The sequence below is a fragment of the Artemia franciscana genome, chromosome 15 (assembly GCF_032884065.1).
Source record: "Artemia franciscana chromosome 15, ASM3288406v1, whole genome shotgun sequence".
Classification (NCBI taxonomy): domain Eukaryota; kingdom Metazoa; phylum Arthropoda; class Branchiopoda; order Anostraca; family Artemiidae; genus Artemia; species Artemia franciscana.
The window spans coordinates 12,283,485-12,427,663 of record NC_088877.1 but is presented as its reverse complement, the minus strand read 5'-3'; the positions used below and the strand labels follow the sequence as shown (position 1 = coordinate 12,427,663).

The 144,179-nt window shown below is 35.1% G+C and overlaps 2 protein-coding genes across 5 annotated transcripts in view; one reads left to right on the top strand and one right to left on the bottom strand.

Annotated features, from left to right (window-relative positions):
• The window catches only part of LOC136036058 (uncharacterized), a 159,797-nt gene extending 144,095 nt beyond the window's left edge, over positions 1 to 15,702 (top strand). For 3 of the 4 annotated variants that reach the window (XM_065718016.1, XM_065718014.1, XM_065718012.1), the window contains 5 exons: positions 955 to 1,180; positions 6,554 to 6,683; positions 10,748 to 10,910; positions 13,159 to 13,502; positions 15,413 to 15,702. In XM_065718016.1, the coding sequence (XP_065574088.1) occupies positions 955 to 1,180; positions 6,554 to 6,683; positions 10,748 to 10,910; positions 13,159 to 13,502; positions 15,413 to 15,577 (1,028 nt within the window). In that variant the 3' untranslated portion in view covers positions 15,578 to 15,702. The remainder of the gene's footprint in view (positions 1 to 954; positions 1,181 to 6,553; positions 6,684 to 10,747; positions 10,911 to 13,158; positions 13,503 to 15,412) is intronic. The other variant, XM_065718013.1, reaches the window with a different exon arrangement.
• A 30,002-nt stretch (positions 15,703 to 45,704) lies between these two features.
• LOC136036057 (sphingomyelin phosphodiesterase-like) lies at positions 45,705 to 121,101 on the bottom strand. The gene is made up of 12 exons (XM_065718011.1): positions 120,863 to 121,101; positions 100,035 to 100,074; positions 98,850 to 98,979; positions 95,105 to 95,206; positions 92,655 to 92,822; positions 71,748 to 71,975; positions 66,118 to 66,290; positions 60,404 to 60,595; positions 55,850 to 56,020; positions 51,625 to 51,817; positions 50,292 to 50,479; positions 45,705 to 47,335 (listed from the first exon to the last, which is right to left on the bottom strand). The coding sequence occupies exons 1-12, from the start codon at positions 120,912 to 120,914 to the stop codon at positions 47,188 to 47,190; spliced, it is 1,785 nt and encodes a 594-aa protein (XP_065574083.1). The 5' UTR covers positions 120,915 to 121,101; the 3' UTR covers positions 45,705 to 47,187.
• Positions 121,102 to 144,179: the final 23,078 nt, after the last annotated feature.

Sequence of the window (144,179 nt, the reverse complement as noted above, 5' to 3'; positions counted from 1 at the left end):
GTAATATATAGTAATCTGTAAATCTACCAGTGAGGGTGAAAAACGTTTAAAGTCTTGCAGGGTTATCTTTTGGTAATTTGCTGTGTTGATTTGTTTGATTTTTGACCTTAGTTAGAGATCGTTGTTGTTGGAGTTTATGCTGTAGTTAAGGTTAAGGATGGCCTCCGTGTCACTTGGAATTTCAGTTTTTCAGGCAGAATAAAAGTTTTGCATAGCATGGACTGTTGGGTCTATTTTGTTGTTTTCGTCGAAAATTTATTAATCTTGTTCATGATTGTTCGGTTGATTGTTATGATTGTCATTATTGCTACAGCATTGAAATGGCAGTTTGTCTGAATTGCCCTTTAGATGCTAAACAAGATTAGTTAAGATCATAATAATGCCTTTGTAAAACAGCCGCAAAGTAAAACTTTACTCTGCCAAAAACTAGATGTTTTTAAAGTGATATGGAAGGTTGTCCACGTAGTTTCTAGTGCAGTAAGATTTACGTTTGGAATATTCATTAAATGTACCTTCTGGTGACCTTTGTTTACGTAAGAGAAAACCAAGCATCCCAAAGATCTAAATTTCCTTTCCACAAATTCTAATTCTTAGTTTATAGTAATATAGTAATATTATAGTAATATTAGTTTTAAGTGTATAGTAATATTAATATTACCATTTTTAATGTAAAAAGATGGTAAGCCATACTGAAAATAAAGTTTGCTTTCAACAAAATATCTAGAATGCGTGGCAATCCTAAACATTAGTTGACCCCTTTCGTTCAGTTTCAGGTTGATATCTAATACTACAGAATTTTATTCCTGAAACATTAGATAAACTCAGAAGCTATATAATTGCAAAAAGCCGAAAAATCCAACATTCTCAAATTCAAGGTTATATGGCAACTTATTGTGACAGCCAGTTTAAAAGAATAGTAGAAACAAAATTTACCTTTTTAGTACCTAATTTCAGATGACCTTGCTGCTGAAGAGGTTCCACAGATCGTTCTCCTCACCTTTGATGACTCTGTAAACGACCTTAATAAAGAACTTTACAAAGATCTCTTCGAAAAAGGTCGCAAGAATCCAAATGGCTGCCCAATCCAAGCCACCTTTTATGTATCACATGAGTGGACTGACTACAGCCAAGTTCAGAATTTATATTCCAACGGTCATGAAATCGCATCGCATACTGTATCGTAAGTTCCTCGCTTAGCGAAACGCTCTCACTAATGCATGCTATTCACAACGGGCTCATTCAGACTTGAAAACGTTGTTTCTAATTCTGAAGATGTCTCTGTCCTTCGAAAGGCCGATACAGTTTATCTAATAATCCATTAGATAAAATTGCTATCAAAGTGCATTTTTCATAGTGACCCCTCCCCCCTAAATTTTCATGTACCATTAATGATATGTGAGACAAATCAGGTCAAACTTACCGCATTGTAAGTTTCTCGCTTGCTGAAGCAGTAGCTAATACTTACTAATTTCAATGGGTTTGTTCATGACTTGGTAAAATCTAATTTAATGGATACTTATATGGAGATGAGAGATAATCACATGGTCCAAATCCTATTTTGATAGGATTTTACACAGTTTAAGAATAGATGGGACTGGTAAAAACCTCTATTGAAAGCCACAACAAAAATGATATATTTTTAAGTATTTTGAGAGGACGAGACCCCCCCCCTGACTACGTTACTAACAAGCGAGTACAAAATGGTTTTGATTCATTCTTTTCCCTAGAAATGGTGAAAGTAACTAGGGAAACAGTTGCACATGGAGATATACTGACATGAATATTTAAGTTTTCTAACCCAGTTCTGGTCATTTTAATTGTCAACTTCTGTGGCACAAATATGCCGTTAAAATAGCGAAAAATGTGGTTTATTCATGAATCTGGGCCTTTCTGTTGATAAGCATTTTAATGTTGCGCTTGAACTACAGGAGTATGGCAAGAAAATTTGTTAGAAAGGCTTCTATCAAGACTAATTTGTCCCCAACTATTGCTTAATAGTATCGTATATTCACCCTGACTTATCTGACAGATAAATCTTTTGTTATTAATTCTTATTCGTCCCTTACAAATTTTGTGCCCGAAAAAAAAGCCGTTTCTTGACATTTTCTTTCAAGCTTGGTAATTTTTTGTCAGGAACTGAGATCAGACACTTATTGCTATATTTATTTTGCCAGTTACACTAATTCAACTAATTTTACTCTAATAATTACACTGAAAAACGGCCAAGAAAAACGCCATATTCTAGATACCCCTGATGCTTGTCTTGTCAACCTTAGCGCCAGTTTCCACTCCTATAAATTACGCATACTCTGCTTAAAAGCTCAAAACTGTTCAAATTTTGGATAGGACCCATTATTGGCGCTGTTGACGTTTGTAATTTGATTTCCATAGCCAAACGTGACTGTAATGTGGCTAGGCTATTAATTAAAATTAAATGTTTTAAGATCTGTAGTACACACCTTTAATGTATCTACTTAATTAGGTTAATGGGCTTTTCTTCCTAAATACTTCAAATAAAAATGCTTTGCTTTGTTCTGCTTAAAGTTTGCACGAAAATGCTTTTTCTCGCTTTATTTGAGAAGGTCATTTTAGTTTAATGCTTCACGACATGGTCGTCCAAAGTGACATTTAGTATGAAAAACAAGTTTTAAGCAAGGATATAATAATATGTTATATCCATGATAATTGTAAAGACTTGTGTTCTGAACCAAGACAAATAGAAAAGAGGACATCTGGTAGTTTCTCATTAGTCAATGCAGCGTAGTGGATCACAACTGAACTAACGTGAAAACTGAAAAACATGGATAATATTTTTGAGTTTAGACAGCAGATACTTTAGCTAATATAAAAGCTATCATTTAGAATAATTGAAGCGTGTCATTCAAAGCTTTCTATTTCTATTTTGAAATGTTTCCATGAAATACAGGATCGTGAAAAGCTAATGATCGTATCATAAACATTTGTTTTTAGAAAGTTCATAATGTTCATATGAATATCAGCCGTCCAAAATACTTATCCTGCAAACAAATCAGTTGTTTTCTTATGTTAACCATACATTTCCTGCTGTATCGATTGGTAAAATCACCAGACCTTACTCTTTTACTTATTATTTTTGAAGTACGGTATTTACTATCCTTTTCAGTGCGTCCCCTAACTTTTGGCTGCAATAGTTCAAAAAATCTTTAGTAAGAGAGATTGCATTATGAGCACATATAGAGTAAGGGAAGAGGGCATATTCCAGCAAATTTTGTTGTCACATTTCGTCGTTAACCCAGGAGCCTCGCTGTATTTTCGAAGGAGGATTTAGAATGGAATAGCAGAATAAATAGTAGAAACCAGTGGAATTTGGACTTAGTTTCGTTTTCTGTCTTCATGGTTTGGTTAGGTTAACTGAATCTTGGCATTTTGAGCAACAGATATGTATTTGGCTCCAAAATATTTGGAAAAATTCGCATAATAGCCGTTTTGAGGTTGGCTGAAATTGGCCTTGCTTAAACAATCTATTTTTTCAGGGAAAAGAGGGGGGAAATCTCGAATATAAACTTTTACAATATTTTCTGAACTGAAAGGTCATTTCCTATTGATGTAAGTCCGGGAAGACCGAAAATGACATCAGAAGTGAAAAAATTCCATTACTTGGTTTCCAATTTTCACCCTAGGCGAGGTCAGAAGGAAAAAAGATACCATTTGTGGCGTAATCTATATATATAAAAATAAGTTGTTTGTCTGTTGACTGACGTCATGTTTGTGTGTCGACTGACGTCATTATAAGGATTGAGCTGTATGCCGTCATGAAATTGTTTGTCAACCGACGTCATGTTTGTCGACTGACGAAATTACAGACCGGGACACTGGGACACTCAAAGATAAATTACAGACTGGGACACTGGGACACAAATAACGACCGGGACACAGGGAATATAAATGACGACCGGGACACAGGGACACAACTACAACGGGGACGCCGGGGGGCACAAAGGGGATATATAAATGACGACCAGCACACAGGGAGTGTTCGATTAGCAATCACCATCAACAAAGCTCAAGGGCAATCATTATAATAATGAGGTATAGATCTGAATACGGATTGTTTTTCCCATGGACAATTGTATGTTGCATGTACAAGAGTCGGTAAACCTGACAATCTATTTATATGCACAGACAATGGGACAGCCAAGAATGTTGTATATTCGCAAGTTTTACGTAGTTAAAAACATATATATATATATATATATATATATATATATATATATATATATATATATATATATATATATATATATATATATATCTGTATTCACAGGTGGGACACAGGAACACAACTACAATGGTGCGTAACTAATATGGCGCGAAAAAAGCTAAAAAAAAAGAAAACCTATAAAGAAAAAAACTTAAAAAAAAGGAAAAAAATAAAAAAGGTAAACTAAAAAAAACTAAAAAAAAAAGACACCGGGACACAAATGAAGACCGGGACACAGGGAATATAAATGACGACCGGGACAAAAACGGGGACGCCGGGGGGCACAGGGGGATAAATAAATGACGACGGGGACACAGGGAATGCTCGATTAGCAATCAATCCCCGGGGGGGATTGGGGGCGCGAAGCGCCACCCCAAAGGCTATTATAATAATATATATAATTGAAAAAATATATAATTGAAAGGCTGCTTGCTATTAATACAAGTCTGGGGAGATTAAAAGTTAAATCAGGAATGGGAAATTCCATCACTTAATACCCCCTTTTCACCTAAGCAAGGTCAAAGATCAAAAATCAGAATCTTAATTTGTGCAGTATTGGTGTACAGAAAGGTCGTTTCCTATCAATTCAAGTCTGAGGAGACCAAAAATGAAAACTAAATTTAAAAAGTTCATCACCTAATATCCCGTTTCCACGCTAAGCGAGATCAGAGGGGGATGAAAAACAGGAATCTTAATTTGTGCAGAATTTGCACACAAATGAACACCAAAATATGCAGAAAACTTCGCTTAATATCAGATAGATTTCGGGCTGGAAACAGGTATTCAAGATCCCCTTTAAATTTTTACCAAAATTGTAAATAAATATCATTTAAGTAAGTTGACAGCTTTGGGAGTTCACCGTAGTGCTGGGAAAATCAACTAATGGAACCTTTGTCTTTAAGACGGTCAGCCGACGCTGAGCCTTACAAAATATTTAGAAGGTATCGAATGGCCTTGTACTTCAAAATTATTTTGTGAGTCTTAGTGTCAAAGACAAATAACTTGTTAGCGAATTCTCCCAAGAAACTAGCCATCATCGAGAGCTAACCATAATCTAAGGTTTGAGTCTATAAAGTTTTGTTGATAACAGAATACATTTTACGTTTTTCTCCGCAAGCTTGTCAATGTAAGTGTGAAGCTCCATAGAGAACTCCCAAGGCTGCCATGTGGCTTCAATGATAATTTCTTTGAGGTGGTTTGAAGCATTTTCCTAGCAGGAATGCTAGACTATTTTTAGGGACTGTAATTTCCTGAACCTTCAAAAGAAAACTCTGCTCTCTTTATTCGGTAAAATAAAATCGACCCTTTTCTGATGATGTAAGTTTCATTAGAACTGAATATCTAATTCTCCGGTCCAATGTGGGGGATGTTAAATCCAGGATTTCCTGGAAATTGGGAATCGGTTTTTAGATTACTATCGTATATTTGGATCTATTATCCAAGCTAAATAAGTCATTTCAAGACCACCCAATCAATTGTATGCAATTCGGCCTCGAACTACATACAAATAATAATACATACAAATATATACAAATAATAAAACAAATAATGGACTAGGTTAGATGATCCTTTAAGTTACCGCATTGCCAAACAGTTTATGGACACAGAGTAAAAAGTATAGGTAACGTGTAAGAGTATTCCATTATCATTGTATTATAAGAGTTTTTGTAAAAAAAAATTATCGCCGATATCAGTTAACGTTTCTTGGAAATTTTCTTAACTTGGCAATTTTGCTTTTTATTCAGAAATTGAGAGATAAATACAAAACTGCCAATTGCAAATATTTAGCATTAAGAAACGTTTATTTTTAATTTTATGTATCATTTTACAAGGAAATTAGTACATTTTATTATGAAAAGGTCAAATAAACTTTTGAAAATGGAACAAAAGACAGTAATAGACGCTAGTAACCATTACAGTCTCAAGGGCCTACGTGGCCAAACGACATGAAAAAGCGATATCTTGGTTTTGTTTGGTAAAAGAGGTAAAATTAATCATAGTCATGTTTTTGGTTCAGAAATTGATAGATAAATTAAAAATTGCCAATTGCACTAATTGCAAATATTTAATATCAAGAAACTTTTTTTTAGTGCTTTTTTTTATTCTTTTTTAATTTCTAACTGATTTCCGAAAGAAGTGTTAGCTATGCCTCTTTGGGTAAGACAGCATCAGCGAATAGAAATATGAAAGGAACACATTTATTGAAGGTAAAACTCGTAAATGGAATTACCCTATTGAAATAACTGTCTTCATTATGTGAATTAATTAAGACATAAACAATTTCTAGTTTTAAACCATATTATTTGTTATTAGACACAGTTTTGGAGAACAGTTTTCGACCAAAAAATGGGCCAAAGAGACAGCAGGACAGAGAGATATTTTGGCTGCCTATGCCGGAGTGAAGCCGGAAGATATCAGAGGAATGCGTGCTCCATTTTTATCGGTAAGAATATATTTTTCGTGAATTTCAAACTGAAATCAATACTGGAAGAAGCAAAAAGAAGAAAAAGAAAAAGCGCAAAAGGGTGAAATAGGTGGTTCTCCAATACCTTAAGGCCTTCGGCCAGTGAATACAGGCTAAAGTAAATTTATGCTAAAATGGAATCTAGGGCTTACTTACGACAAAAAATAATCCACGAAGTTTTATTAAGTCTCACTGGAAGATTTGATATCCACTCCTAAGGCTAAAATATTTCTTCTAAAAAATACTGACTTTTCATTGCACTAAGACAACCCAGAAAGCAAATTATATTTCAGAATTAAAAAATAGTTACATTATTAGCAATATTACGTATTATACATACAGAACAAACATCTCCCTTAAACTACTTCCTAACTATGTTATTAACATTAAGATTAAAATTGCAACGCTGCTTAAACTTAACAGTTCCTTCCTGACCCCTGGTTAATTTCCTACCAGTACTAATACCAGCGATCAGAACCAACGGCTTACATGTGCTGCAAGGGAGCACTAGTTATTTATAGCTATTGTCTCAATGATATCCCATCCGAATTATTCAATAGCCATGCGCATAAGTTTACCTCTTAATCAAACAGTTCGTGGTAAGAACTGTAGTAAGGAGCGACCCGGCTCAATAGTAACCGAAGCTCTAAAAAACGGAACTTTGATACCAATAGTTACATCAAAAGAATCGCATTTTAATGCTGATTTTAAATATATAAGTTTCAGCGTATTAGAGAACCCTACTGTAGAAGTTTGAAGCTCCTATCTACAAAAATGTGGAATTTTGTACTTTTTTTTCCAGAAGACAGATCACGGTTGCGTGTTTATTTGTTTTTTTTCCCAGAGGTGATCATTTCGACCCAGTGGTCGATACGATCTGATTCTAATGGAAATTAAAAGCCCTAGTGCCCTTTTTAAGTGACCAAATAAATCAGAGGGCACATAGGCCCCCTCTCACGTTCATTTTTTTCCCAGAATCACTGGATCAAAATTTCGAGATAGCCATTTTGTTCAGCATAGTCGAAAAACCTAATAGCTATGTCTTTGGAGACGACTTAATCCCCCACAGTCCCAAGGGAGGGGCTGCAAGCTGCAAACTTTGTTGGGGTGGGGGTGGGTTGGGGGAGGGGTTTACGTGGTAGTATCTTTCCACGGAGGAATTTATCATGAGGGAAGAGAATTTCTATGAAGGAGGCGCAAAATATAATGTATGTACGTATATTACTAACAAAAACGTTTGAAAAAAAAAACATCTAGTTACATTTCCAAGTAACCAAAAATTTAACTGCTAGTAAGGAGCGACATTAAAACTTAAAACGAACAGAAATTATTCCGTATATGAAAGCGGTTGTCCCCTCCGCAACGCCTCACTCTGTACGCTAAAGTTTTTCATTGTTTTAGAAAGTACAGTTGTGAGAAAGGGTCAAACTTTAGCCTAAAGAGCAGGGTGTTGCGAAGGGGACAACCGCTTTGATATACGGAATAATTTCTGTTCGTTTTAAGTTTTAATGTTGTTCCTTACTTGCAGTTAAAAAAAACTTGTTTTTTATTTAATCTGGTATAAACCCACGATATTAAGGGAGTTTTCATTTACCTGTGTTCTGAATCAGTATGGGTGTAGTTGCCCATGTACGGATGGGCATTGACATGACGATGGATAAATGTAGGAATCCAATTTATTTTTAATCTATTTTCCTATAAAAGAATTTTTTTTTACTATTTTAAGCCACTTCTCTGAAATTGTGGTATGTTTCAAATAATAAAATGTTATTTTTCTATATATCTACTGAAGAAATCCAAGACATTTTTGCTTTTTCAAGCAGTTTATGGTAACGAACCGTAAGTAAGGAGCGACCCAGCTCCATAATAACCGAAACTCTAAAAAACGGAAATTTGACACCAATAGATACCTCAAAAGAATTGGGTTTTTGTGCTGAGTTTAGATATATAAGTTTCATCGAGTTTAGTCCTACCCATCAAAAGTTATGAGCCCAAGGAAGTTTGCCTTATTTTCGAAAAAAGGGGGAAACACCCCCTAAAAAGCATAGAATCTTAATAGTAATCTTAAGTTTTTTATTGTTGTATAAAGTAGAGTTGTGAGAAAGAGTCAAACTTTACTATAAAGAGCGGGTTGTTGAGGAGGGGACAGCCCCTTTTGCTCCTTACTTTCAGTTAAAAAAATACTTTTTTATTTAATCTACTGTAAAAGTTCTCTTATGCTTGGCTCTATACATTAGTAAACTTTCCCAGACTAAATCACTTTAGTAATTGCCTGTCCTTGCTTATGTTTTCGAGAATACCTTTTACCAATTTATTGCTAAAATGCATTAAAATTAGTTCCTTTTTGCCCGTGTATGCTTCACTCCGTGCGGGAACCACAGTGTTGGGCTTTACTGCCGCCCAAGCGAAGCGAGAGCCATTTTCAAGGGCCAAAGACTTAATGTTCTGACCATAAACATTTGTTCAGTCGTTGTTTTTTTTTTTTTTCGTATTTGTATGAATAACTGTCGTAGCATTAAATGATGAACGCTAAATTAGGCTGCCTTAACAGTTGCAAAGAAAACAGAAAAAAGAATTACTTGTTAACTGCACTAACAAAAAAGGGCATGAAGGACTTGGCAAATCTGTCTCTCCGACACTTGGTAGGTTGTAGTTTCTTATGATGCCTGGCGAGTCTGCTGATTGGTGAAAAAAAAGAATATTGGTGCAGCTTAGTGTAATCGGGGCACGTAGGGCCTGGTGTTCTTCGTTTACTAATATACCTATTCCAAGTCTAGGGTGGCTTGGCGCTGCAGTGAGTTTATGAGCCGTTAGAAGTAGCAGTAGTTGCACTGTTTTTTACAACTTTTGGTGCATTTTGTGTCTTTTGATTTAGTTAAACATTCTCCTCAACATGACCTGAAGGTTCAATATCCCTGCAGGTTCATGAGATACTGCATCTATCCCATTTTGGCAACCTGAATGCATTGAAGCTCTTTTGATTTAGTTCAATAGCTGTAGTAGTAGTAGTACTACTTGTAATGGTAGTAGTAGCAGTGGTCACAGCCATAAAAGTAGCAGTCGCAGTCAAAGCTGCAATCACAGCAGCAATAGTATTCGCATCCGTAAGTAGTCATTTTATGGACGAATATATGCAGCCCCTATACAGCAAAAAGGGGCTTAGGTTGCCGTCAAACCACTTTTGATTCTAAAAAAGGCACTAGAGCTTCCTACTTCAATAGAATGACCCCTTCCAAAGTTTCTGCAATACAATGCGGCCCTTCCACACAATGTGGCCTGAGAGGAAATATAACACATTAAAGCCTTATCACTGTTTACTTAGGCAGTGCGATTGTCCTGCATGTAATATTGTAAACATACCGCTAAATTGTCAAATGACCAATCACTTGAACATGAAACGCCCAGTATTGCTGCGGAGGAGACAGTAGAAATGGTATATCTGGGGTCATTATATCCTGCTTCAATGAATTGAATAATAAAATTTTCTATTTTTTCATAAACTTGTAGGCTATTTGATTTCAGTGGTGTAATTGAGTCATAATCCTGGGGGGGGGGAGATAAAGTTGGAGCCAATTTTCCAAAATCAGCAAAATGACAGTGAAAACTGAAAAATAAGCCATATAGTAACTTAAAATGTAAAAATAAACTAAAGAAAACTGACGCATTTCTATGAATGCTTGAATTATGCGGACTTTCCTTAGATTTGACGCGATTTTTCAAGAAACTAAATTTCAGACGGAGGGGGCAAACTGGGGTCTGGAGGAGGGGTAAACTGAGGTCAGGGAGGGGCAATGGTCCATCACCCCCTTTCCTAGTTGCTGCTTTGCAACTGTAATCAACTATGTAGCTGGGGACTGAAGACAAACCATCTACGGTCTTAAAAGGCTCATCAAAGTCTGTTAGGATTTGGCTGATAACGGTAAGTAATAGAAGCACAGCTAGTTTCGCTTATCTAGCCTTCTTTGGGCTCATATACGCCAGCTTCTCATATAGCCTTAATTGAGGTAGTATATGTCTAACCCTGTAATTTCAATCTTTTTCAGATTGGAGGCAACAAAATGTTCAAAATGCTTTACGATCTTAATTTCACTTATGACTCATCCATGCCCGTATACGAAAACAAACCACCATCATACCCATACACGTTGGATTACAAGTTGTTCCATGATTGTATGATTCCACCATGCCCAACAAAATCATACCCAGGTGAATATATTTCAGAGTTTATTTTACTTTAAATATTGATAGGATGAAAAAGGTCAGTAATATATGAGCGACAATAAGAGGCAAAATTTTACCTCTGCCTTTTACCTCTAGTTACATACCAGATTGTGTTGAACATCTAGTAATTGAGTCTTTGCCTCCATTCAAGCCTTTATTGAGGAAGACACCGGTCTGAAAAATACAGACAAACCTCTTGTGCCCAACATATGGCTTGACATTATTTGGGTCTAAGTCCTCTTACTGATAGTCAATTTTAACAATTTAACTCTTTCTCAAAGTGAAAATTTTTTTCTACAGATAAATAGCTCTTCTTTGTACAATTTTTTATTGAATTTTAGACGTTTTGTATGTATGTTTTATGCATGTAGAGAAATGAGTGGTAAATTCAATGCCCAATGACCTGTTTTGCTCATGCTCAATAGAATGGTGGGAATCCTTGAAGATGCAATGGTGATTGATACACCAAATATAGATATAAATATAGCGGGACAGCGATCTTTCCGCAAAGAACTGACTAGGTCTTTACAAAGCAATTTTTAATAATTATTTCCAAAGCTAGAGAATTTTTTGGTGTTGCAAGCGTTATTTGTGAACAATTTTATCCGGTAAGATAAGATATTTATCTCGAAAAACTCCTATTACAAGCCTAGGAAGAATTCGAATTTCAGAGTCATAAAAAAAACAAGCCAAAAAAAAAGCAACAAAAAAATACAAGAAAACTAAAAAAACTGGCAAACAATGTCAAAACAACAATAGTAGAAGGAAAAATCATTCTTTAGCCAAAGTCATTAATGTCAGATTAAGTTAAAAAGGTAAAAAATTGGTAAAGGTGAAAAATAATTCGATAATACGCAGAATAAAAAAAAAATTAAAGGGAGACATAAAAAAGGGGGCAAAGCTAGCGAACAAAATACAAAACCCAGGTTATGAGCGGTGAAAATGGTAATCGCTTCAAGTAAAGTAGCAATCCGGCGAAATCGTTTTCAAGAAGTCTGTAAAGTATAAAATCCGTAAAAAAATTTCGCCAAAGTTTTCAAATCTGTAAAGCTAGTGGACATTAAGGGGTGGAACAGTAAACGATGAAAATATCATCCGTATATGCAAGGATGAGCACTGCACTTTGTCTAAATTGTTATTTAGTTAAATCAGGATGACTTTCAGCGGATGTTTTATGCTGTCCCTCTTTCCACATTCTTGTCATGTCCTGCCAAGTTGATGAATGTGGAGCTAATGCAGTAGTATGTCAGCAAAAGTCTCTTTATAATGCTGTAAAGGTAATACTCCTTTGTTCATGGAGTTTTTTCTATTGAAAACTTCTTAATATCGCTCGAATTGAATTAGGGAACGCCACCGTTTTAATGATGAATATCTGTCCTTGGTATAAGGTTTGTGAATCAGAATAGAAATAAACTCCTCACTGACTTAATTGTTTTCACACTTCTTCCTCTTCATGAAAAAAGCAACTGGAAAACTCTCTAGGAGCTTTCTTCGGGCTTGTGGCACTTTAGACAAAAAGGCTATAATTTCTTTTTTCTCAAAGAAACTCTAAGGTGGGACCTTGTTTTGTCATGTCTGCTCGTTATACTCCAAGGGACCGATGAGTTAGGAGCCCGGTGAGTATTGGACATAACCGTCTCGAATCCACTGAGAAGATCTACTCCCTCACCATTTATTTTAGCCTCCTTTCTCCTCCTCGTGCTCTTGATAGCTACCCAACTGAAACTGTAATTTCGAAATCTGTTTCTTCCCCAAAACCATTTTCCCCAAGCCTAACTTTTTTATAGTCAAGCCTAACCATCATAGTCAAGCCTAACTATGATAGGCTAATGAAATTTATCGAATGTGTTGATTAATCTCTCAACAATTTGTCGTGACGCCAAAAATGGCAAATCTCCAGCGTATTGCGACCTTATGAGTCTCCTAGTTAGTTTTTTATCAAGTGGCCGCACTTACAGAATGCTACTGGTGATATTTGAATATAAAAGTATGTAATTATTCAGCTGCACACTACAATTTTACAGATTAACTGTGCACTTTCTTTACCTCAAACTTTTTTCGTACCAAGTTCCCAAGCTAATTTATGCGCTCCTTTTACATTATGAAAATACCAGTTTCCCTTTTTCTTTTCTTATAAAAATGTAATCTAACTCAGTACATAAAATCAATCTTAAAGTTGGTATTCTTTTTTTGTGTTTTTTCGATTGTTTTTACTTAAGTTGATATTATTTAGGTGTCTGGGAGGTTCCAATGGTAATGTGGCAGGATCTGAATGGTGGACGATGTTCAATGGGAGATGGCTGCAGCAATCCTCCAGACGCAGAGGGTGTATATAAGATGTTAGTCAAGAACTTTGAACGTCACTACACTTCAAACCGTGCACCATTTCCTCTCTACTACCATGCTGCTTGGTTTACTACTCCACACCATAAAGAAGGATTTGAGGCGTTTTTAGATACATTAGTTTCTATGGATGATGTTTGGGTTATTACGAATTGGCAGTTGATTCAGTGGATGCGGGATCCTACCCCATTAAGTCAAATTCATAGTTTTGAGCCATTCCAGTGCTCTTACCCAGTAAGTATTTTAATTTCTCATTAATACGCCCTCTTTACATGAGAAATGCATTTTTGTTTCGTTTCAAATGATTTTGGATCACGAGCCTTCTGAAACGTTTATTTAAATCGTTTTCGTGGGATGTTAATCATTCACGAAGAATTGTTCAACACGGAATGGGGGGGGGGGGTTTAAAATAGCCCTATATTTAAAAGAGCCCTTGAAAAAACAATCCAAGGTAATAGACACCCACGGTTGCAGCGGTAGATGCAACCTAGTAAAGAAAGAACTCTATATGAACAGATACTAGAACTCTAAAGATGGCTCTGCCAGTAAAAATAAAAATCTTGATTAAAATATAAATAACAATAGAATCTGCTATGTACTCAGATTTATTATGTAAAATCCATTAATTTCATGTTTTGCTCATTCAAATTAAGAATAATTCAGTCATAATATTAGCATTAGATTTTTTTTTTACTCTTAAACACCTCTAAAGGTGGTTAAATACCTCTAAAAGGGGGTATACTCTTGGTGAAAGTTATAATATAAATCCATCATATGCGAGAACCCTAAATCTATTACCCATCCAAATATGTTTGTTTGAATGGGGGTGTGTTTTTTTATCGAATCAGTGGTCGTTAGATTATCGCAAGAAGGGTCATTTAAGCAAGAGATTTGAAGGTTTAGCCCACTTTTAAGTTAAAAAAAAAAGTGCCCAAGCCCCTGTATTGAGATTATTTCTGCCCTTATGTAAAATCTTAATTTTTCCGCGAAACTGATCAAACTACTACTACATAAAAATTTATGAATAGGTAAATCTGATTAGAACTGTCGGATGGATAATTACTTAGTCTCTCAGTCTCAGAGACTATATTGGCACGCCGTTGTATATTCGTCCGTAAATATATATCCTGTCAATAGAAAATTGACCGCTATTTAGGTCGTTTGTCCAACAAAACTAAAGATTTTAGAGTATTACATATTTGCTTATCTGATAATAGGATAGAGATCAAGGGGTTTTATTGTGAGAACCTCATAAACTTATATTTCAGACCTAAGTTTTAAGCTTTCGATAGAGGGTGTTCGAAGTGACTGTAACAAGAAGAGGGATTTAATCTTTGACTTCCTCTCACTTGAGGAATTCGTTTATACTATCAGTGTATTAAGGGTACTAAGGGGGTTACAGATAATCTATCAATGCTGCAACAGTATTATAAACAGGATGTATTTGTTTTTCATTATCAAAACATTGTTATCAAAAGTTGAACTAGGTGGAAATAAACGTGGTTTGATTCGCTCTTGTTTAGGAGAATTATGTTTAATTAAGAACAAAAATTAAATACTTTTTTGTTATGATTTTACGAGTCGGCCAAACATTTTCGGGAAAGGGGGTCCCCCTAGGTACGGTCTATCACCTAAATAGGCCTTTAATCTTGAATATTTACTATTATAAAATTATATTTCACTCTTGTAAGCTTCATCGTCATCAACTTGAGGTCACTGAAGCTTTTCTCCTCATTTGAGGATTTGATTTTACTGTCAGTGTATTAAGGTTACTAAAAGGAAATGTGTAATCTGACTATAAATGAGAATAGTTTTGTCACATTTGAATGGAATTATAAGTTCTTATCGGTATTTTTGGCTCATAGGAGCAAAATCGTTCAAGCCCGATGGTTTTTTGTCCAGTTTCTGTCTAGAGATGAATGGCTACATCACATACATGATAGATAGCACATGATTCTTATTACAAAAGTGGTTAACATTGAAAAGTCGATCAAAATTGGACTTATCCACTTCTTTTCATCAGTTTTCAAATAACCAGCCTTTTATACGTATTTTTGAATAATATTTCCCTCCTTTCCCTCTCCTGCTACATTCTAATACCCCCAGAGAATTGCCTTTACGTAATAATTTTACTTTTTTTACAGGAGCGTCCAAAACCCTGCAATAACCCAAAAGTATGTAACTTATGGCACAAATCCGGTGTGAGGTATATGAAGACTTGTCAACCCTGTCCTGATTTCTACCCTTGGACGGGTAAAACTGCTGTTAAAAATTCAGTTTTAGAACGTTATCTTGCCGACGAATCTTGATATACAACGCGTAAATTATGTAAATAGTAGGAATGATTTAAAGTTGGCATTGTGCCATTGGGATGACACATTTGTAATTAATTTAATCGCTCGGTTATTTTGGACAATAAAAGACTTTTACTTAAGTACTTATTCCTGTAACTGTGTTAGGCCCTGAGTTTACTTAAAGTTTGTTCATTTAGCATATGCGACTGTCAAATAAGCTTAGAATAGTTTTAAACTGGAGATTCTAAACAAATTTAGAATTTTAGAGAAATCATACGATTTTGTTGGTAAAAATCGTAATAATACTGATTGGTAAAAGTAACTGAGTTTGAATAATAATTAGCGCCAAAAATGACGAAAAAGTGAAGCTTTCCCTCTAAAGTCTGTTTGATGTCATAAAAAGATTTGCCTCATTTTGAATGAGGTACTGAAAAGCTCTTTATTGGTTAAAGAAAGTATCAAATCCACTAATCATTAGCAGTGCAATAATGCTGTTTATGGAAAACGATATCGCTTCAATGTATTACTTTTTTTTCTGTCAGGCCACTTATAGAGGAGGAGTTATTGTAGTGATTGCAGCGATACCTGTAACGTAGTAAATGGGTCAAGCTACCATTCACGGTAATCAAAATTTAAAAAATGCATTCAAAAGAAAACTGGCAAGTGAGAAAAGATTGCTATTTCTAACTAATTCAGGGATAGTAACTATTATCTAGTCTTAGTAGTAAAACGTTATTTTGAGAACAAATTCAAGGAAATTGTGAAAAATAGTCTGAGACCCCTCCAAAAATGAGGATAGAAAGAAACAAAAAAAGCATTCAGGAAACTTATAGTCCCTGGTTTGAACAATTTCGTGTTAGGGTGGCACTGATATGTCCTCTTTTTTCTGTTTTTTATTCTTCTGTTAGCAGGGCACTGGAACATCATAGAGAGCTTTTACCACTACTACTACTAACAATTCACCACAGCACCAAGCCGCCTGAGACCAACACAGCTATGCACGCTCGTCCTCCATCCCAATCTATTCAAAGCTTCCCTCTTTATACCCTCCCAGGAAGTTCCCATTTCCTTAAAATCCTTCTTTACGACAAGAAGGATTTTCTTAACCGTTTAAGAAGAAGGTTAGAAAGGTTAAGAAGAAGGACCTTCTTAACCGTTTAGCCCCAGACGGTTGGGCGAAAAGTACAATTTTCGGCAATCTGTCATCCTTCATCCGCAGAACTTGCCCTAGCCATCTCAACCTTTCTTTCATTATAGCCCTAGAAAGTGGGATTGAACTACATTTTTCGTACAGCCTGCAGTTTGAAATACGGTCAGTCAGCCGGGTACCCAGAACAATCCGTAGTCAATTTCTCTGGAAAATATTTAGTAAATCTTCAGCCTCTTTTCAAAGCGTCCATGCTTCAGAGCCATGTTTGACCACTGTCATCACTGTACCTTCCAATATTCTAATCTTGGTTTCCAGACTTTTTGAACACCCTGAACCTTGTCTATTCTACTTTAGCCTACTGTTTTGAAATACGGTCTGTCAGTTGATTACCCATAATAATCCGTAGGCACTTTCTTTGGAAAACATAAAAATATACATCTGCTTTTCGGAGCACCCAGGCTTCAGAACCATATTTCACCACTGTCATCACTGTAGCTTCCAATATCCTGATCTTGGTTTGCAGGACCTATCTAACTTTTTCTTAAAACACTTCTTTCAACTGTAAAAAAAAAAAAAAAAAAAAACACCATGAGCCTTGGCTGTTCTACTTTTAACATCTTTACTACCCCCACCGTCTTTACTATTAGTACTGCCAATGTTAGCGAAGCTGTCCACCTGGTCAATCTTTTTCTTATCTAGCATCATCTTTTCATCTTTAGCCTACTTATTTCTAGTCTTATCGACTTAGTCTTCTTAACATTAATTTCCAAACTAATTCTAGGACCCTGAACTCGCGCCACCTCTAAGAGTAGATTCGTTTTGCTTACACTTTCATCTAGGATGCTTAAATCATCAGCATAATCTAAGTCAAGGAATCTTTATTCTCCGCAATTGATTTCGTGTTTTCCCATTGCCTTTCCTGTGCTCCTTAAGACAAAGTCCATCAAAATGATCCATATAAAGGGGGATAGAAAATAAAACCTGCTTAACTCCTGATTTAATACAAACCATAAGCTAACCTTATTTCCTACCTTAACTGCAGCAGGGTTATTCTCATATTTACCACAAATCACTTTAGTGTGTTGGTCTGGTATACCATACAAGGATAAGACCTTCGGGAAAGCTCTTCTATCAACAGAATCAAAAGCTTGCTTATAATCTATAAAACTGAGGATTAAAGGTGTTTGATAAATCAGGCACTTCTCAATTATTAACCTAAGAATGAAAATTCGTTCGACACAACTTCTTCCCTTTCTAAAACGGCACCGTTCTTCTCTTATCACTTTATACTTATTACGTCCACTGTTCTTCTCTATCACAGTTTTTTGGTCATTAGTACTTTTTTCGGGCAATTTGTGGTACTTTTTGTTTCGATTGCAGTTTGAAGAAAAACGCTATCAGCGGTGCAATAAGCAGACTATTCAAATAGACCAATTTAAGCAGACTGAGTAGACTATTGTTTCCGTGTGTTTGACTTCGTGCAGCACACGGGCCGTCGGCAAACTTCAGTGCTATTAATAAATAAAAAAAAATCTTCCTGAAGCTGGCTGTTAGGCTGTGCAAAGTTGTGCCCTCAGACTGAAACTTTAAGTTCAAGATGTATATTTTATTTAGGACAAATGAAATAAGTGTTTACACTCTGTTCACCATTCCTTCAATATCTTTAATTGTCTTGGATGTTTTATCTTTTAAGTTAGAGGCTGTTTGGAGTGTGTCTTAAGAAAAATACTCATTTGAGGCCACGCTTCCAAAGGTCATTTGATATTTGGATTGAACAAAAGCAGGGGTTTGCTCGCTATCCACAGAAGTGTATGCTGCGCATTTCTGTATATGGCTCAGTTCAGCCATCTGTTAAGGGTTTCCACAGAATATTTTTAACATTTTTAAGGAAAAGTGTTAAACTATCTTGAAGAAATTTTCACGGTAAGCTTGCACCCAGCACTAAGCTTGCACCAGTGATCCAAGTTGAGAATGGGACGAAGTTTATCCTGGAACCGGTAAGGTCTAAGGACACTCACTGGACATAAGGAAATATGGCAAGAAAACAATTCTTACTTCATAACATGGAGAATAATTATACTTACCTCATTTTGTATGGGAGTAACTTTTATCTTCACTTCTTTCATGGTTTTATACTTTTTCTACCGAATTTTTGAAAAAAAATATGTATTGAATAGGCTTTTTCTGAGCTTTCTAATTCTTGCTGAAATAAATGTCATCTACAAAATTTGTTTATAGATCGTATCAACCCTGGCTGTTTCTATTAGGTGTCAAGTTTCTGGCCATTTTTGTTAAATGAAGTGCCATCTATGCCACTGTGTTTCTGTAATGGCATCTATTAATTACTTTTGTAGATAACATTTGCTTCAGCACGAATTTGAAAACGGAGAAAATGTTCATCGAATCCATGCTTATTTTTCAGAAATTTGGTAACAAAAAATTGTATAGAACTTAATTGTAGAATTACATACATTAAAGTCACTCCTTACAATTACATAATCTCTTGGAAAATCATTCTTAATTTTTGAATACCTTCACATAGTAATAGCCAAGTATATTCTGAGTTATGCGAAAAACTTTGAGGAGATACATATACTGTTCCTAAGATAATACTTTTTTGACAATCTACTTTACCTTTGACCCAAATAGTATTTTGAAAAGCAATTTTTACTCTATATTATAACTTGTAACTATATAACTCTTCATTATAACTTGTAACTCGAAATTATTTAAAAACGATTTTTTTCTACCCACATACTACCAAGCATCGATAATTACGTAACTGTTTTAAGTTTTCCTATCTTATCTAAGTGCTTTCAACCTGAAGTAAAAGATAATCATTTGGTTCAAATAGAGTCTCAATAAGGCTAAAATTATCATAACTAAATCACTCAATATTAGTAAACCGTTATTTTCAGTTTCGGTGCTTGATTTCTCCGCATCCCTAATCTAATGTCTCGTATACGGCCCTCATCCTGTTTATTAGTAAGGAACAACATCACTGTAGGGGACAACGTTAAATTTGAAACGAATAGAAATTATTCCGTATTGGGGGGGGGGGTCTACCCTTAATCCCTCACTCTTTACGCTAATTTTTTTTCAGTTCTTTATGAACCTTTCCGGGAAGGAAAGAGCCGACGAATTGACATGTTTTTTTTTAATGGCATTGACAAAACTTTAGTGTGAAAATCGAGGTATCGAGGAGGAGGCAACCCTCTCCCCTCATATATGGAGTAATTTTTTGCTCATTTCAAATATTAATACTGCTCTTTTCTTCCAGATGAAAAAAAAAGAAATGCTTTTTATATATAATGTCAGACTTATTTGTAAATATAGCCTGAAAATCTCTCCCCCTCCTCTGACGAAAATTTCCTCTATTAATGAAAGCTCCTATCGAGAAATATCCTTTCTGAATAACTCCCCACCCTCCAAAGAAAATTTACTCTCTGAAAATCCCACTCAGAAATCTTATCCCGGACAATTTCCCCCGTATCAACCTACCCAAGCATATAGTTGAGGAGCCAAAAGCAAGAGCAAGACATGAAAAACTTTCGCATGTGAAATGCCGGAATTTATTTATAGAATAAATTTTATGAGCTAGACAAATAAAGGTTTTTAAAAATTCATTAAGGTACATTCTTTTTAAGCGCAAAACTATTAAACTACCATGGTAGATGGTAGGGGATTTCTTAGGTACGACAGATGCTTACGTCAGAAAGTTTAATCCGAAATCAGCAGCTTACAAAAAAAATTTTTGCCTTTGCTCTGGAGAACAGTGGAGCTTCAAGAATTGATAATGTTGTAATCGCTATCAATTGATCAATAGCTTATAAATATCAAATTTGTATTGATCAGCCGCAGAGGATAATGGTATTTCATCTTGATAATTTAAGGTATTTATATTGGCAATACTTGGAACAAGCACCTGACCAATATCTAGCATTCCATTCCAAACAAGCGTGTGATCAACAGTAACAGCACCTAAAATTAGCGGCTTATAAACATTTAGTTTTCTTTAATAAGCAGCTCAGTATGATCTTGAGTTATGTAGAGTATTTGACGCATTATATTGGAAAAACTCGAAATCTGAAAATTAATAACACTTGGTGTATCAATCCCAGAAGCACAATAGAGACACTATAGTGGTCAGTAATCACCAGAAATGATAGCATATATACTGGTGCAGTCTGAAATCAGCAACTTACAGACTCACTCCTTGCTCAGCACAGAGTATATGTTTTATACCAGGAATTGAAGGCTTATATAGGCGAAACTTTACATCAGTAGTTGACAAAAACCTAGTTTACCTTTCCACTCCATTCCAGCTCAATGTTAAAGCGTGTGATCAACAATATCAGTAGCTGAAATGAACATCTTACAAACGTCTAGTTTTCTTAGTAAGTAGTGCTGTTCTTTACTATGTTATTCACAAAATGGAATGTAACATAGTGCAATAGGGCGTTATTCCAAAAACCTTTTTTGGAATAATGCCAACCGAAAATCTTTATGCTAACACCCTTTGGAATCAGCAGCTTACAAAGACCAAATTTTACATGATAATAGTTTTGCGTACTATTTTTATAATTCCAACACTTGAAAGTACTTCATAGTGTTTATTTGGCACTATTTGAATTCAACAACTTTTGGAATAATTCGTACTTTCTTCTTTTTACGAAATGACAGGATAATTCACATTCCCCATTTGCGGGCAGATCTTCTTGGCACAAGAATATAATTTAAAAAGTACCAAGAGCTTCTATAATGGCGCAAAATTAACAGGTATCTATTTTTGATAATTTATTTCAAACTTTAAATCTAAGCTCCTCCTCAAATATTAAGTAATTTTTCAAGCATTCTGGAATATAAATTTTTTTAACTTATTCACATATTTGGACATGGCTTACTTATTTTCGTATTAAATCATGGCAAATTGACCTCAGTGTTTTAGATTCACAATAATACATCGTCTTGAAAGCCACTTCTTTTTTAGTGCCACTTCTTTTTTAGTGGCACAAGATAGTGCCACTTCTATCTTGTGCTATTTCTCTGGCCGTCTGAGTATTAAGAGATACATGTCCTCCTTGTGCGCAGGGAAAAAGTGCGTTGTTTCTCTAAGTAATGATAAAACGATGATAAGAAAAGGCTAGATATAAGGCTATTTCATTGTCTCTAGTCAAACAGTTAACATCTGCATCCTTTGATGCCAGAAACTAACAAATATCTGTGTTGCCATTTAGTTACCACTGTTAGTTGTGTTGCCACATTTAGTGTGTTGCCACTGTTAGTGCATTATATAGGTGTACATTCTAAAATTATTAAGGTTATTTAATTTGGCCCCATTTGAAATCAGTAGCTGGCACACGTCTAATTTTTCTTGCCAAGTAGCAATGCGTAAAGGTGTTTCTTTTTAAATTTGAAGAAATTTATAATAATTCTATTTGAAACCAGCAGCTTAAAACACTCAGTTTTTCTTCCAGAGCAGCACACAGTAATGTTGTTTCTTCGTAATAATTAATTTGAAAAAACTTTTTCCACAAAACAAGCTTTATAAAGAAAAGTTTTAAGCCAAAAATGAGCGAAAACAAAGTCAAATAAACTTCCAAGCGTAAAACTACCACAAATTACTGTCAATAAACAAATGAAACTCAAAAAGTTCAGAAATTACAATAAGTAGCCGAGTCAAAACTCAAAACGAGCAAAGATTAACATTAGTACGGCTGATAACCCCCATGCTTTCTCGAGACCAGAATATAATTTGCCCTTCGTTGAAAGAAAAAAAAGAATGACCGTGGATTTTCAGTTTAATTGGTATTTACTAATCTTTACTGCTTAAAGTTTTGATAATTTTTTATTTATGACAGTATAAAAAAGTGAAAACGCTTAAAACATGTTTTGTTTTCAGTAAACCGTAAATTATATCCAGGTCATAGGAAGGCATGATGGTTATCAGCCGTACTAGATGTTAATTTTTGCTCGTCGAAGGACTTGTCTTAGAAACTTCGAAAATGAATCATTCAGTTGGAAGTTGAAACGGCCAATGCCCTTTTTATTGGTCAAAACGGATTGAATGGCAACTGACCCCTCTCCAACGCCAACCATTCCCCCAAACACATCCAATCAAAATTTTGAGATAACCATTTCGTTCAACGCAGTTGAAAGATCTGGAAACTATGTATTTGAGAATGACACCCCCCTCCCTCTCACAAGCCTCAAGGCAAGGGTTGTAATTTATGCCCAGGGGGCATATAAGGTTTATATACAAAGAGTGATTGCTTAAACTTCGAAGGGTGGCTCATTGGATTGGTAATCAGACATTTTATTGCCTCTTTAAGATTCAGATTGATTGGAGGGTGGATACCCCCCCCCACACCTCGCCTTTGGCCGAAATGCACTTGATAGAAATTTTGAAATGGCCATTTGTTGTTGTAGACACTTTAAAAAAGACTCATTCGATTAGAAATTGGAGGGCCTATTGCCCTCTGTAATTTTCGAAAGAGGTTGGAGGGCAACTAACCCCCCTCCCACGCCCACCATTTCCCAAAACACATACATACAATCAAAATTTTGAGATAGCAATTTTGTTTAGTGTAGTTAAAAGTTCTAGAAATTATGTCTTTGAGGATAAGAATCTATCCAGAGCCCTCAGGGCAAGGGTTGTAGGTTATGCCCCGGAGGCATATATGGTTTTATTCAAAGGGTGGTCGTATAGACTTTGGAGGGGGCTCATTTTTTATCATATTTTATAATACCCTTTTAAAGATTCAAAGTAATCAGAGGGTGGATATCCCCCCTCCCCACACCTTCACCCAAAGGTCGTATTAAAAGACATTTGGGGTGGACAAAATCCTCCTGAGTCTGGGGGTAAGGGTTGCAAGTAATACCCCGGGGTACATAAGATTTTTATTGAAGGGGTGGTCGTATGAGCTTCAGAAGAGGCTCATTTCATTTGAAATGTGTAGTTCTAGTTCCCTTTTAAGATTCAAACATGATGGAGAGCAGCTCGCCCCCTCCCTGACACCCTCTTTTCACAAAACACTTTCAATTGAAATTGTTAGATAACCATTTTGTTACCAATAGTCCAAAAATCATATAAAAATGTCTTTAGGGTGAGCACAATCCTCCAGAGCTCATTGGCAGAGTTTGTAAGTTATGCCCCGAGACATATAAGGTTTTCATGGAACGGGCGGTCGTATAAGCCTTGGATCATGATGGAGCTTATTTAATAGGAAGTCCGAAGTTTTAGTGCTCTATTTTAGAGTCAAAAATGAATGGAAGGCAATCAGCTCCCCCAGGCCTATCATTCCCCAAAACATATCTGATCAAAACTTGAAGAGATCTATTTTGTTCAGCCTTGTTGAAAGGTCCAGTAATTATGTGTTTGGGCATGCCAACTTCCCCAAAGTCCTCAGGGCAAGGGATGTAAGCTAGGCGATTCGTTCATTGTTTACCGACAGTATAAGTTATTGAGAAATGTGTACATGGTTGAACTGAACTTTCCAAGAAGACGAAATAAAATCTCGAAGAAAATGTCTTGAAGAATAAAAACATCTCGAAGAAAAAAATGCCTTGAAGAAAAAAAGTATCTCGAAGAAAAAAACAATAACACGTGCGTTTAACTTTACATAGCTATAATGTAACACTCTCGTTTGCATATATACATCATCTTCACTTACGTCCAGGGGCACCCCGCTTAAATAATGGCCCGTAACCTCTACCAAAACAAGCGTCGTTGACACGCGACATTACGCCATCCTCAATAAATTTGCATAGGTAAACAATCACACCCCCCCCCTACGTAACAACAAGGTATACATAATACACCAATAACAATAATACCTACTGATTGCTAGTGCCTGGAACTTGTTACTAGGGCGCAGCAATCGCATTTGTTGGGTACACACTACTTAGGTCAGGTTCTTTAGTTCATTTGATTTCTTTGGATTTAGTACATTGTTGCTGTGGTAGCTGCAAACCCAATAAATAATTAATTAAAAAAAAAAAATTTCTACTAAAAGTAAGGAACAACATTTAAATTTAAAACGAACAAGTCAAGTCATTCTCAAAGACATAGTTATTAGATTTGTTGACTATGTTGAAAAAATGACCGTCTCAAAATTTTGATCGGGTGACTTTTGGAAAAAAATAAAGGTGAGGGAGGGAAATTAGCTGCCCTCCAATATTTCTGGTAACTTAAAAATGATTTCTCACAAAATGAGCCGTCTCCTGATCTTTTAAGATCACTGGTTTGATACGATCATCCCTGGAAAAGAAAAAATACAAAAAGAAATAAACACAGATCTTTCTTCTGGGAAAAAAAATTGCAAAATTCCACATTTTAATACACAGGGGCTTGAAACCATTAAAGGAGGGTTCCTCTGGTGTGCTAAATGGGCTGGTGTCATTTTCATCTAGATCACTTTTTTTGGGGGGGAGGGGTGTTTCCCCTTCTTTTCAAAAGTTGGGTAAATTTTGATGGGTAACATTAAATTCGAAAAATTTTACATATTTTGAATAAGTATCAATATTCAATTCTTTTAATGTATCTATAGTTATCAAGACTCTGTTTCTTAAAGTTTCGGTTACTATTGAGCCCCGTCGCTCCTTACTTACAGTTCGTTACCACAAACTTTTTGAAACCTAAAAGACCCAGCATTGCAACAGCGCTTTCAAAGACATCTTTCAGAGAAAATTATAAGATCCGTTTTAAAAATCCAAATCACTGCTTTACAAAATTACAACACTACTACTACTGGGTAAACTTATCACAGTACATACTATTGACTTACCAATAAAGTGAACATACCAATCAATGCCTTTTTTATGCTCTTTATGAATACAATAGACGCTTCTATCACACATTCAAATTTAAGCACTTTTAGAGCTCATGAAGATGATAAATTTTCAATTAAAGTATGAGTTAACGGTCATTTTCAAGAAAATAATACTACATTTTCTCAGCGCCGTTTTCTTGGTAGTTTTCGACAAAATAATGCTACATTTTGTCAATGCCAAAATTATCTATATTTAAGTTAGGTTAGGTCAGGTTACTAAAAACTCATATTAGCACCAAGCCGCCTTGAGGCCAACACAGCAAACAACTTGGGAAAGAAGAGTAGACTGAGTTAAGAAATTAAAATCTTCTCACCTTCAGCATCTACTTCTTTTATTATGGCCAAGATTTCAGTACCTATAGGGTTTCGACCAAGACACTTTCTGACAGTATCTAATTCTGAGGCCGTACGCTCTGCGAACACTTCTAAAAAGTAATCAACAGCTAATAGTCATAGCGCCAGATTCTGTATGTAGCTTTTTTCGATTAGTACCCATGCCGCAAGGTACAAAAATGTTAAGGGTGGATCCCATGGTAGTCGACCACGCTGAAAACGAATATCGTAGGGCGCATGTTCGCCGTTGGGACGTTTCTGAGATATAGGCCAAAAACACCAAGTTTGGCCTATAATAGGGTTCGACGATTCTTATTTTTTTTTTACAGATAAGATTGGTCAAATCCTGCGTACTCTTACATCAATAGAAAGAAGAGACTTGGGGCTACACAAATATGAGTTTTGTTTGTAAAAAAAAAAAATAAAAAATAGTACTCTTTTAACTGCAGTTTAAAAAAAATCAGATTTTTGTCACGAAATTTCAAACAGAAAAGCTAAGAACTCGAAATTTTTCAAGATAAAGTATTTTTTTTATATTAAAAAAGAAAGCCCGTTTAATTCCAAACACATTGAGCTAAAAAAAGTTTAAATTATTGTATCTGGGGGGTCTGCAGCTTTTTTTTAGCGAGTGTACCCGATAATAGGAATTTTGTTTAGTAACCTGCTGCATAGCGGGAAGTTGATTGATAAGCTAAGCAGAAGAAATTGATAAGCAGAAGATGAAAAAGAAAAGTGAGTCAGGTAGGCCAAGATTAAAAAAAAACAGTTACTTCAGGTTGATTCAACATGTGATCCTGACGCAAATACTGATTTGCTGATGGCTCATAATGAAGAATATGACACAAATTTGGACAATAAAAAAAATGAAAAAATGGAACTATTAAAAGCACCTTTGGTGTTGTAAAGTTGACTGGCAAAAGGAGTGTAAAATTTCGAAAGGAGTGAAAGTATATGGGGTATCGTACAATACCTTTAAACGACTCCTAATAACAGCGGTAAATGAAATAAGGACTCACACCACACCAGACAGCGTCTATGTTCCTCCTGGCATAATAAAAGATGATGATTCTTTGATCCAATTCATGCATGACAACCTCGACTTTCTATAGTCCTCCCTCGATGGCACATCGGCTCATATTACTAGTATGGCAATGGTGCAGACCTCGGAGCTCTCAAGGGACACCCAATCAAAAGTCTCCGTGTCATCTAAGCGCCAGAGAAACAGGTCAGTTGAATATCTACCGTAAGAAAAGCTTGAAATAAAGTGTCAAGGATCGAATATTTTAAGGAAAACGATGATCAAGAAAGAACTCCTTCCTGTTAACTTACTTCTCAAGACTACAAAAGAAATTAGATACCTGGACAAGGCAATAACGCTGGCTAGAGAATGCCCAACACAGCTTGTGGTCACAGAAGAAAGTCCCCCGTCGTTACCAAGCTACCGAACGATTTGCAGTAAAGTCTCGAAGGAAAATGTTCCTAAAAGCAACGTGTTTTACTTGCCTTTCCTTCATGAAGCACCAAACAACCATGCAACAGTCGAAAAGTCTCTGCGAACGTTCATGGTGATAAATAAAGCTGTCGGATGTGACGATACGATGGTCACGCAAGATCTCTTCATTTATGAACTATCACAGGGAGTAAAAAGTAAATACCCGGATGACTTCAAAAACATAATCCTACGGATGGGAGGCTTCCACCTCCTGCTCAACTATCTTAAGGCAGTTGGTAAGATAATGGACAGCTCCGGATTCAAAGATATTATAGTGTAGGCAAAGCTGCTGCTTCCTGGTACTTGCGAAAAGGAACTTAAAGGGAAAGGCTACTACCAAACTATCAATGCCTACTGCATACTGTACGAGGTCTTGCTAGTTCTCTACTGGGAGTCCTTAGAAAAGTATTACTCCGAAGCACAAGAAGACTTATTCCGTGTGGACCAGCTGGGTAGTGCCATTGAATTATTCAGGACTTCATTGGCAAACGGTGCTAACGCGCGAGCTACACTTCAGGAGGCAAACGATACCTTAATCACTTTGGCTCCCATAATGAATGCCTTCGACATCCTACGAAATGCGTCACCCACGTTTGCAGTCTGGCGGTAGTTCTTGGAAATACTTGAAATAGCGATGCAATTCATTCATGCTGAACGAGACTGTGACTGGGAGTCTCATTTGACAGCAACTGCTCAGATGTTGCCATACTTGGCGGCGGCTGGCCATCCTAAGTATACAAGATGTCTCATACAGTACCTATCAGACATGCGAAGTTTACCACAAACCTTTCCTGATGTACACAGGAAGCTCATGAAAGGATACTTCGCGGTGAAGAGAACGTACACCAGGTTCACGGCCACTTGTTCCGATCAGATACTTGAATGTACAGAGAACAAGGATGTAAAGACGACGGCCGGAATAATAGGAGAACAAATGGATGAGAGACAGACTGAAGCTTGGATTCTTACCTTGCCGATTTCCGCTGCCATCAGCAATGGTTTCCTGTAAGTAGTCAATGTATCCACAGAGACATTGAAACACCACGAAGACAATCAGTCGACGACAACGCGATTACAACTTTCGCGAGATAGAGTTCGAGACATTTTCACTGCATGTGGCAAGTTGTTCAGCAGAGTGGACTTCGACCTAGTGAATACTGTGACGTCAGAAGTTGTGTGACGATGAGAAGATTGTTTTTGATATTACTTACGTAGCCACAAAAGGAAAAGAGGTGGTTGAGGGCTTTCTGTGCAACAGGAAAGACGATGTGAAAAAGGTTGAACTCTGAACTTTCCCTTCAGAGAGAAAAACTCAGAAAGTAAAGGATGTCCCTAGAACCGATCTCCTGAGTTCTGAAGTAACAACTTTGAAGAGAATCATTACTGCCCAGTTGAGCTACGACAAAGAAAAGGAGAAAGTCATTGCAAAGATCCTCACAAAAGAGATTCTTCCTTTCCCTCCATGTATTTTTGAACATCTTCCGCAAAAATCAATCAAGACATCTCCTGGCTGGAAAATGAGGACGGGAAACAAAGCTGTGCTATTGAACTGGCTAAGAAAAAAAGGAGGACTTGCAGCTTGGCCGCCGACTTTGAAATCCAAAGAAACGACATCAGCTAAAGTACACATCATTGACCTAATGTCCAAGATAAGGTCATGTCGGCCTGCCAGGTTTTAAACAGTCAAATACTTCGTGAAAAGATTGCTTCTATCATTGCTGAATGATCTTCCAGTGGATATTCCTCCACATTGTCACAGATCGGTAGAACGGGCTGTTTGGGAAGCTCACGGACACCGAAGAGTCGATCTCCTTGAAATCAGCATGCAGACTCCGACGAGGGAAAGGGAAAAACCTCCAGATTTCCGCTCTTAGCACAATTGAAGAATGGGATGCCGTACTTGCAAGCTCAGTGTCTAAAAGCCGGCTCCTCGAAATTTTGCATGAAACCTGCGAGCAGACGGGTGATCAGCTTCTGAACGCACTCAACCTTTTTATCTCAGGTGGGTTCAAGGAGAGATTCAAAGTGTCTCTAGTCAAGCGTGGCTGCAGTCAAACTTTACATGAACACTGTGACTACGAGGAATGCTTGTCCTCCAATCACGAAGAGGCTGACCTACGCCTTAAGACACATGCCAAGTACGCTAGCCGTTACACTTGTAGCATCGTAGCATCGTTGTGCATGCCAACGATACAGACGTGGCAGTAGCCTGTGCTCATTTTTTTGAAGAGCTTCAAGCTGAAGGACTAAGCGAACTTTTCTTGAAGTTCCCGACTTACATTATCCCAGTACACGATCTGGTGAATGGAGTCCACTTGTCCAAAGAGGAGCAGATTAATGTTACCATTCGTTCACTGTCTGTCAGTGTGTGACACAACGAACTTTTTCTTCGGCGTCGGGAACGCTTCTTTTTTAAACACCGCGGTGTCTCCAACTTTTGTCTCAAAAATGGTGTCTGTGACGGAGCGGATCAAAAATTCAGAAGGGAAGCTTTCAGTCGACGCGTTTAGCAAATTTTACGACCTCTCAAAATAATCTTGTCGTCAGTACAGGCTCGGCCGAGAATTCCAGATGCACTCCTCCATGGATGGAAGATAGCTGAAGGGGGAGTAGATGAGGTCGTCTCAAGCTGTAAAGAAGTATCAAGCCTGGAAGCTTACTGCAGATGCAAAAGTGGAAGATGCAGGAAAGACTGTAGCTGCTCAAAAATGAAAGGATGCTGCAGCTTATGCTTTTGTCGTGGAACGAGGAGGGCATGCAGGGAGTCTGACCTTGCCCCATCTGAATTCTCGGAAGAAGAAAATGAAGAATATTTTTGAAAGTTTTATTTTATACTTTTTAGTTTTAATTACAACAGGTCCCTAATAAGTTACTATTACCCACTTTTACGGGCAGGGTGAGTAAGACAACTGTAGTGCGCCGACTGAATCCATCAGTGAAGCAGAATTTTTTAATGTAGTGAATAGCTCAATCGTATCAGTGGCAAATCAGGTCCCAAAAAGGTAATTGCAGACGCCTTAGTACACCAGAAGACAAATTCGTCCATTAAAAAAACACACACTTTTTTTAGTCAACATTTTTTTTAACCTATTTTTATTTTTTAAGTAAAAGTTATAAATTTTAAACATTTAGGAAGTTTGAAGTATTCTTACCTTTTGAAGAAAAAAAATATGTCCCTTTTCACGATACGGCTAGTGATCATTTCAGTGACACTACAAAAAAAAATCGCAGACCTTTTAAAAATAAAAATAGTTTATATGTTTTTAGCTAAAATTGTACGAAATTGAATGAACTTTCTTTTCGAATATCAAAAAAAGTTTGTTACCTCGAAGATATTTCGAGTTTTTAGCCTTTCTTTGGGATATTTGTCGAATTTTACAGCACTTATTTTGAAATTGCAGTAAATAGAGAAAAAAAGTTTTTTTTTCAATTTAAAAATCATATTCTTGTGGATCTAGATCTCTTCTTTTGATTAATATAACATTATGCCTGATTCCTCAACCTAGTAACTCGCAAAAAATCCTGAATCGTCACACTTAGCTATAGGCTAAATTTGGCGTTTTTGGCCTATATCTCAGAAACGCCCCAACGACGAACATATGCCTTACGATATTCGTTTTCAGCATGGTCGACTTCCCTTGGATCCGTCCTCAGCAGTTTTGTACCTTCCGGCATGGGTGGGTGCACGATACAGAATCTGGCGCTCTGACTATAAAGCGACTTGCGCTAGAATAGCTCTCTTGGTGCCTTAAACGTTATAGAGCAGTTTGGGTAGATGTTACTTCTATGTAGATGGTGCTTTAAAGGTTTTAGGGTGCATTATATGTCTTATAACCTTTAAACCAAAATTTTAGGTTTGCTTATATAAGAAGCCCAATGAGTAGATCTTTATAACATCTCACTTAAAACAAAGTTAATATAATTCTGTTTCGGTCCTATATCTTTAAAGCAAATTTCAAAACAATTCAGTCTACACTCTATACAAAAATGTTTTAATCTCATAGCTGCATTTTCCAGTAATAATGTCTTAACATAAAAGTTAATTGGTGTACTCAATCACAAACAATAATTGGCAATATTCAAGATAAAACACACCTTATTCATGCAGCAAACGCTCTACCTCTGAACCATCAATGCTATGCACCTTATTTATAAGACCTTCCTTAATCAATTTCAATCGCCAGCCTTAGCAGAGGTGTTTTTTCTGGGGGGAGAGAGGCACAGAAACTTTAGGGGTACAAAATATAAATAATTAATCTAATTGTTAGAATCATTTTGTACTTTTTTAAGTTTTATTTTATAAAAAATATCATTTATAAAATCATTTATCATATATTATATAAATATCAAATTATAAAAATTATAAAAAATAATAGTGATCATGCAAATTTGTGAAATTTTCTTCCGAAGGCAACGTCTATAATAACAGCGAATAAGGTGTCCTTTTTTTTACATCTATTAGACAAATTTCTTTTTGAATCTACAACAGCCTCAGAGCAGCTTGATCAATAGGAAAATTAACAAGTTCGAGTGCATGCTTTTTTATTATCTTCTATTAAATTTAAAACCGCGTTTTATTTGTCGAATAAAAATCCATCCCCCCAAAAAACCCATCGCAAATGGAATGAATAACTGTTCTAGTTTCAAATGTTTTGTCAACGCAAAACTTGAAAGGAAACTATTTGGCTGAATTACATCAGGAGAGTCTAATGATTGTTGATCGTTTGACGTCTTTATTTCTTTTTTCTGCTTTCTGGTCTTTAACTTCATCTCTGTATCTGTTAAAGGTCCGTCTGCATGTTCCAATTTTGAACGATCCAACATACTCCGGGGTAAGAAATTCTTTGCTCCAGTTATGCTGTCAACTCGTACCTTGCGAAGTTGATGATCCAATTTGCTTTCTATTAAGCTAATCTGGCTCTCAAGACGTTCTACCCTTTCTCCAAGTTCTACTAGATTGCTTTCTAAGCAGGAAGAATCTTTGAGAATTTCGTCAAGTAAGGTAGCTCGATCTTTTAAGGCCTTCACCAAAGAATTGCCAGAGTTAGACACAGTATTCATTACTTTCCTCATGTTTTCAATACATGCATTGAATATCTCCTTAGAGCTTAGTCGATTTTTAATTTTTCTAATTTTTTCATCTCCTATTTTATTCCCTTCAATGGCAGAGGTTGAATATGCACCGACTGATTGACATTTGGTAACATTATCTTTCATTTTCTCACTGAAATTTTCCATAAAACTTGGAATATAAAATGTTTATATTTAAACATATGATTGAGATAGACAAAGAAAAACCGTTCTCAACAAATTTGCTCATTATCTCCGAAAACTAGTTTTTCGATGACTACTTTGTTGGATGATTTCCTATTATTTTGAAATTACAGTTTGTTATTATAATATTTGGCAAAATAATAATGGACACTTAACTTTTCCATAGAGCTTAAAGTTGTTCAAAAGCTTAAAAAAATTCTGCCTAAAACTGTTAACGTCACTAGTGTGTTTTGTTGACGTCATATATTACTTACCTATTTACGGTGAAAGAACTGCGGTAGAACTAAGATAGCAAAGCATCGTTCAAACAATAATATCATAGTATTAACCACATATTAAAACTGAAAGAAACTTTTCATTGGGGCAGGAAGCATAAGACAACTTTTACTTTAAGTCACTACCATCTCTCTGTTTCCCTCCAAGCAATTGGTAAATACCTGATCCAGCTTGTTTGAAGAGACAATCTCTGATTTATAATTTAGACTTCTTTGCCAATATTTGAGATTTCTAGCCAGGGTCGTAGGCTATTCAAGATTTTTTTTTAGGGGGGAGGGTTATAAAAGAATTTTTTCGACGGAGGTTTTACAAAAAAAACTGAAAAACGCATCAAACTTGTTTTTATTCATTTTGTTACGTTTTTACGTGTTGGACAAAAGTTTCAAGGGGGGTTACGCCCATTTAACCCATGGGCCCCCATAGATACGGCCTCGTTGCTTACAGTAGCATTAATATTCTATTATTAGTTATTTTATTGCGCCACCAACAATGTTTGTTGATTTTGTACATTCTTGTTGCAGTAATGACATCTAGTGTTACAAATAGCTTGCAACCTAGTAAAGTTCAAACTCTAACCCAAAGTAACCAAAGATTTAAAAACGTGTTTAAAAAAAAAACTGTCAAGTGAGGAAGGACCACCAGCTGAAAGTGAGTCAGGAGTGGTATTGAGGTAAAAAAAACGCTAATTAAAACAAGCGTTTATTCAATGACGCGATTCGCCGTTCCCTATTACTTATAGATTTATGCACCGTTTTGGATGGGGGGGGGAGGCTGGAGCCATTGATGTGATATCGAAACTGCAACAGCGTGTTGGTTTGGTATCCAGATATTGTAACCATGCCTATTAAAATGGCAGGATAGTTAGGAGCCAAGTTATAAACTTTAAAGATTTTTTGTTCATATTTTGAGAATAATTGAGTTTTACAGCCCTTTTGAAATATTCTACGTTTGAGTAGCTCTCAAATTCTTACGGCCCTCGAAATGCCTCTATGACATATTAATTTTTTAACATATAAAAAAAACAAGAGCTAAGAGCTCATATGGCACTTGTGACGAGGTTGGAAGAGCCAAGAGATAATATGGCATGAGCTCTAGCGAAATTATAAGAATCAATAGATTGATTTAAAAGGAAAATCAGAGGCTCCATGCCGGTCAGGATCTAAAGTAAAAGCTCTGAGACAAGAGGTCCATCTAAATATCAAAATGCAATAAGATCCGATCACCCACTCGTAAGTTAAAAATACCTAATTTTTCTAATTGTTCCTCTCCCTTCAGCCCCCAGATGGTCGAATCAGGGAAAACGACTTTATTAAGTCAATTTGTGCAGGTCCCTGACACGCCTAACAATGTTCATCGTCCTAGAACGTCCAGAAGCACCAAACTCGCTAAAGCACTGGACCCCTCCCCTAACTCCTTCAAAAAGAGTGGATCCATTCCGGTTACGGCAATCATGTATTTACGACATTTGCTTATTCTACCCACCAACTGTTTGTATATCATGGGGACGATAGTGTTTGTATGAATGTTTGTAAATCATATATTATTACTAGCTGTTGGTGGGGGCACTTCGTGCCCCCCCAAGCCTCCCCACGCGTGTAAGTTTTTACGCACCGTTATTTGTGTAACACAACGTTAGTTGTGTAACTGTGTCCCACCTGTGAATATAGATATATATATATATATATATATATATATATATATATATATATATATATATATATATATATATATATATATATATATATATATATATATATATATATGTGTGTGTTTTGAACTATATAAAACTTGCGAATATACAACATTCTTCGCTGTCCCATTGTCTGTGCATATAAATAGATTGTCAGGTTTACCGACTCTTGAACATGCAAAATATAATTGTCCATGGGAAAACAATCCGTATTCAGATCTATACCACTTTTTTCTAATGATTGCCCTTGAGCTTTGTTGAAGGTGATTGCTAATCGAATATTCCCTGTGTCACCGTCGTCATTTATATATCGCCTTGTGCCTTCCGGCGTCCATGTTGTAGTTATTTCCCTGTCGTCATTTATATTCCCTGTGTCCCGGTCATCATTTGTGTCCCGGTGTCTCGGTCTGTTTATTTCTCTTTGAGTGTCCTGGTCGTCATTTATATACCCTGTGTCCCGGTCGTCATTTGTGTCCCGGTCTGTAATTTCTCTTTGAGTGTCCCGTTTGTCATTAATATTCCTTGCGTTCCGGTGTCCCGGTCGTAATTTGTATCCCGGTCGTCATTTGTGTCCCGGTGTCCCAGTCTGTAACGTCATAAAGTCTTCAATGGCTCTGGTGGTGCAGTCAGCTAAGGAAGTTTAACTTTTACTGAGGCGCAACACATTCCCATTGTTTTTCTATTAAATTTCAAGGCCTTGCAATAGGGACAAATTTTAGACATAGTCCCAATTTGAACACATCTACTCAAGCTATAATCATCGACTGGGCTGTACCTGAATGCCAGGCGATAATTTTGACGTTGCTCTTGTGATTCCTCGGCACGCTTTCTTTTGGCATTATCTCTTTGAGCCGCAAGCCTGTTTTCACGTTGTTCTTGTGATTCCTTGGCACCCTTTCTTTTGGCATTACTTCTTTGAGCCGCAAGCCCGTTTTCATGTTGTTCTTGCGATTCCTCAGCATGATTTTTTCGGTAATTTCTCTTTGAGCCTCAAGCCTGTTTTCACGTTGTTCTTGTGATTCCTCGGCACACTTTCTTTTCTTACTTTCTCTTTTAGCTGCAAGCCTTTTGGCATTAACTTTTTGAGCCACTTCCTCGGCTGTTTCTTCTGTCATTGTAGGATTTATACTAAAATTTCTCTTTGAATTAACTCTTTGAGCAGCTTCCTCGGCTGTTTCTTCTGCCATTGTAGGATTTATACTGAAATTTCTCTTTGAAGTGCTCCCTTATATACTTATAATGACGTCATATACAAAGCCTTACATACTTATAATGACGCCATATGCGGACAAACACATAAACATACAACTTATTTTTATATATATAGATTATTTTTAAGAAGCACCCTCCCTTCTACACACTGCCTTCGTATGTTTACAAGCTTAACCCTTGAGGTGAATCTTATTTACTTTTGATTCTGGACTTTTTGGAACTTAGAGATTTTTTAAACTTTTTTTATTATATCTTGAAATGATATTACATATACATATTACAAAAGAAATTCACATTTGGCATTTTTAAAATAGGAAATGAAAATGATGTGTGGTCTTTTTTTGCTTGCCAAGTTAATTGCGTAATAGATTTCTCTAGCGTCTAGTGTAAAATCAATACTGAAACAAAACAAAATGTTTGATGTGTTTTTTCAACCGAATAAGGTTCAGGATCATTGGCACTAGTTAAATTATTGTACGTGTTCGCTAAATGCACTGGAAGGATAAACCCTTACGTATTATTTTAAAAAGTAAAGATGAAATATTTCAAGAAAGTATGTGTACTTGATAGATTTATGGTAGCATTTGATGTTAACAAAGACAAATATTTGAATTATGAAACAAGTACTAGTGATGACACTATTGGAAACGTTTGCGTGCATTGTCATGACAGTAAGACATTAATTTTTTTTTGGTTGGGGTACCGAAAACTTCAACTCTTTTGACGGTGGATATGTAAGAGTAAAACTTCCAGTGATAATGACGCACAAAGAAACTGCAAGCATAAGACTATTAGTTGATGACGAGGAACTTCTTCTAGTACTAGTGGTGGCACTATTGGAAACGTGTGCGTGCATTGTCATGACAGTAAGACATTAATTTTTTTGATTGGGTTGCCGAAAACTTCAACTCTTTTGACGGTGAATATGTAAGAGTAAAACTTCCAGTGATGATGACACGCAAAGAAACTGCAAGCATAAGACTAATAGTTGATGACGAGCAACATCTTCTTGCTTTTAGGTCTGGTAATACGTTACACGTTGACAAATCCTATCGACATCTTTCTGGTATTAGTATTCAAATGGAAACAAAGGGAAAAAGAAAGGCCCACTGCTCTACCCATACGATAGACCATATCTTGTCTACATGCTGGAACTGTCATTTGTGTAAAATAACAGACGGTAAAATAACAGGCAAAATAAAAAGGGCGTTTGCAGATAATATCTCCAAGGAATACAAAGACGAATCTATGAAAAATAAAGGGCCAAAAAACGTTACCAGTACCATCGACAGTGAACCAAAGAATATATAGACAAATAAATGAAAAACAAAGCGCCAGCAAAGTACTATCGACAGTTCATTGACAGATACAGTCAATGAACCCAACAATACCAATTACCAAACACATATTGAATATGTAACTGGAACCATGTTAAAAGTTGTGTATGACCCCAAAATAGAATAAGTGTCATGTTAAGAGAAAACAAGATGAAATATTTTATGGAACGAATTCAATTTTTATAATGATGTCAATAAGCATGTAATACTTTACGAGCTAAACTGCGTAACAATATCTACGCTTCATTTGAATGCAATAGATACTGAGAGTCTTATTAATCCTCCGTACGGTGAATTATATGAGTTTTATGACTCTTCCTCACAATTAATTCAGATAGTGTTACGATTCCAAGCCCTAGTCATAGGAAAAAACCAAGCTATGTAACTATTGGAGTCAATTAACTCTTGCCCAATACATATTTCTGGTACTGAATGTTAATTGCGCAACGATTTAACCCTTAGGCACTTGGATTCTTTTGGGACCAATAAACTACTATTTCCGCTATTACGAAACAGGTTTTTGTAACCTTGAGCAAAAGTATAAAGGTTTTATAAAGCACTTCTCTAATTAAATACTACATCAATATCTTCGACGATAATCGGACTATAAGACAATAAATTTATGGACCTAAAAAACTCATCTTGTGGTGTAATATTTGAGTTTGTGTTTTGCTATTGTCTGGGGAACCTTAGGAAATTGACTGTTATCATTGGAAGGTGAACTATAATCTATATATATAAAAATAAGTTGCCTGTCTGTTATGTCTGTTACACTTTGTCTGTTACGCCAGATTATATCTTATATATATATAAAAAAAAACAAACTAGAATGTATAAACTGGAAATTGCATAAATATTTCGAAATATTTTGACAATAGATTAAAGTAAATCGAAAAAAGGAAAATGGTAAAAAACTAAAAAAAAAACTAAAAGAAAATACTAAAGAAAAATAAAAAATTAAAAAAAAGAAAAAACCTAAAAAGAAAAAACGTAAAAAAATAAAAAAGATAAAAAACTAAAAAGAAAAAAAAACTAAAAAAAGCTAAAAAACTAAAAAAAAGAAACTACTAAAAAAAAACTGGGAATTGCACAAATATTTCAATATATTTTGACAATAGATTAAAGTAATTCGAAAACCTTAAACAGATACCCCAAATTGAGGTTTAATATAAATTGTTGGAGCTTTAGCATGCTTGGCATGTAAAGATTTTTCCAAGTGTCAATGTTAGAATGAACATTGACAAATTGAAGAAAACAAATCAATAAAAAGAAGAAACTAAAAAAAAGAAAAAACTGAAAAAGAAAAAAAACTAAAGAAGAAACTGTATCTATATATATAAAAATAAGTCGTATATATGCATGTTTGTTTGTTTGTGGGTTTGCATTTGACGTCATTATAAATATATAAGGCTTTGTGTATGACGTCATTATAAGATGACACTACAGACCGGAACACCGGGAGACAGGGAATATAAATGAGGACCGGGACACTCAAAGAAAAATTACAGACCGGGACACTGGGACACAAATGACGACCGAGACACCGGGACAGAGGGAATATAAATGACGACCGGGACACTCAAAGAGAGATTACAGACTGGGATACCGGGACACAAATGACGACCGGGACACAGGGAATGTAAATGACGACCAGGACACAGGGACACAACTACAACGGGGACGCCGGGGGCACAGGGGGATATATAAATGACGACGGGGACACAGGGAATGTTCGATTAGCAATCGCCATCAACAAAGCTCAAGGGCAATCGTTAGAAAAATGCGGTATAGATCTGAATACGGATTGTTTTCCCATGGACAATTATTATGAAACCTGACAATGTATTTATATGGACAGACAATGGGACAGCAATTAATGTTGTATATTTGCATGTTTTACGTAGTTATATATATATATATATATATATATATATATATATATATATATATATATATATATATATATATATATATATATATATATATATATATATATATATATATATATATATTCACAGGTGGGACACAGGGACACAACTACAATGGCGCGTAACCAATATGGCGCGTAACGACTTACGCGCGCGGGGGGGCTCGAGGGTGGCGCGAAGCGCCCCCACCAACTAGGTGTCGGGGTGGCGCGAAGCGCCACCCCAACAGCTAGTATTTGATAAAAGCTTTTGTGGTACTACAAAACGCCATATGAACAGACTGGAATTCTATGACCAAGCTATTACACGATATAATAAGGTGGTTAAGAAGTCAGCACTATTCAGGAAGAAGTCTAAGAATTATGCAATTTTTTCGGAATAGAAGCACTGTATGCAATTCAAAACTGTGACCCCAAAATTCTGTTTTTTCATTTAGAAGAGTTTTAATGTCCTAAATTTGAGGGGGTTTATCACAATTCCGGAGATGATGTTAGGTTCTTCGTGCAGTGAATACGTAATAAGTGAATACGACTATGTTAAAAAGTAAGCTATATCATGGGATTGGCATAATGAATCAACTCTTTTGATGTATCTATTGATGTCTAATTTCGTTTTAGAGTTCCGGCTACTATTGATGCGAGTCGTTCCTTACTTAAAGTTTGTTACCACGAATTGTTTGAAAGCTCCATCCGAAAAAAGTACCTATCATAAAAGAAATCGCAAGCATTAGTTTCGATTCTTTCAATAAATCTAAACCGTTTGGAAATACACTTTGACAATAAAAATGTTGTTCATCTGCTTGTTTCAGATGCTTTGAATACTTTAATTCTTCTTTGGTATTTTCCATATTCAGTTTTATCTCTATATCCGATAAAGCATTAGCCCTGTATTCATATTTTTGACGATTTAGCTTCTCCTGTGGTATTCCTTGAATTCCGATAGTGATCTCTGTATCCGACAAATCTATATCGATGTCTTCAACTTTTTTATAAATTAATTTCCTTTGGGGTAAAACAACTTTTGAATGTTCTAATATTTCATTTGAGCCACTATTTTTGACAATATCGGTTCGTTTTGCGTAAGCTCCATCATCCAGTTTTCTTTCTAGTAGGCTGAGCTGGCTCTTAAGGCGAGTAATCCTTCCTTCAAGCCCTGTCAAATTACTTTCTATATTGGTGAAAGCTTTTAGCCTATCTTCTTGATCTGTTAAATATTGCAACCCAGTAGAGACAGAGTTTAAAACACGATTTGTAATTTCATTTAAATTATCAAAACATTGGTTAAGTAATTGAATATTGTAACTCTTTTCTATCAAGTTAACTTGACGCTCAAGGGCACTAACTCGTTCTTCTGATACAACACTACCTTCAATAGCAGAGGAAGAATTCTCGTTGTTAGAGTGATATTTTGTCTTCATTTCTCTAATCTCCTCATGGACATTCTCTTTTGATTTAGAAGCATTATTTTCAAACAAATGAGTATCTTCGATTTTCGCTTCGCTAGACTTGAAAAATTCAGGCTCAATCTCATCTTTTCTTATGTTTTTAGTGGCCTGAAAACTTTTAAGTTGTGGTGTCTTATCAGTGATACCAACATCCACCTTCTGTGTTCTTTTTACTCTTTTAACAATACTGTCAAGGGAATCAAAAATCTCTTCTTTTGAACCTATATTTCCTGATGTTGCTAATTTTGGAGATTTGTCAGCCACAGCATTTTTTGTTCTGGAGATACCGGAGTTATTTATCTCGGACGCTTTCGACTTTTTCCATATTTTCCATTTACTCTTTTCTCTTTTTACCATGTTTTGCATTCAAACATCATCCAGATGGGGCAAGGAATACAAACATACTTGCAGGAGCAGTAATTTTGCTCAAAACTTATTTTTAGGTACCAACATTTTTGATAGGTTTCCATTGGCGTTGTACTTCTATCTTCTAAAAAATATATATTATAAAATACTATTGCATTCTAAGCTATGAGGGATTTGCAAATTTTTTAGCAACATTTTAAGAAAATATTAATACTAGTTGAAACTGACTATAGAACATAGAAGACAACCTAAAATTTGTTGGGTCGATAAGAACTGACACAAAGGGCAATTAGACTAATTTATGTTTCTATGATCAGTTGCATACAGAAAATTTCAAATATCAGCTTTGTCATCACAGCTTGTGAGCTTGTTTTGTTCGACTATTTAGAGAGATACTATTGAGATAGTATCCTATCCGTTTGACAGATACTAACCTATCGAGATAGCTAGATAATGATTTTTTTTACCTATTCTGTGCTGATTCTTTCGCCTTTTCCTCTTTTCTGATTTGTGTCACTGCTTTGACTTTACAATAAATTAAATAATTATACACAAATTTTGTGTATTATCTGAAATCCATTATGAATTCAGAAGGGGAATAAAATCAGATATCCACAGAAAAACTTATCGAGCTCAAGCTGTTTGACTCACCTCAACAGGATAGCTTGAAAACGAAGTTAAGCACATAAACACCAATAGTGATGTAGGTTCGGCTACACAATCTTCTGACGTCACATTCGACTGAGATTCTGGAAACAAAAGAATTCATAACTAGCTGTTGGGGTGGCACTTCGCCCCCCCAGGCCCCCCCGCGCACGTAAGTCGTTACGTGCCATATTAGTTACGTGCCATTGTAGTTGTGTCCCTGTGTCCCACCTGTGAATATAGATAGATATATATATTTATGTTTTTAACTACGTAAAACTTGCGAATATACAACATTCTTCGCTGTCCCATTGTCTGTACTTATAAATAGATTGTCAGGTTTACCCACTCTTGAACATGCAACATATAATTGTCCATGGGAAAAACAATCCGTATTCAGATCTATACCTCATTATTCTAATGATTGCTCTTGAGCTTTGTTGATGGTGATTGCTAATCAAATATTCCCTGTGTCCCCATCGTCATTTATATATCCCCCTGTGCCCCTGGCGTTCCCGTTATAGTTGTGTCCCAGTCACCATTTATAGTCGACAAACATGACGCCAGTCGACACGCAAACATGATGTCAGTCGACACACACGTCCCAGTCGTCATTTCTGTCCCGGTGTCCCAGTCTGTAATTTCTCTTTGAGTGTCCCGGTCGTCATTTATATTCCCTGTGTACCGGTCTGTATATACATTCGTTTTTGAATTGGTATATGATGAAATAAATTTTTAGTTTTTTTCCTTTTTTTTCTTTTTAGTTTTTTTTTGGTTTTTACCTATTTTTAGCTTTTTAGTTCTTTTTTCTTTTTTCCTTTTAGTTTTTAATTGTAGTTTTTACCTTTTTTATTTTTTTTTAGTTTTCTTTTTCTCCTTTATTTTCAGTGTTTTTCCTTTTTTTCTCTTTTTCAGTTTTTAGTTTTTTTTTCTTTTTAGTTTTTATGCTGTTTTTACCCTTTTTTTAGTTTTTTTCTTTTTTAGTCTTTTACTTTTTTTTTAGTTTTTTTTTAGTTTTTTAGCTTTTTTAGTTATTTTAGTAGTTTTTACCTGTTTTTTAGTTTTTTTCTTCTTTTGTATTAATGCTAAAGCCAAGGTTCGAACCTGGAACCTCTCGGACCTAGAACCTGGAACATAACGCTTTACCAACTCAGCTACTTCGGCTTGAATACATTTACCTTTCTTAGTTTTTTTTTATTTTTATTTTTTTAGTTTTCTTTTTCTCCTTTATTTGTCAGTTTTTTTTTCCTTTTTTTAGTTTTTTTTTTGGTTTTTATTTTTTTTAGTTTTTTATTAGTTTTTAGTTTCTTTTTCTTTTTAGTTTTTTTTTGTAGTTTTTTACCTTTTTTTAGTTTTTTTAGTTTTTTTTTTACTTTTTTAGTTTTTAGTTTTTTGCCCTTTTTTTAGTTTTTTTTAGTTTTTTGGCTTTTTTATTTTTTTTTGTATTTTCTTTTTAGTTTTTTTTTGTAGTTTTTATCTTTTTTAGTTTTTTTTCTTCTTTTGTATTAATGCTAAGGCCAAGGTTCGAACCTGGAACCTCTCGGACCTAGAACCCGGAACATAACGCTTTACCAACTGAGCTACTGTATTTGTATTTGTATCGGATTAACGACGCTTCTTGACTACTAAGGTCCCGGCGTCGGCCCTGCAGTGTATTCCTGCAGCATGATTCGATCTCTGGGTCCCGTATTACCACGCTAAGGTCAAACCCACTGCGCCAACACAGGTAGTTATATAACTGAGCTACTTCGGCTTGAATACATTCGTTTTTGAATTGGTATTTGATGAAATAATTCAGACGTCATATGCGGACAGTGACGTCACTCGACACACAGACACACAGACAACTTATTTTTATATATATATATATATATATAGATTATTTTTAACATTTTCTTATACAGTGGACGAGTGATGATCATTTGTCTCAAAAGCCATGAATCGTCAGTGATCTTATGTTTTAGACCCAACTTATGAAGATTAGATTCAGATCTACATTCAAAGATTTATAATTTAAACATATTAAGGTTTAAAGATTTAACTGTTTTAGATTTAAGGAAAATACCGAAGTTTTCTTGCTAAATGTTATTTAAAGAAATTATTTCTGTTAGATAGCATTTTTTTAAGCATTTCTCAATTTTTGAGTCATCCATTCACAAAAATTAAGGTGGGGAGACCCATTTTTCTAAACCTAAATTTGGAAAATATTTGTTTCGCTGTCATTTCATTAAATTAAATTTACAAAATCGGTAAAGAGAGGTGGTATATAGGATGGGAAATATATTTAGAGACATCTTGTGAACAATTTTTTCTGTGTAAAGAAAATTGGTAAGTTTATTTAATTAACTTATTAGCAGTTCCAGTTACGAGAAAATAAAATTTGAGAATTTCCGAAAACTAGACGAAACTTCATAAGAAAATGATTTTTAATTGAAATCTGAAGCACAAATGGAAATTTTCATTTTAATTTTCCTTAGCCAGAGTCTTATTGGCCTCACTTAGAACAACAAAAGAAATTGGAATTTTCGTATGGGTTATCATACGGGGTTTTGTCGAAGAGTTACTATAAATAGATGTGGTACAAAACCATATTTAATTAGTTGGATCTTATTTAAGCTATCCTAGGCGAATGGTTAGTATGCTAGACTCCTTTGTCCACTAGGACAAGGATTCGTGTCCTGGTGTTGCTTGTAATTTGATCTGGAATGGGGGCAGCGGCGAGACCCTTTAAGGTCAGCTAGAGTTGACCCAGCTCCAAATTAGTACCTGGAGAAATTTGGGGGAAAACACGGGAAGCGTCGGATAATTTGCCCCAATTGCACAGTACCGTCCATGCTGAAGGCGATAAATTGGGTGTTTGGTATCTGAGCTACGCACACCATTTTTCAGCATACGAAAAATCTATTTTTCATTTGAGGTTAAATTAGAATAAGCAACGTCCAAACAAAACATGAAATATATTTTAGATTAATTTTAAAATACCTGATTTATTAATACATTACAGACATTTATATTTAAACCAATCTAACAGGAAATTTTTATTTGTTGCTAAATGTCTTTTTGGGCAGATTCAGGCAATAAGATTAGTTTTTTTCTAGAGCCACGTCTAGTTCAGCTATATAAGATAACATTAATGATAAGTTAACTGTGTAATCTTCTGCTGAAATCTCCCGGAGCACAAAATAACTGTGAGGAGTCTTCTACAGATGCTGAAGACCTTCTACAAAATTGGCTGAATTATAATCCTTCAGCTAAATGAACAAAGTTTGCGCAATAACTAACATCCCAGTTACGCAGTTTTGCAAGGAATACTATTCGAATGAATTGCTTTCTTGGGGTATACTTACTTTGCTCCAAGTTCGAAAGCAGCTTCACGGATTTTCTTCCACTGTTAGAGTCAATTCTTCCTATAAATCTAGTTTCTCCCCACTGTCCTGATACTATTCGATTATTGAACATCTTGGACAAATAAAATAAAATATACTTTGAAACAGATTTGCTTAACTAACAAACCAATTTTATGGGAAAATTCATTAACATTTGGCAAGGAGCTAAAATATCGTTTTGAAATTAACAATCTTTTTAAAGTAATATCAATGGTTTACTCTAAAGTATTGAAAGTTAATAAAATCGTAACTACTCTACCTACCATAACTATTAGTACTGATGAATTCTTTTTGCATTGTTTTTTTACTAGTTGCACCTATTGCTTCAATCAAAGACATGGCTACCTTATAAGAGTGGAAACTGATACTTGTATTGACAAAAAGAAAAGCTTTCAACGACATCTAGCATCTAGAAACACTTGGTATTTTTTCAGGCTTTCCAATCGTTTTTCTGTCAGGAACTGAAATTAGAAACTTATTACTCCTCTAATTTTACCAATTACATTAATTGAGTTAATTATTTTCAATATTAGACAGAAAAAATGCCAAGCACTGTCAAGCGCTGCATGGTGCTAATAATTTGTTTGTTGATTCTAGTGCAGTTCCAGTTGCTATAAGTTGATTATACTCTTTGGCTTCAATCATGATTAAGCCTTATTAAATCCAATATTAGATCCACAATTGATGCTCCAAGGTTGAGTTATCTGGTGTTTTTAGTGAAAGGATTCCAAATTTCTTAAGGTCAGATATGGTCGGTATTTTAGTAAAAATTAAACCTCATTATATGATTAGAGAGAGAGAGAGAGAGAGAGAGAGAGAGAGAGAGAGAGAGAGAGAGAGAGAGAGAGAGAGAGAGAGAGAGAGAGAGAGAGAGAGAGAGAGAGAGAGAGAGAGAGAGAGAGAGAGAGAGAGAGAGAGAGAGAGAGAGAGGGAGAGAAAGAGAGAGTGGTTTATTTAAAACACCAATCATAGCTCAAGTGGCTAATTTGATGTTGGAACACAGAAGATGTCACTTTGCACTATTATATAATGGCGTTAAAAAGGAACGAAAGAGTTCTGGTAGCGGTTTGTCCGAGCAAGCACAGGCACAAGTTTTAGCTTCAGTCTCGTACGGCTGACTGTCGGGGCTCCTGGGGGTAAAATGCCACGATGAGTAGGGTTAGACAGCAGCATTTTGCCAAACGTCAGAATAAGGTCACCCAAAAAGAGTTCCAAGCTTTGGAGTTCAAGGGTTGCTATGCATCGTGGCAGGAAATGTCTTTTTTACTCAGGATGGAGTGCTCTATGACTTGGGATGGGATGCTTCACATCCCCGCCAAACTAAGGGTCTCTTAGGCTTCTTCTGTGTAAATATATTCACCTTTGAATAATAAAAACTCGGACGAAAAAATGTTTTAAATTACCGGCTTAAGAGTTTCATTCACATTAGAAAAATTGTTATTACTAATGTTTTCAATCAACAAAACTATTTCCGCAACTGAAGTCACTGATTCTCTTATGCAACCGAAATCGTAAATTTTGAAGTGCAAACGAGAAAACTTGTAGTTTTTAAGTACTCTTGAACTCCTTTTGAATTTTATGGAATTTATTTCTGACTTTTGCATGAATTTCAGTAAAATAGAAACACTTACTCTCATTTTCTCGAACTTCCATTTTTAATCTAAATTAAAATATGGATGAAAAAAGTCTAACCTTTGACAAATATTAGCAACGAGCTATGGTACTGAAAGGCCTATTTAACCAACTGGAAATTCTTTATTGCAAAAAGAAGAATTTTAAACAAGGGGTGAAACACACTTTCTGATTAGTGCGTTTTACTCGTTATGTAAAAGGATCGTGCATTACTTGATGCAAAATAACGTTTAAATTACATAATCCTTATGTCTTCACGAATGCTAAGCAGAATACTTTTAGCAAACATTAAATTGAAAGACAAGAGAAACTATATTGTACGCTTAAAATGAGTCATCTAATAATCATCGTTTAAGATATACTTTGTTGTCTCATTTCGAAAGATTTGAACCAGTCATCCACGGGGAACGTAACTATACTCATTCTTTTCTATATAATTTTACAAAAAATTTTGAGTCTAATAATATATAACTTTTGGGTTTTGATATTAAAATGTGGATTCAGCATTTCCCCCCCAAGAGCCCCTCACACGCACACTTGAATTTTACTACTGGAAAATCCTCCCCCCAATAACAGCAAAATACACAGAATTTAGGGGGGGGGGCTAGACCCATTAAAATGACACATGGTTAGTCATACAAATCCATTTTTCTTGATATTTCATTGCACTTCGTCTTATCTCCAAAGTCCGTTGTGACCATTGCACAAAGTTTACTTTTCTTGCACGCTTCACCACATCCCTCTAAGATGGCTGGGTCTGCTTGTCTCACGTAATTCCTGGGAAAATAAAAATGGTTTTATTAATGGAAATCTCGGAGCTTTGGCTAACAGGCCCACCAACCTTTCTGCATCACTCTATAACCTTACCTTTGTTATTTATTAAGGCTAATTTGTCAAACTGCACCCCAAAATCTCTGGAAACATATATTGGTGGATAGAGGGCTCCACCAAATTCTCCGGATTGGGCCAAATAATTATTTTCTGTTCAATTCTTTCTTTTATTAATTTTCTATTCTGTTCTTTAACTGATTTAGTTACATTTTTTCACGTTGAAGAGCTATTTCCTATGTTTATCACCAAGAGCAAAGCTCCCTGTTGGGGCGATTTATCTTGTTGCAGTGACGTACGTTCGTGAACACGAACTGTTATAGTCGGAAACAGCTTGACAACCTTTTGCCAAGCTTGGAAACTTTTCCGTCGGAAACAGCTCGGAAACTTTTCCTGGAAACATTATAACCATCTAAAGGCATTGTAATTGTCCATTCAGATGGCCGGGCTGCTTGAAACGACGCCAGGAAATTTTCGGAAACAACCACTGTGTTTCTATCCATGAGGCTTTTTGGAATGAAAAAAAAAACTCTAGCGGAAGCCCAATAATGGAAAAATAGGTGTGCTCGAAAGCATTAATAAAGAATAGAGGGGTCGAAGGATCCATTATTTCTACCAGAAGGGTTGGGAACTCTTTTTGGCTCTAATATACTGGGCGCAGTCACAGGTTTGCTGCAGGTACCCCAGCAGTCACATGTTGGCTGTAGGCACCTGGGTGCTGAGCTTGGTAGTCTTATAACAATACTCCTTTTATGGTGGGCCCTTACACCAAAGGATGAATCTATTTGCCTTCCCCATCTGACATCCATTTATGGAGTCATATGACTGGCTTGTCAAAATACACTGCAAAAAATAAACTATTATGAGTTAACTCACAAACATTCATGACATTCATTCATGGATTTATAATTTCATGTCTTTTTCCACGTTAGTATTTATCTAATTTAGTATTTTCTATCTAATAAGTTTCTATTTTAGTGGATAGAAAAATAGGGGTATCCAGCTAGTTAAAGTTTATTTTAACTAGAAAACTGACTAATTAGCAGAAAAGAACTAAAAAGTATTTATACGGCCTTTCCAGAGCTTTTAGTTTCACCTGACAAGGCACTGTGAAGCCGAGAAATAAACTTATCAGAGATCTACGGCTTCCTTTACTCCTGAAGTCTCAGAGACTTCACCAATTCTCTGATTTCCCCGAAAAAAAATCTAATTTCCCTAGAATATCGAAAATAGTATACTTCTAAAAATCAAAGATTTTACTAGGATATCATCACAATATTTGGATTGGTCGCAAAATATGTATCTGTTGGCACAATTTCGACTAGCAGAATTTCAAATCCATTGTAAACACTTGACAACATCAACTTACTCGTAATAGCATAGTGCTTATCATTGAAATTAGATCGAGAAGCCATTCACAAACCAGCACCTGGAATAAGTCCTTACGGGAAAATTCTCGACAAGGTCACTGGATTCAGTTAACCGAAATACATAAGGGTATTGGCGGATGAAATTTACAGAAGAAAATCATTTCTTCTTCTTCTTCTGAAAATCAATATCTGGAGTTAAGATAAGACTCATCTAAGGTTCAAAGAGTTTTTGGGGAATTTTTGGAGCTATCTTTTTGCCTTACTCCTTATCAGGTACAATTAATCAAAGTTAGGAGCGTTTTAGGTTTGGAAACGATCTTAATAAAATATATTATTGCACATCAATAATTGGGTAATCTTAATGAAATATCTTCCTTCTTTTTCTGTTGGAAGCCTGATATCTAGCTCTAACCAGACCTTCGATCTAGAATTTATCTGGAAAATAAATGACCTGATAGGTGAAGGCTAAAACATAACCGTCCATGGATACTATGAAAGAGCGCCGCTATAGATGTAAATAAGCCTTGTTGACGAGCAAATACAAGTATTTACGGGTTGATACTAAATTCCAATGCACTTCACTCATCTTGATCTGCAAGCAAAGCCGCGTCCAATGTGGAGGGGGGGTTGAGGGTTTGATTTTCCCCCAGAAAAAAATGTTCCACTCGTGAAAGTGGATCAAACATTCAATGTATAGAAACCAATTGTTGATGTATTTTTTAAAGTTTTTGTAACCCCCCTCCCCGAGGAAACCCCTTCTCAGGAGCATAATTTAATATGTGGCAAGGGGGAAGTTGCTCCTCCACTATCTGTCACCCTTCAGGCCCCAGTTTTCCCTCATAATGTTAAATTTAGTTTCTCGAAAAATCCTTTCAAAACTAAGATAAGTCTGCATAGTTCTAGCATCCACAGAAGCGGATCAGTTTTTTAAGTATATCATTACCTTTTTGTTGCTACATGGTTTCTTTTTCCGTTTTCTATGTCATTTTCACTTGATTTGGGAATTTTGGCTCCAATTTTACCCCCTCCCCCAAGGTTTTGACGAAATTAAGGCACTGTCCTTCCCCCAAACCGAAGTTCTGGATACATCCTTGCCTGCAACGCATAGCGTTCCTCCTATTTCCAATTTTTTGATGGTAATTCCTAGTACTTGTACTTTCCCTTTCCTAGATCTCAATTACAATTCAAACATCTTGGGAGAGTCCCAAAGGATGGAAACCTTGTTTCAAATCTTATGCACGAAAACAAAGCCAAAGCCAAATAATCATTTAGATGATTTTTTTTCTGTCAATAGTTTCATTAAATAAAAACAAAACATTAAACATTGAACCCGATAGGGGATGAACACTGAGCACTTGTTCCACTCCTGCTGGAAAACTGAAATAAACTATAATGGTAAATTGTGGACGATTTAGAAATTAGAAATCGAGCCGGACAAACTTTCCTAACCTCTTATCGAGCCTCCTATCCTCAAAAACTTATATAAAGCTCATGAAAGATAATTTCTAACAAAAAGATCGGATGGAATAGCCTACCTGTAATACACTTGGAACAGTTCATCATCAACAATAAATCGATCAACTAGATCCGCCATGTCTTGAGCGGACAAAGAGTTTAGGCCAAAAGTTTCTCTTCCATCATAAAGTTTAAACCATTGTGGCTCTGATGGACCAATGTTCGCTTCAGTCAGGTTCATTGTCCAGGCTTCATGGTCAAGCATTCCCTATGGATAGGAATACTATAGAATACAAAGTTTGTTTGAAAAAAAAAGTTTTGTCTCATTTTTAGCAAACTATTTTTATTGGTTTATTGTTTTTTTTCGGGTTATTAGTGTAATCAAAAGGAGAGGGCCAGCCTTGTCTCCCTCCTTCGACAAACAGTTCGTCGCAAGAAAAAAGGCTGACTAGTGTTTATCTGAATAAAAACTATTATTTATTTGAGGGAGGCCGCCCCTACCCTTCTACCCATATTCTATTTGATAAAGTCTGATTTTTATACCCAATGCCTTCAGATCGAAGGTTCAACCGCAAGATACGAGAAGGGGCTAAAAAGTTTTTTAGTAGCTCAAGAATAGAGGGCTTCTTGGTTTGCATTTATTTGAACAATAAAACTTTCATTTCAAATGTCTTTAAGGGCAATCTTTTAAGAAACAATTATTATTTCCTATTAATTTTCTTTATTGAACTCAATTGATTTCAGCCTAGCACTGTAAGATCTTTCCGTTTAGTTCAGCTTACTCATTTTCATCAAGGATGCTTAGACAATCAGAATAATCTTAACCGCAATAATGTTATTCTCGTACACAGTCCTTAGCAAATAATGTATTTATCTGGTATACCTTACAAGGAAAGAATCTTCTCTAAATCTCTTCTATCAGCTGTACCAAGCGCAATCTCAGAATCTATAAAAGTAAGGACTAAAGGGGTTTGATGACTCAGGAAATTCTCAATTATCAGGATTGCAGCGGTAGCTAGCAACGTTGTAAGAGAAAACGAATCTAAAAATAAAATTTTAGCCAGCACGTCTTGTTAATATGGTCCATTGAAAACTTGGTCCCATCCCCTCCCGAAAACCAAACTGTTCTTTTCTTCAAAGTTCGTCTTTTTAAAACGTCCCTAGATCAAACCCGTTGGAATATTTAAAGAGCTTATTCTCTTTAGTTAAATAGCTAAATAGAAAAATATTATCGGCTTAAGAATTTGGCTAATAGCCATGACATTGATTCTATCATTTAAAAACCATGGCGTAGTTTAATTTTAGAAGTGAAATTCTTCTCACTCTTCATCCAAGATGCGTACTTTATATCCAAACCATGCTGTAGTTTACTAACAAAAGCATGGCTTAGCAGTCATGACGTAGTTTACTTACAAAAGTGGATCCCTCTCGTTCACCATCCAAGATGTATACTTTATATCCAGGGTTGACGTCACCATATGTTGAAAGACTAGATCCAATCCAAGCCACGTTTATGGCACGTGACGAATCTTCACTGTCATAAAAGATCTTGAATTCATCTTTGTGAGTATGACCATAAAATTGACCAGCAAGAGTTGCCTCAAAACTAAAAGAGAAACGACCAGGTACTTTCAAAATTGCTCTTTCATGATCCAATTATAACTCTTTCAAGAGTTATAATTGTTATCGGTAATATTATGTAGATAATGAATATTCTTGTTATATTGTATTAAGTGTTTTTGGTACCTTCCAGATATGCAAAGCTAAAAACCACTGACTATTAACCCCATCTTATTCATAGCGAGGGGGAGAGGTTAACACTCTCTACGGGAGTCCAAAGACCAAGACAAAAACCATGCAGTGCCTGAACAAAAACAGCGGTCTGACAAAGCGCTATATTTCTGAGTTGGGATCCAAGTCTTTGTAACCCGAATGTAGAGAAAGTAGCTGGAAAAATTAAACAAATATTCATTCTTCTGAAAGTAAGGCCAGAAAAATGGACAAACAATTCTTCTGGGTGAAGTGTTATAGATTCAATTTCTAGAGCTAAAGAGAATCCACTGCAAAATAAACAATTAAAAAAAATGGTTCTCGGAAAATGGGATCAGAGGAAGGACAACCTCGTTTATTCAAACGGTTTGAAACTTGAATTAGCAAGATCCTAAGAACCTGGGACCTTTATTCACAGGTTAAGGCCAGAAATACATGATATGAAGAAATTGGATGGAATTTGTGCCGATAAAATTTTCCATCTGATCAGCTTGATATTTATGTGACCAAGTAATTAGTCTTGAATTCAGAGACGGTTGTTTGATGGAAAAGGAAATATAAATACAGTTCAACTGGAAATAGGACCCAAAAAATAGCCCAAATGGCTTTTTCTGAACTTCTCAAACCGTATAATTGTGAGTTACTAAGCACAGGGGGCTTTGATGTATGTAAGCTTGACTTACATTTCCCGTCTGTAAGTTCTCTTCTCAGGATGAGCAGACTCAAACGCGCAGGAACAAACTACCAATTTACGCGAAAATGGGTCCAAAAACACACCAAAATTATGTTCTTTTTTTTCAAAAAGTTGAATATTATCTTCATAAGTTTCTCATGAATTCACCTGAAAATGTGCCAAAACTTGATTTTTCAACAGAGCAGTAGAGCAGTAGAGCAGTATTTCTAATGAAATTTTACTCTCTACGTTTTCTTGAAAAACTTTTTGGGAAAGTGAACATTTAATCTAAAAGTGATTAACAGGTACTCAATGTACAAACAGTGTAGTACTATTTACCAGTAAGATTGAGAAAAATCACTAATAGAGTATAATTTATCGGATTGAATCCAGATGTTACGTAAACGTCTAGTTCTAGAAGCTCCTGGTTCTAAGGGTTAAAGTTAAAATCACTTGGGCTAGACACGTCCTTATTACATAAGCTAGCTAAAGTGAATTAACGCGAATTCGCGTGTTTTGTTTATTTGTCAAAAATAGGCATTTCGTCTAAAATACAGTGTGCCGCAAAAGTAAAATGTGAGATAAACTAGGCAAATAGAGAAATCCCCTGATTAAGTCTTTCATACTAAGCTTAATATTAACCTTAATTAACACTAGTCATTAACATCAGATGTCACTGATTTTTTTCCTTATGAGTTGTTTTTATGTCCTGTCTCTTATCATTATGGCATAGTATTTATGCCTAATCTTCTAACAGGGTTCTTAAGGGTTCTAAGGGCTCAAATTAAAACCATTAGGGCTAGATAAGTCCATATTACGTAAGCTAGCTAAAGTGAATTGACACGAATTTGGCTTGTTTGTCAAAAATAGGCGTTTTGTCTTAAGTGCAGTGCACCGCAAAAGTAAAACGAAGCTGAGCTAGGCAAACAGAAAAAGTGCCCTTATTAAGTCTTTCATATTAAGCTTTATAATTTTTCAGTAACACTAGATGGCACTGATCTCTTTCCTTTGGAGTTGTCCTTATATCCTGTCTCTTATCATTACGACATAATATTTATGCCAAATCTTCTAACAAGATTCATAAGTTCAAACTGAGTAGGAGAAATCTAGCATGAGGGATAGTGGGAAGCTCTGACCCTGTGTATGTTAATTTTGGGCGAGTGTGGTCTAAATAGAAAAACACAAGATATTTGAATGTGCTTAACAAGCAGGGCCAAAATAGATCAGTTGCTCCACCGTGTCCGGTCTTTTTGGGTCTCGTTAGGTCCCTAAAGTGGAGCCATTTGGTGTGCAGCAATAGATTAATAAGCAAAAACATAAATCTACGGAATTTCCACAGAATTCGTTCAACATTCGATGCATTTTCATTTTTCATTTCAAATTAGTAAATCACTTGGAAAACCATTCCCCGGCGTGTAATAATGGTACACTTTTTACCGTCTTTCTTCTCTAGAGAAGAAAGTAGTTAACCTAAATTTTTTCTTACTGGTTGGATGTTCTGGTAAACTTTTTCTTTCCATCAATTAAATAGAAGCCATTCAAGGGCATTAGAATTCACACGGTCAATTCAAAGTGTGGAGAGGAGGATTTTTATGCCTGGGACTTCACCAAGAGCCTTGTTTGTTTTGTTTTTGTTTGCAATTTTTCCGTGTTTTTTTTTATACTTTTGTTTATATTTTGTTCATAGTTATATATATATTTTGTTTATAGTTATTATCTAAGTAAATTTTACTTTTTTCAAAATTTTTCGAATCTGTAAACAGAGTCGAAACTAAAAAAAAACAAAAAAAAAACACAACTGGATAAATATCTGTCAGATGTTTCAGTGCAAAGAGTGCGTTTAGAAGTGGTGCCACCCTGACACCCTGTTATATCAGGGCGAAAATAAAATAAGCTCCTCTGCTGAAGAGAAATTTTTTTTTGTTTTCTCTTTAAACTTGTCAATTATCTGCCCTCTAGCATAATCCTACTTATCATATAATCTAAGAAAAGCTAGCCTTTGGCAACTCTTTTGTCTCTTTTGTCTTATACTATAATGTTTTTCTTTATCTTTATTTCTTTTATTCTATATCTTTATTTTTGGTGGATTTGAAATCAAGCTGATAATAGATAGACGGTAGATAATAGAAAACCTGTCATACAAAAGGAAGAAGACGGGACAATAAAAGAAAACAAAATAAATAAAAGGTTAGAGACAACAGTTAAACATTAACTCTTCCAAACTTCTTCTAGGCACAATCGTGCTGAAATTTGCAAAACAAATTCTTCATAAACGAACTGATTGAATAAATTGCTTTCAGCCAAATATAAGATAATTTTTTAAATAATTAGCTGAGATTCTAAAAGGAGAGGAAGCTCTGATATTTGTGCTTATTTACGACATTTTAAATCTCAAAATTAAATAAAGTTTGATTTTAAATGTTTTAAGTTCCAGCGTTGTTCTGTACTTTCATGAGAACATCCTGGAACCGACATAAATAATTAAGGTAGTTTACTAGTAACTCACAAGTTACTGGTGTTGGATGCTACAACAGGCTGTTGTAGCATCAAATTTAGACAATTTGAGTTACAGTGTACTAAAATAAAGAAAAATACAGATTTTTTCTCTCAAAAACCTAAGAAAAGACAGGAAAAACTGGATAAAACTGGTCATTATTGTGACCACATTGTAGATGCTGAAATTCTGAAATTGTCCTGAATTTTTACACAAATGTCGTTTTTATTCCCTCTCTCCCTCCATCTGTAAACACAAAACAAAGATCCCTGCAAATATGTATCTTAAAATAATCTTTGGCCCAACCACATGTATCAAAAACTGTGCTGTTCAAATTGCTAGCTTGAGATTTTTTCTCTATATATTAGGTGCTGATGTACAGATGTGTTAATAGGTGCTGTACATATAAAAGTTTTCTGTGCTCTCCACTGCAGTTTCAATTGCAGTCTACTAAAATTCAAGGGATAGAACTGTTCAGAATTGTGAACACATTCTTGAAGCTGAAAGCAAGGCCGTAACATCTTTAAAGGCCCAGGAAACACCCTGGAGTCTAAAAAAGTGCAAATTCTTTGAAGTTAAACTCAACAGTTTAAATAGTATCAATATTATTGCTAATTATCAAGTTTTTGTCATTATTGTTAATATTGGAGTTGCTTTAGTGAAAACTCAAGTAGAGAAAAAAAAATATCTGATTATCTTACCGATTGACAACTTTGCTCAATTCCCTGGTGTAAATTTGCCAGCAATCACCATTTCCAGGAACAATGTGTGAAATGATATAAACTTTTTCATTGGCTGCTTCTGCCTTTTCTAATTCAGACTGGATAAACTGTAACCCGTGTGCTGGATCACGTGACTCATGAATAAGCCACCTTAAATAAAATATGCTTATAAAATCTGTTAATCAATTTCCTGGAAAGAAACAAAAGCTTACTTAGAGTAAATATATATCCAACTTTCAATTATTTTGGAAGGACTCAAAAAGGATTTTGTAATAATTTTCACTTTACTTCAGTCAAAGAATAGGAAACTGAAACATAAATTACACTTTTAAAATATCGATTAGTCGTTTTTTGGAGCAATGTGTTTTTTTCTTCCAGCAATCTTATAGTTTTTCCAAACATTGGATGAATTGCTTATTGATTTTCAATATATTTGAAAAAATAGATTTAAAAAGAATAAAACAGGGATGAAAAATTATTGCCCGTTAATCTTAAAAAACAATATTTTTCAACGAAAAATCTGCTATTCTCATCGTCCTTAAAAAAACTGACTATAGTAATAAAAATATACCTATTATTCTTAATAAGAACGAATTTTTTCAACGAAGGTTAAGTTCAGGTTTGTTTATTTTTCAATCACACATGCATAGCATACAAAATATACAACTATTTGACAGAGAGTATAAACTGAGCTCATTTTGTATAAACTGATTAAATTGATAAATTAAAGCTAAAAATTAAAATGACAGGCTTGTTCCGTAAATTTAATTTTGTAAATAAAGAAATGAATTAAAACTTAGGAAAACCTTAACAGTTTTGTCAAATTTTGTTAATAACAGCAACATAAAGCAGAAACTATTTGTATTTAGAATGGTGCTGTTCCGTAAACTTGATTAGCGTTTGTTTTTTCGGTTTGAATAAAGCAAAAACTATATCCTAGCCTTAAGTGGATTTTGTGGAAGTGGTAGCCCCACTCTTATTCATGAAATGCTCTGTTCGTTGCATTCCTTGCATATAATCTACGTCAAATATCACTAATTGACAGTGTGAGGGCTCTTTAGGCTTATGTTCTCTGTACATATTTTGGGTAGCCTATGTTTTTATTAGGCGGTCCTAAAATTATAATTTTTTTTAAAACTAAAATCTCAATTTTTTTTATCCTCCAATAAATTAGATTCAGCTTTATTCATCTACTGCTTCAGTCTTCTGAAATTTCTTTTTTTTATTTTTTTGTGTGGATGAAATAACATATTGAATAACGACAGAACCATACAAAGAAAGAAAATTCTTAATTTTCTTTAAGCAGGATTGAATCATTCTCCAAGAGGAATTCTAGAAAGCTTTATACTTCTGGCTCGGTGAATAAATATTTAAGCCTTAAGTGGGTTTTGTGGAGGGATTAGTCCTACTCTTATTTGTGGAATTCTCTGTCCGTTGTAAATTTAGCTTTCTAATATGACCACGATTCCTTGCATGAGTCAATCCCAAAATTTTTTGGGACTGCATAATTATGCAGGACTCCAAAATATAATCAAAATTTTCCTATTCTCAAAAAACTGATATTCAGTTTTGTCCATCTACTGTTTTACTTCTCAGAAACTTTTGTGTGTGTGTGTGTTTTTTTTTTTTAACTTTATAAGTACGGTGAATACACCTCAGAACGATGAAAAACAGGAAAATATAAAATGTTTCAAGCAAGTTTAGATCATTCTCGAAGAACAATTTTAAGAAAATTTAAAATTCTAGCTTGGTGAATAGATATGTTTGAAACTGATGAATCCAATGACATAACATTTGTGTTATTTCTGTGACTTTCAATTTTATGACAAGTTTTTTATGACTGCAATTTTATGACTGCAACTTACAACAATAGAACAATACACTTATGCATTAAATTCCTTAATTTCAGACCTATATGTTTGCTAAGTCGTAATTATGAAATTGCTTTCGTAGTCATAATTGCGAATTTTGACTACGACTGCTTCCAACCACTATTACCAGTGACTGTGACTGTAACGAATTGTGACTACGACCACTTCTACTTATGACTGCTTATGACTGCAAAAAATTTTGCGGGAGATGTTAAAAAACCAACACACACTATGCGTATGCTGGTTGTCGAGGGGGCGCATCAGCAATGTCTCAGAATTGGCTAAGACTCTTAAGTTGAGAATTCCAAGGTGTGCTGAGGAAGATACTGGAAAGTATTTGGAGGAAAGGTCCCCTCTTGTCCTTCTTATACAACCCTCCCCCCAACACTGATCAGAATTTTTAAATAAGCACTTTGGTCAAAATGCTCAAAAGTACAATAACTATACCTTCGAGGATTCCATCCCCACAAAGGCTTGTAAATTATGCAATTCGTCCATTATTTACATACAAGGTCTATCATCGGGAAAGGAGAGAATCTCTGGTCCTGGATATAACCAAAAAGGCTAAGGGTATTAAGAAGATACTTCGGGGAACGTTGAGGAGATATTAAAACAAAATCAGAGGACACTAAGTTCATCCAAGATATCCAAAAGGTGCATCTTCAATATCTTAGGAACAGCTAATATTACTGACTTGAAACTTTCAGGGCCATTGCTACTGCTTCTGCCATTACAACAGACACTAGTTGCAATTGTGACTACGTGTGATGGTAACTACTTGCAACTGAAAATTTTCAGTTGCTATGACTACTGTGACTACTAGCAACTTTGACTACGACTACTTGCGACTGCAACAGTAAATAATTGTGACTGCAATTACTTGTGACTACCTGCAACACAACCACTTCTACTGACGACTACTTCAAAGAAATTTCGAGAATTTCAAATAAAATCGAAACACACTATATATCTGCTGGTTGTCAAAAGGGTGCATCAGCAAAATCCCAAGAATGGCTTTCGGTATTAAGTTGAAACTTCCAGGAAATTTTGAGAGGGATCTTTCAAACTATTTTCATCTTATTTAGACACTTCTGTCCTTAACACTGACCAGAATTTTGGAATAGCCTCTTTGTTCAAAATATTCAAAGGTCTAACAGTTTTTCTTCCTGGGATGTAATCCCCCAATGGTCTATGGAGAAAGGGTTATAAACTATACAATCTGCGTATCGTTTAAATGCAGGATTTGTCACTGCGAAAGAGTAGAATGTTTGATCTAGAGTATTTACAAAACAGCTAAGGACTTTAAGGTCAAACTTAAGGGAATGCGTAGGAGAGTGTCGAACTGAATCAAATACACTATGTGTATCCTGGTTATCAAACAGGCGAATCTGCAATATCTGAAGAAGGGCTAAGGGTATTAACTTGAACTTTTCAGGTCCATCCTATTACTAGTATAGTGACTCTGAATAATTGTGTTTACGATCGTGAATATGAATACTTTTGACCATCCGCACCAGCTAAGTCTGCTTGTGACTGGGACTGAAACTACTTGCGACTGCGAATACTAGCCACGGCTAGTTCTACTAAAATCACGACTGTTTTCGACTGGGCTTACTTGCAACTGTGACTATGACTACTAGCAACTGTCACTGCGACTGCTTGCAACTCTGAATGCGACAGCTCGTGATTGCAACTACTACTTCTTTCGACTGCGACTGCTACTGCTTGTACTCCCATCCTTACTGCTATTTCGACGGTAAATACAAATACTATTACCACTTCTACTGCTACAGCTAGAACTAAATCAAAGGAGTTTAAGTGTGTCCTACGTGTCAAAATGGCATATTGCATTCAGAATGTCAAAAAGGCTTATCTGCAATGTATCACGAATAGCTAAGGTTATTACGTTGAAAATTTTAGGGATGTTGAGGTGGATGTTGTTCTATACTAAAAGGCATTATGTGTTTCGACGCTATTGAAACATATTATAAATATCTTATTTTTATTTTTACAACATTGAAAATAGTTCCCAGAGCCCCACTTCATACGGAAAGGGTGGTCGTAGAAACTTTGGAGGGGATTCATCTATTTGAAAATTGAAAATTTAGTGAGGTTTTTTAACATTCGTAAGTGGCTTGACGGCCACCAGCCCCTTTCCTCTCCTTAGTTAGCCTCTCTCCCCCAAAATATATCCAATCAAGATAAAATAAAATCTTGCATTACTCAGATTCCCAGGAATTAAAATTAAATATTCAGCGTAATCTCAAGAGTAATTTTCAGTCATCTTGAATATTTTGTTATTTTGGTTTTGTTTTTGTCGAAATTTTGAAAAATTAAAGCACGGTGCTTAAAATAATATATTGTTTACTATAAAATTTAAACGATACAATAGGCTTAAGAGCCTTTACGGTTTGGGCGAAGGGTAGGGGAGCAGCAGCCAATCTCGTATTTGTAGGATTCTGTATTGATTTAAGTTCGACTGGAATATTCAATTGAATTTTTACTTGCTTTAGTTCAGTTCTGTTAATTTAAATAGAGATTTTTTAACATATAACATCAACTCAAATGGCTACCCAAAGAAAAAAGGGATTTATTTATTCATGTAAATCAGTTTTATCTGTTATATATATATATATATATAAAGAAATATCAACATTGTTACCAGTTCGATGTGTAGCAGTAATTGAAGTTAGCAGATATGATCCGTAGTCCATCTCTGACTAAAGTAGAGTAATAGCCTCCATAGCGCAGCATCGTCAAAGCCTCTTCAGGCAGCCAAACTGACCATGCGTCGGCAATTGCATTATAGAGCCAGGCGATGCTGTTTTCACCCTCTATCTCAGGTATGGGATATCTGAAAATATTGAATTACATTTCTGTTTTTCAATCAGGTTTTATCTTTTATCAGATTAAAAATCAAAATAAAACTTGAACTACTGAAAAACACTTCGTTACACACCTTATAAACTTAACACAGAGGAAAATAAGTATCCCTATTTTACCCCCCCCCCTATCTTGTCCCCTTAAATATATTGCAGAGATTGTTTTAGGTAAGGAACTAGAACTATGTCACTTTTGGTTTTTCAATCAAGTTGGTATCACCCTTGCAGGATATTCTTTTTTTATATTCAAATGCGTATCTTTTATTACGACAAAGTTGTTCGATGTTCCTGGACAAGAATATTTAGAAAACTAAATAGTAATTAGTTTCCTAAGATAGTATTTTCTAAAAACTTTAAGATTTCCTAAAATGTTTGGAAAAAATTACGTATAAACAACCTAACTATTTTAGTTCACTTTAAAAGGTATTGATCCATTTTCACTTACCCCTTCAATTTCCTTTTTTTAAGTGGGACAGTCTTGCAATCAATTGCTTTCTTTCAGCTTCACGATCTATATATATATATAGAAATATTATTCAATTATTTCAGCTCGTTACACGAGCTGAAAAAATTTAGGCTCTTTTAAAATTTTATTAAATTGCTTAAAATGTAAAAAATTGGTGATTGCACAAATATTTCAATATATTTTGACTATGGATTAAAGCAATTCAAAAATCTTAAAACAGAAAACCAAAAGTTTGATGTTTAGTCTATGAATAAAAATGTAGTGTCTGTCCGTTACACTATCTTTACCGTTGCACCGTTACACGTTATTACCGTTATTACCGTTACACGAGCTCAAAAAATTGAGGCTCTTTTTAAATTTTTTTAAATTGCTTAAAATGTAAAAAAAAACTGGTGATTGCAAAAATATTTCAATATATTTTGACAATGGATTAAAGCACTTCGAAATAAAACAGAAAACCAAAAGTTTTAAGTTTAGTAGAAATTGTTGAAGTTTAGAATGCTTGCTGCTCAAAGAAAATTTGTCAAAGTGTCAATTAATGTCAAAAAGAAATTCTTATTACTCAGAAATTACCGAGCTAGTTTCTGATAAAAATGGTCCTTATTTTCTGTAATTTTGTTTTCAAATGATTAAAGCTTTTTCCCAAGAACTGTACTACGTATTCACAGGATCATAAGGTGGAATTACTTAGGATAAGCAAATTTGGCTAGTTATGTAACATCTGGTGAACCACAAAAACACTTTTAGTACTTAGTATACATTTAGTATACCTTATTTATATAGAATTGTACATGGCTTAAACTGACTACGACAACCTGATGACAATATTTTTATGAAAAAACAAACACTACATTGGATGGTGCAGCAACCGTGGCTAAGCAAATTTACAAGAAAAAGTAATAATAACTGGACGAAGAAGCAACCATATATAACCAAGTCATACAGGTACTTCAATGGATCAAAAGAAAATTAATTCCAGCATCCTCTATTATTTACATTTCTATTTACATGCTATTACATCGCTGCATTATTACTGTATTGTTAATTTTTACTTTTATATTACTTTACTTTAATTTATTAATTCACTTTAATTTTATTTTATATTTTAATTCCAGCATTCTCTATTATTTAGATTTCTATTTACATGCTATTACATCACTGCACTATTACTGTATTGTTAATTTTTATTTTTATATTACTTTACTTTAATTTATTTTTAATTTACTTTAATTTTATTTTATATTTTAATTCCAGCATTCTCTATTATTTACATTTCTATTTACATATTATTACATCGCTGCACTGTTACTGTATTGTTAATTTTTACTTTTATATTTCTTTTGTTGTGTGATCGAAATATCGTCAGCCAATCAAGCAGTAAGGTGCACAAGACACGTGTTAATTTTAAAATCAAATCGTGGTTGCAGTAATAGCTGCAACCTTGTAAGAGACGAACACATCCATAGTAACCAAACACAATTGCCTGAAACACCTAAGAAACAGTTTTGGATCGAAACAAAAAGTGAACCATTGGAATCATCTCGGCCAAAAATAAGACAAGAAACTTACTCTCTTTGCTAGAACAGCAAGGAAAACCTATTGACTTGAACAACAAGGAAAATACCTTTTTTTGCATGGGAATCACCTTCGCTGGTATTTTTTTCCCGTAACGTAGCAGGGAACAGAAACTGATTACATGTTTCTAATTTACCTATTCTGGTTTGTTTTGGATTTTGTATTAGCTGATTTATTCTGTTTCTGTTTTTTCCTTCGTGTTTTTTCTCTACTCTTATTTTTTTCAGTCATAATAGATATTTGAGAATTTTAGGCAATTTCAGACAATGCCCATTATACTCATTAGCAATTTAATGTTCTACTTAGCAACATTGTTTAGCATTCTTTGTTTTCCAATAAAAAACCAACTGTTTCCGACTTTATTGACATTCATCTATGCAGCACTATGTGCTGCATATCTTCAGTTTTCAGTATCTTAAGTTTTGAAGAAACATGTTTTGAATCATTTTGTTCAAATCAAACAGTTCGTGGTAACTGTAGCAAGGAGCGAACCGGCTCAATAGTAGCCGAAACTCTAAAATATGGAATTTTTGATACCAATAGTTACAACAAAAGAATTGCATTTTAGTGCTGATTCTAAATATATGAGTTTCATCAAGTTTATTTATACCCATCAAAAGTTACGAACCTGAGAAAATTTACCTTATTTTAGAAAATAGGGGGAAACACCCCCTAAAAGTCATAGAATCTTAACAAAAATCACACCGTCAGATTCAGTGTATCAGAGGATTTTGTATTTTTTGCCACAAGAAAGATCACGGATGCGTGTTTATTTGTTTTTTCCTCAGGGGTGATCGTAGGGGGCGACTCAGTGGTCCTAGGATGCTTCAAGAGGGCTCATTTTAACACAAATTAAAAGTTCTAGTGCCCTTTTTAAGCAACCAAAAAAATTGGAGGGTACCTAGGTGCCCTCCCACACTTTTTTTTCCAGTCATCAGATAAAAATTATGAGATTTTCAACTATTTATTCTACGGCCTTTGTGATTCATGGGTCATTTTTAAGGAATTTCGAAAAAATTTGAGCTTTAGTGTAAAGAGTGTGGTATTGACGAGGGGGTGAACCCCCTCATAGAGGTAATAAAAACATACGAATATAGAAGTTCGTTACGCAAGTTAATTCATAAGTTATGTATGTTTTTACAAAATAAAAACGGTCCTAAAAAATTAACAGTTCTAGTCGCCTTTTTAAGTAATCAATAAATTGGAGGGTAACTAGGCCTCCTCCTCCACTCCTGCTTTTCTCAAAATTGTCCCAAAAAAACTATGAGAAAGCCATTTAGCCAAAAAAATAAATTATTATGCAAATTTCGTTTAATTATTCATGTGTGGAGAGCCAAAATCAAAACACGCATTAATTCAACAATGTTCAGAAATTAAATAAGAAAACAAGTTTTGTTAACTGAAAGTAAGGAGCGACATTAAAACGTAAAACGAACAGAAATTACTCCGTATATGGAACGAGCTGTTCCCTTCTCAACGCCCCGCTCTTTACGCTAAAGTTTGACTCTTTCTCTCAACTCTACATTTTAAAACAGTAAAAAACTTATGTCGCTCCTAACTTTCAGTTAAAAAAAACCTTTTTTTTTTATTTAATATAGGTAAGAACAGGAAGCCAGACGGCTTCACCACCAGGCTACGTAACTCGGCCCATGTCAGGCTTGTATATATTGATTCTCGTTATGCTAATCGTTTTTTAATCTTGTGACCTATTTAGAATGTTTTTGTGGCCAGGAATGTCAATGTACCAGTTTTAAGAAATAAAACTATGTAGCCAATTTCAAGAAAAAATAAACGCATATATAAGCCTAAACAGTTCTAACAAAAAGATATTTTAAATAAAAACACAGTTGCTCGTTTAAAGGGAGTATATACATATTCCTTATTCTTTTCTTTTACGTCATGAGGCGTCAAAAATAAGCAATAAGATTTAAGCTGAGAAAATCCAACGTGAATTCAATTTCTCCTTCCTGTTCCTGTTAATGCATCAACAAATCGCCCATTTTACAGTATTTGTTCTCGTCTGGAACTCGTTTTGATTCTCACTGTTGCTTCTCTTCAAACAACGGGTTTTATGTCCGATTCGATGATTCGTTGTGCTACTGATTGTCAAATGTTGTCTAACCGCAGGTTTCGCTTGCACATCATTTTCGTAAATCATTACTTCCGAATTTTTTCCGTGTTTTTTACTTTAGCTTTTTACTTTGGGCGAGGTCTGTATTCTAATCAACTAACAATTCAACCAATCAGAGTACAGACCTCGCCCCGCTGCCCACGGGGCTCAAGGACTAATATGCTTCGCTCTATAGGTAATCTTATCTGTAAGCAAAATCGGACGTTTGTTTTGTTCAGATACAGCTGGCTAGTTTAAACTCGAAAGTAAAAGTCAGCGATCTTGGATATTAACATCAATGGACGATTGAGTTTTTTACTTATCTTTCGACTTCCTGCTATACAGAAAATAACAGTGATAACTGGAATTAATATTTAAAATATAATTTCATCCATATTGTACAACCCCAACTTTTCCCTCGGCTTCAAAACACTGCCCACTTCACGCACTTATAGTTTGCCACATGGAGGAGGAGGGTCAACCAGAAATTGATGTGCTTGCAGCATATTTTCCAGTTTAGACAGCTTGTGACGAAACTAAACAATTACCCGATATGTTTTTCCTTGCTCCGTTCTGTCAAAAGAAAAGGGAAAGGGGTGATCAGAACTACTATCTTTATGAGGGACAGAAGGCACTTTCTGCGGATCAAAGATGACGGATTGCCAAAGATTGTCCTCTTTGGCCAACTGTCTAGGGCTAAACGGAAAGCAGGTCGTCCACACTTGGGTTGGGAGGATATCATAAAGAAATATTTAAAAGAAATGGGAGCTTCTTGGGAGGGAGTAAAGAGGGAGGTTTTTAATAGATTGGGATGGAGGAGGAGTTTGCGCAGCTGTGTAGGCCTCATGCAGCTTGATGCTGCAGTAGGTTGTTAGTAGTAGTAGTAGTGGTTTATGTATCCTTTGCTTGGATAAAAACAGAAAATTAATACAATTTTAAGCATAATTTTTTTTAAGTAGAGAGGCATTTTTCTTTCCTGGGGAGAGGGATATTTTTTTGCGAAAAACCAGAATGGACCAGCACAATTGATCCAAACCAATAATTTTATTATTGACGACATTTCCTATAGCACAACAGTTCTTTGGAGAAGAGTCTCAACCTCCCTGACCCCCCCCCCCCCCGTCCCCTCATATGACAAAGTCCCTGAATCCTCAAAACTTACTGAGTTAATATGCTTTAAGATTTTCAATTACAATTAAGTCCCAGACCTCTGGAAGTTTTGTGCTCATTCAAAAACCTTCTACGTGAAAACCATCTACAACTCATACTGATAGCATAAATACATTTTTCTTGAATATTATTAGTGTCTTGACAAGAGCTTGAAATTAAAATTCCTGGCTTACGCATTGAGAGGATGGGATTCATGGTTCCCAATGGCACCATAAACAGGAATATTTGGGAAAAATTCCACTAACAAATCTGTCATCTCTTGAATAATGTGGACATGTTCAGTTCCGTCTGTTTCCCAAACATCATGTGGCGGAAGATCTCCAGTCCAAACGATGAAATCAATGTCCTGGAAAGCAGAATAGAGTACTGTCAGTGAAATGGAAAACGGATATTCCTGATCAACAATAATAATAAAACAAAATATCTTCCATCCTTCACAAAATCAAATGAAATAAGCAAGTACCCTAAACATGTCTCTCAAAAGAAGCCCTGAAACCCGTAAATATGTCTTTCAAAACGAAAATAAAAATACAAAACGAAAATAAAAAAATATGTCTTTCAAAACGAAAATAGAAACTGACCATGAGAAAAAGTGAACAGTAGTACTGCAAAAGATGGGTGACTTGGCTTTGTCGTACCCACTGACACAAAAGTATTACCCTAATTAACAAAAAAAGGAAAAGCTATTTAAACAGAACTTATTTCAAAGCATTTAAACCGCATTAACCGATAACAGTGATTAAACCGAAAGAAATTTGAGGCAATGAATAGTAAAATGAGAATAAACTTTAGATAACCACTTTGCTTTTCTTCACTTCTTAGGAAATCGTTAGGCTATTTAGAACCATTCCGTGCTGAGAACTGTGCTGGTGGAGCTCGGGGAAAAAAAAATCAATAACAGTGCCCCATCCCCAACTCAAATGTAAGCAAAACAAATCAAAGTGAAAAATTTGGTCAAAGTGAGTAATGCCCCAGCCCCGGCACCCCTAACTGCAGGACCTGGGGCAGCTGACCCAGCTCTCCCCCTCCCCCAAGGAACAGCTCTGAGTCAACTGCTAGCATAAAATAAAAAATGCAGGAATCCTCTTAGAATGAATGCCGTCTATGGTTAATTACAAACCATTGTGCTTGCGTTCAGATGAAATTAGTATTCAATTCAAGGATTTGTGAAAAAAAAAAGATTAGAAAAACACAAAGAAACAGCCATATTTTATTGAGAACATCATGGAATACTCATAATATAGTAATTTACTGGAATAAGGACAAGGTGAGCTTAGACTCCTCAAAAGTTAAACCATAGATAGTAGCCTACCTTCACCATAACTTTAAGTTCTAGCTTTTCCTCCTCCTTTTCAGAGTTAAAATCGTTTTTTTTTTTTTTTTTTTTTTTTTTGGCTGGCCAAGTTGCTGAGAATTTGTTAGAGACTTCTCGTAAATCAACCATTTTTTTCAAATGGATGTGAAGAGCCATTTTTCAAACCAAAAATGAAAAGATATTCTTTCAAAATTTGTTGAAAGAACATAAAACGAACCACCCATTTTCCTCTCCTCTATAATTATTTTGGTTTGAGGAGAGTTTGGCAACCCTGGTTCAGCGCCTATTACTCTACAATAGAGTATGACTATTGCTTTTCTGAAATCATTTTAGAATACGACATATTTCCAGGTAATTTCAAATATATTACTTTCCTAAATTTTATTTCGGGTTAAAAAAATTTTAATGCATAAATTAAAAAAAAAAAATAATAAAAAGACGAAGTAGGAGATATTTTAAGGATATTTTAATTTTTCCTTATCTGTTTTTACTGTATATTTGAGAATTAAAACTAATGTTCTCTCTTAAAAATTAAAGTTTTCAAAATAAAATGAGAGCTGTCACCACTTCAGCATATCTTTAAACACTTAGTCCTTGCATATCCCGTAAACAAAGAGAGTAAAAGGGGTAAATCTCCATCCTCTTTAAATAGGGCTTAAAGACCTCTCATGGAGTTTTAGGCTGGTTTTCTATCTTGGAGCTGTCGCTCGACATCAATAAGACTTTTTGAGCAAAAATCGTCGGTTTACAATGCAAAATGTTTTACTTGAAAAAAGTTTTTAACTGAAAAAGGGCATTATAAATTCCAATTGGTGCTCAAAATGAATCAGGTTTTGTCTGAAATTTTACGACAACTTCTTCGATGCAATCACTGCGCATCGATCGCTCTTTATTTACTGTTCACTACTAAAAATGTTTGATATTTGCCGTTTTGCTGATTTTATGCTGTCTGATTTTTGCTATTTTGAGTTTTGCTGATTTTGCGCTGTCAGGTTTTCTTTCATGTTGATAGTTATATCAATCAAGTGACATACTATTTCGTTTCCGCTGAAAAGGTCCCCCAAAATTGGTGTTAAAATATCCAGTTTTTAATTGAAGTGTTTTTTCTAACCCCCAAAAGTGGGACAAAATTATGTGCCACTTTTCAAATTTTATTTCTATATTTAGTTTTGTTTCCATATTCGGTATGCGGCAGACTAAAAGCACATGATGTGACATTCATATTTTAAATAGACTACACGGCCATGGCATCAAATGTTTATAAAACAGTTAATAAACGAATGATCATCTTATCAGTGTCTTCAAGATAAACATAAAGCTACGTTTTACTATTACAATTTATAACCCTACAAATGTAGACTTATAATACTGTAGCCCTACAATTTGGTTTTCACTAAAATTGGATAAAATTAGTCAGTGCTCTTCAGGGTCCAAAATCGAAACGGTAATTTAATTACCTACCCCCTAATACATCTAGTCTGAAAAGCAGCTTCCTAATTTCGGTTAATCCTGAAGTTTTGGGTAATTACAAGCTAAACAGATTTAATTTTGGGGCATTCTACAGGAAATTCCCATTATCGAATATCGGATTAGCTATTTTCTAGGATGTTCTCCTGTCACAGGGCGCCCCTTCCATGGTGAAGCCAAAATCAAAATACATTCAACAAAAAGGATTTTAAATTACTCCAAAATCCTACTCTTTACCTTAGAATCCCTTTCCCCAAAATTGATCCTACGTACTCTAAATTAAACCAAAAAATTTGGTTATACAAAAATACATATTAAATTTAAACAATTAAGTTAATTAAATTAATTCCACATATATGTTTTTAAGTCAATTGTGATAATGAAATGTGCGGCAGATGCCATTTTGGCCAAAAATGAGTTATATATGTGTCGTGGATAAATTCAGGATGAGCAAGCGAATAGTGCAGTCAGAATTTTCTTATCTTGTACCGTTACAAAGATAAAAAAGGGATTTATGCTAGTTTTGATAGAAGAGGATTATAATTTGAAGCTTTAATGGGATTTTTCTGCTTTTTTGTTAAGGAAAAAGGAGACATGTGCAAAAAATGGAATAATTTTGAATTTGCTCGAAATTTTTTAATTCAATTTACAACTCTGAAAAAAGCATAAAAAGTTTGTTTAGAATATGTTCCCTTTATCTCCTTTAGTCGTGAGCGATCGCAAGCGACAAAATTTTTCGTTTTTTGGCTCTCCTGAAAAGTTACGAAAATAGTATTTAACGCAATTTTAGCTATCACAGTCGAACTGTTCTTTATTGCTACTGTATTAAAATTATTTATATTTTATAACAGGCAACGCCGTTCTCCATCATATTCAAATCCATTCATGACTGTCTTTCTCCAGTTAAAGTGCCTCAAAAACTCTCTTTCTCACTTCCTTTTTCACATATATATTGGCAAGTACAATACAAAGTCAGAAAAATATTTTCTCTACATTTGACTTATGTTCAGCAATTTAACTATCCATTCAATTGTACTTTAAATCTTCCAAGTAAACCAGCTCTTTTTTTCCTTCTGCTTCTCTCGTTCTAGCATATGTTTATGATAATAAAAAGCCATGTCTTAATTATGGTTTTATCAAGAGAAACTAGCCAATGCTTCTTGACTTTTCAGGCAATTCAAGCCTACGTTGGTGTTTTTTATGGTTGTAGAAACAAATGAAACACATTTGAAGTGGCTATTTTCTAAGAAAAGTCAAATCTTGAAAACGAAAAGTTGTTTTCGCTTTTCTGAATAAGCATAAAAAGCCATAATGAGGACATACCTTAATACAGCAAATTTTTCTTTTCACATCGATCTTCAAAATTATACAAATTGTTTTTAGCTTCTTGTTTTCTTCGTTACTATGAATTTTAATTTTGTACATTTCATTTAAGTTGAAAGCAAACTGAGAAATCCCTTAAATTTCTTTAAGGGAGCTCATAGTCCAAGCTATTTAATCGACACTTCCAAGCAACAAGAACACATTTTATCTATTTTCTTTAATGATAGTTTGTTTCGGTAAAGCAAAGTCTTGGTTATAACTTGAGACCTAAGCTCTATTGCTTTTGGGTCTATCGGGTATGAATTTAGATTTCCGAAAGCGTTTCCACAATTTACAAATGATTCTTTTTCTTTTACGTCATGTCCACCAGTCTCTTTTTCGCAAGCTACCTCCTTTTTCATTTGTATACTATATGCCGCAAGAAGTTTTTCCTCTTAAAGTCACTTAACTATTAGAATTGAACCTTTTATGAAAGCTGAGGCATTTATATCTACATTTGTTTGAGTAAGATTGTTTAGTAGGAGGAGGTACCAATTTCTGGTTATCTTGCAGTTCTACAATTTTTGTCTTTATTTCACTTTTTCTCTTGTCCATGACTCTGTCCGAAATGTTCCTGATTTATGAGACAGACCAAAAGTAATTAAATATATAAACCACTATTCAAATACCTTCCTTGCTCACAATGGAGTACCCCAAGATACTCCCCTAGGTGTTCCTTCTTTTTCACTTACAATTAAGAGCTTCTAAATAAATATCTTGACATATGGAAACTTGTCAATTATCTAAAGGTCGTTGAAACTTACTTTTAATACATGAGAGTAAACCCTTCTAAATTCATGATTGTATCAAAATGTTTCCTATAATTCCTCCTCTTTTTCTTAATTCTATCCCTCCTAAAATTCCTTTGTCCTCCCTGAAACCACGGTGTCATAACATCTACAGAACTAATGCTACTATCTCCCTCCTTTAACTCCTAAATAAATTTGGCGTTAAGGGTTAATATTTCTTTTGTCCTCCCTGATTTTGAACTTTCTTATCTAGTTTGACACCCTGGTTTCTCCCAGAAGGAGTCAGATAAAACCAAACCCTTCAAAAAAAGTCCGGCGAATATTTTCATTCTCGTCTTCTTCTAAAATAAAAGCTAGATTAGTAGCGCTTGACCCTCAGACAGGAAATATCTAAAATGCCCTCCCAGCTCAGACTTCACTCGCCCTGGGCTGCTTTTCAGTCTGTTTGCTACTTTTAATTCAGATTTGATAAGCTTTTTCGCTCCATATTGCGAAAAACTTGACAAATATCTCGGTAGTGTCTCTCTTATTTCTTGCGCAGGCAATACCACTGTTGCATATATGTTTGCTCGCTTTCCTGCTTTAGCTAAGTTTTTCATGATTCATTTAAATCTGTGATTTTTATATAGATATATTTTAGCTAGTTTACTTGTTTCTACGTTTTTCAAATGTTACGATTCATTTATATAAGTATATATTTTTTTGACAAACATGAAAAAATTATAGTTTCACATAACCGTCAACAAATGAAGCTCAGCAATTTTTAAGTGTATAATTTTTTGGGTCTTTATCTTTTTATGTTTTTATCCTGTACTTCATATTTTGACCCGAATTCGAATACAGCCCTTTGTGGCTTGTGATGGTGATTTTTTGGAAAATAAATATCTTATCTCCTTGCTCAGATACTTACAGGATGTGTTGCTGCAGCATTCTCCAAAGAATTGCGCAAGGTCCATAATGGTAAATCACAATCTCTGTAATCTCCCCAGTATCCTGCAGCTCCAGATTCATCAGCTGGCTCACCAGATCCAACCCGACAGCAAAGTGGATCTTCACAAGCAGCATTTGATCCCGGTAGATATTCTGGATCCCAATGAAAGTCTGATAGGTGAAGAACCTTAAGTGTTGGTGCGTCCGGCTGGAATAAGCAAAGCAAAGGGGTCAAGAAAACCATGATTAGTTACTTTTTTCTACTTTTACGAAAGAATTAAACGATTTCTTGGAGGTTTTGGAAGTCAAAGGTGAAGAAAGGTATGAAAATTACTATCAATATGACTAAGTCATTGAAAATATGAATAAATGGCACTTTTATGAGCCTGAAAATTAAATAAAAGAAAATATTCACTTGCAAAAGTTGTTATTTTAAAAAGTTGAAGAAATGTAAATGTAATGTGTGGTTGAGGTTCATTTTAATAATAAAATAAGTTACAAAATGTCCAGAGCCCGGCTAAGAAGACAAATTCGTAATGCACGGGATGGAAAAAAACTTCTTTAAATAAATACAACATTCATACTTCACTACATGCAATTCAAACAAGTGTAATTAAACATATTCCCCCCTCAATTGCCTGGTCAACAGCACCACCCGTTGACGCGTCCAGTGAAATAAACAAAATAAATAAATAAAAGATACCAAGAACCCTGGAGAATGCTTAAGTCCAGTATCATAAAAAACCATATAAAATAGGAGCAAATTTAACATCTCAAAGGCGACCCCCACCAACCAACAACAATTCACTTATCACAAAATTTTTCAAATAAATCAACATAAATTTAAGTTTTCGTTTAGCTGTTTTAATTGATTTTGAAGTATCCAATTTAGCCGTATAAATATTCCATTACCGAATTACCGAGTTTCGAAGGGAAAATTTCGATCTTTCATTTATTATTCTTGCCTGATTTAATTTATTGAAATTTCTAGTTAGATGTCCGTGGTCAATACTTTTAAGTGGGAAAAGGTTCGAGGAACGAAAAAACGAGGGAAGCAAACCACGGTCATACTTGAGGGATGACCTGAGTATTCGCATTATCCCTATATTTCTCCCCAGTTTCATCTGCAGATTAGATATATGAGGCTTCCATGATAGATTAGAGGTAAGGATGACTCCGAGGTATCGCACAGTTGCTGTTCGTGAAATCTTTATTTTAAAATCACTTGATTCAATTAGTTGAAGCTCAGGAACTGCAGTCTTACAACGCGAGAAAACGACAAGTTTCGTTTTATCAGCGTTAAGAGCTAGGTAATTTGACTCAAGCCACAATAGAAGATGGTTGAAAGCTTCTTCAAATGCAAGTTTCAAACAGCTCACATCTTTCCCTGCGACAGTAAACACAGTGTCATCCGCAAATTGCAAATTTAAACCAAATATTCGCATTGAATTTTTCAGGTCGTTCACATAAATTAAGAAAAGTAGGGGACCAAGTTTTTACCCTTGGGGGACACCAACGATATTAGATTGACGAGTCATTTCAGATGAAACATCACCTTCATCAACATACTGAGAACGGTCCTTAATATAAGATACTATTAGGGATTCTGCTGGCTCTCTTATACCGTAATGATCCAACTTGTGTATTAAAATATCATGAGATATTGGATCAACCGCTTTTTTAATGTCAAGAAAAATGGAAGCTGGAATTTCTCCACGGTCAAGAATATCGTGGACTTATTGTGTTAGTAATAGGACTGCATGATTGGTAGAGTGACATTTGCAAAATCCGAGCTGAAGGTGATTTTCATTTCAAAATGATCTAAAAAACGCACTATTCTATTATACAGACAACGTTCAATTATTTTAGAAAAAGCCGACAGGAGCGATATAGTTCTATAATTTGATGGATTTGTTTTCTCTCCTATTTGGTAAAGAGCCAATATTCTTGAGTCTTTTAACGACGAAGGAAACGTCCCATTTTTAATTCCATGTTCATTATATGACATAAGATGTGCGAAAATTGGGGGAGTATTTCTTTCAACACAAATGTCGATGATCCATCAATACCCTCAGAATGACCATTTGTCAAAAGAGTAACTCCATTCTTTCATCCTTGTTCAGAAACCGGTGTTAAAAACTTCACTTATCATTTGATGGCGGAAGGAAATTTCTAAAGTCATTTTTATTTTGACTATTTGACCCTGATGAGGCAGCAGACTCGGCAGTTTTTTCCCCTATTTTAGCAAAATGCCGGTATGGGGCATCTGCTATTTCCTTCTTATCATTAAGAGGTACTTGATTTTCTGGAATGCACATTTCATCGGGAAAACTTTGGTCCTTCCTCTTACTAAGGCATTCGTTAATTAGAAACCAAGTCTTTTTCTCAGAGAAATGAACTTTCTCAAACTCTCGTTCATAATAATTCCTTTTTTCCAAAAGAAAAATTTTTGACAATTGACTGTTATACCTTTTAAATTTAGAAATGTTTTCATCAGATGGACAGTTTGCGTCCTGAATAACTGATTTTTAAACTTTATACATCGTAGCATGCCTTCGGTTATCCACGGCTTATTAGGAGATTGATAACGTCTCCGACCAATCTTTTTTACCGGGCATGTCTTATCTGAAATTTCCTAAAACTGCTTTAAAAATAAATCCATGACGGGGTTCACATCCTCAGATTCGAAAGGTCCATTATCATTCATAATACTTAATCTTTCTTTTAATAGTCGTAGCGTATTTTTATTGAGTAACCGTGACTTTTTGGATTTTTTTTTTCGGTTTAAGCTTACTTTTTAATTCAGAAAACAACATGAAATGATGAGAAGAGTCCACTAACACTATCCTTATTAGATTTGTCTCGAAATTCGTCATAATATTGTCAACCATCATAATATTGCCATATATAATATTAGATATATAATAATATAATATTGTATATAATATATATAATATATATGTAATATATAATAATAATATAATATAATATAATATATAATATATAATAATATATATGTAATATAATATATAATAATATAATATAGTATAATAATATAATATTTTCATCATAATATTGGTGCCGACGTTGCAGTTACTATTGTAGGTGATGCTACAAAGTGGTAATAAACAATGTGACAGGCACATTGATTGAAAATCTATCGCATTTTAGCTATGTCTACACTCATTCATTTCTTTATCTGTTGTCTGGTGTGAATCTTCAATCAAATTGATGTTGAAGTCTCCCATCAAAATTACCCTTCTGTACTTCCATGATATTAGCTTCATGAGGGTATTGAGTGATGAAGAAAAAGAAGAGGGTGATAAATGAGGGGGCTTATAACAAACGCAACAGACAACATTCTCATTATGTATTTTCAATTGTAAAATTAAAAATTCAACTTTCATTTCCTCATATAAGTCATCAAAATCTCTTATTTCACCCGATTCCTCCTTTATTTTTTGGTACTCGTGTTTTTTCAAAAAAATTATAACCCTGAATTTGGAATTTGGACAGTTTGCGTCCTGAATAACTGATTTTTAAACTTTATACATCGTAGCATGCCTTCGGTTATCCACGGCTTATTAGGAGATTGATAACGTCTCCGACCAATCTTTTTTACCGGGCATGTCTTATCTGAAATTTCCTAAAACTGCTTTAAAAATAAATCCATGACGGGGTTCACATCCTCAGATTCGAAAGGTCCATTATCATTCATAATACTTAATCTTTCTTTTAATAGTCGTAGCGTATTTTTATTGAGTAACCGTGACTTTTTGGATTTTTTTTTTCGGTTTAAGCTTACTTTTTAATTCAGAAAACAACATGAAATGATGAGAAGAGTCCACTAACACTATCCTTATTAGATTTGTCTCGAAATTCGTCATAATATTGTCAACCATCATAATATTGCCATATATAATATTAGATATATAATAATATAATATTGTATATAATATATATAATATATATATAATATATATGTAATATATAATAATAATATAATATAATATAATATATAATATATAATAATATATATGTAATATAATATATAATAATATAATATAGTATAATAATATAATATTTTCATCATAATATTGGTGCCGACGTTGCAGTTACTCTTGTAGGTATGCTACAAAGTGGTAATAAACAATGCGACAGGCACATCGATTGAAAATCTATCGCATTTTAGCTATGTCTACACTCATTCATTTCTTTATCTGTTGTCTGGTGTGAATCTTCAATCAAATTGATGTTGAAGTCTCCCATCAAAATTACCCTTCTGTACTTCCATGATATTAGCTTCATGAGGGTATTGAGTGATGAAGAAAAAGAAGAGGGTGATAAATGAGGGGGCTTATAACAAACGCAACAGACAACATTCTCATTATGTATTTTCAATTGTAAAATTAAAAATTCAACTTTCATTTCCTCATATAAGTCATCAAAATCTCTTATTTCACCCGATTCCTCCTTTATTTTTTGATACTCGTGTTTTTTCAAAAAAATTATAACCCTGAATTTGGACTGAAAAAGAAAGATTATCACTAAGAAATGTTTAACATACCCCAATCAACGAAATATCATGACTGGGAAGAAACGCCGATAGAAAATCCATTTTACTCATGAGACCACGACAATTCCAGAATATTGACCGAAATGAACCTGGAGAAGCTACATGATCTATATCATTATTGTTATTATATTTATTTTTGGGAGAGCCGCCCCAGATTCATCCATATTACCAAAGTCATCATTCACTAAATCATTCGGTAGAATTTGTTCAAGGTTAAGCGGTTCCGCCTCTAGCCTATTAAACCTATTCCCAACATTTGTAAATTTAGACATTAATTCTTAGTAGATAAATAATCGCTGGACGCGCCCCCAAGCGGGGCAGGCAAGACGGCAAAGAAAGGAACATTAATAACTGAATGTAATAAAATAAAGTTGTACATTTAAGAACCTGATCTACATCTACAATAAAAAACAAAAAGAACAAAAGAGAAGACAACAAAAGACAAAAAAAGGACCATGATTATTACGCCTAGATCGTATTTGATTTTTAAACAAACCATGATGACGAACAGAAAAAAAGAAACAAATATATATATATATATATATATATATATATATATATATATATATATATATATATAAATAAATTGTATGTGTGTTATGTCTGTCGAGTGACGTCATGTTTGTGTAGTCATGTTTGTCGACTGACGTTATTATAAGGATTGAGCTGTATGTCGTCATACACCGGGACATAGGGAATATAAATGACGACCAGGACACTCAAAGAGAAAAACTACAACGGGGACGCCGGGGGCACAGGGGGGATATATAAATGACGACCGTGACACAGGGAATGTTTGAAGAGAAACTACAGACCGGGACACTGGGACACAGGGAATATAAATGACGTCCGGGACACTCAAAGAGAAATTACAGACTGGGACACCGGGACACAAATGACGACCGGGACACAGGTACACAACTACAACGGGGGCGCCGGGGGGCACAGGGGTATATATAAATGACGACGGGGACACAGGGAATGTTCGATTAGCTATCACCATCAACAAAGCTCAAGGGCAATCATTAGAATAATGTGGTATAGATCTGAATACGGATTGTTTTCCTATGAACAATTATATGTTGCATCTTCAAGAGTCGGCAAACCTGACAATCTATTTATATGCACAGACAATGGGACAGCGAAGAATGTTGTATATTCGCAAGCTTTACGTGGTTAAAAACATATATATATATATATATATATATATATATATCTATCTATATATACAGGTGGGACACAGGGACACAACTACAATGGCACGTAACTAATATGGTACAAAACGAATTACGCACGCGGGGGGGCTTGGGAGGGGGGTGCGTAGCGCCCCCACCAACTAGGTGTTGGGGTGGCACGAAGCGCCATCCCAACAGCTAGTACATATATATATATATATATATATATATATATATATATATATATATATATATATATATATATATATATATATATATATATATATATATATGTGTGTGTGTGTGTGTGTGTGTGTGTTTGTTTTTTTTCTCTACAAATTAAAATATCCCCCATACTAACAGCAAAAATCATCACTTATCTCGGCCATACCCATCAAAAAAGAAGAAAAGAAAAAAGAAGTAATTTCAACTGTTGCCACTTAAAAGGAATAATAGTCATTTTAAATAATCATTATAATCTTCACTGCAGTTCACTGATAACTGTTAAGCTTCATGATGGTCATCGTATTTTAGCCACTTTTAAGAGTTCAAGTGACATACTTCTAACCATAGATCCGCTCCCTTTTGTTTAATCCTGGAGGACTCACATTTTCCAGCTTCACGCAGACCTTTAGCCTTAGCAAGGAGGCTGTTCCTGATATCGTTAAGTTTGGGAGGAAGGTCAGACACAACGCGAGCTCCGGACCCTTTGAGCTTCCCCACATTACGCATAATTAATTGTACATCTTTGTCGTTGCTAAGGGAAAGAAAAGCTGGTGTTAAGGTTTCAGTTTTCGATGAGCCTCGCCTAGTGGTAATGTTATTGCTTGTTTGAGACCCCAGTCTATACAAATTGTCAATTGTAATAGAGCTAGAAATTCCCAAAGTATCACTGATCCATGATTTCATGTTAGATTCCAGGGTTTTGTTACCCTTTTCGTTTTGTAGACCATGAATGATGAGGTTTTTTCTTCTGCTTTTTAAGTCCATTAGCAATAGTTCTTTTGACAGTAATTCGCAGGAAGCTTTATGAGCATTCAGTTGACTTTCGAGTTCACGAATCCTATTGCCACGTCCTATTCCATCCGATTTTATGACTTCAATATCAGCTTTCAAACTCAGAAAATTCAGTGACGATTCGTTTTGGTTTGCTAAAATTATATCAAGCTTATCAAGTTTCATCAGCTTGGGATAAATGCTAACTTGAAAGTCCTCAAAATCTTTTTTGCTGACGCTCGCCATTAAACAGTTCGTGGTAACGAACTGTAGTAAGGAGCGACCTAGCTCAATAGTAACCAAAACTCTAAAAAATAGAATTTTGATACCAATAGCTACATCAAAAAAATTGCATTTTAATGCTGATTTTAAATATATAAGTTTCATCAAATTTAGTCTTACCCATCAAAAGTTAAGAGCCTGAGAAAATTTGCCTTATTTAAGAAAATAGGGGGAAACACCCCCTAAAAGTCATAGACTCTTAACGAAAATCACACCATCAGATTCAGCGTATCAGAGAACCCTACTGTAAAAGTTTCAAGCTCCTATCTATAAAAATGTGGAATTTTGTATTTTTTTGCCAGAAGACAGATCACGGGTACGTGTTTATTTGTTGTTTTTTTTTTTGTTTTTTTTTTTTCCCCAGGGTTGATCGTATTGACCCAGTGGTCCTAGAATCTTGCGAGAGACTCATTCTAACGGAAATGAAAAGGTCTAGGGCCTTTTTTAAGTGACCAAAATATTGGAGGGCACCTAGGCCCCTCCCACGCTAATTGTTTTCCCAAAGTCACCAGATCAAAATTTTGTGATAGCCATTTGGTTCAGCATAGTCATAAACCATAATAACTATGTCTTTGGGATGACTTACTCCCCCACAGCTCCCGGGGGAGGGGCTGTAAGTTACAAACTTAGACCAGTGTTTACATACAGTAATGGTTGTTTGGAAGTGCATAGACGTTTTTCAGGAGGATTATTTTGGTTTGGGGGGTTGAGGGGAGGGGGCTATGTGGAAGGATATTTCTTTGGAGGACTATGTCATGGGGGCAGAGAAATTCAATGAAGGGGGCACAGGATTTTCTAGAATTACTATAAAAACAACGAAAAAATAAATATGAAAAACTTTTCAACTGAAAGTAAGGAGCAGCATTAAAATTTAAAACAAACAGAGATTATTACGCATATGAGGGGTTTATCTCCACCTAAATACCTCACTCTTGACGCTAAAGTATTTTTAGTAATTTCAACTATTAATTTTACGGCCGTTCTGGTTCAGGGGTCATTTTTAAAGAGTTGGGACAAAATTTAAGCTTTATTGTAAAGAGCGAGGCATTAGTGAGGGGACTAACCCCCATCATTTACCTAATAAAAATATAAGAATATAAAAGTTCGTTACGAAAGTTAATTCTTAAGTTACGTATATTTTTTACTAATAAAAATGTTCGTTGAAAATTAAAAGTTTTAGTTGCCTTTTTAAGTAACCGAAAAATTGGAGGGCAACTAGGCCTCCTTCATCACCCCTTATGTCTCTAAATCGTCTGATCAAAACTAAGAGAAAGCCATTTAACCACAAAAAGAATTAATACGCAAATTGCATTTTAATAATTTATGTGCGGAGAACCAAAATCAACCATGCATTAATTCAAAAACGTCCAGAAATTAAATAAAAAAAACAACTAGTTTTTCTTAACTGAAAGTAAGGAACAACATTAAAATTTAAAACGAACAGAAATTACTCCGTGCATGAAAGGGGCTGTTCCCTCCTCAACGCCCCGCTCTTTACACTAAAGATTTTTACTGTTTAACAAAGTAGAATTGAGAGAAAGAGTCAAACTTTAGCGTAAAGAGCGGGGCGTTGAGAAGGGAACAACCCCTTTCATACACGGAGTAATTTCTGTTCGTTTTAAATTTTAATGTCGCTCCTTACTTTCAGTTAAAAAAACTGTTTTTTTTTTATTTATTCATTAAATAAATTATTAATTACGATCTAGTTAGAATCACTTTAGATAATTCCTTGCTATCAACAATAATCTTATGCAAAAAACAGGTTTTGCATGGTTTACTTAAGCGAGATGCTAACACCTTGAATGATCAGCCAGAGAATAACAATTGTCTTACTGTATTAATAACTATATCCAAAAAATGTGTTTGCAGTATGAACTCTCAGACAAGACTGATTGAGACTCATACAGGACAAGGTAAATGTAATAAGTAGAATTTCCATTATTCTGAGGGATTTTGCAGTTTGGAGGAACTAAAATATAATCTTAAATATAATATTAAAATGCTTGAAGGGCGCTGAAATGTTGACACTCCAAATAATTGAAGATGATATGCTAGAATTCCAGAGGAACTGGCTAAAGAAAGATGCAGTTACTCGCTAGAACAACTGCATACAAATCAGAAGAAAAATCTTGCTTAATTTTGCCGTCTGGAACTGTTGTGTTTCCAGAGGTAGCTACGAAAAGACGAACACTCCCCATAGAAACCAAAAACAATAGCCCAAAACTCTTAAAAATGGTGTCCGATCAAAAATCAAAAGTACACCATTAGAACTGCTCGTTCAAAAGCCTATAAAGGAAATTTATACTCCCTTAGCTTGAAAAATAAGATAAAACCATTGGCTAGAAAAACAAGGGAAGCCACTGCAACCCTAATATTCTGCATCAAAAGAATCTTTTTACTTTTTTTTTCTACAACAAAGAACGAACTCTACTAAATAGAAATCGAAATATTAAAATGAAATACAAATTCCGACATAACTGGATCGTCATATACATTATAATGCGAAACGTGTACCTTTTGAGAAGTTACTAAAATACAAGTATATTTTAAAAGGTTGCTTCTCTGTGGCATGGCATGTGGCATGACTGCCTGATTCTCTTCTGTTCGTTTTTTAGCATCCCAATTAAGTTTCTCTTTATCGTTACTCCAAAGCAGCTTGAATTCACGCCCTTCAAATTCGAAAGAGAGGCTCATAGCTACTATTATTGAACATATGGAGTGAACCAAGAACAACATTTTCCTTTCCTGCAGATTTTACTATTTTCTCAAGATAGAAATTTCCTCAATTTAAGTATTACACAATTGTAAGTGAATCGTGTGAAGCTTGCATTGTGTAAGCTTTGGAGTAGGTTAATTTGATTGAAAATCAAAAATTCTAGTTTTCTTTCTAAGTGTCAAGAATTATCAAAGGGCAACTCCCGCCAAACACTTTTCCCCCAAACAGATCAAATCAAAAAAAAATTATTATCCATTTTGTTCAAAATGGTCCATAAGCAATGTAATTATGCGTCTGAGGTCAACAACCCCCTTCGCATCCCCCAGGACAATGGATATAAGCTATGCTAGTTACCCATTGTTAACATATAAGGTTTTTTGGAAGATGAGGTCTTACAAACTTTGGAGGGGTTCATTCAGTGGGACATCAAAAGTTTTGATGCCCTTTTTAAGAATCAAAAGTTATTGGAGAGCAACTAGCCCCATCCTATGCCCTTTCCCCCAAATGTATACAATCACAATATTGACGCATCCATTCTGTTAAAATGTTCCTAAGTCCGAAAAACTATGCCTCCGAAGTTGACAAAGCACCATGGGCAAAGGCTCTAAGTTGCCCTGTGTTAACATACAGGATTTTTATATCAGAAATAGTCATATAAACTTTGGAGGAGGCTGGTTCGATTAGAAATCGAAAGTTCTATTTTTAAGAATAATAAATGACCAGATGGCAACTAATTCCCACCGCCCTTTTGCCCTTTTTTCAACAAATACATCCGATCAATATTTAGAGATAGCCATTTTGTTCTGGATAGTCCAAAGTTTAAATAACTATGCATCTGGTGGTTGACAACACTCTCTCAAGCCCTAGGTCAAAGGGCTATAAGTTATGCAACTTCCCCATTTTAAACAAAAAATGCCTCTTTTATCAAGAAAAGAGGGCACGTTATAATTGGATCTCTGAAAAACTTTGAGCATTACAGTCAAATTTTAAGGAACTATTTGGAGGGATGCAAAATAATCAAAACACACTTTGTCCTTAATGGTTTTGGAAAGAAAATATCAGAAATATCTAAGGAACGGGTGAGAGTATTTAGAATAAAATTTTCAAGGTATATGGAGGATATATTGATGAGATATTGTTTACATGCAGGATTGTCAGGAGTAAAGAGGAAAGTTTTGATTCTAGGTGAATCTGGAAAGGTTAAGGGAATTAAGGTGAAACTCTCACGACACGATGAGGGGGATTTGGAAATCGTCATCTTGTTCAAAAAAATCTGAGTCAAATATTATGCCTATAGGAATGGCGTGACCCTCCACGGCTTTGGAGAGGAATGCCAAACACAATTAAAACATGCTGCGTATGCTGGTTGTTAAAAGGGCTTATCTGCGACAAGGAATGGCTAAAAGTATTAGGTTGAATCATGCAGGGTATTTTGAGGGGATGGTTTAAAAGTGATTGTAGAACTACAAGCCCGCCACCCCTTGGCATTTTAGATGTTCCATCTCCTCAACGCTGATCCAAATTTTAGACGAATAATTTTGTTCAAAATAGACAAAAGGTCTGTTAACTATGCCTCCGGGGATGAAAAGCCCCCAAAGCCCTCGGGATAAGGATTTAAATAATACAATTTACCGTTTTCTGCTTGCAGGGCTTGTTGTTGGGAAAAAGGAAAATCTTTGATTCTGATAGTATAGCTTACATAAAAAAACTAGTTTTTTTAACTGAAAGTAAGGAGCGACATTAAAACTTAAAACGAACAGAAATTGCTCCTTATATGAAATGGGTTGTCCTCTCCGTATTCCCTCGCTCTTTACGCTAAAGCTTTTAATGGTTTTAAAAAGCAGAATTGTTGCAAAAAGTCAAACTTTAGCGTAAAGAGCGAGGGATTGCGGAGGGGACAACCCATTTCATATACGGAGTAATTTCTGTTCGTTTTAAGTTTTAATGTCACTCCTTACTTTCAGTTAAAAAAAATAGTTTTTTCATGTAATTTCTGAACGTTTTTTAATTAATGCATGTTTGATTTGGGCTCTCCATACATAAATTATTAAAATGAAATTTGCGTATTAATTCCTTTTTTGGCTAAATGGCTTTCTCTTAGTTTTGATCAGACGATTTTGAGAAATAAGGGATGGGGAAGGAGGCCTAGTTGCCATGCAATTTTTCAGTTACATAAAAAGGCAACTATGAATTTTAATTTTTAACGAATTTCTTTATTAGTAAAAAATACACATAACTTAAGAATTAACTTACGTAACAAACTTTTATGTTCTTTAATTTTTATTATGTATATGAGGGGGTTTGCACCCTCGTTAATACCTCGTTCTTTACACTAAATCGCAAGTTTTGTCCTAATTCTTTAAGAATGACCCCTGAATCAGAAAGGCCGTAGAATAAATAGATGAAATTATTAAAAATACTATAGCATAAAGAGCGAGGTATTTATCTCCTCCAAAATACCTCGCTCTTTATGCTAAAGTATTTTTAGAGCCCCTCATATGCGTAATAATCTCTGTTCGTTTTAAGTTTCAATGCTACTGTTTACTTTCAATTGAAAAAACTTTTTCATGTTTATTTTTTCATTTTTTTTTTATAGTAATTTTAGAAAATCGTGCGCCCTTTTCATTGAATTTCTGTTCCCCCATGACATATTTCTCCAAGGAAAGATCTTCCCACATAGCACCCTCCCCTCAACCCCACCCCCAAAACCAAAAAAAAAATCCCCTGAAAACGACTGTACATTTCCCAATAACCATTATTATATGTAAACACTGGTCGAAGTTTGTAACTTGCAGCCCCTCCCCCAGGGACTATGGGGGAGTAAGTCATTCCCAAAGAAATAGTTATTATGGTTTTGACTATGCGGAACAAAATGGCTATCTCAAATTTTGATATGTTGACTTTGGAGAAAAAATGAGCGTGGGAGGGGGCCTAGGTGCCCTCCAATTTTTTTGGTCAATTAGAAAGGGCATTAGAACTTTCCATTTCCGTTAGAATGAGCCCTCTTACGACATTCTTGAACCACTTGGTCGATACGATGACCCCTGGGAAAAAAAACAATAAAAAACAAATAAACACCCTACCCCCACCCCTGTGATTTGTCTTCTGGCAAAAAATACGAAATTCCACGTTTTTGTAGATAGGAGCTTGAAAATTTTGCTATAGGGTTCTCTGATACGCCGAATGCGATGGTGTGATTTTCGTTAAGATTCTGTTATTTTTAGAGGGTGTTTTCTCCTATTTTCTAAAATAAGGCAAATTTTTTCAGGCTCGTAACTTTTGATGACAAAGACTAAATTTGATAAAACTTATATATTTAAAATCAGCATAAAAATCTGATTCTTTTGATGTATAATTTAGTATCAAGATTCCGTTTTTTAGAGTTTCGTTTACTATTGAGCCGAGTCGCTCCTTATTACAGTTCGTTACCACGAGCTGTTTGATTGCAAAACTTTATGTGTATTAAGACGGTACTCCAGAGATTCTTGAGGGACATGTTTAACTATATTAAAATATTCAATTTTCTAAAAAGGTGTATTTGCAATATCGTGAGTATGACTTAAGATACAAGGTAAAATTTTTAGGTTTTTTTGTGGGGAATGGGGAATAGTGGTGAGAGGGCAACCGGCCCCCCTCTCATGCCCATTTTCATTGCAATAGTCTGTCAGTTGAATATATCTGCTTCCGGTGATGAACTCCCCCATCGCCAGGGGAAAGTGTGGTATGTTATAAGTTGCCCTTTATGTATATATAAGGGGCAGGTTTATCTAGAGTCTCCAAAAAGGCTAAGGGTATTAAGGTAAAATATTTAGAAAATATTGAAGGGAATTACAAACAAAATCAAAACATACTATATGCTAGAGGGTTGTCCAAAGGTCACGATACTAATATCCAAGCAGTAGCTGAGGGCATTAAGCTGAGTCCTGAAAATCATGTTGAGAGGAATATTGAAAAGGAATGGAGAGTGGCCAGTGCCCCTCCCCATATCTCTTGTTGATTTCGATGCTCTCCTTTGTACTGACATAAAGAAAAAGACGAATTCTATACATAGTAACTGAAACTTTAGATTAAATCTTAATATGCATGATGATGCGTGGTATCTTCTTTAATAGGATCATGATTTGTTCGTTACTAAATTTTTGGTTTATTTTAGTTATACTAGATTTGTGGTCTTTCCTAACTATATTCTTTGGATGTTCTTTATGAAAATTGTAGATTGTTCTTTACAAGAGTCATGGTTTGTTGTCGACTAAGCTATTTGTTTGTTTTTCCCTAGATTAGGGGTTTCAGGCTTTTTGGTTACTGTGGGCTAAGGTTCGTCCTTTACTAGGTTGTAGATGGTGCTGCTACCATAATCACTTTTCTAATTGGAACATTCATAGATATAAAGATCGTTATGTTCGGTAAGTTTCATTTTTTCCTATGGTTTGATCTTTACTATTATGTCTATGTTATACTATTGCTATCTATGTTAGGACTATATTATATCTATATTATGCTATTATAACTATGTAAAAATGACACTTCAAAAACGAAGAAGTTGTACGTTGCAGTATACGTGTTTTTCGCGGTTTCCTTTTGTGGTCTTCTCATATGGAAAACTATAAAAAAAGAAGACAAATAATAGGGAGAGGGCAACCAACCCCCCTCTCATGTCCTTTTCCATTGCAGTAGTCTGTAAGTCGAATATCTTTGCTTCCAAGGATACAAAACCCCCACATCCCCAGGAGAAACTGCTAAACGTTATAAGTTGCCCTTTGTGTATATATAAGTAGGCAGGAGCTCTACAGATGCAGCGGTCTCAAGTTGCCTGTAGCAAAGAGTAACAAGCCTTCAATGTAATATTTATAATTTTTTCTAGAGCCACTTGATTTGGAAAGAGTGGTTTGAAACTTCGCATTAAACTTTAAATCGGGAATTTAAAGTTCTATTACTCGTTTAAAGAGTTGAATGTGACCTGAGGTCAACCAGCACCTTGCCGCTTTTTAGATCCCCTTCTCACAAGACTGGTCAAGTTTTTGATCAGTGAAACCCTGATGAGAAAACCCTGTTGTTTTAAATAGTCGATGGTTCAAAGATGGTTCCATGGATGACTTGATCCTCTTTTCCCTAATTTGTCGGCTGTTGACTTATGCCATTTATTATTGAAAAAGGCAACATCATTGGAAAAGGGGACATTTTATTGAAATGAAAATTTTTTTATTGCATATAGGCTATGACGGAGGTTACCCCCTTCTCAATACCTCGCTCTTTACGCTAAATTTTTTTTAGTATTTATAAAAAAAAATTTCTTATTGTTCTAATTAAATGACCCTTTTGTTTCAGGAGTCGTTCTTACAGAATTTCAAACTTTAGCAAAAAGAAAAAGAAATTAAGGAGGGGCAAACCCCCTCATATATGTAATAATTTCTGTTCGTTTCAAGTTTCAATGTTGCTCCTTACTTTCAGTAGAAAAGGTTCTTTTCTTATTTAATTTCTAATCATTTTTAAATTATGCCAGGAAATCCGGCTCCACCTTGATGGAGAAATCCCCATCCCCACAAAAAAACCCTTTGAACAATTCAGTTCTGGTAAAAATCTGCCCCGGAAAATTATCCTAAGCATCATTTGTATCTTTAAAGTCGTGACTTAAAAGTAAATTAGTCGTTTCTGTGTTCTGAACCATACAATGATAGCCATTTTGAACCATACAAATAAAAGATACTAAAGTTTTTAAAAAGCCACCGCTAGTCGTAAGAACTAGGTTTAGTCCCACGAAGGGAATAAGACGAAATAAAATTCCATTTTTAACCTTAAAACCAGACATAACTATTGTTTCTCATCAACAGGGTGGTGGCTTGAAATGTTCAATGAAAAATTTTTTCAGGACCAAAAAATATTTATTAAACTTTTAGGAAAGTTTTAAATTTGCCATCATTCTTTCTTAGAAGTACAAAAAGCATTATATTTAGCAATTTCCTTCAAAATGAGCCATTAACAGCTTTCTGTGTTTATCCCGTGCCCAGCTAGCTGAGAAGAAAACACGGAAGAAAAAGATGCTGTTGATGCAGAATGTTCTATGTTCAAGCCACTTTTCTTGTTTTTCCTGCCAACATATTTTCTTTGTTGTTCAAGCCAAGAGTCTGTAAGTTTCCTATATAGGAGTTTCAGACAATTCGGTTCTTAAAGTCTACTTTGTTTTTTATTCTGACGCTAATTTTAGGAGTTCTTGTTGATTGTATTTCTTAGTATGGGAAGTAATCATCTCTCACTAGGCTGCTAGCTATCGCTGCAACCCAGACATCCCGGAATAACTTTCAGTTACTATGTGCCGTAGTTTGTGAAGTTTGCTTTTAAAAATTATTTTTAGGAGTTATGGGTTATTGTGTTTTTGACTATGGGATGTGATTGTCTCTTGCCAGGCTGCTAGCTACCACTACAACCCGGATTAAAGCACAATTGTGTTTGTATTATCTTCAAAACAACGGTAGAATTAGACGACATGTCGATGAATGAGGTTTTTGTGACAGCCAGTGAAGAAAAGAAGGTAAATGCTAACTGTAGGAAAAATTTGGTTCAATCCCATTTTCTAGGACTATATTGACAGTAAGAATAAGATAGTTAGGTTCTGCGGATGAAGGATGACAGATTCCCAAAGATTGTCTTTTTCGGCCAATCATCTATTGCCAGGTGGAAAGCGGATCGACCACACATGTTGTAGGAGAATGTTAAAAGGTAATAATTAAGGGAAATAGAAACTTCGCGGGAAGTGTAAAGAGGGAAGTTTTGAATTAATTAGGATGGAGGATAAGCGTGCGTAACTGTGTTGGCCTCAACTGGCTTGGTACTGCAGTGAGATATTATTAGTAGTAAAATTTAAGAGGGTAATTTTCGTGCCTATGTTTGCGTATTCTATATATATATTATTGTATTTGCCAAAAGTCCCAGAAATGCTTGGAAACTGAGAAATACACCAAAGAGACAAATAGTGTTTTTTTCTAAGATAAAATGGCACGAATCTAAACCTAACTAGATCTACGTTACATGGGCAACGTGAGGTGTTGCAGCAACCTTTGCTCGGCTTCACCGAGTAAAGTGTTGCGAGAGCAACACTTTGGTTTTGTTTCCTCGCTGCGACTAAACGCTGAAGTTTTAATCTGTAAGGATGCTAAAATACATACTAGGTACACCAACTCGCAAAAGTTGCAAACTCCTCATTGCTAAAGATGATTGTAGCCTTACAGCCGATTATTACTTACAAGTCCCCTACATGTCTTAACACTGGAACCAAATTGGTCTTACCATCAAATACAACAGAAACAAAAAATAGGTACACCAACTAGTAAGAGTTGCGAACCCCTCATTGCCGAGGATGATTATGAGCTAACAGCCGACTGTTGCTTACAACTCCCCTATATGTCTCACAATTGGTATCGGCCTATTTTTGGTTTCAGTGTGTACCTTACTACTGAAGTTGTCAACCCCTTTAAACTTTCAAACTGGTATATCTCATGAAGGAATTTTTGTACAAAAAAATGGATGACATATACTTTGATCAGCTCATCAAAAGCTATCGACTGCCGTCGAAAAAAAAAATATATCTGTCTTAGTTCAAAAGTTGACTTTTTTGCCGTAGGCCAACTTTCTAACGTCATCACTTAGAAAGGAGCAAAGGATAAACTCTAATTTCTTTAGCAATGAGAGAACTTTTAAAGTTTAAGAGGCACATCTGATACCATTTCTCTACCGCAATCCCAAGTGCGAAAAACCGAATGATAAACTCAGCTGAAATCACGAACAGAAATGGGTAGAAACAATAGATGGCAGCACTTTCGGACCCGTGGGAAAATGCCGCTTTTTTGCTTCTCTAAATTTTTCTATTTATCACTCAAAGAAGATATATTGGCTGTGGGGCAGGGTAACTGTCGCATATATTTAACACTTATAGATTTTAGTCCATCTTCAATTTGAAACTGGTGCCTGCCTGCTTGCCTGCTAGAACGGAGCTTTCCACTCGAAAGCAGAAACATGGTTTGATGAAACGAAAGCTTGGCTGCATAACTTCAGATAGTCCTCTCTGACATAGGCTATACAACTCCTCTTCACTTCACACACTATAGGCTCTGGCTCAAGGACAAGCAAAAACCGTCCTTTTTGGCCCCAGGCAAGAGTTCTACGAAGCTTTCCAAAATGTAAAGTCATATTCATCAATCCAGCCTAAGGTCCACACTTTCCGTAAAAACCGCAGAGGTTAGACCCTTACCACTTTCTAGGAATAAGCTGAAATCGGGGTGCTAGGAACAAAAAAAAAACCACGACAAAACCAAAGTGTTGCTCTCGCAACACAATGAAGACGAAAATCCTTATATTTGTCAAGCTGTTCATGGTAGATATTGTACCACTTTCCCATTTTGTCCCCCTTACCTTGTGTTTCTAGAGTATAATCAGACTCAAGGGTTTTGGACCTCATTATATTTCTACTAACTCCATTAATTTCATCATACGTAAATGTTGTAATACATAATAAATGTGTTATATTATTAACACTGAATAGAGCTGCTGAATAGAGTCTTGCGATGGATTTAGACACAAAATTCTTCCAACCTCCCCATGGCCTTCTTAAAACCTGTCACTTTGACTGAACTTAGAAGCCCCTGGATGCAAACCAGTAACTTCTGTTGACATTATACACACTTTATGTATATTAGTTTATTCCCTTCGTTGACATTGTTCACATTTTCTGGTTATTTGATATTAATTATCCATCAACACCCAGCAGGTAAGTTATTAGTCCAATTTTCCAAATATTTTTGAATTTGAAAAAACGATTGTTAATTTAAATGTGTGAAAAATTTTCCAAGGAGGAATTCTCGAAGGGGTGGATTTACCCGTTTCAATTTTTTTTAGTAAAACTCAACTTGGTGGTTAAACTCAAGGAATGAAAAACTTGAGAGCCATGGCTAATAGGAGCAGAGGTGCCATTTGGGAGGGTCAGGGGTTGGCAAATGCTCACCCCAGATTTTCCAGGGGGCCCAAGCTTCCACCACAAAGGGAGGGCCCTTTGCTGGCCATAATAACCCATTATGTCCAACATAATCCATCCTGTCCAATTGATGTGAAATGACTGCACGCCTATTAACCAAAGAGCATAATTACTTGATAATTATTAATATTAATAGCATAATTACCCCTTGGGGTAACTATGCTATTAATTATTGTAAACTTTGAAAGTAGGTAAGATACATAATAAAATTCTTGAGTTCTGTCAAATGCCTATTTCCTAGATGATTACGCGACCCAAAGTGAGTCAGGGGGGGGGCAAGATGGAGTTTATGTCCACCCCAAGATTTGGTCCAAATGGTGCCTCTGAATTGGAGTGCAGCTAAGACAGATAGTCTCAGTGAGAGGCAAAGCTTGCATAATTCATTTTCCAAATTGTATAAAACTGATGTCATTTCACTTGTTGATAGATAGTATTTCAGCCATCCTAGGGAAGAACTAACGTTTTGAATGAAAATCAACTCGGTGGAAGTGATGACAACTTGAGAGCCATGAATATTTAGAGGAAAGCCAAGACAGATATTCTCAGTGAGAGACGAAGCTGGCATAACTCGTTTTTTGGGGAAGGATTTTCCGCTGGGGAAAGTTTTCCAGGGAAATTTTCTGCCGGGGCATTTGCATAGAGGGGTCTTCAGCACGAGGGCATGTAGGGAGAGAAAAACCACAATAAAATGAAAAAATAACTGTAAAAAGAAATTTTTGGACAATTATCATCCGTCATATATTACCCAAAATACATCAGGACAGAGGGAGGGATCATGTGCAATAAATATTACCAACACGAATTTTACAACATGAGCCAGCGACATCTACCCCCGAGGGAACAAAAAGAAAGGGACTTCTTCTCTAGCATTATGTGTCTTTATGTAGTTTGTCTTTTATATATAGTTTGTATATAGTTTATATATTTAGTTCATATATATATATATATATATATATATATATATATATATATATATATATATATATATATATATATATATATATATATATATATATATATATATATATATATATATATATATATATATATATATATATATATATATATATATATATATATATATATATATATATATATATATATATATATATATATATATATATATGTTTATATATAGCTTATCTATTGTTTTATATTTATATATATATATATATATATATATATATATATATATATATATATATATATATATATATATATATATATATATATATATATATATATATATTATTTGTTTGTATATAGTTTATCTACAGTTTTATATGTATAGTTTGTCTTTTTGATTCGTCGTTTCGTATTCAAAACGGCTGCGTGGGGTTCATGGCCGAAAAACAAGAATTTCTGTTCTTTTTTCACTGGCTGAAAATAATCTCTTTTTCTTTGTAACACTTCATTTTTCATTTTTTTTCTTGCTTTTCTGCCTTAATAGAAAATAATTTTAATCAGTGTCTCTATATATAGTTTATTTATAGTTTTATATACAGTTTGTCTTTTTGATTCGTCTTTTTGTATTCAAACGGCTGCGTGGGGGTCATGGCCGAAAAAATAGAATTTCTGTTCTTTTTTCACTGGCTGAAAATAATCTCTTTTTCTTTGTGACCTTTCATTTTTCCTTTTTTTCTTGCTTTTCCAGTGATATCTGAGAAACTATTTATGAATTATTATAGTCCAGTGAGACATTTAAACTTCGAACCACTCCCTATTTACTATGCAACTATAGACAAGATCACCTGCGTAATTCGGACAAGGCCGTAGCTTTGTTTGTGCCTGATAAATAGAATGGGATTGTTCTTAGATAGAGTGACCGACTCTCTATAGTTCAAACTCATGTATCTTGAAGCTGTAGCACAGGTGTCGTGTCTGTCGTTTATTATCGAATAGTTTCAGATGTCACTCTTTGAGTTATGCCCAAAGAGTGTCACTCACAGAAATGAGTGTCTCTCACTGTGACTCACTTTGACACTCACTGTGAGTGTCACTCATAAACAGTGTCAGTATACCCAAAGAGTGTCACTCACAGAAATGAGTGCCACTCACTGTGACACTCACTGTGAGTGTCACTCACAGACATTCGTTTTGTTATTTATATTTTCAATTACCTCTCTTGGGGGGAGCAGTTCCACTGGTGGCTTCGGTGCTTCTGGCGGTGTTAAACTCCACTCAAGTTTGGTAATATTTCCAATTGCACAATATTCGTTTTGAGCAACAAGGCCACATACATTTTCACGGTCAAGGCTATCAGTTTCATACATATAGATGAAATCAGGCTTAAAAAGAATAAAATGGTTGTTATTAAACAGGCTATTAAATGAAATTAAAATATACGAAAGAATTATAACCAAAAGTATGTAAATAATTGTATTGATCCATCGGCAATACATTTCGCAACAATGTGAACGAAGTTAAAATAAATAATATGTAACAATCAATTTAAGATATAAAATTCAGTAACACTAAAGTAAGTTCTTTAATACCAAGGTAGGCACTTTGGGGTCTAAAGTAAGGGTAATATCTTTCTAATTTCTCTACACCAGATATTTAAAGGTATCTCAACTTGGATGAACCCTGTGAATTTATTCTATGCTTGGTAATACAGGGCCTAGGTTAATTGGTACTGCGGCAAGATTCGGCGACAATGCTGCAACTGTTCCTGTAAAAGAAACCCAGCAGTTGAAACAGCAGATTTGACGCCACATGTGCCAGCAATGGGTCTGAACGATGTTTGTCCTGATGCTTTTTAAACTGAGATGCATGATTATTAATCTTGGTGCTTTGGGAAATCAGTAAGGTGGCTTGATATTGTGATAGCACCTTTGTATAGACAGGGTATCATTGAATCTTCTTGAGGGAGGAGGAGTGGATTTGGATGCCTCAAAGCATCATTTTGACGACGATACGATAAATATTTCTGTTATAAGTTCTTCCTTTGTTGTGGCTTTACCATGAAGTGTGCTGTCAAGATTTTAGAGACATCTGTAACATACCTCCGACTATAATAGCTGTCATTACTTGCTAAAATCATTGTTCTAGCAAAACAGATATTATTAGCGCAAATAGAAGAAAATAAGTAACAAATCCATCCAGACATTTTGGCAAAACCAAGAAGTTTAGTAACTCCTAAAGTCTTAGTAACTCCATCAAAAGAAGGAGCTGGTATTTTTTGCACTTATTTTTATTATTTTATATTGTTTATTATTATAATGAAAAGAGAAATCACAAATGCAACAGCACAAACACATTAAAAAAAAAAGACTGAAGGAAAAAAGGAAGACTGTTTTCCTACATTAATTAAAGACAAATAATTCAGAGGCAACAACCCAACACAAGGGCTCATCAGGAGAATACACACTTGCCTATAGGGTTTCGGCAATTTAAATTCTCTACCCAGGGAAGTGGCTCGCCTACCATAAATTCCCCATAGTATCCCCGTGTTAGGTATCACCCCCAAAATATATGCCTATGAAAAAACAAGAAAATGCAGAACAACCAAGTAACACCAAAATAAGCTTATCCTAGCTCAGTTCTGGCTCTCATGTATTTAAGATACCAATTCAAAATCTATATTAAAACTCTAGTTGTGGGTGCCAAGCCATTGCTAATTGTAGAAAAAGCCAAGAAAGCCGACGTAGAGTCGAAATGTTCAGATCTCTTTATTTTTCAATTTTTTTTGTCCACGGCTTTGTTTAAAATGTTGTGTCCATTTTCTCTATATTTTTGTTTGTAAAATTCTATAAAGTACGCAATAAGTCATCTTGTAAGAGGAAACGTCATTAATTAGCACAGTTTACCACAAGCAGTACCTGTACAACCTTCTGACGGAGCGGAGTGGATTAATTAAATTTCCCATTTAAAAAAAGGAACAAAAGAGATTTGATACACAAAGCATTTCTCGATTTCTGTAAGTTTGTTAAACTAATATTTATTCAAACCTTCTCCTAATGAAAGATCTTCACGTGATCTTCATCAGATCTGTCACATGATTTCATATATTGGTCAAAAGATCTTCGCCTTATTTCTATAATAATAATAGAGGCTATTCATATAAACTGGAAGCTTAAGACACAAGATTTCAAGGATTTTCACAGCATTTAGGAACAAGTGTTCATTTAAGGCATACCGCAGTGTTCAAACCCGCTATCTACCTTTTAAATAATCTTAGTTAAATTAGAACAAAAGTTAGTTTATTATGAACTAATTAGCGTACATAATAAGCAGAGTGAAATCAAATACTTCTGAAATTTCCAAGATTACAACTCCTGTATTTTGTTTAGTAAGTAATTTACATTTTCCTTTATATTAAGCTTTTCAAACTGTATATATTTCAGTGGTTGTTAATAATTCTTGATTATACACGTCTAAGAACTCTGTATGAGTTCCGTTTCAGATTTTACAACTTATGACTGCTAGGTTAATATGTTTTGATTTTTGGAAAATGACATAAAAAATCAGGTAAAGCAGAAAAAAGTGATAATAACACTCAAATAAACTAATTTCAAATAAACCGATTTTAATAAACTGAATAAAACGAATTTCAAACAATTCGACTTACGATTGCTTCAGCCACAACGCCTCGACAAACTTTTTCGGAATACAAATTAAGGCCAACACAGATGGAAACAATGCCATCTACTATTTCCGCTTCTGTTACGTTCTGAAAAACAAAAACAAAATTAAATGAAATACTCATGACCACTGCTAAGTAAGTGTCAATAACAAAAAGCACAAAGATAACAAATGAATAGATTTGACTCCATCAGAAAAACGTTGCTTCTGAAATTAATTTTCTGTTAAAGTTTTTAGTTAGAAGTTCTTTGTTTAAAAAACAAAGCATATGACTAGATATGTCTTTACGAATACTTAGACTTAGTAAGGAGAGATGTCTTTAGGCCTCTTATATATGTTTATTATTTTATCAATAATTTGATCTTGGCTAGTCAGTAATTGTTAAACCAGCTGAAAAAATGGAATAAATTATGAATCATAGCTTTGGAGGATATATTATCTTCCTGTGCGCTATCATAAATTTGACATTTTGACGGTGTGTAATAATTTCTAAAATTGATTAGACTAAACAAAGATATATTAAATAATGACATCAGGTTGACCGTAATATTGATCTTGCTTTATTAAGCCGAGAGATAAGTCTACGCTTTTGACAAAAAAAAATTTAAGTGCATCGTAGTTCCCCCCCCCCTCCGTAACCATAAATCCCCTGATGAAGATGGCCTTCCTCCTGAACTATACAAGAAATGCCCCGAAGTAAGAGCTGAACAGATAAATGGCATCCTTCGAGACGCATGGAAAACGAATTCCTTCCCAAAGGACTGAAGAACTTCTTCAAACACTACCCTTGTATAAGAAAGAAGAAAAGAATGAATGTAGAAATTACTGAGAAGTAAGTTTTAAAGATGTCGCGGTTAAAATATTCGGGATAATTCTCTTGAATCGTTTCAAAAGTGCTCAGGAAAAAAATACCCGCAAAAATCAAGCTGGCTTCAGAACAGGCAGATAATATTTTTGGCACCCGACTTATCATCCAACAGTTCCAAAGGTAACTTACCTATAGCTTTAAAGTTCCTCTGCGACCTTTGACTCCGTTACTCGTCACAAACTCAGGAAAACCCTAGAAATGTCATGCCGGTAAAGTTTAGGAACAAAATTTGAAAGTGGTAAAGTATTTACCAAGAACAAATTTACAAATTCTGAGGAGTATCAACTAGGCTACATAAGGCTTTGGTTCGTACCATTTTATCTTATAAAAAAATGTTATATGTTTTTTCGGTATATTTCTTGATTTTCAGGCATTTGTAGGACTTATGGCACACACAAAACATATGAAAAACACGCTGAATTAGACACGGAAATTACCCACTTAAGCTACTGTTACTACTACTACTACTAACTACTCATTGCAGCACCAAGCCGCTAGAGACTAGAGGGCAAAGCGGAAACATCTGACTCCCGCCACAAGTACAAGTAAGTAGGTAAGTAGTCCCCCTCGTTCTAACACAACTGTTACCCAAAAGTTATGTGATTTCGTTTGCTTGCTTTAGTTTTTAAACATACTTCTTTTTAAAATTTCGTTCAGAACGCGAATTTAATATTTTTTTTTCATAATGGTCGTTCAGTGGCCAAATTCGTGTATTATGGAGCTTAGGGTTGACACCACATTAAGCAGAAGCAGGCTCAGAAACCCAATGGACATAAGAATTATCTTAATAATTAAAAAACTTATTGGTATAATGTCCAGATTAGAAAGAGGATATTGTACTGGCACTCTTTTGAATATTGAAAGGCTTAAGGCAAATACTAGCCAGATTTAACCAGTGTTAGCCAGATGCCGAGTATTTACCTATTTAGAGAGTCCTTGAACTTTGGGAGGAGATGAAACGGTTGACAGAATATAATTTGAAAAAATAGATATTTCTGAGGATTCATACCTCGTACTTCAACAAGTGAAATGACGAAATTATTTTTCGCTGCTCAAAATATCAAGTTTCATGAAACCTGTTCTCTTGCTCACTTGTTGTATTGAAAGAGTTCACCTTGCGCAAATATATAGCCAGAAGCACCGCGCATTTTTTCACTTCTCTACGAATAACGAAGTCAACATATCTTTGTCAAATCCCGATTACCAGCAGATTAGAAACCGGAGACTAAACCAGCACCAGAGGAAAACTGACAGCGTAGCGGATGATGCTGAGGCTTACGATTAAAGGATTCCCGGTTCAATCCCGTGCATCACGAAGGTACAAAAATATGGTTTTTATTCTGTGGTGGCGCAGTGGGTTTAATATCAGTTAGATAATACGGGACCCAAAGTTCTAACCCAACTGTAGCAACACTCATTACGACTGACGCAAGGACCTTAAAAGTTAAGAAAGGTCGTGACAATGACCGGATAATTATGCAATATCCACTTTTTACTTAAATTCTTATGAAATAAAGTCCAATTTCAGACTCCAGGGCTTTTGAAAAAATCTTGTATAAGCAAAATGTACATGGTGGGTGTAAGGGAGTAACTAATAGACCAAAGTGGTGAAATTCGGTATAATTCATGATGTAGAAAATAAAAATCATTCGGCTCAGTGTCTGTCCCTTATTTAGACAATGTCTTTTCCACAAATATTTTAAACTAAAATTTAAAGTAAGTACCAAACTGAAGTTAACAGAACTTTCTGAAATTAGCTGAAATATTGATTCCTGACAATTTCGTAAAACTTCATTTTCTTAGGACCTAGGTCAACTACCATTTTATAAAGAAGTTTAATCTGGAAAATGGTTTTGTGCTTCCTTATGTATCTACAGAGAGGTTTATTTTAACTAAGTGATTTTTTTAAAATCTTTTCACCAGAGTATTTTTTATTAGGCTTAACCATCAATATTTCCAATGGAGGTATATAATACTACCAAACAGTGAATCGAATGGTAATATTTATTTCTTGGCTATCTCTTTATCGACCTTTTTTATTTTATTTGCCTCATAAGACTCGAATCTTTGTAGAGATGAGCTAATACATAAATAAATGAAACTCAACAATCCATATATATTTATAGAAAAAAAAGTTAGTTCAAGTCTTTCTGTCAAATTTTCATGCCCTTTGGAGGGAGAATGATTAGGGGTTGATACTCCAAATAACTGAAAAGCAAGGTTGAGAAGTATTACCTGAAGCGCGTGAAGGAGGACAAATGGTAGGAAAAGACATAAAATTTGAAATCTTATTGTTTTCTTTGGGGGGATCTATGGAGGGATGTATCTTGTAAACGAAGTCTAGAAAGTACTCGAATGATTGACAATTTTATTATTTTCTCATGATTCGTGATTTTTAATCCTATTTGAGAAAATCTTTGCTTTGTGGAATCAACAGAAACCCTGCTTTTAAGTAATTTTAAAACTTAAAAGAATAATCTTAAGACTTATTAACTAAATACATAACTACTTTTAAACTTAAAATTAATTTTAAAACTCTGCTTTTATGTAATTTTTCTTTTTTTTACTTAGAAAAGTCACTATAGCTTATAATGCTAGTTCAAATGAACCCCCTCGTGATTAGCAGCAGCCTCTACCTTGATACTTTCACTCGAAAAAAACGAAGTCAAAGCAATTGTACTACCCATACTAAAATTTAGTATTCCTACGATCAGATGTACAGTTTTGTGATGCATAGAAGAAACACACCGACACACAATTGCACACACAGACATGCATTCGATATTACAGAAGAAGATGAAAAGGAATTAACAGCTTTTTTCTTATTTATAAATCAAACTGTAGAGAAAAAACGTTCACTTACATTTTCCATGCTGGTAAAGAACAGTGCAACAGCGGCATTGCAAGCGGAGCAGAAGAGGACACCCTTATCACTGACTTCTTGTTTTGAATATCCATGGCTTGTTGAATATTTAAGGCGGTCCAACAAGTTGCTACAAAACAATAATTTAGGGGGTGCGTTCCACATGGCAATTATCATTATTACATTTAGTAATTCATTTTTGTTTCTGTTCAAAACACCAGATTATGAATGGTTTTTATAGATTATTTATGTTACTTTTTCAGAAGGACTAAAATTTTCAGGTGATACGACATCTTAAAACAATTTTGCGAACCTCAGCGTCAGCTAACCGTCTTGAAGACAAATAAGTCCATCAGAAGTTCTCACAGAGTACTAGCTATCATTGAAAGCTGTCAAGAATTCGAGGTTTAACTACAAAATTTGACTAAACTGACATAGAATTTTACTTCCCTTTTGTTAAGAAGTTTGTCGATGAAAGTGGAGAGAACTCCCAGAGGGGAATTCTCGTCCACAGAGAAATCCCAGAGGGGCCTAATCACTCAAATGATTATTCCTTCAAACTATTTTTAGTAGTTGCCGAGCAGGTATGCTTCAACATTTCTTGGGAGTCCCTTTTCATGAATTTCAAAAAGAAAACTCTGCTTCGATTAGTTGAAACAACAAAATCATGCTTTTTGATTAGATGAATTTCATTCAATTTTATTGTTTCATTCAGAAAATTTTTCACAAAAAGGGGAAGATATAGCGGAATCACTGAGTGGCTTGCCTTGTTAAAACCCTGGGCTCAAATTCCAGGGATAGCAATTGTTTTCTAACACATTTCCATTGTTTTGGTACCATATAGGTACTATAGTGTAATGCTGTAGTGTTTTTGATACAATGGACTTATGCTATATATTAAACAATGGGTTCGGTCACACTTCTTGTGTGTGCAGGGCTCAGTTTCAGTGTATACATTGTCACTGACACTGTTTTTCCAAATGCCCATATATTTGTTTCCGAAATAACATTTTACTATTAAGTAAAATGGAGATAATAGCAACCATTCCTGAATCAGCTACAAAGTTGATTTTGTTGCTAGTCAGTTTCTACAAAATAGCGTTTATGGGTCAAAGCTTGTTCTATACTAAGTTGCAACTACCGCTGCAACAATGGTTTGGAGTTAAAAAAAAATAGCAAACTTACTGATGAGGTCCTGAGTGATTATGGATGACAGAAGATGTGGCTGAAATAGAAGAAGGATCAAATTACAAAATTATTCCATTAATTACGGGAAAGTTCAGTAACTAAGATTTATAGATGTGAAAATAACCAACACACATCAGTAACATTACCCAAGTTTAGTCGATAAAATTGGCTATTACTCTTATTTGGATGTAATTATGAGGGATTATACAGTATTGAAATGCTGGACATGAAATCTCTTGTCTGTGAGGACAGGAGAAAAGTATCCCTTACGCAAATGCTGCAACACCCCTAGGAGGGATACTATTAGAGCTACTAGTCCCTCAAGATGTTATTAAGCACACCTGATCTTACACAATACTAAGGTGCGCCTATAACGGTATAGTATACCTGACTTTTACACAATAGGTTTTTTTGCATATGTAAATGATTTCTTTGGATGTTACGCAATAGGACTTGTTAGAGTCCACTAGTCAATCGGAGGGAGTGATGCAATCTTGCGTGACTTGGTAGATTTATTGGGAATGAAGCAATCTTGCATGATGTATTAGATCTCAAGGTCCACTAGTCAATTGGGGGGCTCCTCAATTGTGATTGAGGGTGATGAGGTCTTGCGTGACTTGGTAGATTTGCTGGGAATGACGTAATCTCGCATGATTTGTTTCTTCAGGGGTCCATGGGGAGTCCCTGCTTGTAACTGAGGAGGACACACACGTGAGGTGCTATGTCATAACAACGCAAATGCGGACATTATGTAATGACAGGGCATACGCAGGCTGTTGCGTAATGACAGTGCACAAATTGGATGTTAAATAACGGTCTAAGAGATTTCATTTTCATTCAATACGTTTTTTTTTCTAGGGAAGCCTTTATAATCCAAAGATGTTTGTCCGCATTAGGATTCGAAAGAGATTTCCCCTCATCGGAATGGTGTGCTATATAGGTGAACGAAGAAAGCCTTCTTAATATGACTATTCGGGGAATACTTTCTAATGGAATGACATGCGGGAGAGAAAATCGATTATTGGAAATTGCTTACATTTAACGTCCACCTGCTTGTTAAGTAATACTTTTTAGGGCATTATCAGATAAATTTTGGGATTCTTAGCAAATGTTTTTGGAACTTGAATGTGCTATTAGAGGTGAAATAAAAGCAAGAGTATCATTATGGCTAGAATATGGCACACCATCATATACAATCAAAAGTCTATCTTTTCCTCTTCACTAAACAGAATTTTAAACTTACATTAGAGGCAATCTTGAACGAGCATATCTATGCACATAGGCTACAAGATGATTAAATTGTATTAGTGAAATATATTCAAGTTTTATCCTGGAACAAGAAATCTAGAAATTGAAGGCTTATTTGTACATACAAGTTTATTAATGAAAACAAATTTACAAGCATTAATAAAACAATTTATTCTTAGGACACTTAAATCAATATTATAGGTAGGAGGGAGCTATTTTCAGATAGAAAGTCGTTCAATCGAGGGTTACCAACATAAATGCTTAGAGATTTGGCATAAGTATATTCATAACATCAAAAATATAATACTACATGAAAACTATCGCTTTTAACCAATAAATCTAGATCCATTAAGAGGAGGAGGCAAATTATTCGAGGTAAATTCAAAGGGGCACAGGACATATGACTGAACTCTATATTTTGGTTAGAGATGGAAATCGAGGGATAACACAATTTAAAACTAACTAAATCTGTTTGAATTGGATTTTCTAAATTGCAGATTTACTTATTGTTCTCATGAAAAAATCATTTTTATTGAGTCTTAAATCATCTTTGAATTTTTCAGGTAGGGCTCAAAAGCAAATCCACAATAACAATTTGTTCTGTTTCGATTAGTATGTCAATAAATTGAATAAACGTGTTTAGACCACGACTCATAAGCATCATACAATAATTCAAATTTGGAGATTCATCTTTCATAATATCATCAAGTATTCTTTGAGAGAATATTTTCTTTTGAACTTATAACTTTTGAATAAGATCATTTCGATTTTGATATAAACCCAAAATCACAAGATTCTGCATGATTTTATGTTTTCATACATCCATCCATTTTTAATCCTAACACTCTCAGTGCCGACTGCAGACTAACTAACAAATCCAAAGAATCTTTCTACTTCAAGAATATTCGTAGAGAATGAGGAGCGGAAATGTGCTAAAAATATATAAGAAGAAAAACATTTTCGATATAGGAGCATTTTATTTCATAATTTCAACAATATATTACTCATTGTTCACGTGATGATTCAAGTTATTGTCCTCAATATATTTCGCTATTGCATTTAAAGCAGCTTGAAGGCTATGTATATGCAATATATTAATTTTTGTTGCAAAAAAATAACTGCTCCTCCAATTTGAATTTGCTCAGTGATATGGCATATCTTGCATACATCTCACGTCTTTCAAGGCATAGTCGAGATCATCTTGTAATTTCTACTGCTACGTTCGTTACTTTCTTCTTTCTATCATTGCTGGTGCCTGCTCCACTATTGACTTCTAATAGCGTAAACAAACCACTCATTTTCGCTAGTATGTCTTGTTATAAAAAAAAACTTGATGGAAATCAAATATTCTAATTGTTCTCTCTCTGAATTTTACTTTCTTACGTAGATGAAATATACTGAAAATCCAGCCTTTTATTGGATCTAGTTGCTAAGGCTGGCTTCTATGGCCACATGGCTATATACAAATGAATTTATCGTGGAAATGTACAAAAGGGCTGTACCCTCTGTAGTATAGACAATCTGATTTCTAGGGAAGGTCCATGAATTGACCTGGCTTCTATGTAAACCGGTTATACAAATTTTGTGCCTCTTGGACTTCAGTAAATGAGGTTTAGAATATATTTTTTAGAGCCTCAGGCGTGAATTCCTGAGTATTGCCCCTCCTACTATTTGCGACCAAGAGATGATTTAACAGGTTTATTTAGAATGATTAGAGTAAGGCTAGAAGAGCAAGAAATCCAGAAATGGTGGTGTCCACGAAGTTTATGTAAGATTTTTGTATTATGTAGATAGGATAGTCTAGATATGGAACGGGAGTTTGTGTTGAGCTAAATATTCCGGTAGGATTTATAAGATTATTGATAGAGTTAAGAGCAATCTATCTACCATTGGGAAAAGTAATATTTGGAGATTTAGAGTAAATAATCAAGCAAAGAAAAATTGTCTGCTCTATGATGTTGGGGATGACAGAATGAGCGTTTTTCACCTCAGATGCCACAAGCTATTTCAAATTAGGGTGATTTGGCTGGAGAAAGATTCTAATGAGCCGCTATTTAGCATTTCCATCTAGTTTTCCAACACAAATTATATTATATAATGAACCAATATTCGGGGCAACTTCGGTTAAGTCAAAGACTTTTTTTTAAAGTTTGGCTATTTATGTACTTGTTTAAAATATAAAAAAAAACAATGCATAGTTTCAGACCTACACCTTTCTAATAGGTCATTTATAGATGTGTACTTGCGACTGAATATGTCGAATGTATTTGTTTAAAACAAATTCAAGGCGTTTTATCTATTTTGTGATATCAAGTTTGTTGTGTTCTAAGAAGTATTTCTCTCATGATAAAAATAGCAGAAATGTCAAAGAAAAATTATTATGGCTGAAACACATTTCTTATTTACCTTTCTTAACTAAGATAAATTTAAATATGTAAATATTGGTTTCCTTTTTGTACAATTATTTACATTGCAAATAATATTTATCTTAGGAGATGAATCCCCTATTAATTAAGTACAGAAATTACGAAATATTTGAAAAGGGGTGTATCTTTCAAAAGTTTTTGACACATAAGCTATGACTTATGACACATAAGTTAGGACCCAAATTCAACATATACTACTTTCTTCCAAGAGTATTGTAAAAAAAAATTATGCGAGTATCTAAGAATGTTTTCTCCCTCTATATTGAAGTATCTCCATAATGCGACTAATTTTAAAAAATCCCAATAAAAAAGTACAAAATGAACAGAAAAAAAGAAACATTGCGATTCTTTATATTGCTTGATATTTTATTACTTAATACCTACTTGCCTTACGCAGCCGTCTTGATTTGTAAGGTAAGGGTTATAATAAGGCTTATGACAATGAAATCTCCAAAAGAACATAAAAAACAGAAAGCCTGTGAATAAACAGTGAGACATCAGATTTAACCTTTCTTAATCATACCCAGAAAAAAAGTGCTGGGTTTTATTAGAAAATTTGGCCTTTTACTCAAGCCACTGTGCATGAAAAAAGTAATCGAAGAATGTTCAGAAGGCTCATTGGATTGGAAAATTCTCATGACTTCTATAAGAGTCAAAAATGATTGTAGGGCAACCATCAGCCCTACCATACCTTTTTTGGTGCCCTCCCCTCAGAAATTGAATCATAATTTGAGGTAGTCATTTAGGGTCAATATCTATGCCTCTGGGAAACAAAGGCACAGTTATAGAGGCAAGTTTGAGCCATTTTCAGGATCATTGTCACAGGTAACGAGTGCTGATGGGATTCTTGAGGGCAGCCTTGGCTGTTCTCTAGTCGTGTTGGTCATCTACGTTGCTCACGGTGTGCATTCCCAGGTGAATTTATAATCCGCACGCGGTTGGCACGGTGTCAAATGACCCAAAACGTATGTTGCCTCGGCTTCAAAACGCTGGATTCTTCGCAACGATTTGCCCAACTTCTGTTGTTTGGAGCCTCTTTTTTGGTCTCTTGGATGAACCAAGAGTATATGAGTTCCTTCCATCTCATCTCATCTAAAAACACGGACCAAGGAGTCTAACTTGTGTGCGTATTGTAAGTTGATAAGAAGACGGAGGGCGAAATGAAAGTTAATGTATTGCTTGCGATGATGATGAGAGATCCTTCTCCTCTTAAGAGAGGACATCCCAGGGGAGTCGTGATCCCGTTGCGGAAACTAAGCACCTAGATAGTGCGATAGGATAGTGCGGGATGGGGAGTGTGACTGGGGCTGTACATCTGTCAAATGATAACTTAGGAGTCCTAAGGACTGCTCAGGAAGGACAGAAACCTCCATAGAGCAAAAAGGAAAATGCTAGCTTGATCTCGACTTTAGATTCAAGTACGGACTACGAAAGCATGGCCTATCAATCCTTTTGGCTCTAAGAGTTTTAAGCCAGAGGTGTCAGAAAAGTTACCACAGGGATTGCTGACTTGTGGTGGCCAAGCGTTTATAGTGACGTCACTTTTTGATCATTTGATGTCGGCTCTTCCTATCATTGCGAAAGAAGTAATCGCAAAGTGTAGGATTGCTGACCCACCTATAGGGAACGTAAGCTGGGCTTAGACCGTCGTGATATAGGTTAGTTTTACCCTACGGACATTCAAAGCCGTTGCAATAGTAATCCAGCGAATTGCGAGAGGAATTGCAGATTAGGAAATTTGGTTTTGTAATTGGTCAAACGGCCAATGGTGCGAGGCTAGGTCCGTTGGATTATACCTGAAACTCTCTGAAGGTAAAATCTGTACTGGACCTCACAACGGTACCATGCGTTCGGATTCACTGGTGGCTAAACCTAACCTGGTGCCTTAGCTTTTAGTATTGGTTGCTTGTGCTTCGGAGTCAAGGTTTGGTGATTACATACCCTTGAGATACAACGAAAGGGCAGCTTCAAATGAATCAAATATTCCATAAGTTCAAACACCAAAATCAATTGTAGACGACTTGGGTACCTGCTGGGGTCTTGTAATTGGCAGACCAGTAATTTACATTGCGATCTACTAAAACAATGCAAAAGATTTGGAGATTTGCCTTGCCGGCGAGTAAGTCCCCTAAATTCACTTGAATTGAATTCAATGTTGGTCGTGAGGAGTGTGTGTGGAGAGTAAAGAGTGTAACAAAGGACTGAGAAATGAAGGGGGTCAACTAAGTCAAAAGTTTCTACCCATTGGCTGGGTAGCAGAACTTAGTTTGACTCGGCGAGAGTGTCAAGACTCGGTGAGTGCCTTGGAAACTTTTGGCATGGGCAATGAAGAGAAATAAAAACATACATTATTCCGTTCTCTGTCTGTGTTTAAATAAAGCCTGTGTTTTCTTACTGGGACAGTGGGGTAGTAAATTTAATTTTCTTTTTAAATTACGGGTACCCTTTGGGCAACCGCAATTTAAATTGAATCAGACAAATCATATAAAGTGAAGTCTTTGGTTGAAGAATCCGCGTGTTAGAGAGACCTAAAAGACCTCTAGTCTTAGGGGGTCTAACAAGATCCCCCCAAAAAACCCTTGGGTGAAAACTGTAAGCTATGAAAGCTACTCATTATTAGAATCTAGTTTTTATTATTGGGAAAGGGGTCAAGTTTGAACCTAGGTCTTCAAAACAGTTAGGGGTATCAGGGTGAAAATGTTAGGGAATATTAAGGGGGATATTGAACAAATCAAAGCACCATATGTGCATGCTGTTTGTGAATATGATTTGTGAGCAATGCCTCAGGAACGGCGTAAGGTATTAAGCTGAAGCTTTCAAGCCGTGTTGAGGAGGATGTTGAACTAACTAAAAGACACTAAGTACATACTACACCTACTGCTACTAATACAGCTACTAATATTACTACTGCTACTACTACTACTACTACTACTACTTCTACTACTACTACTACTACTACTACTACTACTACTACTACTACTACTACTACTACTACTACTACTACAACTACTACTTTTACTACTACTACTACTATGCTTCTATCACTATAACTACTACTGCTACTGCTACTGCTATTAATACTACTACTACTGCTACTTCTACTACTACTACTGCTACTACTACTACTACTACTACTACTACTACTACAATTACTACTACTGCTACTACTACTACTGCCGATGATACTTCGACTGCGACTGGGACTGCGACCAATTGTGAGTGCGACTACATATGACTGTAATTGTGACTACTTATGACTATGACGGCTTGCGACTTTGCCTGCCTGTGGCTGTGACTACTTGTTATTATGACAGTAGCTACTTGCGACTGCAACACTTTGTAAATTTGACGGGAACCGCTTGTGACTGTGACTACTTGCGACTCTGACAACTTGTGACCACCATTACAACTGTTTGCGATTGTAACTACTAGTGACTACGAATACTTGCGGCAGTTTGGGATTGCGACTGTGACTACTTGCGACTATGACTACTTGCGATTTCAACTACAACCATTTTTTTTACGGTGACTGTGACTGATTGCAACTCTGACTACTTGTTACTATGATTGTGACTACTTGCGACTGTGACTGCAACTATTTTTGACTGTGACTACTTGCGATTGTAACTGCAACTACTCGTGACTGTGATTACTTGTGGTTGCAACTACCACTACTATTGCTACAATTACTTCTCTAATTGCTACTCCGACTGTGACTGCTACTGCTAGTTCTATCGCTGTGGCTACTGCCACTACTACCACTACTGTAGCTGCTATTGTTAATACTACTACCACTATTGAACTAAATCCAAAGATTTAAGTTCATCCAAGCTGTAAAAACGGAATTGATACGATATCTCAGGAACAGAGTTGGTTATTAAATTAAAATTTTCTGGAAAAAAAGAAGCCGATGCAAAACTAAATCAAAAGACCCTATATGCGTCTAGATTATCAAAAACACTTCTGTGTACTATCCCAGGAACAGCTACTTCGATTACATCTCTATCGGCTGCTTTTACTGCGATTGCTACTGATATTTCCACCGCTTTGACTACTGCTACTGCTGCTACAACTATTGAACTAAATCAAAAGAGTTTAAGTTTATCCAGGCTGTCAAAATAGCATAGATACAGTATCTCAGGGACAGAGTATAGTATTAAGCTTAAATTCTCACGAAAAGTTGAAGTAAAAATAAAACTAAATCAAAAGACGTTATGTGTTATGCTTATCCAGGCTATCAAAAGTGCGTCTGTGTAATATCCCAGCAACAGCAAAGGACATCAGATCGGAACTTTTAAGGTAGGCTGTTGGGAATATTGAACTAAATTGAAAGATATTACGTGCATCCAAGGCTCTCCAAAAAGATATATACAATATCTTAGGAGTGGCTAAGGGTATTAAATAGGAGCTTTTGGGTGATTTTGAGGGGGATCTTCAGCTAAATCAAAACATGCTATGTACATCCAAAGTTTTGAAAAGGATGTATCAACGATATGTCAGGAACAGCCTAGAGAATTAAGCTGAAACTTTCATGGCATATAGAATGGGGTGATCGGTTAATCTCTGTCTCTACTCAAGTTCGTATCACGATAATGATCAGAATAGCTTCAGTCCATTAGAAGCCAAAAGACTAAGCAGATTTTTAATCCATTTATTTGAATAGTATTCGACGTACCCATACATGAAAAGTTTTTCGTTGCAGCTATAATTAAAATTCGATGCAAAATTTGTGTCAGAAATATATATGGCAGGCCAAAATCTTGATTCTTAAGGATAAAAGCTGATAAAATAGTTTAGAAATATTATTTTTGGCACGCAAATTTATTCAGAACACCCCAGGAATCTGGATCTGCAAGATCAGACAAAAACCGGTTTATAACTGTCAATTAACTTAGGGACAATTAACTTAAGGGACAATTAGAAACAATTAACTTAGGCTCAAGGGAAAAACTACATCGTAGGTAAATTTTAATTAAATATTGAATAGATTCAGTTGGTATTTTAGCTAAAGTATGTTACATTTTCCATGCATCCCCGCTATACTTAACCCCAATCCCCCCCAATTTGCAAATATATAGCCTAGATTTGATATATCTTATCTATCACCAAAGTGTCTCAGCTGTTTAAACCCGTGTACCTTCAAGTTAAGTCAACTAGGGTGTTCTGAATATTTGTTTGTTTGTTTTTTTGTTGTTTTTTTCGTTTTTTTCCCAGGGGTGATCGTATGGACCCAGAAATCCTAGAATATTGCGAGAGGACTCATTCTAAAGGAAATGAAAAGTTCTAGTGCCCTTTTTAAGTGACAAAATATTTGGAGGGCACCTAGGCCCGCTCCCATGGTAATTATTTTCCCAAAGTCACGCAAATCAAAATTTTGAGATAGCCATTTTATTCAACTTAGTCAAAAAACCTTATAACTATGTCTTTGGGGATGACTTACTCCCCCAAATTCCCCGTGGGAGGTGCCACAAGTTACAAACTTTGACCAGTGCTTATATATAGTAATGGTTATTTGGAAGTGTACAGACATTTCAGGGGGATTTTTAGGTTGTGAGGGGGCTGGTAAGAGGGGGATATGTTAGGGGAACTTCCCTTGGAGGATTTTGTCATGGGGGAAGAAAGTTATCATGAAGGGAGCGCAGGATTTTCTAGCATTATTTGAAAAATAAAACAATGAAAAAATAAATATGAAAAAGTTGTTTCTACTGAAAACAAGGAGAAGCATTAAAACTTAAAACGAACAGAAATTATTACGCATATGATGAACTCACCTCCTCCTAATATCTCGCTATATATGCTAAATTGTTTTTAGTGATGTTAACTATTTATTTTACGGCTTTTGGGATTCAGGGGTCATTCTTAAGAAATTGGGAAAAATTTATGCTTTAGTGTAAAGAGCGAGGTATTGACGAGGGGGCTGACCCCTTCATATACGTAATAAAAACATGAGAATACAGAAGTTCATTACGTAAGCTAATTTGTAAGTTAAGTATATCTTTTACTAATAAAAATATTCGTAAAAAATTAAAAGTTCTAGTTGCCTTTTTAAGTAACAAAAAATTCGGATGGCAACTATGCCTCCTCCCCCGCTTCTTTTTTTCTCAAAATTATTCGATCAAAACTATGAGAAAGCCATTTAGCCAAAAAAAATAAATATACAAATTTTGTTTTTAATTATTCATCTGCTGAGAGCCAAAATCAAAACATTCATTGATTCAAAAACGTTCAGAAATCTAATAAAAAAAAACAAGTTTTTTTAACGGAAAGTAAGGAGCGACATTAAACTTAAAACGAACAGAAATTACTTAGTATATGAAAGGGGCAGCTTCCTCATCAACGCCCCACTCTTTACGCTAAATTTTTAACTGTTTTAAAAAAGTAGAGTTAAGAGAAAGAGTCAAACTTTAGCGTAAAGAGTGGGGCGTTGATGGGGAAGCATCCCCTTTCATATTCGAAGTAATTCGTGCAAAGGGAAACTAGTTTATCCTACCATTTTGGGATACCAAACTACGATATTTCCCCAAAGAGGAACAAGAGTAAGTTGGTAATAGTGCCCCTCCCATTGCGATAATCCCTTTCTATGTACCATAAAATACTACATTCCCATACCTATCAGCACAGAGGTGGAAAAGGTGAGTTGAGGCATCACGCCTCTCACCAAGAAACTTCATGGGGAGGGGGAGGCGAGGCAAGGGCTGACAGACATTACCAGGGCTAACTTTTTTGGTGATTTTTAATTACAATATTTCTTCTTTTCCATTTATTAACAATGTTACAATGTGTGTAAACATGTGTATATGTTACCGTGGATATCCAAAATCTGGTTAGTGGCAAAATTCACCGGTGAATGTCAAATTCCAGCTTGGATTCAATTAGCAGTGTGAGTCCGCTTTTTAGTCTTATGTAAGCGATTACGGTAAAAGTTAAAGTTAGGTTAGATTATATTAGTTTAGGTTAGGTTAAATTTGGTTATAATTATCAGAAATGGGTTCAGAACCTATGCTAACCGAACCCAATCTAACCGAACCTGTCATCATCAAACCATGCATTAAATTGAAAATTTAGATTGGCAATGCTGACTAAACCCAAGGAGAAAAAAGGTATTTTGGAAATTTACCGGTGAATGTTACGTTCACGAATATTGAACATTCACGGTAACATATACATTGTATTTAAACATAAGAGAACCCTATTGCAGAGGTCATGACGGCTTCAGTCGGGTAGAAGATCCGTAGTTATACAGAATTTCCGTCCATTCATCCATATGACCAATAATACCCCAATCTGTCCACCCAAAATTCTATATTAAACTTTTATCAAAGGCTTATTCAACAAAACAACTGTTTATCGAAAATTTTGACTGAATGTTTAGATTTTATCCAAAATCTTAATTACAATGCCATTCTTAATTCTTTCAATTCTTAAGCAGATAAAATGAGAAAGCAAGACGCAACCAATCAAGTTTCAATTAATTATAAATGCAATTTAATAGCAAGAAATTTGGGTTCATTGGGTCACTTACCTTAGCCTACATCACATTTTAGTTAGGGCTGGGTAAGGTTTGAAAAACAATCAGATATAAATTAAAAAATAAGTTTTTTTCAACTCAAAACAAGGAACAGGGTTGAAACTTAAAATGAGCAGAAAATAACACATATATTCGGGGGCTGCCCTTTCCTTAACCCTTGCTCTTTACACTAAAGTTTGACTTCTTTACCAGTTCTTCAAGACCGACTGTTGAAACACAGTGGAGTTGGTTTGGAATAAGAAATGTTTTTAAAGCACTGAAAATTTCATCATAACTAGAAAAGAATTAAGGAGGGCACAGCCCCTCCCATATAATGGAAAATTTATGTTCGTCTTTAGTATTAATGTAGTTCTTTAGATTCCGTTGGAAAAAATTGTTTTGTTATTTAACTTTATCAAGAATAAAGTAGTGATGCCTCGCTGGTTTTTGTGACATCCATATCCCTCCATTCCCGTGACATCCCTACCCCATCATATCCGACAGCCAGCAGGTGCCAATTACGTCATAGGGAATGTTTACTTTTGGCTGTTATGTAATGGGTTTGCTTACTTTTGGTTGTTACATATTAGGGATTTCACTGCGACGTAATAGAAGATGTTAAAGGGCCAGGAAAAAAGCCGTTATGTAATAGGGTTTGTTTACGCTTGATTGTTACGTAATAGGACTTCTTAGAAGGCCAGGAAAAAGCTGTTCTATACTAGGGTTGGTTTACTTTTGGTTTTTACGTAGGTGGGTTTGTTTGCCTTTGGTTGTCACATAATACAGTGGGCTTTTTCTTAAAAAGCCCATGAGGGGTAGAAAAAAACCTTCAGGGCCAGCCATTCAAACCATTGAGGGATATTAGAGACGCCAGAACCCTAGCGAGTAATTCCACTAGTTCCCTAGCAACAAATTCCAATGGAGCCCTAATACGCAATTCCTAGCATCCAATTCCATTGGAGGACCTAGTATACAATTTCAACAGGGCTCCTAACCTGACCACCGGGGACCCTAGCACTCAATTTCACTGACAGGTCCTGGCCCAAACACTCAATTCCGTCGAGGGGCCCTAATATGAAATGTCATCGGGCCCCTAGCCTAGCTACCGGGGGACCTTTTAGCAACCAATTCCAATGAGGGTGCTCTAACATCCAATTCCACCAGGCAATTCCACCATAGCGATCAATTTCATCGGAGGCCCTAACTTATCCATTAGGGCCCTAGCATCGAATTCCGATGGGACCTTAAAATCTAGCTTCATTGGGCACCTAAGCTTAAGCAACCAATTTCGATGGGGGCCTTAACATTCATTTCCATCGAAGAGGGGCAAGCATCAAATTTCATCGGGGGCCCTAACCTTACCACCAGGAGCCCTAGCATCCTATTCCAATAGGGGTATCTAGCATCCAATTTCATCGGGCCTTAAGCCTCATCACCGGAGGGCCCTAGCATTCAGTTCAAATGGGGCCCCAGTTAACAATTCCAACGAATGCCCTAGCAACCAAGTGCACCGACTAGATTTTTTCAAGACGTATCAAGATTTCATTGGTTAATATGAAATAGGGAAATGTTTACTTATGTAAGCAATTACGCATTAACAAATGACTTGCTTTTTAAGGCTCCATTTGGGGATTGCCGCTCGTAACCGTGGAGGAAATACACGTTGGATGTTCCATAATAATGATGCAAAACTGAATGTTACGTAATGCCTTAAGAGACTTTATCTTCTTTCAATGTGTTTATCTCAGGGAACCCTTATACTCGAAAGATTTAATGTTCGCAATAGGATTGGAATGGGATTCCCCCTCAATAGAATGGAGCGCTAACCACTTGGACAAGAAAACACTTTCTAATATTTTGATTCGGCTATACATTTTACATAATAACCTGTTGCACGCAAGGAGAGTCCTCTGTTCTCGCATACTAGAATGATTAAATGGTTGACGTGTTCCCAACCCTTTCCACACGAGAGCTCAAGCATCCTGATCCCATTTATTTTTTCTATTTTACATATACCTGGCTAGTATAGCGCTATTAGTTTTCTAACGTAATCTAAACAGGTTGAGTTACGTAGCTGATTCTACGTTGAATTACATTTTGGATATTTCATTTTGGAAAAACGTTTTATCTTGGAAAAAGTAATCTAGAGTTAAGGCCGTGGTATATACAAATTCTATTAATAGAAAAACTTTGTAAAACTAATAAACCACGGAAAAAGCAGTTAAACCCAACAAACAGAAAAAGCAAAACGTGAAAAAGCTTATAAAGGATAAAATATAAGCAAAGATAATCATTTAATCACAGAAAAAGCAGTTAGAACTCAACAAATTGAAAAACAGAACATGAAAAAATTTGTTATAGCATAAAATATAAGCCAAAAAAACTAAAATTAAAGAAAGAAAGGGGTCCTAGCAGCCAATTCCCGAGGGTGGGGGAGTGGTTTATTGTTAGAGTAAGATTTAATCCATATTAAAATGCATTTCAGAGATATCCTAAAGGAAATGATACGTTTCTTTGAGCCAGGACTATGCATATTTTACGTCACCGTGACGATATGTGGCTGACTTACCCCCAAGCAAAAAATTCCAGCAGGGTCCCTAACATCCGATTTCAACGGAGGCTCCATAGCAACCAATTCTAGAGGTGAGGTTTGTTATTAGAGATAAATTTAAACCAAATTAAGAGTTATTTTTGAGAGGTTTTAATGGAAATGCTACGCTTCTTTGAGACAAGCTCTGCATATTCACGCCACCGGGACAAAATGTTCTTAGCCAACCCTAGCAAGCAATTCCAGGGGGTTTGGTTATTAGCGATAAATTTAAACCATATTAAGAGTTATTTCTTAGAGGTCTTAATGAAAATGCCACATTTCTTTTACTGGACGTTAGGTTTTAGCTCCCCCACCACTGAAAAATTATTTCAACAACCTCCACCTTAACTTTAAGCCCAAGAAAATGTCAGTTAAAGTAACTCTCATCACCGTATCCTACTAAGCATAGCACCCGGCACCCTCAGCCATCCCTCAACGCAATAAACTCCATGGCTTTTCAAGTCACCGAGAAAATATGTGGTTTCCCCTGTGAAAATCCTATAATACGCAATATCATTCCTAAGACATTTTTCAGACATTTTCTTATGAAAATTATGATTAAAGTCCCTTGATTGAGGTTTTTGTAAGCCACCCCTCAATGTGATGCCCTCCAGGAAAATTTAAGCCACCGTGGCTGAATCGTAGCGTCCCTATAGTATATATTATCATTCCTAAGACATTTTAAGCACATATGTCATGTGCTTGTTTTTGTTCTTGAAACTTGTTTTACATTGATATTTCTCCTCGTGACACTGATTTTGTAAGTAGAACTTGCTGCGTGCTGATTTTGTTCATGGAACTTGTTGCATGCTGATTTTTTCGTGAGAATTGTTGCATGTTTATTTATATCTTTTTGAAACTAATACATTGATTTTTCTTTCCGTGATACTGGTGTTGTACAGAGAAATTGCTGCGTGTTGATTTTTGCTAATGGAAATTGTTGCCTGCTAATATTTTCTTCGTGAATATTGCTGCATGTTGATTTTATTCTGTGAAACGTTTACATTAACTTTTTTCGAGATACTGACTTTGCTCGTAGAACTTGTCATGTGCTGATTTTTGTTCGTTAAACTTGTTGTACACAGACTTTTTCTCCTCGTGAACCTGATTTGGTACATATAAATTGCTGCGTGCTGATTTTTATTCATGTAACTCGTTGCGTGCTGATTTTTTTCCTGAAATTTACTGCATGTTGACTTTTCTGTGGGTGAAACTTGTACAATGATTTTTCTCCTCGTTAAACTTATTTTGTCCATCGAAATTGTTGCGTGCTGATCCTTTTTCGTGGAACTGGTTGTGTGCTGATTTATGTTCATGAATGCTTTGCATCATGATTTTTCTCTACGTGAAACATGTACATTGTTTTTTTTTCTTCGTGAAACTGCATTTGTTCCTGGTACTCGTCGCGTGCTGATTTTTTATTCGTGGAGCTTGTCACGTGCCGATTTTTGTTCATAACATATGTTGCATGTTGATTTTATTTCTCTGTAAAACTTTGACTTTTACATTGTACATTGACTTTTCTCCTAGGAAAACTAATTTTGTTCATAAAAAATGTCATGTGCTGAGTTTTGTTCGTGAAACTTGTTGTACATTAATTAATCTCCTGATTTTGTGCATAAAACTTGCTGCGTGCTAATTTTTGCTCCTAGAGCTTGTTTCGTCCTGATTTTTTCTTCGTGAAAATTGTTGCACGATTATTTTTCTCTTCGTTAGGCTTTTATATTGATTTTTCTCTTCGTGAAACTGATTCTGTGGTAGAAATTGCTGTGTGTTGATTTTTGTTAATGGAACTTATTGCCTGCTAATATTTTGTTCGTGAAAATTGCGGCATGTTGATTTTTGTCTTCGTAAAACTTTTAAATTTACTTTTTTCGTCAAACTCATTTTGCTCGTAGAACTTGTCATGTGGTAATTTCTGTTCATGTAACTTTGTTCGTGTACGCGTATTTTTCACCTCGTGAAACTGAGTTTGTGCAAAGAAATTGCTGCGAGCTGATATTTGTTCATAGAACTTGTTGCCTACTAATCTCTTCGTGAAAACTGTTACATGTTTATTTTTATCTTCGTGAAACTTTTACATTGATTTTATTATCTTTGTGAAACTAATTTTGCTCGTAACACTTTTCATGTGCTGATTTGTATTCGTGAAACTTGTTGTATACTGATATTCTCATCATGAAACTTATTTATTTTGTGCATAGAAATTGCTGCGTGCTGATTTTTGTTCATGGAACTTGTCGTGTGCTAATATTTTCTTCGTGAAAATTGCTGCATGTTGATTTTTATCTTCGTGAAACATTTGCAGTGATGCAAAAATCAGTTTCTTAATGAAACTGATTTTGCTCGTACAACTTGCTACGTGCTTATTTTTGTTCGTGGAACATGTGGCGTGCTGATATCTCTTCATGAAAATTGTTAGATGTTTGTTTTTCTCTTTGTGAAACTTGTACATTTTTTTTCAATGTGAAACTAATTGTGCTCTTGGAACTTATTGCGGAATTATTTTTGTTCGTGGAACTTGCTGCGGGCTAATTTTTTGTTTGTTTCACAAACAAAAATCAGAAAAAAGCATGTTCCATGAATAAATTCAGTTTCACAAGGAAAAAACAATGTACAAGTTTTACGAATTTAAAAATCAACTTGCAACAAGTTTCACGAACAAAAATCAGCACACAACAAGTTCCACAATCATAAATCAACTTGGAACACATTCCATGAATAGATCATTTTCATGGGGAAAAATCAATACAAAGTTCCACGAAGAGAAAAATCAGCCTGCAACAGGTCTTACGAAAAAAAAATCAGTAAGCACAAGTTCAGAAACAAAAATCAGAACTTGCTGTGGGCTTGTTTTTTGTTCGTCCCACGAACGAAATCGGCACACAGAATTTATCATGAATGAAACCAGTTTTACGAGGAGAAAAATCAGTGTGCAAGTTTCAAGAAGTGAAAAAACAGCATGCAACAAGTTTCACGAATATAAAAGAGCCCAAAACAAGTTCCACAGACAAAAATTAGCATGTAACATTTTCCATTAAAAAACCAGTTTCACGAAGACAAAAATTACTGTATAAATATTACGAAGAGAGAATTCAACCTGTAACAGGTTTAACGAACAAAAAATCAGCAAGCAGAAAATTCCAAAAAAAAATTTTGAACTTGCTGCGTTCTTGTTTATTGTTCGTCCCAAAAACAAAAATCAACAAACAGCATGTTTCATGAATAAAACCAGTTTCACGAGGAGAAAAATCAGTGTGTAAGTTTCAAGAAGTTGAAAAACAGCATGCAACAAGTTTCACGAATAAAAATAAGCCCACAAAAAGTTCCACGGACAAAAATCAGCATGTAATATTTTCCAGTAACAAAATCAGTTTCACGAAGAGAAAAATTAATGTATAAGTTTCTCGAAGAGAAAAATCAACCTGTAACAGGTTTAATGAAAAAAAAATCAGTAAGCAGCAAATTCCAGAAAAAAATCAGAACTTGCTGGGTTCTTACGTATTGTTCGTCCCACAAACGAAAAGCAGCACACAACATGTTTCAAGAATAAAACCAATTTCACGAAGAGAAAAAATCAGTGTACAAGTTTCAAGAAGGGAAAAATCAGCATGTAATAAGTTTCAGAAACAAAAAATTCAACACACAACAAGTTTCGCAAATGAAATCAGCAAGCAACAAGTTCCATGAACAAACTCAGTTTCAAGAGGAGATTAATTGATGTATAAGAGTTAAATCAAACTATAAAGAGTTTCACAAACAGAAAATCAGCACGCATCAACTCAAATCAAAAATCAACACGCAACTAGCTCCTTGAACAAAATAAACTTCACGAGGAGAAAAATGAATGTAAAAGGGTTGCAAAGAGAGAAATCAGCATGGAAGTTGTCTCACGAAAAAAATCAGTACGCAACAAGTTCCAAGAAGAAAATTAGTTTCACAAGGAGAAAAATCAATAAAAAATTTCGCGAGGAGAAAAATCAACATGTAACAACGAACAAAATCACATCCAACAAGTTCCACGAAGAAAAAAAGCACTCTAAAAGTTCGAACATAAATCATACGAACATAAATCTACGAACATACGAACATACGAACATAAATCAGCACATACGAACATAAATCAGCACACTACAATTTCTATGAACAAAATCAGTTCTTGGTATGAAAAATCAAAGTACATGTTTTGACTACAAGAAAAATCAATATACAATAAGTTTCACGAACAAAAATGAGCACGCAAAAAGTTCCATGAACAATAATAAGCCTGCAATATGTTCAATTTGAATGTTTATCCTTCCAATGTACTGGTCGAAAACGTATAATAAACTAGTTATTGTCAATGCTCATCATAGATTACCAAAAAGGCAGCCTCATAAAAAAATCATAAAATTGACAAATTTTGGAGCGAAATCGAAATTTTGGAATCGGGGGGAACAAGTGTGGAATCTAGAACTTGTTCAACCAGAGCAAGCTTTGGATATTGAGTCGGAGGGGGGCATAGTGGGACCTGGATTTGGTTTAACCAGGATGGAAACCGGCAGAACTGGAAATGCCATATTAAGAAAATATCTGGAAAATGTCTTAGGAATGATATTTCGTATTATAGGATTGACACAGGGGCATTAATATGTTGTCACGGTGACATGAATTGCCGTAAGGGTAATAACGTTGAGGGGTGGCTCAGGGTGCGTTGTGCCACCCAAAGTGCGACACAGTGACGTGAATTGCTTCGACAGACATGTTCTACCGCTTAAAGCTAAGGTTGGAGGTGTTAAAAGAATTTTTCAGGAGTGGGAGGACTGAAACCTAGCATTCAGTCAAAGAAATGAGAAATTTTCATTAAGACCTATAAGAAAAATTCTTAAAATGTTTTAAATTTATCTCTAATTACAATCCTACCCCATTGGAATTGCTTGCTAAGGGGGGTTCACAGTGGCATGAGTATGCACAGCCTTTGGTAAAAAACATAGTATTTTCATCAAAACCTCTAAAAAACCTCTTAATTTGGTTTAAATTTATCTCTAAAAACAGACCTCCCCCTGGAACTGGTTGATAGCGAGTCCCCATTGGAATTGGATTCTATGGACCCTGGTGCAATCGCTCGCTAGGGTCCCATTGAAGTTGCATTTTAGGACCCAGGTGGATTTGGATGTTGGGAAGCCCTGCTCGAATTACTCACAAGTGGGCTTGACCAGCCTCATATTGTCATGGTGGAGTGAAATAAGCATAATCGTGGCTCAAAGACACGTGGCGTTTCCATTTAAACCTCTCAGAAATACCTCTTAATATGGCTTAAATTAACCTCTAGGCCCTAAAGGCCTCCCCCCTTGGAATTGGTTGCTAGGAGGACTGTCTTTCTTTAATTCACACTTGTTTTTGTCTGTATTTTATCGTATATCATATTTTTTCACGTTTGGTTTTTCCATTTGTTGAGTTTTTACTGATTTTTCTTTGATTTTATGGTTATTTTTGCTTTTGTTTAGTTTTTTATAGACTTTATCACGTTCTGTTTTTCCTGTTTGTTGAGTTTTAACTGCTTTTTCTGTGACTTCCTAATTTCATAACGATTTTGTATTAATAAAGTTGGTATGTACAAAGGCCTTAACTCTTTAGATTACTTGTTCCTGGATAAAATTTCAATACATAATCGTTTTACGCTAGTAAACATATAGAACCAATGCTATGTAACATTTGCTATGTAACTCAACCTATTTAGATCACGTTAAAAAATTGATAGCGCAGTGATAGGGAGGTGTATGTAATATAGCAAAAATCAATATGATTGGGGCGCTTGTGCCCTCATATGGAAAGGGTTGAAAACATGCGAACCATTTAATCCTTCGAATCCCTTCTAAGCTTAACATGAGCCTAAAATCTTTGGAATATAAGAAATCCCTCAGAAAAACGCATTGAAAGATAAAATCTAATAAAGTATTTCGTAACACTCACGTGTGCATCGTCATTACGTAATACCCGATTGTCTGTCCTCCATAGTTACAAACGGGTATCCCCCAAAGGCCCTGAATAAGCCGAAGTCATTTACAAATACGTCATCCTCAATATAAGTAAACATTTCCTTATTACTTAATAACCAATGAAACCATGAAACGTCTTAAAAAGCGTCTTGTCGGTGAAATTGGCTGCCAGGCTCCGTTTTAATTGCCCATTAAGGCCCCTGTTGAATTGGAGGCTAGGGCCTCCAGTGGTTCGATTAGGGCCCCTGATCAAATTTGTTGCTAAGCCCCCACCCTTAACAAGTCTCGTAAGTCGCCGTAACAAGTCCTGTTATGGACCAGCCAAGCCCTATTATGTACATTCAAAAATAAACAAACCCTATTACATAACAATCATAAGTAAACTTTTACCATAACGTAAAATTCACACGAATCTCTTAGAAAACATTCCCTATGACGCAATTAACACCCGCTGCCTGTTGTGGAATGAAGGGATAGGGATATCACAAAAACCAGTGAGGCATCACTACTGACTGGAACACTTTAGTAGAAATAGATGCTCATGGGGCTTTGAAATTAAAAGTGTAGAAAGAATAGACACGATCTAAGTATCCTAAGTATAATTCCTTGAGCTTAAAGTGTCTGCAAATGGTACGTACCAGAAAATATAAATAACGGTACTTGTGTATTAGCTAGTACGCACTCAATAGGTTACATTGCCACAAACCTCATTTAGTTTGCAATGTATAGTGATAGAAAATAGTGTCTGACCATGGATGTTCAAATTAAGATATGGGATTTGCCAAAGACTAAAGAAGAGGTAATTAGATTTTTACAGGATGTTGCCCAAAATAAAACCGTGCGCCAATGCACACAACATGACTTTAGATGAGAATGTGAACGTGCGACTTTAATAGTTTAATAGTTAATAGTAATTAAACTATTAAAAGTTTAGACTAAGTCATGTTTGAAAAAGGTCAGCCTAACTTCACTTCTTGAGCTTGTACTAAATAATGCACAAGTACCAAAAATAACAATATAGAATATTATGTACATCCTACGTTATAGCAGAGGAAGTGTAAGAAAAAACGCCTTACCAAATATGGCGAAGGAAAATAAGAGAATTCCCCTGAAATATTTCACTTTCATTTTGCTTATTGCTGTTGGGATGATCAATTGTTTTTGAATTGTGATACAATAACCTTATCACATATAGTTATTTTCGTCCATCAGCAAAACTACTTTTCTGTAAACACTTTGATTTGAGAAATTGATATAAATATCAACGTAAGATAAAATGACCTATGCAAACACTGGTTCTTTAATTTGATTCAGTAATTTCCTGTCTTCAGCATCTTCAATATCATGGGAATAATTTCTTAGACAATGTTGCCTTTCCTTTTGTAGAACGAAACAAAAACATTGAAAAATAATTAAAACTTTTAATTCTTGGAAGACGTTGATTTTTGGCAACTGAAATGGCTAGTGCCATCATCCATGCCATCATCACACTACGAACACAATCATCAAAGTGTCATCCACATCATAATCAACACTAGTGCAATACTAGTGCCACTATTGACGTAGTATCTTGTGGCTTTATGAAAAAGTTTTAGTAATGCTATTGGATTCAAATTAAAATACAACTGTAAATGATAATTAATTATCATTTATCGTTTTCAAAGAATATCTTAAGTCAAAAACTTGCCTGTTTACAATTGCCCTTGGTTGGTTTGGAGAAATATTGGCAAGTTGAAAAAGATAATTTTGAGGACCACATCGACCTGCCATAACAAAGAATAAAACCAAAGAAAAAGGAGAAAGGGGTTTTATAAGACCGACGAAAATACTAGACAGAATAAAACGCATTTTAAATGGACAACCGTTAGACCAAACAGCGAGAACCAATAAAAAAAAACCTAAGAACCAAACAGCCCGAAATTGGAAAAGTTAAAAATTGAAAAGCCAACGAGCCTCCAATTAACAGAACCTCCGTACAATTAAAATTCCGTGCAATTCAACCCTAATTAACTGAGCCCTCACTCAACTGAGCATACATGGAAATGATACCTATTTAACTCAACACCCGTTTTAACTCAACCCTACTTAACACGACCCTTGTTTAACACGTTCTAGTCTAACTCAACCCTCATGTATCTCAGCTGCCATTTAAATTAAGCCCTGTTTAACTCAACTCTCATATAATTCAACTCACGATTCAAATTAAGCCTTGTTTAGCTCAACCCTCCCGTAACTCAGACCCACATAAATTGAACCCTATGTAACTCAACTCAACCACAGGCCTACGACAAAGTTTAAACTAGCGCTTAGTAGAAGCTCAAAATTCGCTTTTTTGCTTCGTTCCTTGGTTCAAACTTGGTTTAGACGTCTGGCTAGCCCCAGAACTTTTCCAAGTTGAAAGAAACTTGCAAAAATGGGTTTATTGTCAATATTAATATTGCAATAAACCAATATTTACAACTCGTTACCATGTGCCGTCTTATAGCATTGCCGTATCTCGATTACAGCAAGTTCAAGAACCTTACTCATACAGGATACCCTCCCCATCTTCCCGAGCAGATTAGCATATTAATGCGGTATTTAGTTACACTACAATTATTTCCACAATACGAGGGTAGCTGTCACCTCGCAGCACTCGTAATGCATACTTTGTCTAAATATACTCCAATTGGGAGGTTAGAGAGGTAGCTTTATGAAGTGGGAGGGTAACTTAAACTGTCTTTTTAGGTGCTGAATTGTAGATTTGACATTACAACATATGATGGCACCTAACCTCATAACTAACAGCTATAATATGTATTTGGGGTGACTGCCAATTATGACATAATTAGTTTGTAACATACAGTCAGGGCTCAGATGTCAAATTACACACTTCATCACAGGAAGGGATTTATTTAAGCGAGGGAATGAGGAACTATTCCTAACCTTTATAAGGACGCTATATGAAAAATATACAAAATGTAGGAGAAACTCCAGAGCGTTGTGGATATGTAGTTCTACCTTAGTTGCGGCAGTAGTATCTCTTGCACCCACGTCAAAATCTCGATTAGCCTCCGTCCCCTGTCTCCCGAAAATTTTCAGGCCAAATTTTAACAAAGTCTACAATTACTAACACAAATTTAATTCATTAACAAAATTTCCATTTATTTTAAATCTGACTTTTCTAGCTTTAGGGTCTGCAAAATGATATAATATTTCGTTCTAATTGATTGTTTCTAACTCTTCACGTTTTACAGTCATTAACTTTAAATCATTTAGTTGCTCCTGGAACAAAGTCAATCTGATGTATATTAATATTAATTTAAGTTTACTAAACGATCACTCATTACTGGTCACCGACACCGAAGTCGCTAATAATATTTGATAGGCAACTCTTACGATTGCGAAAACCCCTTCATCTTCGTTTTGCACAATTAATTCTAACAACATTAAAATTAATTAAATTTGGTCTACTTACTTTTATTTTCAAAGAATGGTAGTGAAGATATGGGAAAAATAAAATTTCGGATTCAATTTGCTCATACTGACGGCCAACTCTGTCATCTACTTTATTTTCATTAAAACAAAATAAAAAAATACAAAATGATTATCAGTTAGATTATTTATTTAAAATTCCCCGCCTTTAAAATTTCAGCAACTGCGGTAAGTGTCTCCTATGTCTTCCCTTAAAGCCACCTCCGTTCTAAAATTTACAAAAAAATAAAAGCCAAGAAACCTATTGGTTTGTTAAAACAACTCTAAAATCCAACACACGTTTCTATATATAATGAAAAAAAGAAAAATAAATCCAAACTATTTTAACTACTATTTCATCTAAGGTTTGACTTGAACAACAAATCAAAGAAAATTGTGGAATCTTTTTATAGTAACGGCTCAAATTTCCCCCAAAAAAGTGGAAGATGCTCTTTTGGGGCGGAGGCTGGAATAGTTTCGAAACCAAATTCCCAGAAATATTTTTTCCTAATTAAAAAAAATTTAAATTTTCAAAAAAAATGGCCTCTTCATTTAAACCTTTCTAACCAAGCTAATATTTTCTTATGTTTTGTAAATAAACTGAAAAAAAACACAAATTTAACGTCTCCTAAATTTTAAAAAATACATTTTGTTCCCCCCCCCCCCCCCAAACCACTAAACTTTCGTTAACTGATACCATTGTTCATCGCAATGCGAAGGTCACTTAGTATAACACGGCAAAAACTAAGATCTGATTCTGAAATTTAATCACTAAAACCAGGATCCTGTTGTTACATAGAGGTCCATTTTTAGTAGTGGAGATTAAACTAGACCCTAAAAAATCTTTTTGTGCCATCTCCTTTTTAAAATGAGTCAAATCAAAGTCGTTCAAGCTAGGAAATCTGAGGAACGGGCCCCGGGCGTACCATAATTTAGGGCCCGTTTCGGCAACATAAGTCACAACAGGGATAGGGACTGAAGAGAACGAAAGAAAGAGAAAAAGCACTAGGTGGGACAGGGCTGCAACCAGGACTTCTGTTTGGAGGGGCGAGGGTTATCTCAACAAAAATTTTTAAAAAACAATAAAAATTTGATTGTATATATTTTTTACTTTTGCGGGAACCAGATACAGTTTTCGGGGGGGGGGGGATACATCCAGCACTCCAATGGATACAGGCCTAGAGCAGGATAAAGAGACGAAGAGAGGAATGGATGAAGAATTAAGAAATTTATTCTATTAATAGAGAAAGAGATGGAGGTGGAGAGAAAGAGAAAGAGAAAGAGAAAGAGAAAGAGAAAGAGAAAGAGAGAGAGAGAGGGGGGGAGATTAAAGACATGAGGACAGAGTAATGCATTGTCAAGAAAAGTAACTTTCTCAAACCCATGGCCCTAGATTATCAGGAGAAGGCTACTTTAAAAAAACAAAATATTAATAAGTGTTATCTTTCAATAGTGACAAAATATATGTAGCCATAGGAAAGTGACGTTTTCATACATTTTCTACCCAAGTCGAAATATTAGCCCAAAAATCTGATATCGCGGCAGCTAGATAAAAGTAAAATATGATTTTAAATAGTTTAAATTTAACATAGATTTTAAATAGTATAAAAGTAAAACTTAATAGTAAATTTAAAAGTTTAAAATATGAAACACTTTTAAATAAATTTAAGTGTCATATCATGGCGCATTCGTGGTGCAACTTGCGTTTATTTATTTTGAAGAATAAAACTGTATTGACCAATCAGAATCAGAGATAAAAAAAACATTATTCGACAGATGGGGGAAAAAATTAAGCTGAGTTAGAAGAATAGATTTCCGTGCGACAGGCGGGATTGAACCTATACACCCACAGTTGGAGAGTACGGCCATAACCGCTGCGCTATCGCACGGTAACAAAATTGGTAAATTTTCTAATAGTTCACTCACTTTCTTTTATAATGGCTGATGTATATACACTTATACACTTCTTAGCATAGTCAACAACAGACTTGAGATTATATTTATATCAATGGACAGTTCAAGAATGAAATGATATTATTTCGGTAGGAATGAAGAATAAGATGACAAACAAAATGGGTGTAATCAAAACATTTAATGCTATCCTTCCGTCAAAACTTGTCTCAGTGCCATTCTGCCCCCCCCCCCTCTAATACCTGGATAAGTATGTAGGAAAAATTAAAAGTTTACTGATTTTTCATTTTATGGTTTCACAAATTGCCATTAAGAATCAATAGTTGAAAAGATATAATTTCAAAGTAAATAAAATAAAAAACTGATTTGCCTGTAAACATGACGTAGGCACCTTACCTGTTTTTTGCTGTTCTTTTTTTCATTACAGCCATGAAAAAAGGATCCATCCACGTTGTTAATATTAAACAAATTGTTGTTAAACAAAATAATAAACAAGATTGTTGCGTCACTCTAAAAATTGGGATTTTGATACCAATAGCTATATCAAAAGAATTTGATTTTAATGCTGATTTTAAATATATAAGTTTCATCAAGGTTAGTCGAGGTTAGCCTGAGAAAATTTGCCTTATTTTAGAAAATAGGGGGAAACAAGTTTCAAGTTCCTATCTACAAAAACGTGGAATTTTGTATTTTTGCCAGAGGGCAGATCACGGATTCGGGTTTATTTGTTTTTTTGTTTTTTTATGATATTTTTAAAGGGGTGATCGTATCGACCCAGTGGTCCTAGAATATTGCGAGAGGGCTCATTCTAACGGAAATGAAAAGTTCTAGTGCTCTCTTTAAGTGACCACAGAAAAGGAGGGTATTTCGTCCCCCTCCCACGCTAATTATTTTCCCAAAGTCACTGGATCGAAATTCTGAGATAGCCATTTTCTTCAGCGTAGTCGAAAAACTTTATAACTGTGTCTTTGGGGATAACTTATTCCCCCACAATCCCCATGGGAGGGGCTACAAGTTATAAACATTGACCAGTGCTTACATATAGTAATGGTTATTTGGAAGTGTACAGGCGATTTCAGGGGGATTTTTGGTTGGGGGGGAGGTTGAGAAGAGGGGGATATGTTAGGGGAACTATCGAACTTTCCTTTGAGGAATTTGTCATCGAGAAGAAAATTTCCATAAAGGGAGCGCAGGATTTTCTATCATTATTTAAAAAAACTAATGAAAAAATAAATATGAAAAAAAAATTTCAACTGGAAGTAAGGAGCAGCATCAAAAATTAAAACGAACATAAATTATTACGCATGTGATGGGCTCACCTCCTCCTATTACCTCGCTCTTTACGCTAAAGTATATTTAGTAATATCAGCTATTTATTCTACGGCTTTTGTGATTCAGGGGTCATTCTTAAGAAATTGGGAAAAAATCTAAGCTTTAGTGTAAAGAGCAAGTTACTGACGAGGGAGTGAACCCCCTCAGATACGTAATAGAAACATGATAATACAGAAGTTTGTTACGTAAGCTAATTTGTAGGTTACGTATGTCTTTTACTAATAAAAACATTCGTAAAAAATTAAAAGTTCTAGTTGCCTTTTTAAGTAGCCAAAAAATCGGAGGGCAACTAGGCCTCCTCTCCCGCTCCTTGTTTTCTCAAAATCATTCAATCAAATACTATAAGAAAGCCATTTAGCCAAAAAAATAAATATACAAATTTCGTTTTAATTATTCATCTGCGGAGAGCCAAAATCAAAACATGCATTGATTCAAAAACGTTCAGAAATTAAATAAAAAAAAACAAAGTTTTATTAATGCAAAGCAAGGAGTGACATTAAAACTTAAAACGAGCAGAAATTACTTCGTATATGAAAGAGACTGCTTCTTCTTCAACACCCCGCTCTTTACGCTAATGTTTTTTTTTAACTGTTTTAAAAGTAGAGTTCAGAGAAAAAGTCAAACTTTAGCGTAAAGAGCGGGGCGTTGATGAGGAAGCAGCTCCTTTCATATACGGTGTAATTTCAGTTCGTTTTAAGTTTTATTGTCGCTCCTTACTTTCCGTTAAAAAAAAGTTATATTTATTTACTTAATAAAGAAATTCCATATTGGATGGCAGATTGTAGGAGATAGAGACAAACTTGACGTTTAGATTTTGGTGGTGCGAATCAATGCAATTTATTTTTTAAATATTTCGTCTTCATTATAGTTTTCTTTGGCCTGTCTGCCTAAGACTTTATAATTGCCCGGGATACATTTGGGTATTTCCGTAGTAGTTTTATGTTAAATCCATCAAGGAATGCTGAGGAGCAGGGGGTTGTTAAACTAAATTTATCAAAAATATATGCATCTAAGCTGTCACATTGGCGTATATGTAATATATTGCTATATATACAAAATAACTTAATAAACAAGAATTTAAAATGTCTTCCTTTCGTTTTTACTTGTTTTAAATGTTCTACCTAGATATATAAAGGGGGAGGTGCACCCCCTTGCACTCCAATTACAGCACTAGGGTCTAGTGTCATTTTTAAGAGTAATGAGAGATTAGAGGCCAAGCAGCCTTTCTCTCAAGGTCATTCATTTTCCAAACACATCCGGTCAAAATTTTGAAACGGCCATTTTATTCCGCATAATAAAAGGGTACATCAACTATGGTTTTGGGGGTGTTAGGCATGTCAACTCCCATAACTATACAATTGGCCCATTGTACTTTAAAACTTAATATTGCTTTAAAAAATCAAAAGGCATTATGTTAAGTGGTTGTCAACAAGACACCTCAGCAATATATCGAGAACGACTGGGGGCATTAAGTTGAAAGTTTTGGAGATACTACTATTACTGCTTCTGTTCTTACAATTTAAATAAATAAAAAAAATGTAAGAGTATTGTGATTGTCAAAGAGCAGAGATAGAATCTTTCGGGAATAACATACATTTTTATTTTTCTGGTCAATTTCAGAATCTTATTTTTCAGATCAACTTCAAAAATCCGACAAATATTCTAAGGTTCATAATTTTTAATAGATAACACTAAACTTGATGAATCCTGCAAATCCTTGATGAATCCACTAACACACTTCGGTGTTTATTGTCATAAAAATCACGTGAAAAACCACGATGTCTTTCATTAAACTTCTTTCTTGGCGAATGTCCACTTTGGGGTGCTACATTACGAGCACCCCTGAATTGAATTGTTATAGAATTCAACAGCTATACCAAGCTGTTTCGATAATTACAGATAGAATCTATAAGAGAGTCAAGCCTTTAGTTCAGGATAAGAAACATCCGACCAGAAAAAATGAGGTTTTTTTTTAGGCATGTAGGCAGAAAAGGAAAATTAAAGATTTCAGGCTATTTAAACCAACTGACTCATTGGATCAGGAAACGAATTTGTGCAGGCTAGCTGAATATAGGAAATTAAGGTCAGATTGTAATATGGCTGAAAGAGTTAAAAAGAGAGAGAGGCAGATGAAGACTAATGAGGAAATTATGAGACCTTTTTGGCCTGCCGGAGATGTGGAATGAAGCAAAATGCCCAATTGGTGAAGGCGTGTCAGTATGGAAGGAAGTCCAGCAAACCCTAAATGACCAAGAAATCCAAGAGTGGCAAGCTCATAAGGACTAATCTATGTCTTCGAGGATCACTCCCAAGCTAATAACTGTAAGGGGGAAGAGGTTTATTTTGAATTTGGGTTTAATAAAGAGGATTTGAGGGTATAGTTTGGACTTAGGTGAGAGAAGGAAATTTTGGGAAAGTTTAGGCTGGAGGCTGGTCCCTAATTTTGGCCTTATATGTGGATGCGTGAATAAAAACTTATTTCATTTTGTATCCGAGTGTGAAGAGCTGTCTGGGTTGGGGAATGAATGTTTTGGACGAGTGTTTGGGGGTGAATGGTGGTAAAATGAGTGGATTGCTGAGAAGAACGCGTGTGCTATTCAACAGTTGTGTAAGTTTCTTCATTTAGGGATTAAACATAGGGAATCATTTTTGAGGGGATAGCCTGTTACAGTTTTTAGGTTTTGACTTTTATAATGATTGGTGTTTGTTGGTTAATATGTTGAGCCTTGGTGTGTTGCTTTTTTATTTCTTTTTTTGTCTTTCGTTTTTCTTTTTCTTTTCACTTTTTTGATTTATATTATCTAAAGTTGAATTTTGTTCCTGAACTTTGTTTGCAGACTATATTGTGTGTTGCTATGGCCCCTGGGCTTTTTGCAATAAACTTTATCACAAATACAAAAGAGAGAATAATGAGGACTTTTTCTCCCAAGTTTGTGAACGAACAAAACCTATTTGAATATTTCGGCCCTATATCTAAGGGCCGTCTTCAGCAAGGAAAATAATAAACAATAACATACTTACAATAAAAGTTCTCCGTTAAAAATCCATCTTTTTAAGATAGCCTAGTAAAATAAAAAGTTACTCATCCGTATTTGTATTATGGAAAGGCGGTGTGGTCTTCATCATTATCTTATCTTATTAAAAGAATTGGCTTGTTATGCTGATTCTAAATATATAAATTCATAAAGTTTAACGATACCCATCTAAAGTTACGCGCCTGAGAAAATTTTTCTGACTCTGAAAACAGGACTACCCTTAAGGCTAATGGTCTTTTTTGTTCCCGCCCAATTTCTGAAACAGATTCTAAGAATCTTAATAACGCCACTGCTAGTATCTATTCGATAGCAAACTCGTTTATGAGACTTGACAAAAACATAAACAAGTGGGAGAAAAAAACAAAAGATGTTTGTTTAGCAAAAGCACGTTAGATTCTACGGAGATTAATTTAAATGAACAGGTTATGTAAAAGAAAATATACCCACTGCTGAGCTAAAAATAGTGTTTTCTTTTGCACATCAATTTAAAGGGTAATCCTATATTTTTTCGCTCAGAGATTTTGATTCGATTTGCATTGAATGCAAATGGTAGAACTTGTACGAAAAGTAGACAAATCTTTTATTTTCGAGATGGGTGTCTGTTTTGAAATGTAAAGCGTGAACTCTCCCAAACCTCAACCGAGACCGAGTCCGTTTGGAAATGAAAATTGTTTGGCTATTGGGAGAACCCTTGGGTATTGAGAATTGCAAGCAGTTAGCCAGGTGGGTGAAACACCCACCTGGCTATTTTCTTTTAATCTTCAGTTCTCGAAGTCCACCAGTCCCCAAACTTAAACCTCGTCATGTTACTTCTGAATTCCTTTTTACAAATTGTGATGAAAATGAAATAAATGAAATAATTATGTGTATGAAATAACAATCCTGTGGAGTAGATGAAGTATCGTTAAAGCAACAAAAACAATTGTTATTTCTATTTTGACTCATCTGATTAATTTATCACTTGAAGAGGGAACTTTTCCAGAAAGACTTAAATTAGCCTGAGTGCTACCCCTTCACAAAGGGAAGTCAAAAAATGAACCGAGTAATTACCGATCCATTTCTATTTTACCTTTTTTTCGAAGATTTATGAGAAAGTAGTCCATGAAAGAATGTATGATTACCTCCAGGAGTAGAATCTTCTGTGCGATACCCAACTTGGCTTTCGCAAAGGACTTTCTACGGATATGCACCAGCTATCTGGAATTCAATCCCCTTGGAAATCCGGAACTCAAATAACCTTACTACCTTCAAGCGAGCAGTGAAGGGTCGTTCCAGAAATACTGTTTAGATTTGAATATCATGCGGTCCTCCTCTTTTCGATCTTTTCTTTTATTTTCTTTTCTTTCTCTTCGTCACTCCCCTTTTTTCTCTTTTTTTTCTTTTTTGATAAATCCAGTTGATTCGTTGTTTCTGTTAGTTGATTGTTTAATTATTCATTAGTTAAGTTTCTGCCCTAGTCAAGCACTTTTGTGCTTGACTAGGGCAGATTATGTACATGTGATTATGTGTGTTTGTTTAAATATATATGATTGAATTGAATTGAAGAATTCCTGCGAACAAAACTCTAGCACAGCTTGCATCAAACAATAAGTGCGTAATTGGTAATTTGATGTGTGTGTGTAGACTTGTTCCTGTGTTTGCGTACGTTTGTGTTTTTGTGCTCCTCAATCTCATCCTGCTAAATAACTAAGAAGACTAATCCGCCATTCCATCATAAATTTACTATGAAAAAGTAGCACATAAACAGAATTGATGGAAATAAAACTAATTTATTGGGAAGATAACAAGAGGAAAAGTTTGTGTAAAACGAAAAACTCAATGCATACCCGTACTAATGAACTTATTTTGGAAGAAATATAGCCTCTCAGGCGCATACGGGTTAAAGCACATAAAAAAGAATTTTTATTGAAATAGAAGAAAAGCGATAACAGTAAAAAGTTTGGGATTTCCCAAAAGGAATTTAAAAACCCTTGTCCATCGTATCTGCCCCCATTAAAATACAACAACGAAAACAAACAGTCCGCACATGCAAAAGTAAACTACCCAAAGAAAAAGGATGAATGTTTGAGAGGTTTTTCACTCTCAGAAATCATATACCTCAGGTGGCTAGTACCAAGCATGGCAGAAGTGTGCCAAGCATAGCGGAACTGTGAGAACAGTACTAAGAGTGAATGATCTGTGCCAAGCATGACATAAGTATCCCAAGCATGGCAGATGTCTGCTAAGTCTGATACAAGATCGTGATTTCATAGCAATCTGGGAATGTACATTATACAATTAGGCTAGTGAGTTAAGTAATTGAAAATTAAAGAGCCATTTGAAACAGACGGACAGAAAATAAAATCCTTGAATGATCTAAATGTGAAACGGTCAAACATTACTGTCTGCATAATTGACTGAAAATGAAGAGAAATAAAAATAAATAATTATACCAAACATAAAAGAAATGGGTACTGCTATATACAAATAATTAAATCCTAAACGATTAAAAATTAAAATGAGTGCTAAAGTTAAACCAAAAAGGACACAAATTACTGCCCATAGGAGTTCGACTAGAGTTCCGTTCTAACCGTAAACCAAAATAAAAAATTGTCGCTAAATAGAATCTGTAAACCTTAATTGTTGATGTTTCCTGTAATTAGTATATTAAACACTAAATAATTATACATTACACATTCAGTTCATTTTCAATATCTTTCCAGTCACCTTGATTTTTATAGTGGTTTTTTTTTGTCAGTATTTTGGAATTAATAAGATGAAAGCTATTTTCCTTGTAATAAGATTAGGGCATTAACGTTATTTTGTGTTAGGGCGAGATGCACAAGATTTCGGAAAGAAACTTAAAGACGCTTTAATTAAATACCAAAAATGAACGAATTGTACAGAAAACGTAATAATTGTAGGAAAAACTATAAAAATCACAAATACTAAGCCCAAGTAACATACAAGAAATTTATAAGAAAAAAACTAAAATTGTTTGTATTAAATGTATTTAATATACTTCAGACCAGATAAGAAACTTCATTATTTTTGGACATTGACGAAGAATGAGACAGAAATTTATGGAGGAAAAAATAATTTTCCTTGCCAATATTTTTTAACACATTTTTTTTTATCAAACACGAAGATTTATCTATTCCAAATCAGACCAAATTATTTCTTCAAAATCACTGTTTTCATGCATTGAGTTCCTGGTAAATTCACTGTTCTCCCCCGATCCCTTCTGTGCGTTTTTTTTCTTGCTGTTCACTTCAACTCGACTCAACCTTCTTTTTTTTCCTCTTTTTATTTCTTGAGACAAGCTTGAGTCCTTCGGTTGGTGGGCTGTTGTACATTTTACAGACACAGGTTCTCTGATTTCCATATTCCTTGCAACCCTTGAGTCTAAAATTTCAGGAAGTAAGGATTCATTCCAGAAGGCTTCAAGCTTCGGAAATATTTTTTCCCAGTAGTCTTTCGATCGGTGAACTGTAATTATTTCCCAATCCTCAATAGAGTTATAAACTATTAAGTGGCATACCATTTTATCCAGTATCTCGAGTTGGCCTTGTATCTGGGCGAAATACCTGTGATTTTTTTTTAGCTGAAGACCTTCACTGGATAATTCAAGAAAAAATGCTTTAACTAAATTTTTTGACTGGGCCACATCATAAATGGTTTTGAACTCTGGTATATTATGCACCGTTTTTATCTCTATAGGTGTGCCATTAGGGAGCAGCCCATCTACAGATGCAGCAAGATACTGATACTGTGGATGCACACTGAGTCCTATTTGATCTCCCTTTACGACTTTTAAGTTGAATTTGTTTTCATATGCTTCTAGTGCCACTACTTCTAAATCTAAGCCCTTTTTCATTAGGGCAGAGCAGAATCTAGGTCCCAAGTTTCGAATTTGCTTAACAATTGGGGCAACTCTGGTGCTGTTTTTTCTGGTTGCAATTCTGTGGAAGTAACTACTAGTTATTCTCTTAGATCTTTCTTCAACCCAAGTGTCATTTTTGGATTGGCCCTTGGTACTGTTGAACAAACAGCTTATACTGGCAAAATCCAATTTTAAATTCTCGTCAGTATATTTTTGTATGGCCAAATTCATTTCATCAGAAGTCATGTCTGGCTTATTGCAATTTGGTCCATAGTCGCGATTACCAAAGTTATAGTTTCTATTTTTTAACTTAGCAGCGTGTTTTCCTCCAAGAGCACTATAATAACTGGTCAAATTACGTTTAGATATTACACGGAGTTTAGCCGTTTTATTACAATATTTTTTTGTTACGCTAGAAGGACTAAGCCCAAAAATATTTTTCCAAGCTAATTGATGCCATTTTGGACCTGAATTATAAGCAAGACTTGCTCCATGAACTCTTGCATGATATGAACCTCGTTTAGACCGGCTTATTTGCTTTCCTCCGATGAATTTAGCAACAACTGACATGTAGCTTTCAGCTAAGTTTGTAGTTACGTCATTTCGAAGCTGCTCTGCTTTTCGACACACAATATGGACCTCTGTCATAACATCTTCAAACACGTGCAGGGGAAAATTATTCCACCGATCTTCTATTTTACTATTCACGGTCAATTCAGCAATCTTAGGAAATCCAGAATCACATTTTGTGTGGTTTCCGAAAACATGGTACGGACCTCTTTTTAACAAGATTTTCAATTCTTCTGCTGTTCCATTATTTTCAGAATTTATTTTTATCGCACCCCTTAAATTTTTTGTCAGTTGCTGGATAATTCCTCGGGGAAGACATTTTGTGTACAAACCTTTTTTATTTTTGCACAAATTATATAGATGGGCTGTATAGTTTTTTGTGACGTGATTTGCACATTCATGTTTCCGTATGTTGGAACCGTAGGAAACACTTTGTTTTAGCTTATAAAAAACACTGGAATCACCGTCACCGATAAACTCTAAAAACTGTAATCCGTGCATCTCCTCACTGGAACGAAAGCCTTCAACTAGAATATCTGTTTCCATGCTCCTTGAATTTCCGTTATAATTCAGAAAGCAGAAATGATCTTTGGGAATTACTTTGGCGTTTGCAGAAGAAAAACATATATAACAGTATTTATTTTTTATGCCAACATATAACAGTTTTTTCGTAAATGCATCTATGATAACTGCAACACATCCTTTGGCCGAATAATCGTGTCCTTTGCTACGCTTATTCCAGCCTCCATCACATATCACTTTTGTCCAGTATGAGTCCTCCTTATACCTATCATCATGAATGGCTGATTTTAAGGCCTCTCGTCCATTTTCTAGCAAAATTTCCGATAAACTATTCATCCAAGCATTACCAAGCTGCCTTTCAATACGGGAATAAACTATTCGTGACATTGGTTTCACTCCAAGCACCCCGAAGAATTCACACAGTGTAGAATACCCTCCTCCACTACCCATGGCTCCCCAAACAGCCTTCGAATTCAAGCAGCCTTTAAGACTTGATTTTTTTTCGGAAAAAGCAACCTGTGTCTGGTCCGTAAAACTTGAAAGATATTCTTTTACGCTTGTTGCTGGACATTCTGGTTCACCTTTAATCCTCTTTTCCCAGTTACACTTATTACACTTAACTTTCAGTTCAGTTTTCAGGCCTTTCTTTTCTAATTGCTTTATAATCAATTTTCCGTGATCGCAACTGATTTTGTGTCTGACCTCCCACTTTCATTTTTTTTCTCAAAGTCAACAGATCAAAATTTTGAGATAGCCATTTTCTTAAGCATAGTCAAAAAACATAATAAGATGTCTTTGGGGACGACTTACTCCCCCATAGTTCCCGGGGGAGGGGCTACAAGTTATAAACTTTGATCAGTGTTTACCTTGACCTGATGCCCACTTAATTGGACAATCTGTCTTGGCTTTTTCTACAATTGGCCATGACTTGACTTTTCCCACAACTATTCCTTTTAATTAAAAGTCAACGGTTGAGGGGTTTTGGCTGACGGGGGGGGGGGGGGGTAGAGGGGAGGGAGCTACGTTGAAGGATCTTTACTTAGAGGAATTTGTCACGGGGGAAAAGAAATTCAATGAAGGGGCATAGGATTTTCTAGCATTATTAAAAAAAACACTGAAAAAATAATAATGAAGAAGTTTTTCAACTGAAAGTAAGGAGCAGCATTAAAACATAAAACGAACAGAAATTATTACGCATATGAGGGGTTCATCTCCTCCTAAATACCTCGCTCTTTCCGTTAAAGTAATTTCAACTATATATTCTACGGACTTGGTGATTCTAGGGTCATTCTTAAAGAACCGGGAGAAAATTTAAGCTTTAGTGTAAAGAGCGAGGTATTGACGAAAGGGCAAACCCCCTCATATATGTAATACAAATATACAAAGTTCTAGGTGCTTTTATAAGTTACCAAAAATTGGAGGGCAACTAGACCTCCTCCCCCACCCCATTTTCTTCAAAATCGTCAGAACGAAAATATGAGAAAGCCATTTAGACAAAAAAAGATATGCAAATTTCGTTGTGCGGTTAGCCAAATCAAAACATGCATTAATTTAAAAACGTTCAGAAATTACATAAAAAAAACAGTTTTTTTTAACTTCAAGTAAGGAGCGTCATTAAAACTTAAAACGAACAGAAATTATTCCGTATATGAAAGGGGTAGTCCCCTCCTCAACGCCTCGCTCTTTACGCTAAAGTTTCTTATTGTTTTAAAAAGTATAGTTGTGAGAAAGAGTCAAACTTTAGCGTAGAGAGCGGGACATTGAGGGACTACCCCCTTTCATAAACGGAATAATTTTTGTTCGTTTTAATGTCGCTCCTTACATGCAGTTAAAAAAAACTTTTTTTTTTTTATTTAATGGACAAGAGGGAATGAAACTTGTATATGTAATTTTTACTTACCGGTATTTTAAATTCAGCCACCTTTTGTTGATAATTTTCTTCCTCATATCTCAAATGTCTTATTGACTTCAGTTGACAAGTCAACTAATCAGAGACACAATGCCTTGGAGGAGTAATGCCTAAAATTGGATAAGAATCCCGCCTTTTTTTCTATTGGCTGATGAACAACGCTATTAAGCCGGAAACAGGGGTAAAATAAGTAAAAAGTAAGCACATTTTGAAATTGTATTTTTCTGATTTTGCTTTCAAACTATTTATGATAGACATCAGAAATTTTCTGTAATGGTTGTAGATTATAAAATCTACATATGATCAAAAATTCTACCCTCTGGAGCCAACTTCATACCTTCTAGCAAGAAAAATGTTGAAAATTAAAAATAATTTTTTGCACCGTTAAAAATAAAAATATAACAATTCTGCAACCAACATTTTTTTTTAAATACTGGCAGGATGAACTAAAAAAAAAATCTACTGTCATTTCCCATCCACTAAATTTTTATTCACCAAACTAAAATAACTTGATTTCTTTTTTTTGCACAATAGGTAAAGCATATACAGAAAAAGTGAAACCAACATTTTTTTCCTTTTTAACTCGAGAGTCATCAAAAAAAAAATCAGTTCAAAATCACCAAAATCGCAGAAGTTATTCATGATTTTCTATCATAGGAGAAATAGCATTGGACACAAATTAAGACCATTAGCCTTAAAGTTAAAGAATCTTAATGAAAATCAAATCATCAGATTCAGTGTATTCGAGAGCCGTATTGTAGAAGTATCTAGCTCTCATCTACAAAAATATGGAATATTGAATTCTTTATCAGAATAAAGATCACGGATTTGTGTTTATTAGTTTCTTTTTTTTCCTGGGGTGATCGCATCGAAGCAATAGTCCTAGAATATATCAGTTTTCATTCAGAGTTCAAGGAGTTAACAACAAAACCAGATTTCATTTCTTTCGGATAACATCCATGCTTACATTTAGACAAATTGTGTAACTAGCTAGTTTAAACTAAGATTGAAATAACGGTTCTCTCCTGCGTGGCTTTGAGCCAATATTGTGATTTTTTTTTCGAATGGTAAAAAAGAAACTAATAAACACAAATCTGTGATCTTTTTTCTGATAAAAGAATACAAAATTCTACATTTTTACAGATGTCAGCTAGATGCTTCTACAATAGAGCTCTCGAATACACTGAATCTGATGATTTGATTTTCATTAAGATTCTTTAACTTTAAGGGTAGTCCTGTTTTCAGAGTCAGAAAAATTTTGAGTCAGAGTCAGAAAGGCTTTTGATAGTGTCGACAGAGAGTTATTGAATGATGCCATGCTAAATATTGGCCTTCCCCATTCATTTGTTAGATTGATAGTGAGCATGTATACTTGTGTGAGTGGAATCATTCCAGTTGGTAATAGGTTTTCAAAGCTTTTTGATATTAAGCGGGGAGTAAAACAGGGCAGCACCCTTTCACCTAAGTTGTTTAATATTTTTAATGATGATGTTGTTAACTTTCTAGAGAATAGATGGGCTCCAAAAGTTAGCCTAGGGACTCAAAAACTATCTCTCTTATTATTTGCAGATGATATTGCTTTGGTGGCTAATAAACCGCAAGATCTACACACTCTTATGAATCTCATAGAAGAATATTTGCAGATAAAAAAATTAAGGCTGAATACTGAAAAGAGCGAAGTTGTTATTTTAAAAAAAAGGAGGGTTGGGGGCGATGAAAAATATACATTTAAATCTTATAATAAGGAAATATTTATAAGTAAAAGAATAAAATATTTAGGCTTTATCTTATCGGAAAATGGAAGCCTAAGGAGTCATGTTGATGAAATAATTAAGAGAGGTAGGGTGGCCATGTCAGCAATGTTTAGAAACCCGACGATAATGGGGATTAAAAACCTAATAATGCATAAATGAATATTTAACACAAAAATTTTACCTGTGATAGAATATGGAGCAGAGATATGGGGTGGAGAAACGGTGCAGCAATTGGAGTCCCTTCAGCTCCAGTATTATAAAAGAGTGTTTGGTCTACATCAGACAACTCATTCACAGATTCTGAGAGGTGATATGGGCCTGTTTTCTTTAAAGCTACGTAGGTATATTTTAATGCTTAGATTCTGGTTGAATTTAACTAAGAATAATGAAGATAGACTAGTAAGAGTGGCATATGAAGAGATGTTGAAATGTAGTTTAAATCAAGAAATGTAGTTGAAATCTAGTAAATCATTACTAGAAAAAGTAGGACTGCCTTATTTATGGAATAATGGTCTTTGCTCTAGTGATGTACCAACAAATTTAGAAAGCCAGGTACGATTTATATTAGAGAGTCAGGAAATTCAGCATTGGCAAGGGCAATGGTTTTAGATTCTACAACCCTACAACATTATAATCAGGCAAAACCTAGTTTTGGAGAGGAAGTTTATTTTAAATTTAATTTACCGGCTATGATTCTACTTCGTTGGATTCAGCTTAGGGCGAATTGTCTTCCAATCTAGAACAGGCAAAAAACGTTCGACAAAAATAAAATGATAGTTGGTCCTGATAGGCGGTATGTTTGTCCCCTTTGTAAAGATGATGATGAAGACTTGGATCATTTTCTCCGGAAATGCCCGGTGCTCTTGGATTTACGGGAAATTTATTTGCATGGGATTAATTTGATGCTTCCGGGTATTCTACAAAATAGTAACCTAACCACAATATTTCGAGTGGGAGTATATATAGATCAATCCTTGATAAGAAGAAAAAGTTTTATATGATTAATGTCTCTTGTAGTTAGATTAGGTACTGTTTGCGTTGAATTCTGTTTTCTTGTCCGTGTTCGTACTGTTGTTAATTTCCTTGCTTGTTTGTTATTTATTTATATTTTTGTGTGTAAATGGCCCATGGGTTTTTGAAATACACCTATCCTATGTATCTATCTATAGGGAAAGGGCTCATTCAAATGAAAATTAAGAGCTCCAATATTCTTTTTAAGTTGCCAAAAATGGAGGGCAACTAGACCCCCTTTTACTGCCAACCCCAATCGTTCCTAAATCCATTTTATCTAAATTTTGATATTACCCTTTTGTTCAGCATAGCTGAAAGGTCCAAGAACTATGCCTTTGGAAATAAAATGATCCTCCAGAGCCCCTAGGGAAAGGTTGTCTGGAGAGAGCTTGAACTTCTACTATAGGGCTCTCGGATACGCTGAATCTGGTGATGTGATTTTCAGTAAGACCCTTGACATTTAGGGAGTGTTTCTTCTCTTTTGAAAATAGAAATCAATAGTAAACGAAACTCTAAAAAACGGGAATTTTAATAACAATAGACGCATCAAAAGATTCTGATTCCAAATATACAGGATTCATCAAGTCTAGTGTTACCTATAAAAAATTAGGAGTCTTAGAATATTTGCCTGATTTTTGAAGTTGACCTGAAAAATAAGATTCTGAAATTGACCAGAAAAATAAAAATTTATGTTATTCCCGAAAGATTCTATCTCTGCTCTTTGACAATCACAATACTCTTACATTTTTTTTATTTATTTAAATTGTAAGAACAGAAGCAGTAATAGCAGTATCTCCAAAACTTTCAACTTAATGCCCCCAGTCGTTCTCGATATATTGCTGAGGTGTCTTGTTGACAACCACTTAACATAATGCCTTTTGATTTTTTTAAAGCAATATTAAGTTTTAAAGTATAATGGACCAAATTGTATAGTTATGGGAGTTGACATGCCTAACATCCCCAAAACCATAGTTGCTGTACCCTTTTATTATGCGGAATAAAATGGCCGTTTCAAAATTTTGACCGGATGCGTTTGGAAAATGAATGACCTTGAGAGAAAGGCTGCTTGGCCTCTAATCTCTTATTACTCTTAAAAATGACACTAGACACTCGTGCTGTAATTGGAGTGCAAGGGAGTGGACCTCCCCCTTTATATATCTAGGTAGAACATTTAAAACAAGTAAAAACGAAAGGAAGACATTTTAAATTCTTGTTTATTAAGTTATTTTGTATATATAGCAATATATTACATATACGCCAATGTGACAGCTTAGATGCATATATTTTTGATAAATTTAGTTTAACAACCCCCTCCTCCTCAGCATTCCTTGATGAATTTAACATAAAACTACTACGGAAATCCCCAAATGTATCCCGGGCAATTCTAAAGTCTTAGGCAGACAGGCCAAAGAAAACTATAATGAAGACGAAATATTTAAAAAATAAATTGCATTGATTCGCACCACCAAAATCTAAACGTCAAGTTTGTCTCTATCTCCTACAATCTGCCATCCAATATGGAATTTCTTTATTAAGTAAATAAATATAACTTTTTTTTAACGGAAAGTAAGGAGCGACAATAAAACTTAAAACGAACTGAAATTACACCGTATATGAAAGGAGCTGCTTCCTCATCAACGCCCCGCTCTTTACGCTAAAGTTTGACTTTTTCTCTGAACTCTACTTTTAAAACAGTTAAAAAAAACTTTAGCGTAAAGAGCGGGGTGTTGAAGAAGAAGCAGTCTCTTTCATATACGAAGTAATTTCTGCTCGTTTTAAATTTTAATGTCACTCCTTGCTTTGCATTAATAAAACTTTGTTTTTTTTTATTTAATTTCTGAACGTTTTTGAATCAATGCATGTTTTGATTTTGGCTCTCCGCAGATGAATAATTAAAACGAAATTTGTATATTCATTTTTTTGGCTAAATGGCTTTCTTATAGTATTTGATTGAATGATTTTGAGAAAACAAGGAGCGGGAGAGGAGGCCTAGTTGCCCTCCGATTTTTTGGCTACTTAAAAAGGCAACTAGAACTTTTAACTTTTTACGAATGTTTTTATTAGTAAAAGACATACGTAACCTACAAATTAGCTTACGTAACAAACTTCTGTATTATCATGTTTCTATTACGTATCTGAGGGGGTTCACTCCCTCGTCAGTAACTTGCTCTTTACACTAAAGCTTAGATTTTGTCCCAATTTCTTAAGAATGACCCCTGAATCACAAAAGCCGTAGAATAAATAGCTGATATTACTAAATATACTTTAGCGTAAAGAGCGAGGTAATAGGAGGAGGTGAGCCCATCACATGCGTAATAATTTATGTTCGTTTTAAGTTTTGATGCTGCTCCTTACTTCCAGTTGAAATTTTTTTTTCACATTTATTTTTTCATTATTTTTTTTTAAATAATGATAGAAAATCCTGCGCTCCCTTCATGGAAATTTTCTTCTCGATGACAAATTCCTCAAAGGAAAGTTCAATAGTTCCCCTAAAATATCCCCCTCTTCTCAACCCCTCCCCCAACCAATATGTAAGCACTGGTCAAAGTTTGTAACTTGTAGTCCCTCCCACGGGGACTGTGGGGGAATAAGTTATCCCCAAAGACACAGTTATAAAGTTTTTCGACTACGCTGAAGAAAATGGCTATCTCAGAATTTCGATCCAGTGACTTTGGGAAAATAATTAGCGTGGGAGGGGGACGAAATACCCTCCTTTTCTGTGGTCACTTAAAGAGAGCACTAGAACTTTTCATTTCCGTTAGAATGAGCCCTCTCGCAATATTCTAGGACCACTGGGTCGATACGATCACCCCTTTAAAAATATCATAAAAAAACAAAAAAACAAATAAACACGAATCCGTGATCTGCCCTCTGGCAAAAATACAAAATTCCACGTTTTTGTAGATAGGAACTAGAAACTTGTTTCCCCCTATTTTCTAAAATAAGGCACATTTTCTCAGGCTAACCTCGACTAACCTTGATGAAACTTATATATTTAACATCAGCATTAAAATCAAATTCTTTTGATATAGCCTTGGTATCAAAATCCCAATTTTTAGAGTGACGCAACAATCTTGTTTATTATTTTGTTTAACAACAATTTGTTTAATATTAACAACGTGGATGGATCCTTTTTTCATGGCTGTAATGAAAAAAAGAACAGCAAAAACAGGTAAGGTGCCTACGTCATGTTTATAGGCAAATTAGTTTTTTATTTTATTTACTTTGAAATTATATCTTTTCAACTATTGATTCTTAAGGGCAATTTGTGAAACCATAAAATGAAAAATCAGTAAACTTTAATTTTTCCTACATACTTATCCAGGTATTAGGGGGGGGGGAAGAATGGCACTGAGACAAGTTTTGACGGAAGGATAGCATTAAATGTTTTGATTACACCCATTTTGTTTGTCATCTTATTCTTCATTCCTACCGATATAATATCATTTCATTTTTGAACTGTCCATTGATATAAATATAATCTCAAGTCTGTTGTTGACTATGCTAAGAAGTATGTAAGTGTATATACATCAGCCATTATAAAAGAAAGTGAGTGAACTATTCGAAAATTTACCAATTTTGTTACCGTGCGATAGCGCAGCGGTTATGGCCTTACTCTCCAACTGTGGGTGTATAGGTTCAATCCCGCCTGTCGCACGGAAATCTATTCTTCTAACTCAGCTTAATTTTTTCCCCTATTTGTCGAATAATGTTTTTTTTATCTCTGATTCTGATTGGTCAATACAGTTTTCTTCTTTCAAAATAAATAAACGCAAGTTGCACCACGAATGCGCCATGATATGACACTTTTAAATTTATTTAAAAGTGTTTCATATTTTAAACTTTTATATTTACTATTAAGTTTTACTTTTATACTATTTAAAATTTATTTTAAATTTAAACTATTTAAAATAATATTTTACTTTTATCTAGCTGCCGCAATATCAGATTTTTGGGCTAATATTTCGACTTGGGTAGAAAATGTATGAAAACGTCACTTTCCTATGGCTACATATATTTTGTCACAATTGAAAGATAACACTTATATAATATTTTGTTTTTTTAAAGTAGCCTTCTCCTGATAATCTAGGGCCATGGGTTTGAGAAAGTTACTTTTCTTGACAATGCATTACTCTGTCCTCGTGTCTTTAATCTCCCTCTCTCTCTCTCTCTCTCTCTCTCTCTCTCTCTCTCTCTCTCTCTCTCTCTCTCTCTCTCTCTCTCTCTCTCTCTCTCTCTCTCTCTCTCTCTCTCTCTCTCTTTCTCTTTCTCTTTCTCTTTCTCTTTCTCTCCACCTCCATCTCTTTCTTTATTAATAGATTAAATTTCTTAATTCTTCATCCATTCCTCTCTTCGTCTCTTTATCCTGCTCTAGGCCTGTATCCATTGGAGTGCTGGATGTATCCCCCCCCCCCGAAAACTGTATCTGGTTCCCGCAAAAGTAAAAAATATATACAATCAAATTTTTATTGTGTTTTAAAAATTTTTGTTGAGATAACCCTCGCCCCTCCAAACAGAAGTCCTGGTTGCAGCCCTGTCCCACCTAGTGCAATTTCTCTTTCTTTCGTTCTCTTCAGTCCCTATCCTTGTTGTGACTTGTTTCCTCTATTTATTTATGCAGCTCCTCGCTGTTAAACAGAAATGTCTTTTTTCAGGTTCAACAACAATATTTTGTTGGATAATGAAGGTCATTTGACCCACATCGATTTCGGATATATGCTGTCTTCGTAACCGAAAAAATTAAATTTCGAATCCTTACCCTTTAAACTAACCCAAGAAATGGTCGACGTTATGGGCGGCAAAGACTCGGATATGTTCAAATACTTCAGGGTCATCATCCTAGAGGGTTTAATTTTTGCCCACAAACATTATGAACGACTTCTAACTATCGTTGAAATTATGACTCTTAGTATTAGGTATTTCATATTAATTTTATTCATTTTACTTGCTTTAATTGTAATATTAGTTTATATATAAAATTTAATATATATAAATATATATATATATATATATATATATATATATATATATATA

Bases quoted from the DNA above. Each gene is read 5' to 3' on its own strand.
- LOC136036057 (XM_065718011.1), bottom strand. From the start codon at position 120,914: ATGAAAGTGAAATATTTCAGGGGAATTCTCTTATTTTCCTTCGCCATA. The intron at 95,207-98,849 runs GTAAGTGAACGT...TTTGTTTTTCAG, and splicing joins TCTTTACCAGCATGGAAAAT to AACGTAACAGAAGCGGAAAT. The intron at 92,823-95,104 runs GTAAGTCGAATT...ATTCTTTTTAAG, and splicing joins GCGTTGTGGCTGAAGCAATC to CCTGATTTCATCTATATGTA.